Raw genomic sequence first — 142333 nt, forward strand, 5'->3', positions numbered from 1 at the left:
GGCTTAACCTACGCTGCAGCAGAGCCAAGTGTCCGGCACCATCCCCCTAATTACTGTATGGAGTGCTGCCAAGGCCGTACCATATGGCTGTGTGTGTTACCAGGTCAGTGGCTCTGGTCTGGGGGCGGGGGTGGGGAGGAGGAGAAGCCTGCGTTGTTGGTGGTGTGTGCCTTGAAGAGATAAGAGAAATAAAAACAGAGGCACTAGTTGATAGTAGTTAGTAACAGTTTTCTTAAAAACAAGCATACCTCAGTGTGTGTACATCAGCGGTCAGGAGGTGTTTTGGGAGTTTGTCGACTCCTCCGGCATTCAGTGTTGTTTTCATCTAAAAAATAAACCAATACAAATGACCAAACAATCAATTTCTTCATATACAAGAGTTAGAAAGTTCAAATATTTAAACCAAGCAACAATGTGGAGCCCATGGATATCTTATGAACTATAAAATAAAATATGATTATTCTGACCGCTTTAAAACTGACTAAGATTATATCCCATTCTGATACCATTAATACAATCTACACTTGACTTATTTATGGTATACTATACAGTTGCTGGAGCATGATCTGTGATGGTCTGAGCCTTTCAAACTGTTGGACACACCAGAGGTCATTTTGGACAATCAGGGCTACAGTGACACCATGTGGAAATGTTCCACTAAGACCTCGAAGAAATGAAAATCGTATGAAAAATTACATTTCATGGTGGCTCACAAGCTGGAGACATGCGGTTTGAAACAATAACAGAAAATGAGCTACTCTGAGCCGTGAGCACAATAAAAACCAAGGCTCATTCTAAAACTTTTGTCCTCTGTCCAGTACCAAAAGATATTAAGTAGGCTATATAATCTTATGCAAACCAAATCAACATACTTTGTGACATGTAAACATACAACACAAACTGAGAGTAAGATACCACTTAGGTCTTTTCTTGTTGATATTGTGCAGCCAGTTAGTTTACATTAAGTAAAAAAGACACTAATCACATTAAGAAGCTGAAACCGGAGAATATTTGGATTTTGCCTTAAAATTGATTTAACTATTAATACTTTTCTTTAAATATTTAAAAGTTCTGTTGCTCTAATCAATTAATCAACTGATATTTTCAGCTCTGGTGAATATATTGTCTTGTGAGTAAAAAACACATGAAGCCAGATATATATATATATATATATATATATATATATATATATATATATATATATACACACACACACACACACACACGGATCACAGTGGACCAGATAATACACAATCTGCCAACAGTCTGGAATCAGGATGAGGAAATTTAGCTACTACATGTCAGGTAGAGCTGCCCAAATGAGTGATGTGGTGAGGACATTAGATTAGTGTTAAATTCTTCTCGGTCCTGGGTTGGTGGAGCTCTCCCTGGTGCAGAAAGAAAATGGGTGTGATGTGATGATGAGAGAAGTTTCACCAGAGCGGAGTAGCCTACAGAGGCCCAACACGTGTTACCCCTGCAGCTGAAGAAGTTAATGAAGGTTTTACACGGTCAGCGGTTTACCTACCTTGTTCTGTCCTACTGTAAAGGTGTGGGTCAGCATCAGCCATTAACTAGTTTAGGAAACGTTTAATTAACTTACTCACGCAGCATTGAGTTCACTCACACGGTTTAGCATATTTGATTAGTTGTGCATGTACTTGTAGTTTGGAAAACCAAATTCGATCCACTGCAGGTGTCCATTTGTTGTTCAGATTTCCCATGTCCCTCGCCAGCTGCAATAGAATTACAATAGGCTAGTCAGGTTGCACTATTACATTTACCTTCTAATTTTAGCTTGTCGTTTAAACTTTGAAAATGCAATTTTGGACACACAGGGAGATTCAGAATGCTGCCCCCTGGTGGCTATCATACAAACTTGCTGTGAGAGGATGTCAATCCTAAATCCACTTTGCATTGGTTTCATCTCTGTACATTTCTATCTTTCCAGGTAATCATCTCTCACATTACGAACAGATCCCAGTTATATTCTACACAGCTGTGCATGGAGATTCATTTTACAGATTTGATAGAGTAACACCAGGAATGTCTATACTGTTAGTGACGTTCATCAGTGGTTAATCATTGGTTGCTTTTTTTGTTTTACCCGTTTATAGTTGAACATGGATCTCTCTCGGTCAATAGAAATACTGCACATTAAATGAGGGTTATGACTCACTTTTAAACACACTTTTATGGTTTTTAAGAAGTTTTTTATCAATTCAACAAGCTTTTTATATCAAACGTTCAAATCATACTCTCGACCATGTTTTACTTAAAGATATACTAAATATTTCAACAGGGTAAATTCAACATACTTTGTGACATGTAAACATACAACACAAACTGAGAATAAGATACCACTTAGGTCTTTTCTTGTTGATATTGTGCAACCAGTTAGTTTACATTAAGTACAAAAGACACTAATACAACTGTACACAACATTTACATTCCTCTAACAGTTCAACATGGCTTCTGTCTAAGCTTTTTTCTTATTTTATTTTTTTACAATCAGGTTCAGTATGTACAGTTACAGGGAACATGTGTTTAACTTGATTTGTCTCATTGCACACTGTACAGACCATCATGACACAGGATTATCAGAAAAAAGATTCACCTGAATGATCACAAACAAAAAGCATAAATACTTCCAACTATTTAAAACATAGGGAAATAAAAGCAGAACTACTACTGTAAGATAACAAACCTGAATTGACCGTGTTGGTTGTTAAGCAACATAACTGTAGATTTTGATGTCTAGTTTTGAATTTTCTGTCTGCATACAAGGTGTTCTGGCTGTGTATTTGAATATACATTTTTTTTTTTTATTATACAAGTGAACCATATTACCACAAGAACATCTGTTCTCCCTGTTAGTTGAAAGACAATAAAATTCAGGCACTGGAGGAGAATCACAATAAACTGAAAATTACTATCGGTGCGTTGGGTGTTTAATTTTGTTCTCCCAAAAAGAAATTGAAAATTGTTTTCCTTTTACCTACCCTCACTGTTTACACACTCACAATACATTTTGCATTGAGTCAGTTAATAAGTATGAGTGTAAGCATAGGTATTGTTTTCAAAACAATTCCAGACGGAGAGGTTTGAGAGATGTTTTGAAGCCTGGACACTGTACAAAAATCTATATTCAAAAGTAGAAAGTAGAAGAGTTTGGAGTGCTGTTCAGACAATAAAAAGAGTGCTACAAGTGTTGTACTTTTGTCAACAACTAAGGTTTCTTAAATATATGTAGAACGACAAACTAAAGTGATGTCATTGAATAGAGTCACAATGAGCTTGACATTTTCTGGGGTGCATTAATAATTGACGAAAACATTTTAACGCCACTTTTTTGCGATTTTGTCTAAAAGATGTAGACAAAAATCACACACTGTTTGTATTGGCCAAAGCAAAAGAAAACAACCTTTCCTTGTTGAATTTAAGGAAAAGAAATCCCCTTTGTGGTTTCTACATAATGTGGACTCGTTAACAGATAAGGCAAATCACTGTAAAATTCTAATTATTGTTTAACAACCTTTCTTGTTTCCATTAGGTGGTCTGAATGTTTTCCAATTTAAGCTTTAATTTACGCTATTAAACATATCTCACTTTGAACGCACTGTTGGTCATTAATAGGATCTTTTACACAGTAGAAGGTGTGTTGTTGGCGGTGTCACGGTTAACAAGTCTCTCTTTTGTTGCCAAGTTTGAGAGCTTTTTAGATTCTCAATACATAATGAATATTTCACAATAAAATTGTATGCATCTCAATTTATGTTCATTGTTTCTTATCTGAAGAGGAGTCCTGGGTTCAAAAAGGTTTTGAGGTTCTCGGTGAGAAACATTGACAAAAACCTTTATCTGATCCACTGTTTGCTTCAAGTCTGCTATCTGGCGGTTTGGGGAGGGAACTCAATGACTCTACCACTTGCCCCTCTTGCTCCAGTCCTTAGGTGTAAAGTGAAGGCATTTTGGATCTATGCGCAGGTGTCTCTTCTGCATTGCTCTTTCATGCCCATCCACAATGTCCTCTGAAAGAGTCAGGATGTACTGACCCTAGATTCAAGAGAGAAGACAATCACAATTTTAGACAGAATGTCACGTCACATTTTTTAGAGCATACTGCATACATTTTTGTGAAAACTAACCACACATCTGGCTACATCAATATGTAATCTGATACCACTAGTGTGTTATATCAGCTGCCTGTGCTTTGTCGTAACATATTGCTTATTTCATCAGTGATGGCAGTTTTTTTATTGAATCGATTTTCACACTAGCAACAACTAAAACCTTTTGTCAAACTGTCATCAAACAATTATTTGATAGAAAAATTTAAACAATGCTTCTTGTGTTTTACAGTGGATGGCATCCAGTTACCAACACCGGCTGTTTAGCCATTTACATTTCAGTTATTTGCAAGACTTTCAAGGGTTGATGGCGGGGGGGGGGGACCACTGCCCCGTTAAAATACTGCAGATGCAATCAGAAAGGGCAGGGTTGAGGAAGAAGGAAATAAAAATGGAACACAGCGTTGGTCTCTAACCTTGTAATAGTTGATGAGGTTGAGGTACTGAAGCGTTGAAATGACATCTTCTTTCTTTACACTTGTGATCTCGCTGATCTCACTGGAGGTTAAAAAAAGAAGGTCAAATGAAAAGTGAGCCAATCATTGAACTGCTGTTCTGAAAAGTATTCAAGACAATTAAAAGGTTAAAATAAAATGCCAAGAGCCATATACTTGATGGTAATCTGTGGCCTTTCTCCATTGTCAGGTTTAAGGTCCATGAGAATTTCCAAGATGGTCTGGGACCAGTAGGAGCGATAGGACAAAAGGCCGAGGTCAGAAAGTGGCTTCTCAGGAGTGCCCGTCTTCCCTTCTACCTTGGACAGCTCATAACCTGACAGATACAAACACAGTGCACAGATTAGCCCGGGTGAGCACAGTAAATATCCAAGGAATTTGAACGTACGTGTATTTTATTTACTGAACATTGTGCCACTGTTTTTGATACTACACTTACTGAACTCAATGAGCAGTTTGCCATAGCCTCTCCGCTGGTAGGGAGGCAAGGTCAGGATGCAGGCAACGTTATAATCTTCAGTCGACTCTTTTTCCTGCACACACAAAATAAAAATTGTGTTTAGTTTTGGGAACCGCTGTTAAGATAGAGGACTGCTTCCAAGCCCTTATGAATGGACTGTACATACACACGGTACCAGTAATTCAAAATGATTCGCACAATTTTGGTACCTTAGAGAAGTAGCCCACTATGTGGAAGCCTTTGGAGTCATACTCTGTCATTACATAGAAGAGGAAAGGGTCTGTGTCGTAATACAAGGTTTTGTGGTCCAGGAAACACTTAGCAAGTAAACACAGGTTCTGGGAATAATTCTGGAAAAAATATAACAGACATATATCAATCAAAAACAAAATAAAAAACTGCTGTTAAAAAAAAAAATTTGAGAAAAATATCCCTGTATCACTTACTTTGTTTTTCCTGCCGTCAATCTCAAAAAACGAGATGGTGCCTTTGCGGTAGATCTCGTTGCCTGGAGGATGTCTTAGATTACATTTTGTCTGTCAAAAGATGTAAGACACAAATGGATGAGTGCAATGTGCAACAACCTAAGCAGCGAGAGAATAAGGTGGGCTTAAGGCGGCGACATACTGATTATTCTTACCAAATGCCTCTGCAGACACTTCAGGCTTTTGAGGTACTTGAGACAGAATTCACAGAGGTAGAGGATGGGCAATGTGGTGAGTTCCTGTGGGTACGGTGAGAAGTACCAGGGCTTCAGTCTGTGACGTCCTAACTCTATACACTCAATGTTTTTCATCCGGGTGACGATGTCGTCATGGCTGCGGTCAGACACCAGACTGCCCGTCATGCGGGGTGCAGACGGGATGCCGTCCGAACTGTCTTGGGAATCCTGGTGGTAAACAATGTGAACATTAGACACTCTTGCTGCAGTTACTTTCAAGTAGTTAAAACTTGTGCTAAAAAGAAAATGCTTGATGAAAATGTGATTTTAAGATTTCTAAAACATTTAAATTGTTTTAAATATGTAACATTACACATGTTACATATTTTAAACAATCTACACACACTCCAAAAGGTTGGGCCTGAATGCCTTCATTTTATTGGACACACTAAGGCCCAGCTGAATGTGCAGAAACAGACTATCAATGGGCAATAATAGGAAGTACAACAGACCTCTGGTGGTGGTAGAAAGACACTGGCAGTTTGAGGGTTGTTATACTGCAAAACCTTTATCATCTAGCAGAAGAGACAAAAACAAAATGGTTCCCATTTACACGGAACAATTTGGTTAAAAGGGCAGACTGAAAGCAATATTGAACTTCAGTGTAACAGTTGTTTGCCAGCCAGCAATACTGGCAACCATAAGTAGTGATAGAGATGCCAACGAATGAACAGTGAGGAAAAGAGCAAACACAAACATTCAACCAATTATTACATGTGGGTTTAACAGATTGTTGTAAACTTATATGACAAAGCCGCTGGCCTCTGTCATCAGAGATGATGAACGTGGGAGGTCAGCTGCAGCAATTTGCTACACAACAGCTGAGCTGCTCGTGTCCAGTAGCTTGACATTGATTAGAAACCCCGAACATCCAGGTCTGACCTGCTTTGTTTGGACTTCTTGACCTGCTTTTGTTTGGATTTCTTTTGCCTCATTTAGTGACATTAAATTTTTTTTTAAATCAAAATATACTACTATCAGTATTTTGTCAGAGATCATAAACATTTTGTAATGCAAAATTAATTAAAAACATTTTTGGTATAATGCTTGCAAAGGACTAAATAAATGTTAAAGTTGCATCAATCAATTCAGCCACAGCACTTCATCTCTAAAACTGCATCAACCAATTTAACTCCACATAAAAACTCAACACGAGACTGAGAAATCTAAAGTAACAATTAGTAGATATCAAAAAATTAAAATGTCCCCGATACTCGCTGGGATTTTGTTGGACATTATGTTGATTTCTAACCAATTCAAAATGAAGCAGGTCTAAACAAAATAGATTTTAGACTCAGAAACATGTAACCAAACAATAGGGAGTTGTGATGTGTAATGTCCTCGCAAAATTAACAAATTAAAAGTGTTGGTTGGAAAATATTTGTGTCAACATACTCGTATAGGCTACTTGTGTTTTCTAAGGATAGGTATATAGAGAGTAGCACAGTGGAAAAGCTTGTCACTTTTAAGACTGTAATGAAGAATAACAAAGAATTCATGTGAGAAATACGTTTTTACTTTCTTAAATTTGGGATTTAACAAAAACTTTAATCCTGCTCACATTGATACAGGCAGTATCTGTGGTCCTTTTGGCTTTTAATACTGGTGTAGATGATGAACATAAAAAAGGTGTTCTTTGACTTAGGTTTAGAATGTAAAACTATACTGTATAAATGTTTTAGTTTGCAGTGCTCAAAATAAAAAGCTAAAATCATTGATTTTATAAAAAGGTCATAAGGTATACAATTTAAATAAGAAAATATTAAGCTGATTGTGAAGATTAAATGTATTGAAGTTACATACCTCGTCCGTTCCGCCACAATTTGCTTTTCTCTTCCTCCCCGGCTGCGGGGGGATGAGTCGTCGGGCAGTGCCGTTCTATCGTTTTGAAGAGATGAGTTAAGCATTAGCCAGTTTTAAAAAAAAAAGAAAAAAAAAGAAACTCAAACATTTAAGACTCCGAGACCGTTTTCTTTACCGTTGTGAGCGAGGAGATCTGTTCATGTTCTTCGCGGGATTTAAAGGTGTTGGTCTCCCTCACAGCAGGAAAAACAGATGCCTGAGAGGCTTCAGCTGAACTTGGCAGGGAGGGCACAGGGGTGGCCGGGGGTACCTGAGTCGCCAAGGGGACGGCCTCTACTTTCCTCTTCTGCAGGAAGCAAACGTTGTTAGACATTGTGCTCAAAATGAGTACAGACCGACCAAATACTTAAATGAATCAGGTTTTGTTTCCATACATGATTTTTTGATTCCAGATAGATGGGTTTGAGTTTTCAAAAATACAGAGCAATGTACTCATTAGCAGCTGGGTATTCCAGTTTTATTTCATGAAGCAGTGCCATCTTAATATTATCTGCAGTCTGTTCACTGATATGAGCTAAGACTGTGTCTGGGTTAATAGCCACAGCATATCACATTAAGCAGGTTTCACCAATTTCTGTTTATCTCCATCTTAAACTAGTTCAATGTAAAGGCCCTATTGAAACCTGGTATTAAGATGCAAGAGACACAGATCAGCTGCCACTCCCTTCTTACAACTAAAAAATGTGTCTTCAGGAGTCAAAACTGCCTGCATCAACAACTTTCCTCTCCTACCTTGTTGGGCGATTTATTATGTTTGCTGCTTTAGTATATGTGATTTAAAAATATATATTTTATTTTACACCTGCAGACAATGAAATCTCATAGAATAATCCATCTTCAGCACATGAGAGATTACAACATAAACCGAGAATACCAGCTACCTTGAAAGATTTGAAGTTGAAATGTGGCTTGACAAGTCCAGTGCATACACCTGACAAACATTTGGTTACACTGTGTGTTAAAGCACTTCCAGATGTGATCTGCACGACCGGATCAGCATCTTCCTTTTTTATTTCATGGTTGTTTATTTCTGGATTCCCATGCAGTTCAGCATGACCCGATAGCTGTATGATCACAAAGGTTGCACGTTAACACCAGGTTTAAACAAGGTCTCAGTCATTTCGGGGAAAAAAAGAAGTGTCAATTCAAGTTGTACCGGTGTGGGGAGGGTTTTGCCTCTGGAAGGAGCTGTGGTAGACTGTACGTTGAGATCTAGACTCTTCCTCTGTATTGAACAGAAAGGAAGAGAAGGAAGGGGGTTAACTGACATTGAGTGTCTTTAATGATAACTAACAGCATTACAAATTAACAGTGTCTGGGGCAATCTAAATAAGATCTGTAGAAGTATGAATAGAAAAACGTAAGACAAACAAATGGAGAGTTCTCCTCATCACGCACTTAAATGTATTGCTAAAATGTAATTATTTAAGTGTCGAGGCTAAGTTAATTATAAAAAAAACAATGAACATATAATCCTGTCCCCATACTACTAGAAAACGCATCAGATATTGTGTTGGTACATTTGAACAAATTGTTGTTTAAATCAGCATGCAAAATATTAGTAAAATGACCATGTAAATGGTTGCTTATATAGTTACGCTAAGTTTTTCTGATCAACAAGACAACCACCAGTGAAAATGATTTACTCCTAAAAACAAGTTATTATTTTCTTTGTGCTGCTTGTAGAATTGACCACTGCTTATTATAAATACTAATCTAACTTGTTACAATCTACACCACACAGTTTAAATGATCCACTTAGCAATATTCATAACACAGTAATTGAGCTTGACATCAAATTTAACTTTTAAATGCTGTCAGTACATTGAAGCAATGCAAAGGGCTTACTAGTCTGAAACATGACTAATGTTACTCATCTAACAATTATAGCATCCACTGGCCTACCTTGGAGCCATCTTTTAAAATGACTCAGTCGCTGTTACAGCTGTCAAAACACTGGGATGTAAACTGAAGGCTTAAATTGTATATACTAGTGTCTTCACAATGGGGATGCTGCCAAAACCTGAGTGTATTGTTGCAATGATTGGGAGTTTGAGATAAACATTTGGTGGCGTAGCACATGCTTACCACTTCTCTCTCTGGAGAACTGGGACGGGAGCCTGAAAGACCATTCTTGGTTGGCGTTTTAGCTTCTTTCTTAGGGAACTGAAGCTTCTTCATGTCCAGCCTGTCCCCTGTGACCCACTCATCCAGCCGCTTGTTGACTTTTAACACAAGCAATTTTACACAAACAAGAAGACATTTTTTGTGATGTTTCTGTGAAATTAATTCAGCCTGTAAAGTGACTAACAGTTAAAATGTAAAAAAAACTAAATAATAATAATTAGTAACAAACTATACTTACAGTCAATATAGTGAACATAGAAAAGCTTTCGCGAAGAGACTTCCTTCACACTTAAAATTTCAGCCAATGCTGTAAGAAAAGAAGACAAGTCAAATTAAAACTTGCAATGAACTGTACTTAAACTGACAAAATGATTGTGATGGGCAATGACTTACATTGACATTACATTTCATTTAGCTGACACTTTTATCCAAAGCAGCTTTCAATAAGTGCACTCAACCATGAAAGTTCAAACTTGGAACAGCGAGAATCACATAAAAGTACACAGTTTCAAATAAGCCAAACTAAAAAGTTCCACATGTAAGTACAATTTATTTATTTTATAACCATCATCTTCTTAGCCAAGGTGTCAGAAGAGATGTGCCCCCCCCCGAAATAGCTGCTAAAACATTATAGATTAACAAACAGTCAACAGATATTGTGGGTTAAAGGATTTATGTAGCTTTCACTAACCTAGGGTAGCAAGTAGTGCTGAAACAGTTAGTACTCAATAAGTCAACGGACAGAAAATAAATTGCAGAAAAGGCCAAACGTGTTGGTTATTAGTTTTTAAATTTTAAACCCACTTGGAGATGAGGGTTAAACAATATCATGTCACTTATTGAAAATGAGTAGTAACGCTGCCATAATGGCCTCTGTGAAGCGTAACAATAACAATTTAACTGAGAAAGTGTCACTTAGATGCAGGACTGATTTTGGCTAACTTTATTGTGGCTCTTACTTTTCTCATCCTCCGAGCTGTCAGAACCATTAGAACCACTTGAGCCCAAACATAGTGCTTATAAGTGAGCCAATCTGCAATTAGGAAACCAACTATTTAACCTGAACAATCGGTTTTATATTTGTAAACAACAGTCTGATGTCAAATGGATTTCTTCCTGAGTTAGTCTTTCCCAATAAACTGTATCTTTACTTTTTTTTTTAAACGTCCCTTGGATGTAACAGTGGTTTAAGCAAGCATTCAAATCAATGACATTCACATGGTACAACTACATGTGTGCCCTGTGAGTGTAGTGTTTACAGTGCTTTAACTGGAGGCCGTGGCGTCTGATAACAACAGCTGAGGTTCGTCTGTTAGCATTAGCTAGCTTAGCACTGGAAGAACAACCGGACAATACTTACGCCATTCGTCCTCGTGTTCTTGGTTTTTACGAAGAACGGGGAGGCGACAGCCCTCAACAATCTCGACCTGTTGAAAATAATACGTTAATTTCCATGCCGAAACTGGTCAATGTCTCTAAAATAAAATTGTATCTCTCAAAAACCTACCGATGATGCGTTGTCCGCCATTTTCGTCATCTGTGAGAGCAGGAGCAGGGTGTTGTGGGAAAATGCCGGTCCACAACAAAGATAAAATAAAATGCAAGATGGAAATTCTTGAAAGAATGCGGGGAGCGGAAGTCGGAAAACCAACCCGGAAGAAAGAAGCAGGAGTGTTCCCCAAGAGGCAGGTGAGTTAGTATAATTTGAGTTAGTATAATTTCTGAACTTTGCTGACATTTTTTTTTATCAATCCATGTTCTAGCAGGTTTACTGCTAGAACATGGATTGGAACACACTTACAAAACTTCAATTTACTCTTAAATCTTAATGTCCTTTGAGTAAAAATGGGCTAAATATGCCTACAATATTTAGACATCCAGGTTACAGTTGTTTTAACAGCATTTCAATGATAGTCATTGTAATAACTATGTGCTGTCCAAAAGCTTGTCCAACTTCGAAAATTGTAAATTGACATATAGCGATAACCACTAGGCTTAGCACTAAAATTGTGTAATACCACATAGAAATGTATGAAAGTATATTGACAACAAAAATGTAGAAGAAGATGTAGTGACAATTATTCCGAAAGCACAAACCGGTCTACACTCAGGGCTTACAGAGTTTTCTGGTGGGTATTGAGTGTGTGCTGCTATGAGGCCAAAGGCATCAACTCTCAGACCTGATCTCTACAGAATGGGCTCTCTTCTTTGGAACCGAACGTTTCCTTGACCCTGATTCAGCCCCATATCGGCTCCTCGTGGTCATGGGGATGTGGATCTGCCCTACGCCATTATGGCAATTATACTCTGAATTAGGATTGTTACCACCTGATTGGACTATGAGTGCATCAATCTTTCTCGGGGCGCAGCAGCCTTATAGGGTTTAATCAATTAAAGCCCATTTGATGACTATGCAGTACTCATAAACAACCAGAAAAGAGAGTGCACACATCCAAAAAACTTCAATCAAACCAGGCACCAGCCTCATTATGTCGAGATGAAATACATATTTTCACACATAGTACTGCAAAGAGACTGCATGACAGGTAATGACATAGGACATGCAAAAATACTGATGTAGTCCTGCATATTTTCAAGGAAGGATGGTTTACATGTCTTGCCAGCAGGGGTCCCTCTTGTCTACAACCTAATCAAGCCAATACACATGTACATAATGTGACCTCCCACTGACTTACATTGACAGCATTTATAACATTTGGCTCATTCTGTCCACAATAATACAGCTTACATTACAAAGCTGTTCAAAGTTAAAGATATTTGCTTTCAATAAAAAAGATGCTTTCATATTAATACATGCCATTTAACACAGACCAAGCTAATATTGGGTATTTTAGCAACCTTTGGTGGTTGTTCATGTGTCTCATGGTACATTTATATGAAGAGTGAACAGTTATGTTAAAAACAAATTAAATTCCACAAGACCACATCGGTGCTCTCGAAACCAGTGTGTATGGAAAGTATGGACAAACTGTCATAAAGTGTTCAGCGCTCTTATTGTACTTGTAAGTGTGGGATACCTGATTGAGTAAATAACCATATATATCAACTTCATTAACATTGTCACAAATGAACAGTCAATGTTTGAGTGAATCATCTCACTGAGCAAGGGCAAAGGTTATAAATGATCTTTATTATAATCCTCAGAACAGCGTTCAGTATACAGAACTTGCATTTTTTGGAGTAGAGAAACCATAAATTTAACCGTAAACGATAAACAAATTATATCAAACAAAAATAAAAAGAAACATCCGGTGTTAAACAGCCTTCCATTCTATTACTGATTTTCAATCAGACAACCATGGCTTGCTGATAGCCTGCATATTATTATTTTCCATGCATGATAGAGTGCACTAAATCCAGGTGGTTTATTAGGACAAACAAAGCATTTTTGAACATTTGAACATACGCTCATCAGCTGCATCTCGCACATGCAGAATACTGCTTACACATGATTTTATTATCTCCACTGGAGCCAAATCATATCTGTCATACATATCACTTTTCTGACCTGGAAGGGACACTGGGAAACAAATCTTAAAAAACATGATCATTTTAGGAGGATTAAAAATCCTGAAATCAGGAAAATCCAGTGGGATTTGAATTACTTTTCAGAGCTCTTTCTTTGGTGAGAAAATTAATGAGAACATTTGACAACATAATCTCAGTGAGAGGTGCACCCTCTACATTTTGCAGCAGAAGAAGGATGATTTGTTTTCTTCTTTGGTACCACAGGCCTTCAGACGTCGGGCCAAGACGTTTCCAGACAGGTTAATGACTTCAACACTGCTAATTATCCCTGCTTTGTTCTGGGGCAGGAGCTATTTTTTCTTTTTTTTTACCATACAAAGTCACACCTGCAGGTCTGCTACCAACTCATGGCTTTTGATATAATTGGGGGAAGGTTAAAACACATAGCCTATCTGCTCTGTTGGCAGTAAAACTGGCTTCATGCAGTATTTCTCCCATGCTACACATTGAGAACCAATTATCTTGACGGCGTCTGACATTAAGATGTCCGGTGGCTTTATTTTATCCAGCAGCACCCATCTACAGTACATTTTATTATTATTATTGTCATTCTGCTTCTGTCCCTCCAATTGAATCCTTAAGAGGGTCATCCAGTAAACATGTCCACCAAATTAGTAATTGAATAGAATCAACAAAAACACAACTAAAATGAAAAGATGGGGGGGGGGGGGTTTGCAGTGTCACATTGTCCCTTCATAAAATTCTCATAGAGTTAAAACATCATTTGGATGCTTATTGCAGATAATTAAACTGGTAAGAACAAAATGACTCAAATCAAACTCTTACTATAAAACATATGAACTGATTTATGACATTGGGAGGTATAACAATTAATCATCTCAATGTTGGCTATTGCTATTAATGACAGAATCCAAATGTCCACCTACAGCCTTCTGTCTGTGCAGGATTCCACCTGCTGAACAGTGATCACTGATCTGCTTTCTGATCCAGTTTGTTCCTAAAGAGACCGCCAATCTCCTTAGCTACATAATTATACATTTGGTTGACTGTTGTTAATCCTTCTACCTTCCAGCACAATTCACACATTTCTACATTACCTTCTCACTCCTGATTCTTTTTGTTTTTAATCTACAGCAATGATGCACTTGAATCCATATTCTAAACATTTTCAGCAGAAAGAAGAGGATTTGCATCTCCTCAAACAAGGCGGAATACATACATATGGATGAGGAAATAAAATCGTTACGCTTTACTCTGAAATTTTATATTTCATGAACTTCATTTCTAATGTGAACATGCAACATTCGGTTGCTGTTATTCCCGTTTGTACTTTCAAGCAGCACTCATCACATAGATATATTAAAATAAAATAAAATACAAATAAATAAAAAAGAATCGACATACATTGAAAAGTGCAAATTGTTTACAGCATGACATATTCACTGTACAATCATTGATTATATACTCTGCACTATTTTATGCATTATAATAAGGATTACTAAGTAGCATAGTTTAAGTAAGAAATATTTTAATAGCAAGTCTATTGGAAAACATTTGCATTGCCCAGCAACAAGGAGAGGCTCTTCTAAACATTGCCGTGTGTGTGTGTGTGTGTGTGTGTGTGTGTGTGTGTGTGTGTGTGTGTGTGTGTGTGTGTGTGTGTGTGTGTGTGTGTGTGTGTGTGTGTGTGTGTGTGTGTGTGTGTGTGTGTGTGTGTGTGTGTGTGTGTGTGTGTTCCAGCATGTTTGTTGACATAAGGTGTATGTGCAAACAATGAAGCAGAGGAAACTCAAATCATTCTAGTGCAGATGCACCAAAACTGCCCAGCCAGCATTTCATATATCTAGCATTGTTTTAGACAACACACATCTGTCAGACATCAGCAAAGCAGAAGAAGAGAAGGATAGAGAAGCTCAGGTAGGAGGCAGCTAAAGAGACAAACAACGAGTGGACACAAGCAGTTCAAAGAATTGTGTCAAAAGATTACTCTTTTTTTATCCACAGAAAAGACTGTTGCACTTCACCTAAAACATCATTCTCTGTGCAACAGCCCTCTGCATCAGGATGGACACAGCAGTCATGCTTGCTTTCTGAATGCTTCCTTGGTATATTAGCCTATATTAGGGAGCAAGTAAGGAATCAGGTCTGGTCGCAGGGTGCATCTATATTAGTCTTTGTATAAGACACACTGCTTTCTTTTTTTTTTTTTACAAACATGTCATTCACATCTAAACGTTCTACCACCTTCAAAGGTCAGGTAGAAGGTCCTGCAAAATTGCTCCACACTGCAGATGAAAAGCGAGGAAACTCATCCACTGGCAGTCGATTTATAAAGGATCCGTAAAGAAAAGCCATCATGTTTAGCGTCTTGGTAAAGATACCTGATGAGATGATCCTACAGGATAGTGGGAAGCCGCACAAATGTTTTCTGGCACTGAAAGTTTCCACTTTTCCTCACAACAATACAAAGGTATCCATCTCAAAATCATGTTCCTGGGGCATCTTGATGGGTGCTGTCCAATTAACGGGATTCTGATGTGAATCTTGGATGATCTTTTTAGGCATTGGATTAAGAAGCTACAAGCTATTGGACACTCCTGCACAAATATGGTTTCTATGGCTCCCCATAAATCAGGATGATTCATGTGGCCCTTTCTTGGAGTTGCCAAAAATCAAAATTTCTCAGTTTAAAGACACATGCGTTCTGTTACTTTGGTGGCTATTCTGTTTATGTATAATGCAGATACACAATTTTTTAGAAGATAATGATGAGCTAAAGAATACTATTACCTGAAGGACAACTAATAATGGGCAGACAGGGTAGAACAACACTTTTTTCTTGAATAACAAACCGTTTAAAAGATAATATTATACTATACAGTTTGGTGGTGCAGCACAGCTTTCTGATGATTTTATGTGCTGGACTTGTGTATGTCTTTGTACATATATGTAAAGTCAGAGAAAGACAGAGAAAGAAGGACTATATGTTTTCTTACTATCTCACACTGCTGGGATATGTGAGAGTATCTAAATCCATTAGCCTCTCAACGTCTTAACGCTCTGACTTGACTTTGTAGCGCAGAACCAGGTAAGTAGCCAGTCTAAGGACCAGGAAGAAGACCCCCAGCACCATGAAGTCCACGTAGAGCTTTGCATCCTCCACATCCAGCAGCTGCAGGACCTCCTCTGGCTTTTGAAACTTACACACCACGCCCGGACACTCCAGCTCTGACCGGTTCATCCCATAGATAGAGAGTATTACCCCTTCAAAGCCGTACCTGAAATAGGAAATGTTGAACTCGTGAACCCAGGCTCATTTAAATCATTTTAGATCAGAGAAAGACTGATCACAAAGACAGATGGCCAAAATACATTTAACTGAAGTCTAAAACTAGTGGTTGGACTCTCTTAGAAATTTGAATTGCATAAAGTAGCTGACAGTACCTGACATAGGAAATATAAGAGCTCCACTGTAGGTATTTGGGAATGGTGTCAAAATTGACGAAGAAGCCAGAGAAGAGGAGCACAGGTATGGCTGTGACTGGACCCACGAAGGTTGCCACCTGTGGAACAAATATCTAAAATTTATGACAAATAACTTGTCAGCAGATACTTAAAAGGATACTGCACAGGTTTAGCATTGCACTTCTATAACATTGTTGGACTCACCGTGGACAGTTTAAAGGAATCAATCAGCAGAACCAGAAATATTATTGTCTTCATTCCACGCATTCTTCCTTGTGGCGCCTACATTACCTACATTGCAAAGCGACCACTGACAGTTTAGCTGGAGATTTGTGTGTTATGCTAGTAGCGGCATATGTAGCCTTGGGGCACTAGCCTCAAGCAGAGATCAGGAGCAGGCTACAGAGGTTTGCTCACTTTTTCTAACTCCACACCAGTGTTAGGAAAGTTTAGTGTAACTCTTGGACACAATATATCTCCTACTTCATTGAAAAGCCCATTTTCAGTGTGTGTATGTGTGTGTGTGTGTGTGTGTGTGTGTGTGTACTGGAGTTTTCAAGTTTTGCTCATCACACTTGTACAAGTTGAAACTTGGGTTGAGTTCCAAATCGTATACTTTTTCTTTTTACTGGTAGCATGTACTGCAGCTGCCATTACATAGTACATAGTGTTGCATGTAGTATGCATACAATTGGGACAAACTACTTCATAACATTGCACCTTGAACTTTGACTCTGTTGCTCATATATGCTGCGCTAAGGATTGTGGGTCAGAATAGCCAGGCTTGAATACTGCAAAATCTGACCGGATGCAGAAGAACATCCTGGTATTTTTGGCATATTGCATTTGACATACTATGTATTGGGACATGCTAAATCTTTTTCTGGCATACTAAATAGTATGGTAGTATGGATATTAGAACGCAGCGATTGCCTTTCCAGTTGTGATGTCACCAAATGACGCCTGTTTGAACCCATCACAACATTCAGATTTAAAGCGAGCATAGAGAAACTTTCCCTCTTCAGCAGATGAATGAGAAAACAGTATTCTATACATACATCATCCCGCACAGTGAAGGTCAAACAGAAACAAAAACACATTTTTTTTTAGAGGAGAGGGACTTCTAATTTAAAGGATGCATGTTTTTTCTCACCTGCAGAGACGTGGATGCAGCCCCTATAAGCAGACCTAGGGATTGGGCCACCAGGGCCGTGGATGTGGACAAGGCCATAAAGAGCAGGTAGCGAGTTGCCTCTGGTGGCTGTTCAGTCATCCAGTACACTATACTACAGTACAAGATTGGACAAAGCACCTGTAAAAGAGATTTTGTAGTGTCATTAATTTGAAATATACTCTATTCATGTCAAAACCATTGTGTGCTCAATCATTCGAACATTACCTGGAATGGTATGTCAGCCATTGTTTTGGCCAAGTAATAGGCCTTCAGGCTGTACCAGTAGTTGAGATGTTCCCTTATAAACACGGACATCTCCAGGGGAACTGTGGAACAACAGCAGCGTTAAAAGACTTTTTACTTAAACCAGAAAAACAACACAGCACATCAATGTTTCCGATCTCTCGCTAGACTAAGCATCTTACAGGTTAGAACGGTGGGCATCAGGGCAGCAAACATGAGGAACAACATGGAGAAAAAGAGGAAGCCAGTGTTGTTGAAGACCCTGCTGGCATCATTTCCAATCTTGAAATAAAGCAAGCCAATCAGCACTCCAATACAAATATGGGACATCACCCTGAGGTGGGTTAGCACCTTGAAAACACACAAAATAAACATCAATAAACATAACTCAAAAGCCCTTAATTGATACCAAGAATCAGATTAAACCTGTTTTTCATAATAGGCTTTGCTTATCACAGTCAAAAGTTCGTAGAATAATTATTTTACCGTGTCCCTGCATATCGTAATGAAGGTTCTTTTGAAGAGGATGCAGAACTGTGTGAATGTACTGGTGGCAAAGCTATGTTTCTCAAGGGTTCCTGTGTCCTGTGGAGACAGCAAGAACAAGGAGTTAGTTACACACAGATACTAGACAACCATTAGCAAAAAAGAGAAATCATGTCCTTTGCTACGCCACGTTGCAAATTAATCTTTAACTGGTCTAAACAGTAGAATGATACAAATAGTCTGACTGTTTATTTGATGTGTGTACCCTGTCAGTATGTTATATCATGTAAGAAATGTGTGTGATTTGAGTTTTTATTCAAAATTTCCCTGACTGATGCTGAAAAGACAAGTTCAATTTATCTTAACAATGTTTTCATGTCAGTATAGACATACATTTGGTCCTTAAATAAATTAAATCCTCCAAACACACTCCAAAGCCCACTGTGTCTGCACCTCATTCTAGGTGGTGAACGATGGCTGACATTTTGAGTGGAAGTGGAAGGTCACTATAGTTACAATATCTTAAATCATGCAATCAAAGAAGAAGGCAGTAGCCAGAAAATGAAGATATGGACATATATAAGAACCAAAAACATAATAATTTCTGGTTATGGAAAAGGTTACTGGCTGATGCCTACACAGAAAACCCCAGGAGTAGATAGAATGGGCAACAGAGAAAATCAATAAACTGTTAAAATGTTTAAAGGAGTAGAAGGGCAAAATTGCACCATACAGGAGTAATGGTATACCAGAGAGCTCTTGGTGGTTTACATTTACAGTTTTAGCATTTAGCTGATGGTCTTATCAAAAGTGACTTAGAGGCTAAGAAAGAGAGAGTGAGGGGAAGCTGAGGAAACAGATTGATGGAGTGGAGGAGAGGAGATCAGTTTGGATTATGTGGACAGGAAAGGGGTATTTTTATTTAATGTAACACAATTAACTGTGTGTGTTCAATTTTGGGGTTCTTTTACTGGCTGTGATGTAACTGACGTTATTGGACAGTATTTATCATTTCAATCACATTGTTTCTTTGCAGATTTGAAATATGTTCCCTTTACTTTTCATGTAAATGAGTAGATCAATTATTGTTCAATGAATGCAGCGATTATATAAGAAATCGCTGAAGGAAACTGATGAAATCTGAGGCAATTTCCTGTCATCGAACAATTCTTTGAGATTTGTAAAGGCATTTTCAGTGTTCTGTGGTGTAGGGCTTGCATTTATAATTACTATATGATGTGAGGCTATGACGTCTGTTAATATAGAAAATATAGGTGTGGTGATAGGCGAGAGGGGTGATCCACTCACACTGTGACATTGAGAGGGACAGGACGAGTCACTTTTGTCTCTGGAGTTCTTCTTGCCCTCCTCGGAGCACAGTCCACCCTGTACTGCCTCAAACAGCACTGGATTCAGATCCCCATACTCCCCTGATGCCACCTCAATGACTGGGGACAGAGAGGACAAGCTGGTACGAACAAAAACACTGACAAACAGACACACATGTGTACTAAAGGAGTTGCTTGACTTACTGAAGTCAGCAGGATTGTGGTACGTTGGGCAGTGGAGGCCCAGGTTCTTCAGATAAGGGATGAGGTAAGGGACTGTGCCCTTGTATATGCACTGACCCTGACTGAGGATGTACAGCTGGTGGGGGAACACAGGTATAGAGTAATCAACATTGTTTCCAACTCACTGACTCTCTGAATAATACATGAACAACTAACAAAACAACAGGCCTGAGTATTGACTGCTGCGCTGCTTGTGAGCTGGATAAAATAAATTATGCTAACCTGTAGTGCCCTGCATGGTCTGAGCACCTAATGGAAAGCTAGACGTGTCCAGCACTATAAGCACTCAAGTTACCTTGTCAAACATCTCAAAGAGCTTGGCACTGGGCTGATGAATGGTGCAGATGATTGTCCGCCCTCCCAGAGCCAGAGACTTCATGAGGGAAACCACCTGGAAGCAGGATGCGCTGTCCAAACCACTGGGATGGGGCACAAGACGAGACAGAAAACCAAACAAATAGATGCACTTTTTAATCTGGTTTTATGTTGATCTTACATTCAATCCAGCTAAGTACTATCCTAACCTGGTGGGCTCATCAAAGAACATGACAGGAGGATTGTTGACCAGCTCGAGAGCAATGGCCAGTCTTTTACACTGGCCCCCAGAGATAGAGTTGGTGCGTGTCTGAGCACACTCCTGAAGACCCAGAGCAGTCAGGATCTCATCCACCTTAGGCACAAACAGAAACAAATGTGGGTCCATGATGACACACATAACTAATAGGGGTGGATGAGAACTACTATCATGCTATATGTGACCTTATATTGTAATATTTGATCCAATAGTGACCTGGCTGCAGACAAGATGGTGGACATCAACAATGATTGTTATCCATGTATAGGAAGTGACATGTATGGCCTGTACAAGCCATATCCTGTAAATCCAATAATAATAATAAAGAAGGCTGGCTTACCCATAATTATCTAACACAAGGAATTAAAAGGATAGCTTTTGTAGAAATATGCACTGTAGCATGGACATTTTGAAGTGAGACATTTTCTTGTCTATCTGTAGCTGAAAAATGATTCTGTACATATGTAATGCAATCAACATATTCAGACTTACAAGTTCTTTTTTGACTTGCATGCTCTCGTTCAGTTTCAGATTGGCAGAAACCTGAAAGACAGACAGAAGTCAGCCCATTATTATTGAACATAAGGATTTAATGAGGTGTCTATTTTGATTTTTTTTTTTTTTGATGACCTTACCATCATGGCCTCCCTCACAGTGAGGTGTGGCAGCAGCATGTCATCCTGCATGATGTAGCACGACATCTTCCTGAAGGTCCTCAGGTCCCTCGGTCGACCATTCACCAGGATCTGGCCCTTCATGCCCGTCTCCCTGTTTCCCAATAGAAAACACAATGATATTGCAACCAATTTCTAAGCCCTAAATTAAATCAAAAGTATGATCTTTCACCTCTCACCTGTACCCCGCCAAAATATTCATCAGGGTGGACTTCCCGGCTCCAGAAGGCCCCATGATGCCAATCAGCTCTCTGCTGTTGAATCTTCCCGACAGACACTTGAGGAGGGCTTTGTAACCTGACAGAGAGGAAACAAGCTGTTATTTATAGTGCTGCAATTGGTCAGAAATTGTTCCTAACAATCTTTCTCAGACATTTTCCTCCAAAGTTTACATGTATCTTTTTACACTACATATTGGAAGATCTTAAACAGTCCGTTATATTTACTATTTCTAAAGTGTATTTTGAACATCCATCAGTAATCACTGACAAAGAGGAGAAATAACTGATAAGAAAAAGAGTAAAATGCAAAGTGATTAAAGATGGAAAAATATGAGCACAAAAACAAAATAGTAAGTTTATAAAGGTCAGGTTTTGAAGAGCTATAGATGATTTCAAAGCTATTATTTAAGCTAATCTGACATAAGATGGTTAAAAGTAAGCTTAAAACATGTTACTGAATGTATGTTGCACCACCCGTACACATTACAGGAGAGAACAGGTCAACTACTGAGGGATGAAATTACATTTGTTTTAGTTTATTTATCTTAAATATATATGTGTGTTTTTCCTTTGGTTTTCAGGGTGCTGAGAGAAGAAAGCCAGATATAATAGCAAGATGCACTGATGGCACAATTTACTTTACATTCTTTATTCAGTTTGACTTTACACAGTGATTATTTAGTCCATCTGCTTGGTCGTTTTTAGTCTGCCCACTTTCATAACATCTTTTTAAACTCCTGACTGAGAAGGAACCGGGTTCAGTGTCCCTATTAACATTGGAACTTACTGAGCAAGGAAAGTATCAGGCAGAGCTATAGCAGTGCTGTGGATCATACATGTTCTCTGTATTAACATTCCTGATAAGCAGGCTACACTGACAACAGCCACGCTTCCATTTAAGAAAGCTGGAAATGGAAAGTTAGACAGACAAAAATGTGCAAGCTGTTCTCAGTGTCTGCAGAAACAAAATAATTCAAGGTGAAGTTGGCTGCAAGGAATAAAAAAGTAAAAACCAGAACAGCATTTTAGGAGAGTTGGGCATCAAGTGTGCAGACAATACTGTAAAGGAAAAAAAGAAAATTAGAAAAACAAGAGTAGAGAAAGATAATGGCTCCCTCAATGGCGCCAACAGATAAACCACAAGCATTGTTTTCCTGTAGCGGTTTTAAAAATGGTAGGCGTGGTGTGACCTTTTACTGTGGATTACTTAGGTTTTAACAGTTTTAGAACTGACACATGTAGATTCTGAAAGATTCCAGACATGAAAAGTAAAAAAGGGCTGTTAGTATCCTGCCAGGTTGTCACTCCTGTCTCCCTTGCCTCACCCATTTCTGCATTGTCTGCAGGAATGATTCTTCCTGTCTCGAGCTGTGTAATTAGGGTCTCAGCAGAGCTGCCAGCACCCTTAAACCCTCACTCTATGAGTAAAGTACCCTAATGGCAGTGCTCCTTCCTCCCACGCAGTGTTATTACATCAGACAGCCTCAGGTCACTCAGACAGCAGAGCAGCCCGCTGTTAGTGAAGCAGCCCTGCTCTGGCATGTGGTGCATACTGATGATCTAACCCGGTGTAGGTCGCGCATAATAAGGCCCTTATCTTTGTGAGGCTGCAGGCACATCCTGATCACCCATGAGAGCCACAGAGTATGTAGCTCACCTCACTGTCAAATACACACCGATTTAACAGCATTTGACAGTGTACATCGAGTCTAATGTGTTAGAAAGTCTCAAAGTAATTGTTTGACAAATTATTATGAGTCACGGTTGAGGTGGGTTCTTACATGCCTCAAATTGGAGGCCTTGACACAAATGACAACTCAATTCTCACACCAGGAATATAATGTTTCCATAAAGCAGTGTGATCTGAAGAAAAGTAGTTATTTTCCCTCATCAGTGCTTGTTTCTTCATCATTCTAATCTTAGGGAAGGACTACACAAACTCTGGTGAATAGGCTCTTTGATCAAATTAGCTGGGCTGCAATTAGATAAAATGCATGTTTAAAGAGTATTCCCGCAATTTAGCATCTCTCTTCTATATATTGTTGGATGTTATAAAAGTGCAAAAAGTCTTTTTTATTCCATGCATTCTTCTTCCTTGTAAAAAAACATGGTGCCTATATTCTCCACAATGCAACCCGACCGCCAACAGTTCTGTCGGAGATTTCTGTGTTTTATACTATTAGCGGCTAATGTAGCCTTGAGCCGCTAGCCTCAAGAAGAGATGTGCAGTGATCTACAGAGATCTGGTAAGCTCACTTTTTTCTTAGTCCACCCACCCACCCATATTTTTTTATTTCCAAACTTATAGTAGTTCCAACTAGTCTCGCTTTGCCAGACCTTCCTCCACAGCGCTGCGGAGGAGGGTCTGGCTAGTCCACACAGCATTCCGGGATGGGAGAAAAACGTGCTCTGGTTTATTGGCATTTCTTTAAACCAATCACAATCATCATGGACGGCTCTATGTTCCAGGCAGAGCCACTGTGCCACTGCAAAATAGCAGTGGAACATGTGTACGTTTAAAAGTTGTTTAGTCATGCAACAGAAAACTCAGATTGGACAGATAGTCTAGCTAGCTGTCTTGATTTACCCTGTAGAGATCTGAGGAGTTAACCATAGTCCTCATAAATCCACCGAAGGAAAAAATTCCAACACAAAGAAAGCGGAAGGTACCAGACATCCGGCCGAAAAGAGTGAAATCCGGTGGAATTTCCAGCGGCAACGGAGCAATCCCGGAAGTGGAACGTCTTGGACATAGACTAGCTCCAACTGACGCTGACCTAAGTGACATCACTTGAGGTAATTTATCAGACTTTACTTTGCAGCTCCCTCTGGAGACACAAAAGGCTTTATACAAGTTGTTTTCACATATGCAGTAGTTATTCACCAAGACCTGTAAATAGACGTTGATGTGTAAAGTTGGTGAAGTTCTCCAAAAGACAAATTGTATGCAGCTTTAAAGAAAGAAACAAGTCTTTTCAACTAAGTTAATTTGTCCAAGCTGTGAAATTGCACCACAGAAAAATGAAGGGATGAAAGAACCTAAATAAAGCACTAAGATCTGTCTGATGTCCTTGATCATTTTCTAATGGTCCATTCCCCTCACGTAAGGAAAGTTAATAGATAATCTGACATATGTAGCAACTGTAAGTTGCTTTGGATAAAAGCGTCAGCTAAATGACGTGTAATGACATGTAATGTAATATTAAGATGACCAAATCTAACAAATCAACAATGCAGGTGCAGAGACGCAATTGCAGTAAATCACACAGAGCTGGAATCACAGAGAGGCATGCTTCCCCCCCCCCCCTCCGATCCTTCCCCTTCCGTGGCTGGGCTAATGTTTCACCAGTTAGGAGAATACCTCAACATGAAAGCAGGTCACCGCAACGTCATCCTAACAGGGATAAACGGATGCCCTTGCCAAAAAGAACCTACAATAAAAAATAAATGCAGATGGCGGGCAGCCCATACATCACCTGACCTTCCTGAGCCCTTTTACAATAAAATAAACAATTCTACATTTACTGTGTTTACAATAGGATATCTTCCTCGTGGTAATCTCTTCCTGTTCGCCAAAGACATTTAAAAAAATGACTCATTCGTAGTGTGTCAGTGACTCAAAAACTAAAACACATTCAATTATAAATGACATCAAGGGTTCAAGGCTCACTGTTTACATCATCCCTTTTCCTCAGCTCAGCTGTATAATTGAATATAATTCAGCAGAAATTACATCAAATTATGTGTTTTTTCCAAGGAGAAATAATCACTGACTAATAAAGCATACAACAGAACAACAGCCTTAACATCTGGTTGATTACAACTGTTTTACAGCCTTCATCAGGCAGACAGGAACAGCAGAGAATCAGCTCTGAGCTTAGCTTGTCAAATGAAACCCAAACACTGACAAGCAGAATGAACTACAATATATGTCAAATATAAGCAACACAGTGATTATATTATTTTATGTGAGTGGCAGAGGTAATTGGAGAGGCAGAGAGGGGGTAATAAGGAGCTGGATGTATATGACGGGAGGTTAAGTCAGATAGAAAAGAGAGTAAAATGGCAGGAGAGCCTCTTTATGAAAGGCACCGCTTAATTAGTAAAGGCTGAGACACTTCCTGCTCACACATCATCGGCCTGATGAGCTGAAGCAGGCACCATGAAGAGACAACACAAACATAAGCAGAAACCACAGGTTGATTTGATGAGATCCACTAAAGGAAAAGCCGGCATCAAAGCTTTCTAGCTGTGATCCTCCTTATGAATACTCCCATACATTCAGGTTTCCCAGTGGAACAACAAACACTCCTCTGCCAGGCTTTCATAATTCACATCAATATTACACAAGACTGAAATAAACACAAGACATGCAGGGCCTCTCCTAAGCATACTTTGTGAAGAATGTGAATAAAGGGTTCCTCTGAAGTCCCCCATCTCCACCCTGCTAAATACACAGAACGTAACATGAGCATCTAAATATAATAGTTTGCAGAGGGTGGAGAGATGGGTGGGAGATGACCAAAGGTTGGAGGTGGATGAGTTGAAATGCTGCTGTTCATATTTCATGAGAAGATCAATCGTGGGCCTGACTCACTGCCTATCGTCAGACAACACAGGGAAAAGAGAGGCAAGCAATGTGCCAACCTGTGAGTGTAAATTATTTACTATGTCTAAACTCTGCTGAGCGCAGCAAAGCTTACCAGCACACTGCCTGCTACAACATGGTCTGCAAGTCTGCAAGTGTGTGTGTGTGTGTGTGTGTGTGTGTGTGTGTGTGTGTGTGTGTGTGTGTGTGTGTGTGTGTGTGTGTATGTGGACAGGGCTGGGCTACATGTGTCATTCCTGCACCCCAGATATTGATCATCATGGGTGGTGCTTTCTTGCTTGCTTGCCCATCCATCATGGTTACTATGTGAACGGAGCTTTGCAGTACCTCTCCTCTTCCACCAGGGACCCTCGCGGATGGTGTGCGAGAGCTCATTGAACTCCAAGTCCACAGCAGAGCGGCGTGGGAGGTGGGAGAAGCGCTGGGCCTCAGTGATATGGTTCTCCACTTTCTTTAAGTGGGTGAGCAGTGGCACCTCTGGAGGCGCACCACCATGGAGTTTGGTCTCCTCCATGGGGATGCTGACCGAGCCCTGCTCCTGTGTCCTCTCGGCCATGCTGAAAGGCTGCAAAGGAGGACAGACATGTCAGTCTTTACAACTGTTTTCAAGCTCTACTCCACTCTCCTGCTTCAAAAAAGAAGCATCATATCCCTGTATGTTTTATGCATAAAAGATGTGCAGATTAATTTTCACCTGGAAAATTCATTATAGTAAGGTAAATCATTTAATTTGCCAATAAACAAGACAAACATTTTATTGATTGGTTTTGGTTCCTTTTTTCTAGTTGTTCGTCTGACGGATCCAGAGAAAACTGGTGCCTCAGCAGATGTGTGGACTCAAAGGTGTGTTGTAGCAATGATTTTAGGTTGACTGCAAACATAAAATGCTGGATATGATCTGATTGCATCTTATTTTATGGACTGGCTGGTGTAGGTGAATGAGATTCTGAGTGTGAGGAGTCGGGATCTGGTTTCAGTCCTGTAGCATGCGTAAACTGCTGATTCACGTAAATTTCCTTCTAGACAAGGCGGCCTGTCTAAAGTGTATTTTCATGTGACAGCACCAGGATCATGTTACTATTACATTAATCCGTAAAAGTCAATAGTTATTTAACAAGAAAAATACTCCAGTGCTAATTGAAGGAGGGGGATTTTGTGCATGATTTAAATGAGTTATTAAAAGTGAATCAAGTGGACTATTTTATAAAGAGCAATGTAATTATCAGTTGAAAGTTTATGGATAGGCATGTTTAAATGCTATCAGGAAAACTAATGGGGGGGGTGTTTTATTGTAAATTAATTGTGCATAGTATAAGTAATTATAAAATAACTACAAAACCACCAGATTCTGTCCAAATAGTTAGGAAACAGTTGAAAAACTGCCTATTTTGTGAACATTCAGGCCTGAAATAAGCAAATAAACGAAGTCATGGTGACACACAGATATACACACTTTGACCCCGTTTTGTTGTACATTTGACATAGTTACACACAAGTTGTGATTAGTTCAGGGCAGCACATTCATCCTCAAGAAAATATCATTTTGTGACACCATTCATGTCAGAATTAAGGGTACTGTGGTAAATACTGACAAATATGACACAGTCACCGCTCATCAGAGGCAAATAGCTATGGAGCAAAGCAAACCTGAAATAGAGACTAAAAATCTGTATCAAAACTCATATCATTAACACATAATCACTGTATGCAAACATCCACTGCTGCCATGCAATGCCATGCAGTCTTCAGTAATCTCCTGTTTCTGTCTACCATCCATGATCAACTCTATGTGCAGTAAAATGTGAATAAGGCAAAGGAAATTGACCATGGCTTCTATTGATCACCCTACCATTAGTGCATTTCCATTACCAGCTTGCATATAAGCTCAGTAAAATACTGACAGGCTTTAATGGCCTCTCAGTTAGATTGAAGGCCTTTATGTTCCGTCATGTGCGGCCCCAAAGCAAGGACATGTCATGAGAGCACACACACCATATTAAAAGTCTCCTGTAAGGGGATGAAGTATGGTTATTAAATGTATCTCTGCAGTGGTGTAGTGACTCTGTGCTCTGCAGTGTCTTCACAGTGATGAGAGATGCTGCCAGCTCTTCAAAAAGCACCTGTTACCAACAAACTGATGAGAATGAAAACATGAGACACTATTTAGGCTGGAAAATGAGAGTGCAGTGGGAAGAGGTGACCTTTTTTTAAAGGGAGATGAGTCATTAATGATTCTGAGGACACATACAGTAAGGCTTTACCAGTCAGTCCTACTGTGTATTGTATTGTATTGCATTGCATTGCACATGCACACACGCACGCACGCACGCACGCATTGCACATACTTATTATTGTGTGTTGAAAATGACCAGGTGAGCAGCTCAGCCCTGGTTCTCCTCTCTTGGTGAAAGCAACAGTGCTCTGTTGATCCCTTCAGATAAAACAGCAAAATCCCTCCACATCCGAAGATACCCCAAACAGTCCCAGCCAGTAAAAAAAAAAAACAAGATGCTCACTGTGCGCCACAGTCAAGGAAAAAATCGGATCGGATGAGAGGCATCAAAGGACAGAGCTGTGTTCTCCTTATCAATATATCTCGGGGTGCGGCGCACACCATCCCGCATTCACTACAGCAACTCCAGAGATTAAAATCCTGCCCGGCCTCAAACTACGACTGCATCCCAGAGATTCGTCAGGGGAACAGGGTGCCTGTCATGTTTTTCCTCCTTCCTTGTAGGATTATTCCTTTCATTGAATCCATCCGATCCGAACTCGCATCGAAATACTCACACACATCCTCAGCAGTGGTGTAGAAGACAATCAGTCTCTGACATCTGGAATGAAACAAAAGACAGTCAAACAGCGCTGCAGATGCTTCAGCAGCAGCTCGATGTTCTGTAGCAGCCGCTATCCCCTTACCGGTTAGTGCGTGTGTGTGGTACGCACGCCGGTCTGGGATACAGGGCGTTGCTGGTAGGATGCTACAGGAGGAAAATAAATATCGTTTTGCTTTTGATTGTTTCCTCCTAATCCTCATCCTAACCTCATGTTTTAGAATTAAATAAATCTCACAGAGAAAAAATAAATAAAATGAAAGTAGTAAAAATAAAGTAGTAGGCTAGGCACTGTATGCACAGTACAATAGATGATACATTTTAAGTCCCCTTTTAACACATTTTAACAGGGATTTAAGAAAAGGACACTGAGCTAAAAGTTGGAATCAATTCACAGTTAGGCTAATTAAATGTAGCCTAGATCAGATTGGCTGCCACAGGCTGTTTCAATAAATTAGCCCCTCCGATGCCGATTTAAACCTTTTAAGTAGTATTCAATTTTCTATTGTGGGGCTACTTTGGGCCAGAAATGAAATGAAATTAGTAACCCAAGGAAATTAGGGTAAAGCCCCGCTGTGAATAATAATATATAATATTTTTAGCCTATTTCTCATCTTGCCACATAATAGCTACTGATACAGATGATCAATTCGGCACCGTCGTTGTCAATGCACTGCTGTTGACAGTCTGTGCAACATGAAGAAGGTTTGGGTGAGATTTCAGGCCCCGCTGTCTCTTTAAAGGCCGCACCTGCGCAGCTGCCTGGTGCTGATGCTGCAGTGCCCGGGTTATTTTCGGTAAAACAGCCGGGGTTACTCGCGTTCAAGCGGGCCCTACATGCCTTACATCACCCCTGAGAGGAAATCAAACCCATGTTTAGCCAATCGCACCTGCATCTTAATCAGACCAATTTAAAACGAGCTCTCTCGTCGCCACATAAGCAATTTCAGCACAGCAAGCCATCTCTCTCTGTGATATATGCCTACTTAAGGTGTAAGCAGGACCATTGTTAGACAGAGACACTGTAACACATGATGTTAACCTGAATCCATTACACTGATTGCACATCTTAGAGATTATATGATTAGGACTGTAAACCATCACAGATTTGTACATTTTGTTATTTTTTGCTATAACTCAGCCTGGGTGTGATGGAGACAAGTCAGTATCCAAAATAAGGATGGATGCTTTGTTTTTAGGCTCCAGTAAATGTGTTGCATGGCCATTTTCAAGCTTGACTGATTGATAAGATGGCTATAGGGACATGTGAGGTGCTATTGTTCTACTTAGAAAGCCAAATACTGATTGCATAATGTAATATTTGCCTCAAGGAAAGGGGATATGACCTTTCTTTAACTCTCTGCAGAATAGGCTTGAGTTTGCATTCATAAATGATCTAAAAACAGCCAAGCATTGTCATTCACGCCCTGTGAGAAGACATAACCACAGGGCAGATCATAAATCAACTAAATGATCATTAAGTCACTTTAGAGATAACATTGGTTCTCTATTTATGAAGCACACATTAACAGCGACTGGTTGCCACGTGTGAGATAAGAGCAAACACGCCTGTTAGTTTTAGTATCAGTCTGTCACTGTGAATATTTAAACTCAACAAAGACGTCTTTGCAAAGTGACATGGTGACTGCATGAGTAAAGGTAGGACTGGAGTGTGCACACAAATGAGGGTTAGGCACACTATAAGTAGTGAGCTGAAGTGTCAGTAGATATCTGAGGGACACGATCGTACAGGATGGCCCTAAGAACAACTGCTCTCCTCTCTGTGGGCTTTCTTCTGTTGCTGACACGAGGAGCTCTCACAGACGCAGGTGAATATTTAAGAAAATATAATAAACATGACCTTAAATATCAAACTTTTGTGCACATGTATAATGTAAAGTGTCACTATAACTGAATATAACATGGTGTGCAGGACCAGCGACTCTTCCTATCAGACTGTCTGTGGAGAATGACATCTCTAACATGACTCCTGAGACCCATTTCAGCTCTGTGGTGGAGGGAGGCGTGCTGCTGGGCGCTCTGAGGAGACTGCAGGAAACACAGAGGGACTTCAAGTAAGACCACCCATTATCCCCTTTAATCTCTCTGCATGACATCCTTTATTCTTAAAAGGTGGCTCGGCTGCTTCTCCTACATATTCAAGCTTGTGATTACCTGTTTCTGCTAGATAGCTGTCCTGACTTCTCTGTGTATGGCCAGGTTCACTTTGAAGGAGAACCCAGACTTTGGCCTGTGGCTGGAGAGTGTGAATGGAGTAGCTGGAAACGAGCACGAGCAGACATACTGGGAGATCCTGTCAGAAAGCTCAGGAGAGTACACCAAACTGGATGTGGGTGAGTATCCTCCCCAGAGTTAACAACATATCTGACTTAATGAGCTGAAATGAGGCAGGAGAATTGGTTGTCCTTTCACTTATTGCTTCAGGATTTCCTCTGGTGGGAAATTTCTTAAAAAATATTATTGTTGTGACAATATTAGTCACTCTTTGTCTTCAATATATTTGGTGTGACTTTTGCTGTTCATGAGCAGGCAGTGCAACTACATAATTGTTTATTTTTGAGTGCTTCTTTAGTTTTTGGAGTAAAAAGGGTGTAAATAGTTTCTCATTATCTTCTAATTGCTAATAATGCAAGAACACCATTTCAACTGAGCAGCAGAACTGAGAACTGTGTTTCTCTCAGAATTTGTGTTCGTAATTAAAATGTCTTTCAGTTTCTGACTTAAACGTATCCCTTTTTCACAGGAATTGGCTGCTACAAACCTAAAGCAAATGAGCACATCATCCTTAGGTTCAGCACCTGGCCCTAACAGTGATGAACAAGCTGAGGTGTTCAGCAGTAACTCTTCAGGATAAGATGTAAAAGAGGATCAAACTTGATCTTTATTTTTGGCATTTATGGCTGTTTCTTGACTATAAAGTTCCTGTAAAGTGTAAAGGGGGGTAACTGTTGTGACCTGTTGTGTGAGAATAAAGAATGCAGCAACATCTAGTGGCAGTCATGAGCAATGTCATTTATCAGATTATTTGCATCAAATTTAACAAACTCCAACTCAACCGGCTTGCAAAATATCAAACAAATGAAAAATAATCACATAATGGCACTATCTGAAAAATATATGCAACATTTGTTTACATTTTGTGAATGCTTTTTAACTTTAAATATATATGGGGTATTAGTAATGAATACAACAAAAAATTTGAAGACTACACAGACAATATACAAAGAAATGTCATATGCCTGGAAGCGTTCTGCCAATCAAAATTGTTTGAGTGCAGAAAGGTTGAATAACACCGGGAAGTGAGATGCATACAACTGTTATAAGTGGCAACAGCTAATGCCAACTGTTTAAGGAAATTACCGCAGATTCACACATTTCATCTATATAAAAATAAAGATTTGATTTGACAACGAAAATAGATGTGCCATTTTTCCACAATAAATAATTTAAATATTAAAAAGTGTACATAGTCTACTACCTATAAAACAATTTGCTTATAAGGTCTAGAACACTCTTCTGACCCCTGACCTCCCCGACCAAAGCTCCTCTCTTTGAAACAAGATTAAGGTTTCATCTTCCTCCAAGACAGATGGACTAAGAGGAGGAGCAACGAGGCAGAGTGATTTGTCTACACAATTGGATGAAGCAGCAAGAACATAGCGTGGCTTTGCGGTGTACAAGCTGTGTATATTTTACTAATCTGTTGTCTAACTGTTTCTCCATGTTTTAGCCTGTAAATGTAAAAATAAAAAGTCAAAAGTGTTCTTTGCATGGACTTCTTTAAAGAAAGAGAGCAAATTAATGTTTAAAGCAATACTTTACCACAGTCAAGGTAATTTCACTGACACATTGCAACATGCTCACTTTACATCAGTTCATCAATTGTGCGCGACAGTGTGGCGGGTAAGCTTCTCACCACATGATAAAGCGCAGTCACAAATGCAAGGGACACACAGTGCAAAGAACCGCTTCCAGCCAGTCTCCTTCTTATAACAGTTGTCTATCCGAGTGCAGCCTTGTTTGGGTGGGCCAAAGTAGCTCTTGTATGCGCAGGTGGAGTTGCAAGTCCCATTCAGTTCACTCTCACTGATTTCAACGCGTCCCCGCGCACATATTCCTAAAAGACAGGTACAGAGAAATCATATGATGAGCTAAACAGTTCATAAGGGATCATAACATATTTGTGTCATTGTGGTCAGTGTTTACTCACTGAGACAGGTAGGTTTCTGGGTCCAGAGGCCATTAGGCTGGCAAGATCTGGTAGGGTTTCCCACCAGCATGAAGCCAGGGCGACAGGAGTACCTCACCACAGAGCCCACCCACCAGTCATTACCATACACTTGTCCATTATAGTCCACATCGGGCTTCCCACAGTTCACTGCCATACAAAGCAAAGGAAATGCAAAGGCATAAAGCTTCATAACAGGTTGATCAGACACAGGGACTCCTATCTAATGTCAATAGAGTGTCAGTCAGCTTACCTCTGCACAGGGACTTGTAGCCGAGCCAGCAGCAGCTTGAGTCTCCACAGCGATCTCTCCTCAGCTCCTGGTGCCGTGCCTTACAACCTCCTAAACAAAGGGGCGCTGACCCGGACCAATATATGTCTTCTATGAAATCTGGTTGGGAAATCCATTCTGTCTCACCTACAGTAAAACATTTTTATTAGCTTTTTAATATACTACAACTGGACAAATCCCTAACATCCATATAATAAAATAATAATGGTTCTTAAAGTTTTTCAATGCAAACCTCATACTGGAAATATTTCCAGGCTTCTAGGCCAAGCGTAAGAAAGATGTTATTATTGTTAAACAGGGATCCATTAACCTATCTTAGAGAATAGAACATCATTAAAAAAATAACATGTTCTGCTGTTATAGGAGGTCTTACCACTACCTTCCACCTCACCAATCCATCCAGGAAACTGAGAAATGGCTCTTTGGAAGGACCCAAACAACAGCAACAGCAGTGGATATAACCTCATCGTGCCCATCTTCAGATGCAATCAGTTTCTGTGGAAAAACTGCAGATGGATCTGGGAACTGAGTCCAAGTCGTGCAGCAACAGTCTATACATTTTCATTCATTGCAAACTCAACAGACATGAAGTCATTAGAAGCTGTCCCAGTAGAGCTGTGTTCACTAACTGCAGAGGGAAGAAGCAGAGCGGTAAGTAACAAGTAAGCTCTGTGTGTTGCCTAATCTTCTACACACAGCTAATGCCACTAGGTACTGTATGTCATGCTGCGGCAAAGACACACTTAAATCACTTGATTACCACAGCTTTTTATAAGATCAAAGCACAAAGTGGAGAAGTGGAAGATCACATTGCCAGGTGTAGCCGGTAGAGTTATGAAAAGCAGTAATTTTGTTGTTTAAATATTTGCCATCAAAGCACTGATATTGTATGTACGTACCGTTGAGTAATAGAATAAAAAAAGAGTACACATTTTTGGGCTTAAAATACAATTTTATCTAATAGAGGAAAGAAGTGAAAGTAGAAGTGTGCCTTCAAATAGTCTACCTCCTAGACACCCAATATATATTTTTCTAATAAGCGCTCAGTCAATACATTTTAGATCAATAAAATTTCCAGTCAAGCAGAGCACGATTTAATCATAGAGCTGCAGTAGAGCAGTTACATTCAGCAGGGGGCGCCATAATGGAAGTACAGATGGTGGATCCTATCAATGTATTGACTTGCAAAAAAAAAAAAAATCACATGAATTAAATTAAAACAATGCATATTCCTCTTTATATTTAGCACCATTGAAGAAAACATTTTACTCTGCAACTTTAAAAACATCTGAATAAGACAACAAAAAAACTAGTTCAAATGTGATATTCGCAAACATTGTGTCACCAGTTTATTCAAGTTGTTTAAACGTCAGAAAATACAAACTCTAAACTAATAAGGTTGCCTCTTTGCTGCATTCCATACATTTTGGTGAATAATAATGCTTACAGGCCATTGTTGTAACTTATACAGTATGCCTGACCTTTCAAAGGAGGGTGTAGTTGATATATTTCTGAATTTGGGAGAACGATCTATAAAGGAATGACAACACACTAGGCAGTGCAGCATTAGTATTAAACTGTCTAAACATGTAACAGTATAAGATACAATGAATTTATTGAAAATAATAATAATAAATACTGAAAAACAGGTTGTCCACAAGCTCAACATTAGCAATAAAAACAGGTTTATTACCCAACATAGGCTTAGGCCGCATTCACACCAAATCAGGTGTTGCGGCAATTAGCGCAGGGTTGTGCGGCGGTATGGGAGTGTCACTTAAATGGCCATTTGTGTTTCAATTGTGTTCCCCACTAGGGATGTCACGAGAACCGATACTTCGGTACCAAGTCAATGCCAAAATTCTAAAAACGTGACGGTACTTGTTTTTCTACAGTACCCAGTACCGCAGGTACCAGAGGTACCGAGGGATGCAATTCTTTCGAACCTGATGTGGGTAGCATAACCGCCTACAAGTGTTCTAGTCTCTGGCTAAATGCCGAAGAAGAATGCCTACCAGCAACGAAGAACACAGAATAGCGCCCATGGATGTATAAAGAGAACTGGATACAGTGTTGGAAGCGGGACCCCCGCTCATTCCTGTGAGAGTTGCTCAGTGGTGCATGAAGCCAGAAAAGTTCAACTGCCACGTCTAAAATTACCCGGATGATCGGCACTACTTCCGCACTGTGTGGCCCATAGAGGAGGCGCACTAGAGACTTCTGCCGGCTACATCCTGTTTAGCACTCCGGCTAACTTGAATAGGGAATAAATTATTTAATCGTGCTCTTCTAGCGTTTCCAAATGTTTTAGGACCGAATGGATCAAATTCTGATAGTGAAACGAGTCATTTCGCAGGGTTGTGACGCTTAAAAAAAATGTATTCACTGATTTACTGACATCTCTTATGCCATGTAAGTCTATGGGAAAAAGTATCTTTGGGCCATAGGGCATCCGATGCACACTGATGGCTTGACCGCAGCCACTGGCTTTACCGTACGTCTACGGCAACGGCTTTCACGAGTTTACCTGAAACTCCCAAACTGCAAGTAAGTCCGTTTCTCTCTGCTGTTGTTTTTCACATTGAGCCTAACGTTAGCTAAGGTAGCTGACATTAGTTGACGTTAGCGCTTGTTACAGTGGACCTCTGCATATTATCAGTTCTATGTGAAAAAACAACAACGGCAGAGAGAAACACCCTTAACATACTTGCTGTTTGGAAGTTCCAGGTGAACTCATGAAAGACATTATCATATGTTAGCTGTGTGGTGATGCCAGGCAGAAGACTGACATTTTCTCCAGATTACATGTAAATAACCCACTTCTTTCCCACCCCATCAAACCCCAAAAACTGACACTGAAACAAGAATGACATCAAGTGTGCCTGATTTTGTGTGAATGCAGCCTTATAGTCAAGAATTGGTCATCATGGAATACGCATTTTTTTAGACGCATTTAGACGTTTAAACTTATTATTAAGTGCTTCCAGCCCCCATTAAAGGCTCAGGAATTCCACAATTTTTTTCAGGCATGTGCCATGCATCTGTGAAACAGCACAGCTGATTACAGAATATCCTGTCGACGTTTATGCAGGACTGTGGCAGTCAACCTACGTGCATTCCTTGCTGCTGAGCAGGATCCTGTAATTGCTGCATGATGGAGTGCTCCCCTGCTTCTGACAAACCTCCAGTGAGAACATACAACATGCCCTCTTCCTGACTGCCTCCCTCAGCGCTGGCGGTTGTACCCTCAATCCTCTGCTCCTCTAGTAGCACCCCTCTCAGTTCTACCTGCAACTCTGAGGGAGCTGCCCCCAGGTATTCTTCCTCAATCTGGCCGCTGTCCTCATCCTCCTCCGCTTGACTACTTTGTCTTTCCCTCATTAGCTGCTCCGTCAGTTCCACACTCTCGTAACGAATCAGTTGCAGCCGCAAGAAGCCGTCCTCGTGCTCCTTGTACCTGGCAGAGTGAAGAAGAAGCCATCAGGGCTGCAACACTCCACACATCTCAAATTCAGCATTACTGGGTTGATTGGTTTGGCAGTGTTTCTTACCTGAACCTGGGGTGTCCAGAGGGCCATTTGAATTGGTGCTTTTTGTGCAGATGAATAGTTAGGTTGTTGCCCCGGGTGAAGCACTGATCGCACACATGGCACTTGTAGCGGGCTACAAAATTCCCCTGATTACGGAAAGGAAACATTAGAGAACTATAAATGATAATAAACTCTCTATATGAGTGCAAATTAACAGTAATTGAAAAGATTCCCCCTTTCACCTCATGCTCTCTTTTGTGGTGAATCGTCATGGTGCCGAGGTTACGAGAGGTGAAGCCACAGCCAGGAACGTTGCAGTGAAATGCCGGCTCGCTGCTGTGGGTATCCAGGTGTTTGCGCAAGTCTATTAGATTCTTACAGCTGCAAATTCAAAATCAAGTGTGAGAGTATTAAAAAAATGCCAGTGTGTTTTAACAGCCTAATCTTAATCGTTTTACATTGCTGCAGATTCAAAGGCTAGATACCTGTATTCACAGTATTCACAGCTGTATGGCTTTTCGTTACTATGGCGGAACTTAATATGGTTGCGTAGTGAAGAAGGTGATGGACAAGTCATGTCACACAGCGGGCATTTGTAGTGGCTCACTGTACCAACAAGAAAAAGAAAAAAAAAAAACAGTGATGAGATTAAATCCTCTAATAATAATAATGCACCCTGTTGTCAACAGGATTCCCTCAATCACTTGGACACCAAAGCGTATCACATGGTCAATGTGGTCAAAAAATTGCCTATTTTTAGCTATGCTGGTGTCAGGCCGAGAAATCCTGATGAAATAAATTGATTCTAAAACTTGACACTGTTGCTATAAGAACACAGAGATCTATTGCAGAAGTTTTGTAGCAAGGTGAGTTGCTCACAGGATGCAGGGGTCCAGAGATTTGAGGCTTTTCTAACAACTTACTAATGTTTATGGGTGCAGAAACTCAATTGGCAGTGTGTGTATGGGTAAAGCGGGTAAGGATTTATGGCAATAACTTTGAATTTTTTGGGGGAAAAAATAACGCAACTTGTCAAGGACTATTTTGGACCAAATGTTTACTGGTATGGTATCTATCAGTTGTCTCGTTTCACTTTGTATGGGCATGAACTGAAACCAGTGTTTAAAATAAAAAATAAAAATGTAAGGCACGGTGTTCAAAATGGTTGTTAGTAGTACCAACTGTGTGAGATTTTAAGGTTATTTGGCTCAAACATGCAAAACGAGCAGTGTGGTATTTAAGTACTCCGCAGCACATGGGAATAACAACTGATAACACTGATGAAGGAGAGACTGACCGTGGGTTCTCATGTGGTCTCTCAGTAGTCTTTCTGTTGCAAAACGTTTGGAACAGTGAGAACACTGGAACCTCTGACCTACAGCACACATACAAGCACACAAAGCAAGAATTACTGAACCTGATGCAACCATTATTTTTACGTTATTTTTACATAATTCTGACAGGTTTTTACCTTCCATGGCACTCTGTCGTATGATGTGGTCAAATAACTTGGTGTTGCTGGCATACATCCCCCCACAGCCTGGACATGCCACTACCTTCTCCTGAGTGTGGCTGCGCAGGTGCTCCCGAAGCTTAGGACGCCCTTTAGCGGTGGCTTCGCAATCTGTAGAATGATAGCCTCAGAACTTGGACTCAACAATCCTACATTCTTAGTACTAAAAAGAAAATGTCCTCAGCCTTTTAAACTTCTTTGACCATGAATTGGTTGCGTTATCTTTAGTTACGTTGACATTTCTGTAGTTACATTGACATTTCTGTACTATAATCTTAAAATAAATCATGTTAAATTACGTACCTTTCCATCCACAATGTATTGGGAATTCATGGTCTCCTACTGGTATATCTATGCTCAGGCTATGCATCTCCACATGGCGATAGAACCACTCTGGGTTTTCATATGGTGGTTGCTTTAACAAATATGCATAGAAGAAACACATAGCCAGACATTAAGAGCGCTACTTCACGGACACTTAAAGGAAGACATCTTCCCATTTATCTTAAATATGTGCACTTCGAGGTCAAGTCACTGTACCTTAACTGCTTAGCTTCTGATATAATTTGCACAGAATTTCCCAAACTGTTATATGATGCTATGACTAATAGCAATAACAAGCAGCAGCAGCACCTCCCTTTGCCAAGCTTACCTCACATTCCTCCCAAAGGCAGATAAAATTGTCTGGGATTTCAGGGATGACGTTGCGGTTCTGGTAGCCGATGGAGCAGGTGCCAATTTCTGTCTGGGCATTAAGCACCTGCTGACCCATCTGCTTCAGCTTTGTATGATAACAGTGAAAGAACAGATGTCTTCGCAACTCTTCAGGACCCTCCACAGAACAGAAACCACAGTCTCTCCAAAGACAGTTTCTCTCCCCTTGGCACAAAAAGTTGAGTTTGCATTGGTAGACATAACCCTTTTGGAGGTTAAGCAATACATCAATATTTATTGTAATCACCTATTATTTAATAGCACTACAGCATGTAAAATGAAACAATAGCCTACTATTTAGCTGAATTAGCAGCAAAGTAACGTTATGCTTTCTTTCCACATAACTTACTAACGTTACAGCTCTATATAAACAAGAAATAAGCCACAGGGAGATACTTTTAACTATAATACTAAAACCTCCTCACCTTCGGTTTCTTCTTCGTCCTCCTCCGCCATGTTGAGAGCATTATTAAGATGACCCTCCGCATGTTTGCAGAAGTTATCTATCCGACTGAACGACTCCTGACAAGAACTCCATTCACACTCCAATTTCAGTGTTTTCTTGTGAATCCGTCTGTTAGGTGGCATCTCTTCCGAGTCAGGAATGGGCTGACGTTAAATGTAGTCTTTTTTTTTACCCACAGACTGAAGCTATAAACGTCGCATCTAACGTTTACGGGTGCTAGCTAACGCCGGTTGGTTGACTGTAAACATTTACCAGCTCTACTAGCTAGAGCTTTTTTAGAAACATTATCCTGGAACACTGGGACGAACGAAAAAACATCACGAACTTCAAATTCTTACTTGAATAGGCGCTTCAACACAATAATGTGCTGTTTAAAAGGACTGACGTGATGTAAACATGAGAATTGTTTTGGCCAGCCAAAAGAATCGCAGGCTGTGTGCAGCGCGCACACGCAGATGTCTCCCCTGAAACATAGTATAATTATACTAGTTCCGGGTGAAATGCTGTACTTAAGTTACATTTTGACGTTCAAAGTACTTTGCTTGGCATTTTTATGGATTGATACCAATATATCTGATAACCTAAAGTCAGGTGATAATAATAATAATAAAAAAATCCAAAATGTAGCTGATAATACCATTGTGAAGAACTTTTACTTGTTGCCAGGTATTTATACATTGTCGTATTGCTGCTTCTAATTAAAAAAGGGAATACTTCTTAAAACAGTGCAAACAATAATGATGGCAAAATCTTATATTTGAATTTTCTCAGATTTTATTTTTCAATTTGAGGCTTCCATCCCAACAGTAAACAATTTTGTTTAGCTTTTAGTTACATTCCTAAGCAAAAAAGTCCAGTGCCAGTTTACTTCACAATGATGTCTGCTGCTGAACCCTCAGGGGGACTATACCATGAAAGATATCGAGGGGACACCCTTCACCTTCTGTAGACCTTGAGTAACTTTTTCAACAATCCAGACACTATAATCTCACTTTATCTCTTCTAATATTGCCTCTATTTACCTGTCTCCACCTAATTCCCTGTCTTCAAACTGATTGTAGGCTCTTTATTGCTTTTCTTCACAATGACCATTTTGTGTGTGTTTGTTCAGAGATACAAAAAACAACAACAAACAAAAAAACTAAAAATATATTAACTTATTCATTCATATTTTTATAATGTTGCATGGATAGTCATGGGAAATGAATACATACATTTTCCCAAAGCCATTTTTGCTTCTACAGCAGATTCAAGCAATGGACCGCTGTGTGGATATTTTAATATTTTTTAGAGCACTTCCACCTTCACAAATCTGTTATCAAATAGCATTTTAGTAGCAGTCAGCAACTGATGTTGGCTGCCCTGAAGACCGAAAGTCATCTCCTCTTACAGTACCTTCCTTTAAAAAAAACAAGTACAAAAATATACTTTCAGGATGGACACACAAGATCATTCAGACCCAGTTACTTTTTTCTGCTTGTAATTACTGAAATTTAGGAGAATAACACACAGTACTGCTGTTGATGTCCGACCCTTGCAGTTCATGCTTAGACACTGTATGTGAAAAATGTTCTACGAGGTAATGGAATCTATCAAAAGGCAGATGAACCATGAGCCTTTAAAATAGTTCCATAAAACAATATAATATTTTCTCAGTCAGCGTTCTCTCCTCTTTCCCGGTGTGCTGTCTAGACGTCATAGAAGAGACGTACCAGATGATAACGGATCCCAAAAGCCATTACACTGCCCATCACCTGGGAGAGACACAGAAATGAGCATCCAGTGAAACTTTCACGTACTTCCCAATGACGATTCCAGGAAGTTTGGATACAGCAGGTGCTTTGTTATACAGTACCTGTATGATAAGCATGATGACTGTCAGGTTTCTCTCATGGGTGGGACCAAGTAATTTCAGTGCCAGATTTATTAAGGTCATGTTGTTGCACTCAATAAAATCATCATCTCCCTCCTGGCTTCTTTGCACCTCTAGCAGCTTTAATAACTCTGCCACCTGTTGAGGACAAACAACATTATTGTTATTAACCAATAAATACAGCAGAAAGTCTGCCACTGGTCTGCCTCACGTGCGTTTACCCAACTACACCAATACTTACAGTCCTTTTTTTTTTAAGATCTCTGAATCGCTGCCCACATCTCCACTTTTTTCACCAATTCAAATAGTAAAATAAAATAATGAAGTAAAAAAAAATTGGCAATTCTGTCTGATTATCTGACAAATTACATTCAAGTTTAATCAGGTCAGAGACAGGTCTGTGATACCAACTAATCTGCCAGCGTTGTTGTTTAAGGCTTTACTGCATCTGCCCCATCAGGCACACTCATACCCGCTTGCTTTCGTGTATTGAGGGTACATGATACTGGACTGTAGGTATGATGGGCAAGATGTGCATACACTACATGAGCAAACATGTTTCAATCAAAAACCAAATGAGGCTATGCGACTAAAAACCATATAAATCCATAATAATAAAAAACAAGATGACTTTGACGTCCTCCTCTGACAGCTACTTTGTATACGGAAAGGGTGATAGGGTGGTACTTTATGTGACCTTTTGCAATTAATTATTAATTTTTTTTTTTATGTTATCTGCTCCATTTGTTTGCTTACTGTATGTGCTTCACAGAACTTATAATGTTGTTCCACAAACTGCAATGGTCACTGGACTTTTTTTCCCCATTCCATGAATATAATCTCTTCCCATTTGTTAATGTTTATGGATTTAGCAAAAATACAAACTGAATAAAAAGCATTTTATTTTATTGAGCATTTAACAGACTAACAACTACGAGATAGTGGCGTAAAGTCCAATAAAAAATGGATTATCTAAATTTAGAAAATATGGATTTATATGGTTGTTCATCTATACAATTTAATGCCACTGCATTACATTAGCAAGTAAAAAAGCAGATTTGTGCTTTTCTCCGTTTTAAATAATTTTTTATTGAATATCTTTTGATTTTCACTGTTGGTCGGACAGTTTGGCGTTTTCTTTTGACAAAATGGTTAAGCGATCATTAAAAAAGAAAATACACAACAGCAAGAGCTTTACCTTCAGAATAAGGTGTCCTAATTTAGAGAGGTCCTTTCTTTTGAATTTAGAGTAGCTCATTCCCAGTTTGCCTGTGTCTGGATTCAGCCTTTAATTGGGAGAAAGAGCAAAGGAAGAAAGTCAGACATTTAGAGTATATATATCAGTATGAATGATGAATGAAAAGATATCACAAACAAATTTAAAAGTTGTTACCTGGGGAGCCGGTGTCTGGGACAGGGGATGATATGAAAAAGCTGAGGCAAGGAGTAGACAAAGTTAACTACTTGAGGAATGAAGAACAGCAGCATTGTTTTGCTGAAGTGTCCTAGGATGCCGACTACAGCGAAGGTCATACCAGCAAAGTAGCAGAAAGTGTCTCCCACAAACACCGATGAAGGGTACCTGTGACAAAATAGGTTGAAAGTTGGCAGAATATAACGGCACAAACATATACAGTATATATTTTCAAACATGTTTCATGAAACAGCCTTGGGTTATAGGTTAAACTTACCAGTTGTGGTAAAAAAGTGCTAATGTGGTGAAGAAGAATGGTATCATGAAGTAGAGGGAGAAAACATGGTCATCAAGGTAATCTCCTGATAAATTAGATAACACAACAAAACAAATGTCAGATGAAACATGTTCAGAATTTTGATTGTTATGCAACAGGAAAGAGGTGCACTGTAACATATCCACATTTATAACTCATGCAGTATCACATTCAGTCTGAAAAGGGTGACAAATTCCTAGTGTGATACGTTCATACTTTTCCCCAAACTATTTTCACTTGTTTCAGGGATTTTCAAGTAAAATCAATGTATACATAATACAATACAATACACTTATGACTTGCAGTGTAGAGGGTGATCTGTAGTGCTGATGATGAAAAAGGAAACAACCACACACCACTAAGCTCCAGCAGGTTGAAGACAATAATGGAGCCGGAGATAAACAGGGCTTGACCTGACTCGATGCCGTTGATGCCTGCTAGGATGTTGATGGCATTTGTGCAGAATACTGCAAGCATTCCCATGTAGACGTAGTAAAGAATACCTGCAGAAGATCATAAATGATATTATTTACAGAATGACACAAAGTATCCAGATAACAATTATAATGGGTTTCCTCAAAGGTTTACGTATGTCCGTCAGAATAACGGGCAGAAAAGCTAATAGGTAGGTAAATAAATAGGTAAAGACAACTGCTTTATGTTTTCGAGGAAGATTCATATTTTAACTGATCTCATTTTCAGTGACTCTCAGTTGATAATTAGTACCCCTGACAAAGATCATGCTCGCGGGGTTATATATCCCATCTGGCCTGGAAACATCATGCAACCTCTTGTGAGCTGGAAGATGTGACTGGGTTAGAAAAACATCTAGGCATTGCTTAGCCTCTTTCTACCCGGACAATGCCGCAAACAACTGCACATCTTACCCATATCCAAGTGCAGTCCAAGCAGGGCTCTGAAGGGCTTGGGCACCACAATGACTGTGTTGCCGAAGTTGGTAAAATAGACCATGAGCAGTGGCAGGGAAGCCATGGTGGGAAGCAGGAGCTTGTGTCTCCACCGCAAGTTCAGCACATCATCAGCAAAGCCGAGGAAGATCATGCAACAAATAGCCAGAAGTGCACCAATCACCTGTACAAACTGACCAAAAACAACAACAACAACACAGAGAATAGAGTTGAGTTCGAGATTTCAGAGAAAAATACAGACTTACTATACATCAATCGACCCACCTCATCGTGTGGGAAGCCCATGCACTGATCTCCTACAAAGCAGCTAAGGAAAGGCACTGGGATAAAGCAGAAGAGGATGATGAGGAAGACTGTCCCACTGATGACTCCTTGGGACTCTGGGCTGCAACGAGGGGTGACCAGGAAGAGAAAGAAAGCGAGAATTAGGGCAGGAAAACAGATAACTGGATTTCCAAACAAAACTAATTTGACCTAAAACATTACCAAATTATAGGATAGATAAGAACATAACTCACACTTCCTTTTTGGATGTTTTGTTTAGATCCATTCCGTACAATCTGGCGGAGATGAAATGGTCTTTGAAAGCAGGAATGAGTTTCAATGTGGCCATACAGCCGAGTGCAGACATTAAACAGTTTATCACCAACGGTAGGACGGGTACTGGTGACATGTTTCCAGGCATTTCGGTGAGTCCGTTTCTCACAGAGCTAGCTAATCAGACGTTGCCCCTTCAGGCGATCGATGAACGAGTTTTGGCTGTCCTCACTGAGGTAAAAACATGTCATATCGTTATTTTAAAACAAAATAAATCTTCGTGCTTCCGGTGTCAAAGAAAAATAACTCCATATATCGTAATGGTAATCCGTACCATATTTTATTACGTGTTATTAATGCTAATCTGCTCACTGCCTCTAAACTCCACGTCTGATATCAGTTTAACCATTAAGTGTTCAGTTTCGAGGAGGTGGTGGTTCCGCTTTACCTCTTCAAAATAAAATATTATTAAAAATGTCGTCGGTTATTATTAGCATGAGAAGATCATTGAATTAAAGGGAAAGCTTTGGTGACTACTTAATTTGTTGTCTTTTCTCAAAATATCAGTGTATTCCCACTGCTTTAAGACCGTTCTCTCTGTACGACATACTTGTAAACAAACATGTAGCTTTAACAGCTTCCGGCTACTGTGTCGACACGACACGGAAGTGACATTTTCTTCTTTGGTTGATATGTCATTGGTATGGTATGATATGATATTCTGCCACCTGTGGTCAAAAATATAATGTTAATAAATAATGTTAAGAGTCGATCCTTCTTTCTTTCGTTCTTTCTTTCTTTCTTTCTTTCTTTCTTTCTTTCTATCTTTTCAGAAAATGCCAGCTTATATTTTACATTCATCCAACCAGCCTTTTGGCATGGGGAGATGAGCTACAATCTAAAAAGAAAAACAAAACATCAACAACAAAAGGGATTATGCAGATGTTTAGAAGGCAATTTACCATGTGAATAAAAGATTAAAAAAAAAAAAAAAAACCAGAGACTACCAGTCTCCTTAAATTACAGGACATTTGACTGTGTCAGTGGGACGAGGGACTTCTGACTTGTTGAACATTGCCAAATACAGATTAGTGGTGAAAGAAGTGTTCAGGTCCATGACTTACTGTAAGTAAAATATCAATAAAAATGCTGAACTATTCAATTAGAAGAACCACCCCTTTAACATCATCATATATTATATGTTTGGGTTATTATGATGCATTAAAGTGTACATAGCAAATTATTGTTGTAGCTGTTGAAGTGGAGCTACTGTTCACTCTATCATCAATGCATACTGTATTTAAGCGCACCATCTGTTTTGTATGTAAAAGCTTAATCTGCAAAGTAACTAGTACTAGTCAGGTAAACAGGTTTGCCTTTAAAATGTATAGTAGAACTATAGAGTAACATTAAAATGAAAAGCTCATAAGTAAAGGACAAATATCTCAAAATTACCTTAGTGACATTCCACTGCTGGAGTTTTTGGATGGGCATGGCTGGATTAACTTGCTGGGGGCTCCTGAGGCCCAACGTTGCTATGGCCCCTGTATTGTATTGAGGGGCTAGAAGTATTACTATGAAATACAGAGCACACTGCATGCTATAGATGGGAGCAGAAATTTGATTAAGCACAAGTTTATTAAGGATTATCTACCATGTGAGAACAATATTCAATACAATTAATTAAGATAATATAACCTAACTGGATTTTTAGAGCCCCTATACACGACAGGGCCACATGATTATGTAATAATGCAGGAGCCAGTTGATATTGTAGGTTACATGTGTTAAAAATTCACAAATTGCCAAGTAATACAATTCTAAGTGAACTCGTGGTTGTTGACTGCTTTGGTCGGTAATCAAGCCGTGCCGATAGGTGCAAAAACTGTTTTAAAAATGATTGTTGTTGGGGTTTTTTTTTTACGTTTGAAGCTTTTTCCTTTTATTTAGGAGGTTCTGCCTTTAACTTCATGTTTACTGTTGCGTTTCTCCCATCCAGCGCCACCTGTGGGCCACTGATGTTCTTTGTCAAATCATCATTGAGAGGTTACAGAGGTAGGAGGGTACGACCAGCGGAGATTTGAAACCTACTTGAGTCTGTAATGCACTAACAGAGAGCAGAAGGCTTCATTTGGAATCGATAGAGGACAGCAAAGAGACATTAGTCGAAACATCGCTAAAGACTCGGAGATGGGACAAACACATTTGTTGTTGGCAGCATATCGCCATGAAGCCAGCTTCATATTGTCAATGCGCTTTCGATTCATTGCAGCCTGCAGCTCAGCTCGGACCGTTTAAGTTAAACGGTAGGTTGTTATGAAGCTACAAATAATTATCTGATTTTTGTCGTTAATCTGCGCTGCAAAGTCTTCTTTGCTAGCGCACGATTCATTTTGACATATATAGGCTATACGTAACAACGCCGTCTTTAGTATGCGCTTTTGCTTAATATACACACGCGGTGTTTACACGTGATCTTAAACAACCAAATTAAAGTTAAGGCGGCCATATAGGCACCATGTCAGTGCACCCTCTGTGTATTCTGGTTTATTCCTCAGTTATAACTTGTTAGTAACGTTACCCCTTGAATCAAGATGACTGACTGTCTTCTGCTGCCACTCACAGGCTACAGGGAACTGATCTACCTTGACAGACAGTCCTGATATTTCCATCTGGACCGGGTGATATGAGAGGCTCCAGGAGACGGTGATGGAGCTCCAGGAGTTGAGCTGGCTGTGTCTGGTGGGTCTCTTTCTAACCTCCTTGCTCATTGTGCTGGGATGGCTGTTACAGTACTTGCTGACCGTACTGCGGCTGTGGAGATCCAGGAAGACAGCCAAGCAGGACAGTAGAGGAACAGCCTGGCAGCAGCTCTCATTCACACAGCCTCACCAGAGCCAGGCTGGAGGTGTGTGGGGCTTCCTGCTGAAGCTCCGCTCGGGCCGGGATGGAGCACCTGCATCTGAGGCCGGGGTTAAAGGCTTGTTGACCTCTCTGTTCTCCTTCAAATCCTTCAAGGAACACTGGCAGAAAACTTGGGTCAAAGCTCTGAATGAGCAAGCTTGCAGGCATGGGGTAAGCTGTTTATTTGAGATCTTTAAGCCATGAATAGGAGGAGATGTAGCACAAATCATACTGGAGAGAAGAGCTGAATAAACATTATGGCAGTGTGTTGAGGAGCACGCCTAAGGTTACTCCACTAAACAGAGGCATAAATAGTTAAGCAAGGGCTGATACAGTTGGTGTGCCCATATGCACTGGAAGTGTGTTTAGGCAGGGAGGTGGAGGTGTGGGAGTTGGAGTGTCTTATTGGTAAGAGGATGGGGGGCAGAGCGTTACATAACAGCTCTGAATCAATGCACATAAGAGCAGAGAGGCAAGACCAGTCAGCGTAGCCAGGGTATAAACACCCACACCACTTAAAAATAGTCTGATACCTGGTCCTGTGGGGGGAAATGGATGTGTTGGATGACAGTGGGAAGAGGCAAAATCTGTGTTGTTGCTCAAGACAGGAGAATGGTTGTCTCACCTTTCCGGCATCTTCCTAAAACTGTAGTAAGCAACTGCTTCACATTGAAATATTGGATTCAGTGTGGTGAGTACTCCAGACAGCTGGTAGTCAGGCCAATCGTAAGTTTCTAAAGGTCTTTCTCCTTTCAAATAGTTCCTTTGATCTGTGTGAATCAAAGTCTGATGCTTGCTATGAACACTGGGAAGAGGAGATGGATCCTCTGCACCCCCCACTCAGGAACTGTGTGTGTGCTGAATGAGAGATGAGTTGGCGAGGAGTTTAAAGGGGTCAGATCCATCCACAGAGCGAACGTGCGAAACACACAGCACTCGATATTGATTCATAAGGGTCACGTCGGCATGGCTGATTGAAAGCCTCCCTTCAGATGTTCAAGTGAACACTTTGGAGAAATACTCATTCAGTGATGGTGCAAGTGTTGCATATTGGTTTGGAAAATATACTTACAATTAATAGGCCACGACAGCAGCATTCTCTTGAGCACCCAGATTAGATAGATGTCCGACTTGCTCAAATCTATCTTTTTTTTTTTACATACTCTGCTAACAAGTAGAGTAGAAAATTAAATATGCCATTGTTCCTCACATTAGAATACTAGTTATTATGGTTGGGCCATAATTCAGCATTATCGTTTATCAACGATCAGGGATATTGTATTGTGATGATATGTAATACATGTAATAATGTAATAATCATCATGTGTTATCAATAGCGTTAAAATGTAATTTAAGTATTTTACTTGAGATTTTGCATACATTTGCCATATTGTGAATATATACTGTACATATTGGAAATATGTCATGATTATGATTTCAACTATATCACACAGCTCAATAATAAACATAAATCTTAAAGGAATACTTTGACATTTTGGAAAATCACTTGAGAGGTGCTAGTGGTGGATCTTTTACCCTTTGGAGGGAGCCAGGCTAGCTGTTCCCCTCCAAGTCTTTATGCTAAGCTAAACTAACTGCCTGCTGGCATTTACATTTAGCGTACATATGCAGGTGGTATTGCCCGTCTCATTTAAGTCTCTGCAAAAAAAGGCATATTTCCCAAAATGCCAAACTATCCCTTTAAAGTCTGACAATGTTTCTGTTGGTCTATAGTACCATCGTTTAATATGAAGAGGACAAAGCCTTCTATGAGAAGGATATGGGACAGTCTGTCCTGTGATGTACTACAAACTGCTTAGTTAGAGCAAAAGCGTCTGAATCCTTCATGGTCTGAGTACCACATCTGTTTTGATATGCTGCATTAAGCCAGCTGTATCTGTTTTCATTAAAGTGTTCAATATTTTTGTGCTGGTAATAAGAGGTCAGTGAACAGAGCAGTGTGACTCTTTAGAACTGCTTCTCTTTGATATATGGCGGTAAATTGTAGCATGCCAGCTGAGTTATCTCGCAACGGCCTAATTAGTTGATCCGTTGTGACCTTCGTTGCTCTCAGTTACCAAGAACAACATTGGAGTGAACCTTGGGTGAACTTTGGAACGTTTTGTGAGATTTAGATTAATGGAGTTTCTAGGTGACAACATTAAACAAATCACAATGCAACCTAGCTGTAGTTGCTCATAGCACAATTACTCTGTTTGGGATACAGTTAGTAATTTAAAGGTTCCATATTGTAAAAAGTGAGACTAACATCTTTTTTTTTTACTATAAAGCAGGTTGAGGTGCTATATAAATACTGTTAAAGTAACAAAACACTCAATCCACGGAGATATATGCACAGACCTTGTTTTAAACAAGGTCAGACAGTATGAGAAATATATGAAATGTTTTTTGAACATTAAAGCAAAGTAAAAATGTTCTTGTAGAAACCCATTGTACAAGTATGAACCTGAAAATGAGCATATGTCCCCTTTGATAGCCATTTGGCAGTACTCAACACACAAGGAAATGAAATTTTAAGGGGTTGCGTTTAAAAAAAAAGAAGGTTGCTATGGGTATTTTTTGTACATAAAAACGTCATACCTTCACTGTGGGTTTGATCTATGATGACTGTATGACCTTCAGGCTTATAAAATGTTTTAAAAACCCAGTAGATACAAGGATTTATCCGGCTGTGATAAAGTACTGTATATACAGTATGATGTTTATTGTAAGATAATTCTCCAGACGTAAACGTGTCAGTGGTGGAGGAGACAAGCAGTCCATTAATGTCTGTCCATGTGGTGTTTAGTTTGTGAACCGAGAGTGTGAGCAAAAGCTTCCCGAGCTTACTCATCACAAGAATATATCTGCTGCCTACAGAGTAATCTGTTATTCTAAATGTGTCTGGGGCATATGCAAATCACTTGTGAGTTTGGTAATGAAACTTTGAACATGATACTGAAATAACAAATCACAAACATGTCTTGTTGAATAGATATAGCCTACCTCCAGGAGTCTGTCTAAGAGCCAGCAAGGCCTAGTGATTGACAACACTGTCCTTGTCTTGTGACATGATTGGTCTCCATAGTGTACAATATTAAGTGCAGCATGTTATAATAGCCAGTTAACGCGCGTTCCTTTGTCTGTACTGCGTGGTCTCAGAGTTGTAACTTGGTTCATTGTTCTGGGATTTTACCTCCTCCGTAAAAACAAGTCTGGAAAAACCTGCTGTAGAGGTTGGTGCGGTTAGGGCAAGTAGTAAGTGGCCCAAGCGAGTCGCATCGCATTCTTTGACGCTCACACGCAGTCAGCACCTGCCATCTGCCAGGCATGTTGCCGTGGTCACTTCGAAAAAAGACACTAGAGCAGCCAGCCTAAACTATGGTACCGAAGACTCACATTCTCCTCTAACATGCATTTCCTGATTATGTTTCTACATCCGGCAAAACATGAGCTCTCATTAGGAACACAGCACGAAGATACGGCTTCAGTGTCATCATGTGGGGATTAGCACACAAATCCTTTATATCATTAACCTAAGTACTTCTGCGGCATTTAAGATTGATGCTGACATAGGTCTTTAAATAATTATTTTAAAATGTATCCAAATAAAGGCAAGTTACATGGGAAAAAAACCCTTTCCTCTGCAGGCCCCATATATTTGGTCAAGCATTAGAGTAGCTTTTAATTGTTTACGTTATGATTTCTTTTTCTAATAATAATATTTCTTCTTCTGCTTTTACTCAGCACCTGGTGCCACCTAAAATAATAAAGACTTGAAATTAAATTCACAAACTTTCCATGGTACATTAAAATTGGTATAAGTATCCATCTTTATCCTCCATGAAGTCATTATATGTAGGACTGAATTAATTAGATTGATTGAAAATAAATCAGCAACTATTTCGACAAAAGGATTCGAACATAATCAAAGGACGATTTGGACATGTTGGGGAATTTACTCTTTCACCGAGAATTAGATAAGAGAGTATGCATCATGTAAGACATCTGACACCTGGCTCAAGGCTAGGCAGTAAATGATGTAACACTGAAACTGGACTTCCTTGATCTTATTTCATTTTCTCACCATTATCTGTAGTATTATACACAATGGTTTTCAACACTGAGTCACTCTTAGGACCATTGTGAAACAAGATATACATTTCTGGATCTGTGTTTTCTGCACGAATGACACACGCCATTGTATTCCGGTCACTCAGTGAATGTAGCTGTTCACAGTAATATGGGTGGACATTATGGATATTTCAGTAGCAGTCAGAAAAGGAAGGTTTTTGCTTTTGTTGTTAACACCTCTTACTGTGGGTATTTGGTATTCATCATTGGCTGTACCTTTGCGCTTGGAGCAATTTTTGTCAATCATATTATGAAGATTTCATAAGAGTCAGTGGTTCACTGTCTGATATATTCTGCTCACTGCAGCAGAGCGTGACGTAAACCAAGAACCCTCCAATATGCATATGAGATCATGTAAACGCTGCTAGCTTACAGAACAGCTCATGCTGTCTCACTCATTTCGAGTGTCGTCTGAATGCTGTCTGACGACACTCCGTCCTGAGGGGAGACCTGACACTGCCCCCTGAAGTCCACTATTCAAAACAACAAGATGAGACCAAAAAATGCTTCAGGGGGCTGAATCCTGACAGGAAGGTTGGGAGTTGTTACATAAATGTAGTAAATGGCAGAAAACGGTTAAACCTAAAGCATCTTTTGGGTGTGTACAGACAAGGTGTTAGTGACAGTGCCCCAATCAGATTCTTCCTTAAAGATATTTAGCCAAGAAATTTGTATTTTCCTTGTCTCGATTTATGATTTTGTTTATAGGCTGAAGAGATGGTGAGTGCCTTTCTGAAGATATAGATTGGAGGAGACAATTGAAACCCCAGGGTGAAAAGCAGAGTGGTTGTTGTCACAGTTTATGTCAAGTACTACGCCATACACATTATTTGCACACTGGGGTGCCATTTAAATACGAGCAGTTTAAACAGAGAGATTAACGACACCTGGAGCTGTTCAGCAGGATAAAAAACACAGCCTACGCTTTGGACAGTAATTCCATGATGCAGCTTGTTTCATTACTCAGTTGTTTATCCAGAGAAAATGTCTGTCTGCTGAATTATTAATGCGGAAGCCTCTGGATATAATCTTGTTTTAGCAGGCTGGCTTAATATGGAGCTATTCAGATGTCTCTGGGCTGGATTATTTTGTGGAGGAGGCTTGAAGGACTGAACTGGTTGGCCTCTTCAGACCAGTATAGCTTTGTCAGACTGTGTGTGCATCTGCAGCTGACACATGATGTCAAGCCACTGTCACTGGGTGATAGAGGAGGACTAATAGAGCATACAAGTGTGCATCTGCTGGGAAGGAAGCTCCCTGCTCATTCAAGATCTGCAATTATAAAGAGCCTGGTGATTAGCTTGAGGGCCAGTTCACTTCTTCCCACTCTGACTGTGAGCTGCCGGTAGATGATTAATGCTGTGTGATTATGCTCAAGTAGATTTCTTCCTAATGACAGGGAAACTAACGTCAGTCAGAGCCGCTGATGGAATTCAAATTCCCCAGCATTGAGCTACAAGGTGGCTCTTTGAACTCAGCATTTAAAACGGAGACACACATTATGCATTATTCTAATATTATATAGTACCTAAAGAAATTGTAAAGTGAAGTTACTGTAGATCCTAAATGCTTAACATAGGAGTCCTTGCAGTCCTATTCCATCTCATTATAATTTTAACGTACTATATCCCAGCTAAATTAATAGAATGTAATTTACTGTATTTAACAGATTGCATTTTTTTATTTAGTAGCTTAGTAAACGCTAATAAATATCAAATTGGAAATATACAATGAATTGAAATTCACAGGCCTACTTTAAATCGGTTTAAAACCAGCAATGCATGATTTATGGCTGATGGGTGAAGTAGTTTATAGATTTCAGCAGCTTACAGAAGCACTTTGAGGCTAAATGCTAAAATTAGCAACATGCTGATATTTAGCAGGTAATGTTAACCATGTTTACCAATTTATTTTAGAGTGTTAGCATGCTAACATTGCCATCCCTCCAGCTGTACTGCTTGCATGGGTAAAAAAAAAAAAAGATCCTAATGTGTTTTGTCATTTCAAGTTATCAAACCAGTGTGCTTGTGTAAGTAGTATGTAGGCTAAATGTCTTGAATGTTATGAATTCCAAAAACATTAATGTTTTATTGTAAATTGCTTTTATTACACCTCAAAGCTTGTACCCTTTGTAGCCTGAACCTGAGATACACGGTAAGAAAAGGCAGGAAGGGGAGATGGGGGTCAACAAAAGCCACAGGGGGAGTGTATTTCTGGTTGACCCACATGCGTTTCAGAGGCGTTCAGCCAGTCAGATCCAAACGGGATGACTCTGACAAACCTGAAGCGACACCATGGATGTCCTCAGGAACTGTCTCTTTCCAGAAATACCTTCCACATACGCACTCAGTTGAACAGTGGTTGTTCACAAGGACAAATGAGAGGTTATGCTGCTAGCATTGCCCTCTCCATGACAAAATTAGCTCTGTAGCCTCTGCCAGGAGGATACACATAACTAAAGAGTACCAGATGGCTACCTAAGAAGCCAATGGATGCAACATGTCTAAGTAAACTCCCTTTAAGGCATAGAACACCATAAACCAGTTAGATATTCCAGGCCTTACCTTAAAGAAGGAGTAAATTATATTTAAATATTTTCCAACCATATTTTTATTTCAGGCATACAGTAGACCTAAAAACTGTGGGATTGCTGTACCATTATGTTCTTCCAAGCATGTACGCTTAAAAATGTTAAACTAGCACTGTGGTAAACACCCAAATATATGATGCAGCCCAGAAAGTGATTCTTCCAACTAACACTGAAATTGACCCAACCTTCTCTCAGGTATGCTAGATTTTGACTGACACATATTGGCAAGCCAATGCTGCTGTGTGTCCTAAAGAAAAATATAGTTGTCAGTTTCTATTTGTCATGGATTATGTTTCATGTTTCACATACAAATCTGTGCTGTAAATGCACTATGGCTTGTCACAAATTGAGGTCAGGACTTGAGGGTTTTTAGGCTTGTAATACTGGGAGGCGTCTGGTGGCCTAGTGGTTTTGTGTACCACATAGGTGCAAGTTGTGAATGTCATACATATAGTCTGTACATAAAGAGAATATATGTACATAAATATTTTTGTACATAACATAATATAATACATACATTTATGTATAGTCTATGGTCATACCCCACACTTTCCCCTCATATTTACTGTATTTATTTACACTTATATAAATAAACTTATATACACACATATCAGATTTCTAATGAAGGCAAAATGCAGAAATAAATATCTAAAAATGTAACAATATTTTGCTCTCATTCAGTTCAGTTCAGTTCAATTTTATTTATATAGCACGTTTAAAAACAACCATAGTTGATCAAAGTGCTTAACAAGCTCAAAAACCCCAAAATGATAATATACACAAACAATGCACAATACACAATACACAATAACCAACAGTAGAAAAAAGGACAAGATATCAAAGCTCAACTTGAATTGAAAGAAAACGAATAGTAGTGGGTCTTAAGCAAGGACTTCAACGTTTCAATGGTCCGAGCTGTTCTTACATGAATAGGTAAACTATTCCAGAGGTTTGGAGCAGCCACTGAAAAGGCTCGGTCACCTTTTATTTTTTAACCTGGATCTGGGCACATCGAGGCGCATCTGATTGGAAGACCTCAGTGCTTTGACAGGTGTGTGGACATGTAAAAGCTCTGATAAATAAGAAGGCGACAACCCATTTAAAATCTTAAAAACAAGCAATACAATTTTAAAATCAATCCTGAAACAGACAGGAAGCCAGTGGAGCGAGGCCAAAACTGGTGTAATGTGGTCACGCTTTTTGGTCCCGGTTAAAAGTCGATCTGCTGCGTTGTGGACTAACTGTAACCGACGAAGGGATGACTGATCCAATCCAACATATAAAGAGTTACAGTTGTCTAATAAATATCAAAATGTAATACATGCATGTATGACTCGTTTGAAGTCTTTGCGTAGCAGGTAGGGATTGACCTTAGACAAGAGTCTCAGCTGGAAGAAACTGGCTTTAATAACAGAACTAATCTGTTTGTCAAATTTAAAAGCACTGTCAAAAATCACACCCAGATTCTTGGTAAAAGGACGAATATGGGAACCTAAAGTTCCAAGAACATCTGCACAGGCACTAAAATGTTCAGCACGACCAAACACAACAACTTCAGTTTCACTCATCCTTGACTGCTTAACTATGTTAGAGAGAAGGTGGAATGAAACTGGCTCAAACAGCTGGAAGACAGCTGGGCATAAAGGAGGAACGGAGGGGTCACTAGTAAAAGCAGTGGATAAAAATGCCAACCTCATCATGCTCATTTTTGCAGAATGTGGGTGTACTAAAAAACACTGATATTTAGAAGTGTTTACAACAATTTTCCTCACTGCAAAGATGCCAGTGGTGTTTGACTGCAGTGACACAAACCTTTAGTAATGCACATCTATGAGCCACACACACAATCATAAGCCTTGTGATTAATGGGTTTATCTAACCCCACTCAATCTGAAATACATCACATCATATTCATTCTGCACTTTGGATGTAATGAACGGTTGGGTGACTGAGCAGTTTTAGAGGCTCCAGCCAACCGAAGTAAACACAGCCGGTTGTACTCTCTAGTCATGTGACTACTGTGTTGGTTCTGGGGAACCTATGTAAGCTTGCAGCCTTGCACTTGGCTTCCTGTCCTTCCTGGCTAGAACACTGACACACACACACACACACACACACACACACACACACACACACACACACACACACACACACACACACACACACACACACACACACACACACACACACACACACACACACACACCTTTGTTATATCATCCTCCCACCTCTGCCCCACCTCCACTGTGTTTGATAGAGATTGGACTTGGACCTGGAGAAACATATGCCCTGACAATAGGGGATTTGTTTTCTCTCACTTGCATCTCCTGAGCCAGTTAAAGCCGTCTATTGAAACAGATCCTCTCTCTCGCACACACACACACACACACACACACACACACACACACACACACACACACACACACACACGGTGATAGTAGGTCACTGATGTTGCCACGGTTCTGGTGAATCTCTTCTTACAACTAAGATACTACTTCCTTTTGTTGGGGGTGTCTACTAAGTCTAACACTCATATAGTAAAAGCTTCCTGGCAGTAAGCATGACTAAGTACACTGACTGGTGATGCAGTCTTTTTGATAATGGACACTGTTGTAAGGGCTAAAGCAGCCTGATCGAGGGGGGGAATCCACAACTTCTGCATTAATACAGAAGCTCATTTTAATTTGAACATACTCCTTGCCACCCTTTGGTCAGACATATGTTGTATTTTTTTGCCACTATTCATCTAAGTGCACAAATCCACAGAGCGGCTGGTCTTATGATTAGCATATGAATGAGATGATCAGTACTACATAGGAGTTTAATCGCTTGGAGCAAACATCAATGAACTTCCTAGACGTCTGATACCAAACATGCTTAAAATTCATGAAATGTCCCAGTTAATTTGCATTTAAGTTTAAATAATACAGCAGCCATTTCATTTACTAATTGGCTAAAGACCCATGACTGTGACTTACTGCTAACCAGCTGCATTTACGTAATCACTGCAGTATAAAATCTTTTATTTCATCCCCACGTGTCTCTCCTCTTTCTCTTATGTAACGTTTGGGATGTTTGTTCTCTTCCTCTGTCTCACCCAGAGCTCCATCCAGATCACTTTTGACAGCAGTCTCCAGTTAACTACTGCCTCTGCAATAGATAGCGTGACCTGCACTGACCAATCAGCACACCGAATGGTAAGTCATCTTCATAGTCTATGTTCATTACAGCTGTAACAAATTAACTTTTAAAGCAGACATCTTTATCCAGTCAACCAGTATTTTTGATTGTGGCATACATGACAAACATCTTGGACCAAATTTTTGTGTCAAATCATCAACAACTTTTACTCCCATTTTCAAGTTTTGTCCTTCGTCAACCTCTTGTTGTTTTACAGGTTTTACACTGTAAATGTTGGGTGGACACAGTGACGTTTCCTGTGACGGTCACCCAGCAATCACCCGCTGCCGTTTCCATGGACACCTATCAGATCACTATAGCACCTATGGTGGCAAAGGTACAATAGCACACTACCTGGATTTTTGCAATTTGCACATTTGAGGGCAGGCCCCCTAAAACAAATTAGAATTTTAGAACATCATTTGCATTGTTATTCAAATGTTAAGAATCACATGTAATCTCGCCATCTGCATTAAATGAGGAGTCTTAGTATATTTGACTAGTTATGACAATCAAATAGCCTCTGTCTTATTTCAGTAATGCAGGTAGTTATTCAAACTAAGAACGTTAGTCCTGTTGCTTCATGTCTCAGTGACATTTGTTTTCTCTCTTTCCTTAAGATAATCATGTTAGAAGTGATTTTCAAACTCCACTACACTCCTTCCACCATCTAGTATTATAACATTTTTTTTAATTGTATGGGAAGTGTCCTTTCTCCTCTTCTCTGGTCCCTAATGTTACCTAGTGTTTTATAATGTAAGATGTATTAAAGCTAGCAAAGGCTGCAAATCATCTAGGAAGAGGCCTTGTACTAAATTAACAAAATTAAATAGTGTGGTGATTATTTTTTTAATGACAAAATGCCACATGTAGAATCCTTACTATAGTACTCTTATAATCATCATAATAAAAGCATGTCGGTTAACCTGCTGTCTGCCTGTCCGTCTCCATCAGGTGGTGGTGTGCCTGGAGGAGGTGGAGGACGAGGGTCTGCTGATATCCTGGACTCTTTCTAAGCAGCCATCATTTACTCTGACCGTGTCTCCATGCAAGCTGCAGAGACAGGTGAGAACATCTGATACTTATACCATGATACCATATGATATGTCTACCTCTTGTAGTCAGCAGAGGCCTCGTTTCTGGATCCGTTTAGAGTTTACAAACTAGGTTGCATACGTTCAAAAAAGGTAAATACATTATGCAAATTTTGGAGACTGTGCTCACGTGTGATGTGTCATGTCATGTGAGTCACTTTTCACTGCATTAATCTCACCATGAGGGAAATGGCGTTCTTGTATATTGTTACATACGCGTGCATGCAGTTTGAAGCATTTGGTTTAAGACAGCGACAAAGTTAATAAAGTAAAGAATAAACACATATTGAGCACAATAAATTTGTTTTTACTACAAGAGACAGCGCTCTAGGATACCAACTGAATCTGAAAACCAGAATATAAAAGTCAAAATTTGGCATTATGTAGTCGAGCCAAATGTAAGTATGAACTGTTGGGATAGGATAAATCTCCCAAATGTGCCTTTTGAACTTAATTGCTTTTAGAGTAAAGCAATAGTAAACATTTATGTTTATTTGTTCTTCTTGGAAATTAGAAATAAGATAATATTAGGCTTACAAATGTATTAAAAGCCCCAGTTGTTGTCTATAGTTAAGTTTTTTGCCCCCTCCCTGCTACAACACATTGTCAGAGAGTAATCAGCTGCTTCTTTTTTGTCTCAGGGCACTGAGGGTGGGGCAGACCTGGACATGATTAAGGGCCTGATAGAGGATACTCTGTTCAGCACTCAGCCAGCCATGGTCCTCAACCTCAAGACTTGTGCGCCCAGTCCTTTGGTGAGAATGATGTGTTTTTCGCTACCTTTGCAGCAATAAGACAAACTAACAAGGGCCTTTATTCTGAAATAGATAAATTGCTATGACTGGATGCTGTGTGATAGATCCTGTGCTCTGCACCCTTTTTCTGCACGCTCCCAGGCCCCCATGGACCATCTATCAGTGGGATTGAACTCTGTACCACAGAGTGTCTTGGTGAGACGACTATTGCTCCGGCAGCTCAGGGCGACCTTAAGTAAAGGTCAGATATTTTCCCTCAGCGTCAGATCATTTCCGCCTGGCTTCCTGCAGATTGCCGAGGTCTCACTGTCTCGCTTTGTGCATGCAGGTCAGTGGTCTAGATCAGGGGAGCTGTGCTGTGTCCTAAGCCTGGACCAACCCTCCACAGAGAGGACAACCCGCTTCCTGTCTGTGCCCAGCAACCCCGACACCTCTGTGGAATGGAGTGAAGAAATCACTCTGTAAGATGTTAATGTGTCATGATTGTGAACATTCATGCCAACATTAAAAGCCCTGAAAATGTATTATTTCAATCAGCTAGAACAGCTTTGGTTATGTCACATGACAGATTTCAGTATTTTTTTATCTCTCTTCTCGCTGATTATTCTGTGCACCAATCAGGATTTAACATTTAGATGACAGTTGGTGGGTTGTTACTGTCAATCAAACTGAACAAACAACACCCACATATGATGAAGATTCGCTTAATTAATAACTGCATTAAGTAAAATTACTTTAACTGTTGCTTATATAGGCATGAATATTAATGTTATAGAACATTATTTAAGATTTGGAAGGAAAATCAGCTTGAGAAAGAAGTCGCTTTATTCCAATGAATGTAATTTTGCAATTTTTCACTTGAGTTCTAACAAAGTTTTTCTGTGTTGAAGGGAGCTGGGGCTCGAGACCAAAGAGCTGAGAATAAGACTTCTGGAGCGGAATGGCAAAAGGGAACGTAAGGCATTGCATGATAGCAATTTAGTATTGGCTGCTGTTCAGAAACCTGATCAGCAGGAATTTTTAGCCTGCTCAAGCAAAATCATTGATGCCTAAAATGCACTGTTGGCAGGCTCACTGTAATGGTTAGCATTTTGGGATGTATACAATGTCAGGAAATGCCACCATTATGGCCTCAGAACTACAGTGAAGGAACAGCTTAATGCTGTTTATACAAATATTTTGAGACTTTCTTTTTGTTTTCAACCTTGATAGAATTCCTGCCCGGCCACGCCTCCATCGCCTTGGACCTCCGGTGCAAAGTTCCCACTGGACAACATACACTGTCAATAAGCCACGGCCTCGGCTTGGCCCCAAACGCTACCATCACAGTAGAGGTGAGCGACATGCCTTGAAGTGTACACTTACATCACACTTTATTATCTAACATCATAGAATCAAACAAAGAATTACCACAAAAGGAGAGGGAGTGTTGTATAACAGCTGATACATAGTCTATTGTCATGCCTGTGATTGCTGTCTCAGATTTCCTCTGGCATTTTCACCAGCCAACCTTTTGCCTTTTTCCCTTTTGCAATCCACAGTCCAACATTTCATATTGCTACACTCCCTGTTGTTCTGCCCCTCTCCTGCTATACCTACACTGATTAGTCTTCTAAAATGGTCCCTGCATGTCCAGAAGTTTAAATAAAGTGCCCACCTCTTTAAGAAAGTACCCATCCCCACTTCACTTTTTATTTTACTCCTCTAGCTGCTGTATGTGGAAACAGAGGAGCCGTACAGTGCCCACAATGCTTTGCCACTTCGTTCCTCACTCACCCCCACCAAGAAAGTCGATGTGGACCGAACTATCATGCCAGATGGGACCATTGTCACCACTGTCACAACCATCCAGTCTCGACTGAAACTGGACCGCAGTCCAGGTAGATTAGTACAAACTGAAGTATTACATTGTGACAGGCTAGGTGTACAACAAGATATAAAAGAATATTGAGATAATAGTAACAGTGACATAAAATTGTTGTAATGCCTTTCAGGTGATTCCCCTTCGTGTTCACCGTCCAAAGTTGAGGTGACTGAGAAGAAACCCACCATCCTGTCAGATGGCAGAAGCAGCACCAGCCCCAACCTCAGCAGTGAGTTCTAGGCTGAAAGGCCAGATGTTGTTTTACATAACAAATGCAAAGTAGCTTTAAGCAGCAAGCTGCAGTGTAACACAAGAGGAGCGTAATGCTCTTTTCAGTACACATCATGCACTCTCGGTGTAGGAATCTCCGTTCAAAAACCTTAACATAGTTTATTTAGAGAAACTACTTGCTTATACAAAGCAAAGAGAAAATAATTGTGATAAACAAATGTAATTTGTTAGACAATAAAATAATGTTCTTTTTAGTTTAGTACAATGGAGTGTTTGTATACATTTCTGATAAACAATACATTTTCAAAATCGGCGTTCACTGCAACAAAAATCATTTTAGTAACGTGCACCCTTTTGAAAAACTGTATATTGCAATTTACTAGTATAGTGCAGATTTACATATCTGTGTTTTTGTTGCTCAGAGAGCAGCCGCCTCTCTAATGGCCTGGATCCTGTTGCAGAGACGGCCATACGGCAGCTGACGGAGTCCGCCTCCAAAGTAGCACGGAAGACACCAACAAAGAGGAGCACGCTGATCATCTCGGGCGTGTCAAAGGTCAGAGAAGGGAAACTGTGTCAAATGTAGTGGCTTGTTGAATTTAAGTCATCATTGGTAAAACAACACAGAGGTAATAAGCCATTAATCGCTACTATTTTGGCATACTGTACAGTATATTTATTTTAGTGCAATTGTTTTATTTGAACATTTTGTGATGATATTATTTGATGATTTACCAAACTTAACTATGAGTACATGAGGCAAAAACAATGTCTACAAGACCTACATTTAAGGAATCTAAAATACAGATGGATGGGTGGGTGGATGGATGGATGGGTGGGTGGGTGGGTGGATGGATGGGTGGGTGGATGGATGGATGGATGATGGATGGATGGATGGGTGGGTGGGTGGATGGATGGGTGGGTGGGTGGATGGATGGATGGGTGGGTGGGTGGTTTGGTGGGTGGATGGGTGGATGGGTGGATGGATGGATGGATACTGGGAAATTACTCTGTTACAGCAGCAAGTTACAGGGACATACTCATATACTCACTCATACACATACAGAAAATACAAGAAATATACTAGAAATAATAAATGTGATAAAAAAAATAACAAAAGATACATATACTATATACTTAGAGGAATGATGTTGAAAGTGTAAGAATGTTCTACGTATAAGTATGCAAAGAAAACTCTAACTTGCAAAAAATATATAAAGTTTAATCGTAGGCAACGTTTCAGTACTAGACCATCTTTGGGCAAATGGTGTTACATCCTGAGAAGCCATCTTTTGTAGGAGGACTTTCATATGAAATCAGGCATAAATACATAACATTCATTCACATATCCATTACTATAGATCAGGGGTCGGCAACCTTTTTAATATGAATTGCCATTTTAAAATGTTCTTGTTAATCAATGTGCCATATCTGCATTAAGCCTGTCGTCATCTACTGAGCCCGCTCAGGCGGTGTGATTTTTCTTTCGTGCCGCATTCTGTGAAGAAGGCAACGATTACTAGCCAATCAGAGGCAGAGTAAGGCGGGTCTTCACGGAATGCAGATGGGGAAAAAGTCAATCAAACTACAGTAAATAACGGACTGTGCTCCTGCCAATGGCTGTGAAAGAGGTTATTTGGCATGCGGATTGGAACATTTCCAAAAAACTCTCTTGCACACTTATTGCTAGTGTGCCAATGGTTGAGCTATGGGGTGCCAATGGTGGCACGCATGCCCAAAGTTGCTGACCCCTGCTATAGATGGAGCTTAAACTTCAATACAATCCCTCTATAGTAACCATAATAGTATATATATCATACCAGAGCAATCCATAGTAGATGGATGTCGATTTTTGTATAATGAATCCACACAAAAAGTTATGTAGAGCATTCATATTCAGGCATATTTCCAAAACCTGCTGGAACCTTATCCATTAATAGATTGAGGAAAAATATCACAATAAACACACTAAGAAAAAAATCATTGAAGGGCAATAACTTTATACTTTACATTACTTTTTGTGTTAAATAACACTAAAATGTATAGGAAAATAGAAAAAGTCAACATCATAAATATTGCTTACAAGACTCCACACTGTTATACAAGTATAAAAAACCTTCAGGGCCTCAGAAGATTCAAGCTGCATCAGAGATGCATATATATATATATATATATATATATATATATATATATTATGGGTACTATAGAGGAGTTGTGTTGAAGTTTAAGCTCTATCTGTAGTAATGGATATGTGAATGAATTAACAAAAAACAGTCACCTCCTACAAAAGATGGTTTCTCAGGATGTAACACCATTTGCCTGAAGATGGTCTAGTACCGTAACATTACTATTAAACTTTATATATTTTTTTAAAGTTAGAGTGTGTGGGAGATTTCTTTGCAACTTTTGACCTGCTTGTCCTCCTCCAACGCACCTGTCTCACGTTGTAAATGTGGAAAGTATTTTTCTGTAGGGCTACTGATAAGTATAAGTATATTATAAGTGGATTCAATATCTATCACTTAGCAGGTTCCGCTCTCAGAAGATGACTGTCTGTTATCAAGCGGCTACGCTGCAGCCATGGACGCAGCCATGCATGGCAACCATTATGGGACGGGGCACCACCAGGACCCAGATGAAACCACACCCTCCGACGTGTCGGAGCGTCCCTCTGTGGATGATGTGGAATCAGATACCGGTTCCACTGGCGCCTTGGAAACCCGCAGCCTCAAGGACCATAAAGGTAACACAGTTGTCATAGTTTGCTTGCTGCTTGGTCAGTGCACTAAAATCATCAGAGATTCAGTTTCCACTAACATTGTTTAGTAATGTCTTTTGCTAAGTGCAAAGACAAATATTTGCATACATTAAGAATATTTATTCATCAAAACTTCAATGACTGATTTACAGGCCATAGAACACGATAGACTCTACTGCCCTCTGGGGGCCATGCTGCAGCATACACCCAATCAGACCAAAGTAGTTATGAGTGGATCAGTGCTAAAGTCTATTTGAATATCAATTTGATACTGAAGCTATCTCATGAAATCAGTGAATTCATTCTTAAAACTATTAGTTGGATGATTGGTTAGTTTTTTTCAACAATGTCCTGTACTGTACTGTCCAAGGTACTGTAATTATGGATTGCCACTTAAATACAGTGAAGTATTCTGTCTGCTTCCTCTAGTGGGCTTTCTACAGAGTGGGACGAAGCTGTTGTTCCGCAGAAGACATCGAGAAAAGGTGTCCTGCCTCAGCCAATCACACGAAGACATCTCCAACATGGGCAATAACTTTGCTGCCGCTGCATCCATCAGCCGTAAAAAGTCTGGCAGTTTCTCTCGGCGTCTCATCAAACGCTTCTCTTTCCGCTCATCAGGCAAATCAAAGGGCAAAGCTACTAACGGAGGAACAAGCTCACTGGATAACTGACTTATCATTGTTAGGGTAAGACGTCGGTCATCCTGACTTAAGCATTGTTTTAGGGCCTCTTTTATTACTGTCAGAAGATTAACTAAACCGTGCAAGAATCCAGTCTTTGACAGGCTGAACACCCCAGGTGGGTTGTCACCTGTACATCTTAAAAGGAGGATACCTCTGGGAGGGCTTTCCTCTGAAGAGAAGTGATTGCACCTTCAGGACAGAAGTCATGTTTAATCACATCACTGAAGTTAAATTGTGATTATGAAATCTATTTCTTTTGAGTAAAAATCTGCTGCTCAGTAAGGAGAAGGTAAAAGTTAAAATGAAACGTCTTATGACCTGTTTGAACACAAACTATAGTATGAGTGTTTGTGATCGATGGTGGAAAATGCTTTTGAACTATTTAATGACATAAAATGTTGGTTGCACTTTGGACAGTTTTTTTAAAAGCATGTGTAAAATTCCTGGGTTGTACAACGGTGATTTATTATGTGGTTCTCAAGTGCTATTTATTTTACCCCAAAAAACAACTCATCATAGTTGCATTACCCTGTAAAATATATACATTGCTGTGTTTTTCTCCATGCAAATGTAATTTTCAACACATACTTTAAGTAAGTTAACAAAAATCAATCTTGATCTAGCACTTCATCCATAGTTGCTTATATATTAGTTTTAGAATGTTGTATCTTATATACAAAGCAGAAAAGGTAATATATCTATTGTACTTTTTATTTTATAAAAGGTACTTTCTGTGGAATATCATAATGCATTTCAGTTTGCTTTTGAAACCTCAACCAGTCAGGATCTCTGGCAGACTCTTGAAGCTGGGCAAGAAATTTAAACTTTGTTTTGGTTCTGCTCTCCTTGTGGCTCCTTTTGACTCCAATTGGGTCAAAAGTGGGTCAAAAGTGCAAACACTTGATAGAGACTTCAGTTGATGCTCATGTGGACATTTTATTATTGCAATAACTAGCCATACTGTGCAGTAAGACTGCACATATTGTACAAAATGCTTCACATGGGTTGCAGGCGAAATCAAACATTCAGGAGCATTATCATAATACAGTTTTTTGAAAATAAATGTAAGCCTCACATGACTGACTGACTACACTTCAGTCACAGTTCTGCAATTTAGACTGGAAAAATGGAACTTGGAGGTCTCTGGGAAGGTTTTAGACATGGTTTTAGAGATGCTCTACTGAGGGATTGCCAGCAACAAGATTGTCAAAGTGTGGACATACTCAGAGCAAGAAATCAAACTGCTACTAGCAACTAGAGATATGAGGAAACCTGCTTGACCTTTCAAAGGCAAACAGAACCAGTATGTAAAAAAAAATGTACATACATTCTTGGCCATTTGTGTTCTGTCATAGTAAATCAAAAATATTTTAACTGACTGAATTCATTATGGAACTGCAGAACCACCAAATGAAATGATTTTGATAAAAATGTTCAGGGTAATTTGCATTAATAAAAAATATAGCTATTAAAAGGTATTACAGAGGTGGAATCACTGCTGTTAAACTATCATGTGCAGTGCTTTACAAAACTACAACCAATTGAAAATGCTGAAGAAATGAAGAAAGCCACTTCACTGTCTAAAGGCACATATAAATGGCTGGAATGTGAAATGGCAAACGGCTGCAAAATATATGTATGGTTTCTGTTATTATATTTAAGATGTTTAATTTATTGCCAATAAATTATTTTTGGTGCATCAGCAAATTACTTTTGGCTATTTCATTTTTTTTGGATGCAACAAATTTGTAATGCTAAGGCCATTTGTTTCATAGCATAAATACAAAATATGCCTGTGTAGAGCTATTTAGGTTCAAATTAACCTACATTGTCTTAAAAGGCAGCAACATTACTACTTACACATGTACGTAGCATTACCTGCTGTGCATTTTATATCTGCTTGAGTGTATGAGTTTGTGTGGCTGCTTTCAGGGTTTTATTATTCTCACAAGCAAGCTATACTCAAGTGATAAGACAAACCTTTAGTGATTACCTTGCAGGGAAATTCATTTGTTGCAGCAGCACAAATACTGATATACAACATGTTTCAATTATCTGATAACCACCAATGTTTTCTAAATTCTGCATTAAATGTGTTTCTACTTTTACTGCACAATTTCTAAAAGCGCCAAAACATTTGAAGCTGGAGGGAAGATACTCGATTGGTCTTCTATGTCCGCCTCTTTACCGTATGACCCACTCACAGCAAGCAGGAAAAAACAACAGCCAATCGCCTTTGTTTCTTGTGTAGGGCCCGCCGTGAGTGGTTTGAGAACAGGGCAGATAAACCAATAATCACTGACTTCCTGTCCCCTCTGACCTCTCAAGGCCAATCATACTTAACTATTTTCGTTCCAAAAGCCAATCCCGTTTTAGGGCGGGACAAAGCTGAGGGTTTATATCCAGGTTGTGTGAGGCTCTTTCTTCTAAACGTTTGCAAACCTACGATTGCAGTATTTAGTTGCGAAAGATAAACTCGACAACCGACGATGTCTGGAAGAGGCAAAACCGGAGCAAAGGCCCGCGCCAAGGCCAAGACCCGCAGCTCCCGCGCCGGTCTGCAGTTCCCTGTGGGCCGTGTCCACCGTCTCCTCCGCAAGGGTAACTACGCAGAGAGAGTCGGCGCCGGAGCTCCCGTGTACCTGGCCGCCGTCCTAGAGTACCTCACCGCTGAGATCCTGGAGTTGGCTGGTAACGCCGCTAGAGACAACAAGAAGACTCGTATCATCCCTCGTCACCTCCAGCTGGCTGTGCGCAATGACGAGGAGCTGAACAAACTGCTTGGCGGTGTGACCATTGCCCAGGGCGGTGTCCTACCCAACATCCAGGCCGTCCTGCTGCCCAAGAAGACCGGCCAATCTGCACCGAGTTCCGGCAAGGCGGGAAAGAAGGCCTCTTCTCAGTCTCAAGAGTATTAGCTTTCCTGGCTAATAACTTTTACCCCAAAGGCCCTTTTAAGGGCCACCCACTCCTCCTCGAAAGAGCAATGTTTCTTGTCTTGTTTAATTTCGCATTATTTAATAAACGCTTGTTTCGTTAAAGTGGCTGATACCTTGTTTTTCAGTTGTAAACGTAACGTTACCGTTAAAAGCTAACGTTACTTGCTAATGTGAAGAAATTTTGCTTTGCTTGAGTCAACGTTGTATCTAACGTTAGCTAACTGACGTTCACCTTAAACGTTCACCAGACCTCGATAGGCCGTACCATAGCGTGTGCTTGTGCATGTCAGTTTCGAACATTTGTATAGGGTATCTATGCACTAGTGCTAGCCACTCATTTAGCAGGTTTTTAAAGGTTAACGTTACAGGTAATGGGAAAATGGCCCCCGCTGACATGCACTGCGGGTTCTTGTAACGTTACTAGAACACACGAGTCGAGTTGTTGCTGTTCATCAGGTTCTTTCTAGCATGACAATGGAGTTTTTTTTTTTTGGTAAGTAATTACAAAATGTCAATCGCCAGTGTATATTGCAGTTAAATTCTTAAGTCTCTTCTGTCAAACTAATCCCAGCTTCCCACACACTGTCCAATTTATTAAATGCACGTATCTAAAACTCCTACAGTAAATTTAACGTTATCGACCAACAATAAATCACACCTTCAAGAAGGACAATGTTCAGTTTCTGTTGAAACTGGTGTTGATTTATGGTTATTTTGGAGGCTATGGTGCAGTTATTTGTCCATCCCAGCTGAACTAAACATGAAAAACTAGAGCCTCCCAAAAGGACCATAATGTTGAATCAACACCCCTAAAATAATTTCAATAACAGCCTTTTGGATTTGTTGCAGCACTTCACTGTATTAGTTGTGGTTGGTGTATATGGGGTTATTTTTGTGCCTTTAATTCCAAGAAACTGACTGCGTGTAAGTTGTTAAATATAAAAAAAACTTTAGATTTAGGGCAAGTGGTTTGAAACACTCTGTGGTCTTCAGGTAAAAGTGTCCTAAACAGTGTTTCTGTGTGGTTAAAGCTAAAGCCTGCGCAACACTAACCGTTCTTTCAGCTGGAAGCTCCAGGTGTTTCCTTGTCACATATAAAGAAAAACTGCAGCCAGTTTACAAGCATGTGCACAGTGACATCTGTTTTAATATAGGCTTGTGGCTCTAGAACAGCAGGCATACTATTGTGAATTAGTTTAATCCTCAAATGTATAGAGTATGTAATAGAAATTAGGCAGTATATCATTAATTCAAGCAAGAGCTTTTCCAGCCTATAGAAGCATTATCAGTGCATCATGTTTTTTTTAATTTATTTTTTTTATAGTGTATTAAGATTACCGTTGATTACCAATTGCGATCTACTTTATAAAAACGTAACTGACAGTTAGCACTCAATGTATAATGTGAGTTAGTGTTGTAGAGCGGTTTAAGTTAAAGTATTTTGTCCAGTCTGAAATAGGATGTGGTCATTATACAAGTGTCAGTGCAAACCCTTAGCTGGCCAAATAAAACCTACACTGAGGGAAAAATAAATCTCCACCATACAAGCTCCCTGTCAACAACACACACTAGGTTTCAAAGAATGTGATGGCTTCTGACACCTTGCCAGACACAGCACAGTGATCGGACTACAAACACATCCAATAGTTTCAAATGCCTCTTACACAGTTAGTCTAATCAGATAACATGTCAGAACAATCAGGGTGATGATGGTGGGAGTGCACTTCACTGACTTTGCCACCAGGGGTCAATTATGTCATTCCTGAAAATCTGGGGTATGTGTGACGTGGTGATTCCTATGTGTGTTTCCATTTAATAACAATTGAAGACAGCTCACCACACATATTGTTCCAAAAGATATTCAACGCATGCACCCTCACCACAATACACAGAGAAGATTGATGTAGAAGTTCCCTGCTGGAAATGAAAGACATCACCAGTAACATTAAAATAGTAAATTATATGAAAAACTGTCTTGAGGATCCATCAGTCCTTCCAACAGTTATACTTAATAAATATATGCGTGGGATTCATAAGAGACAGGGTTATTTTAATTTAATCTGTGGTGGAGATTACTTGTTTTCCGACATCTCAGACATGCAGTTAATATCACCCACAACTGTTCTGTATGAGGGGAGCCTGCAGATATTTCTGTCTGCTTCAACTGTTTTATTCGTGGCAAAAGCAGCATAACACACCAAGATTGAACCGAGCCCAGGACAGGCTGAACCAATTACTCGGGCTTTAACAACATGTCTAACACCGTCAGCCAGGCTAAAAATTCCAGCCTCTTAGGAAAAACTTGAATGTCCATTGGCCGACCTTAATAACTACGTATTATTTCCTGATTGGCACTCTGTCAAAGGCTCTGAATTTGCCAGTGTTCTGTTTGTGACAAAGCAAAGCAAACACAGTGGCATTCAGTTTTCCCCAGTTTACCTCTGCTTTTTCTGTGGTTGTACAGTATCTGTCATTTTTTTGGGGCAGCGGTGGCCTAAAGGTTAGAGAAGTGAGCTTGTGACCGGGAGGTCTTCGGTTCAATCCTCAGACCGACAGGATAAAAAAATCTGGGTCAGGAAAGTGAAAGAGCAGCACCTGTCATTACCACCACTGAGGTGCCCTTGAGCAAGGCCCTTAACCCCAACCGCTCCAGTGGAGCTGCTCAGTGTCCGGCAGATCAGACTGTGTGGTTGTACTGGGTATGGGTATGAATGTGGAACTGTGAATGTGATCAGGGTGCTCCTGCAAAAGAGAGGCTTCCTCTTAGTGAACCTGAATAAATAAATAAAGGTTAAAATACAAAAATTGTATGCATGAAGTGTTGCATTTAGCTTCTCTCAAAGTGAAAACGAGAGCAATCTAATCCTTCATCATGAGTTTGAAGTGACCTCATTCTGAAACCTTTTCCATGTTTTGTTAACAACAAAAAAAAGAGTATAAAAGCTAGATCAGGGATACTGATGGGAAATTAGGTATTAGGTATGCACTGGGTATAATCTGTACATCTGAGAAAATCTAGAAAACAAATCTGCCTTGTGGGAATCACAAAGTTAGATTCAAATGAATGGGAAAAAGGAATGATAAGTGGGGAGAGAAAAAGGGCTGGAAAGAGGGGAGGACCCGGCCGAAAGATGTATGTGGATGCATTGAATGTTTCACTTTGAAACAGTCCCAACAGCAGTGAAGAACTGACAGTGTATTTCCATCCTCGAGGAGAGAACTGGGAGACCTTTTCTCACGAAGAGTTGGAAGATGCCTCCTCATCTCTTGTGTTTTTAATCTTTGGACTGAATCATCCAACTGACAAGAAGAAGTTCCTGGCCAGCTCTGGTAATTAGAAACAAAAATATTTGCTGAGCTGTGTGTGTGTGTGTGTGTGTGTGTGAGAGAGAGAGAGAGAGAGAGAGAGAGAGAGAGAGAGAGAGAGGGAGCAAGATATTGGGGCAATTGTGGCAGTACACTCAGGGTTTTCAGCCTAATATGACCCAGTTATTTCTCACCCACTTGTGAGAGAGTTAACATACATTCATCATTTTTTATATCTTTTATTATTGACTTTGTGCAGACTTTTATGTGAGTATGTGAGATCTGACTGCCTTTTGGGGCTGACGTGTCGAGTAATACTTTGGTGGAACTACAGGCTGATGAAGTATTTCCCCCGACAGGAATGTGAGGTGCATGTGTGCCTGAGTGAGTATGTTTTTAACTTTAAAGTGCCAAAAACCTTCCGATGTAATGCATTTCTGTGTGACAGAGTGAAACAGGTACTGTAAGACATACTTCATGATTATGACTTGTTTGCTGGTAGGTGTGTACGCCTCACTCTTCTTATGTCTGTCTTGAACGGGTTGATAAGTTATGAGAGACAAGTGGAGAGATGTAACAAAGGAATTATTACATTTGTTTGGTGGGAGACTCAAATGAAAGGTTTTTGGTATATTATCAGCTTCCTGTTCTTTTTTTATTCATTCTGGGTTAACTGGGGTCGTGCCTTATCATAGCACTTGGCTGCTAACGTGAGTTGGTACTTTCTGGACTGTGTGATGATTGTTGCAATATATGAGTATGTGATTGTTATATCAAGCAGAGCAAATCAGAAGATTCAATCAGTCATGTGTACACTGTTAATTTGTGGCTAAATAACAGGATAGGTTTTGTTTTTTCTGACAATGTTGCAAAAATGATACACCACAATGTTCTGCAACTATCTGGGTCTTTGCTATAGATGAGGATAATCTGTATAACCAATCTGTGAATCAGTTGCTTTTCACATTCCCTCCTCAAGATGAGGGTCTTTCTTGCCTATCAATTTTAGCAGAAGAGGCAGGATCTGTGCACTTCTGACTGGGTTCAGGGCAAAGAAGTCCCTGTAACCTTTATGCGAGGAGAAAGGGGAAAACTGTTTCACATCAGACTCCTACATATTCTTTAGCTGAATGAATCTGACTGGGTCCTGCTCAAGCATTTTGTACCTGACTGCACTTTCACATGCTTCCACCTGTCTGCTGTCATGTCCGGACATCCTGCAGCTATCTACAGACATCTGCTCAGGTTAGACAGTAATAGAACAGTGTGTACCTATGGGTTAGGGTTACTACAAACTGTACAATCCGAACCTCCCACCAGACACACGATTCATGAGCTGGAAAAAAATCCTCACACCAATGCGATCACTCTAATAGTGGTGAACTATTCATCACCCCTCCCACAGAACTCAAAACCTGTTTAAATGCGTAGGTATCTCTAGAGTCAGTTCAGGCTTACAACCAAGACCATGTACACAGGGGAAATAGAGTTGCATAAAGTCATAGTATATGCTAGGAATCAAGATCCAAAGGCAAACTGATATTAATATTGATCATTAATCCATCTGGATATTCAAACCAATGTGTTTAAACTCCAAGGCAAAATAATAACATTCTTTTCGTAACATGGGTGAGTTTAGCTGATTGAAACAATACATCCCCCTTTTCATTCAAACTTAATTTGAAGCATTTGTGGGTTTTGTAGCACTTAAAGAATTAAATAATTCTTTCAAAGCACAAAAATTTCTCAAACAACATCTTTTTCAAATCGCTGTGTATGTATTTGCTGTAGCTAGAGTGAGGAATCTAACGTTACATACGAAATCCCCAATTAAAAGGACATTCAGCAACTTTTCTTCCCCTCAGCTGTAACTTCCACATCATCACTGAGGGTGACTGACTCCAAACATCCACCCTCTCTGCAGACTTTTGCCTCAAGTCCATCTGGTAACTTAGCTGCCTCTGTTTGTTTGTTTTTATTTTCCTTAGTGACTCATCATCTGCTCCATTTCCTCCGTCTCCTCTCTGGCCCCTGACCATGGGAAAAGCCTTGAGAGATCAATAGTGGAGTCTTTCTCCCACTCTCTCTCTCTCTCTCTGTCTGTATAGGCCAAATCGTTCCGGTGGGACATCTGAAAAGATGGCTCACATGTGTGTTCGCTCACTTCCTGTGGAACATAGTATTTCTCTATCCCATCATCATTGATGTATCAAGCACAGTGAACACATTATAATCCACCAGGCTTAGTCGTATTATCATAAACTGTTATTCAACAGTTTTCCAGAGTGGAAATACCCGCTCTACAGTCTGTTACATCAGTGGCACAGAGCTCAGAGCAGGAAGTCAGGGGACACAAGGTCTTTTCCATCTCCTCCTACACCACGTTGTATTTCCTTCCTGGATCAGAGTCTTAACACCTGCTTTACCGATAGAAAATACTGAGGAGACTCACGCCATTGAAGAGGTTTGGTCTCCAGCCTCCTCCGATCATCTGGTGCTGACCATCTGATCTTTCAATCAATGTAAATCCTGTAGGAGTGAATACATCTCAGGGACTTTCAGAGGAGGATCTGAACCCCAACGCCTCTCTTAATGTGGGGTGTTTTGAAATTGGAATTGAAGGTCTTTAGTCATCTGCCAAAAAAACTAAAAGAAAGTCAATAAAAAACATGTTCTTTCGTGAGATGTAATAGTACATTTTAGAGGGCAGTACCAATTATGGGTCCCCCTCTGTAACTCTGCACCGGGATGGGGAGGAGAAGGGGTTGGGACGAGGGAAATAGCAGTGAGTGAATGAAGAAGGCTAGGAGCAAGACATAAACAATCATGTGGACACTGCTCTATGGATTAATACACTTCAGGCATGGATCTAGCTGTTGTCTGGACTCTGTAAGAATAGAGAAATGGTAAGAGCTGCATGCCTGTCAGTAAAGTAAGTAAACTGTTGTCTGTGTTTGCAGCACTGTTGTGTTCATAAATTGTTACCTGCATATTTTTATCTCATCCATTATAAAATAACACTCTATTGTTTTATTCATCATTTTAAATGTCAAATGTTCCTCTTTTGTCAGTGTTCACTCTCAGCAGAAATCATTTCTCTTTAAAAGTAGCAGCCCAGACTGTGTGGCTGTGGCTGGCGGTGGCTATTTTCAGAAGCTCATGGCAACTCTGAAGGGCATAACTTCCCCCATAATCACAGGTTACAGTGGAAGGCCCTGCATTTGCAAGCACTTAAACTATTCTCTGGCCTGGGTGTGTTCGTTAAATCATTGAGGCTTATGGGAGCAGCAGCATATGTGTGCACATACGTGTGTGTGTGTGTGTGTGTGTGTGTGTGTGTGTGTGTGTGTGTGTGTGTGTGTGTGTGCGTGTGTGTGTGTGTGAGTCAGACAGCCAGAGACACATTACCCTGCCCACTCTCCTGTCCTGTGTCTGACTGTGTGGCTCAAGGAGGGCCATTGTTGACAGCCAGTGGGCTGACAGCAGAGGCGTGAGGGGTCTAGTGTCAGTGGTGAACAGAGGGGACGGTCTGTTCTCCGTGTCACTGGGTCCTCTGAGACTCGCACACTGGACGTGATTGTCAGATATGTGTGGTTTCACGCGGCGGCTTTGTCTGGAGTGACATCAGACGCAGATAGAACGCCCTGTTGTCTCAGCTGGAGCTAAACTTGGAGCACAGCAGCTGTGGATGGTTTTTGGCTATTTTTTTTTTCCTCAAGAATTTGAATTGATCAGTTATGTCAGCATGGAGCGACAAAGAGCTCAAGAATTTGTCTATGATGCAACAGTCGTGTGTCAGTGTGCTGATGGGTTGATGTGGTCACTACCTGATTTACAGACTGGTGGGAAATTAAAGGAAAAAAGCAGAATAAATGAGTTATTGAATGGTTTGATGACTATGAAAATTATGTGAATCATATACTATTGCCTTCAAAGTCACCATATTTCAACCCAGTTGAATAGATTTAGGACTGACAGACAGCGCTCTCAACCACCACCAAAGCACCAAACGAGGGAATATCTTTTAGAAAGATGTTGTTCTTCCCTCCAGTAGAGTATCAGAGAATCTATGTGATTAACCATTGAAGCTGTTTTAAGAGGCTTGAGGAGGCCCAACACTTTCCCATCCATGTGTTTATCATATCTGTAGATTGCCAGATCATTTAAGTCAAGAGACTTTCTCTGACATGTACATGTCACCAGTCAAACATGATATACAGTAATTTAAGTTTGCTCATGGTAAACAAAACAGACACTAGATAGTCAACAGTTGTGTCTATATCAGTTTGGCTTGCTGAGCTGATACTAAATTGCTGCCAGGATGAGCAACCCATGTGGGTGATAGTGAAAGACGGGGATACCAGCTTTTAGCGCAAACATATGGTGAGTCATGTGGGCTGCTTATGTGTCTGTGTGTGATTGTTTGAGGTCTGTCTGGTTCTGTTTCCCCTCTCGCCTGATGTGCGTACGATGAGCAGACAGCTGGATCTAATCTGCAGCATCTGTCTACGAACATGGAGCTTGTTTGTGTTTGTAAGAGTTGTATATGAGTCACAGTGACTCTTCATGCTCAAAGGAAGCAGTTATCTCACCCCCTGATGTGCAAGTGACCTGTAAGGCTCATTCATACCTTCTGCTAGATCTCAAAAGTACAAGTGTGATGATGATGCCTAGATAATAGCAGGCTGTTGTCAAATGTGTAAGTAATCTTTCTTAGATCGAGGCATAAATCAACGGCAGTTTTCTTGATGGATCATTCGTCTGGCTAGTTCTGGTGAAACAATTGCCCAGTATAATGGTTTGGTCACATGGGCTTATAAGTGGGGCAGGAGGTTTCTAAGAGAAGCACTGTTCTCATTGTAGTACAACTGTAGTAGCAGTATTCCCAGCGCTCCCATTCATGCCCTGCATTCCCTCTCTCTCTCTCTGTGTGTATGTGTGCGTTTGCTTCAGGATCTTCATGTGTCAGAGAATTCTGACAGTCCAGACGAGATGGAGCGTGTGAGCAGGAATAAAGTGGAACATGGCAGACAGACTCACCAGGTCTTACAGGTGAGTCATTTCTTACCAATTACAGCTCTTACAACTGGGGTGTTAAATGAGAAACAGACTTTATTACTGTTATATACATGTTGCGAGTCAGCTTGATACTCAATATAACTGAGAAGTGAATGATTTGTGTTAGAATTTAAGATTGTTTCAAGGATTTAAAAGTGAGATCGTAGCAATAAATCAGCTTCAAATCAAATAAGAAATAAATCTGCCAATCAGTGCTCATGGTAAGAATAGGCATGTTCACCTTTTTACAGTACATGTTAATTCTACTACTTTTAAATGTAAAAACCTTGACATGTCTATGCTCTGTCTCTCTGATATGGACAAATTATTCCCCTTTCTATATTCCTATTTATTTCTAACAAGTAATTGAAGTAAGGGAATTTAATCATATCATGTTCAGTCTTTCAGTTGCGGACAGACATTTGGGTTATACATGAGGCTCATACAAGGTGTGAGGCTTTATCCTATTGAATTATAAAAAAAAGACTGATTTTTAGGATGAGACCCTGTGGTACAGTTTGAATCAAGTACATACTGTATACTGGAGAGCTTATTTGAGCATTTTAATAGCTATTCTTTGCTGTTCATACACGTGGTTTAACGATTCAGTACAAAACTGATGCCCACTTAACTGAGTTTTAAGATGTGAAAAATCAATATGTTGTGTGAAGAAAGTAATTTATAGTCTCAGGATCATGGAATAAGGTTTTTCCATTGGTTTTGTGTTGACAGAGCACTCCTTTAGACCTGATTGAGACAGGCAAGTCCCTGAAAGTCCAGGCAGAGCGCCCCCACCTGGTTAGTTTGGGAAGTGGACGCTTGAGCACAGCCATCACCTTGCTACCACTGCTGGAAGGTGAGCGTGTGTCTGTGTGGTTTGCTGAGATTGGTGGGTAAAAACAGTGTTGTAAATGTAAACTAGAACTAATTAATTTAAAATGATATATTTTAATAAAAAGTAAAGCACTACTTATTTTATAGATATCTTCATGTCCCAACTGTAAGAGGAGCTAAAAGCGGAACTCAACATCTTTTTAACCTACATGGTAAACTACAGTCTGTATAAGCCCAGACATCTGTATACTGACTGCACTACACTGTAATCTGTGTTAGTGTTAGCGTACAGATGCTTCCATAACACATCAGCAGAACTTGTCATGAGTGATGAGTTGACAAAAACCGATGACACCTTACCTTTTAACCATCTTGTTGTTACTCATACTGCTCCACAGTTGCAATTACACCCTTGTTTGGGATTTTCTTGTACCATTTTTCTTGCACTAAGCCTAGACACCACAGAGGAAGAGAGAGAGAGAGAGAGAGAGAGAGAGAGAGAGAGAGAGAGAGAGAGAGAGAGAGAGAGAGAGAAGAGACTGTATCACCCCAGAGAAAAGCTTTCTGGGATATTCTTTCTGCTGCATCTCTGTGCTATCACGTAAGAATAAATAGTGTTACAGCAGACAGAAATATACAGTAAAGGCAACTGATAATCAAATTACAACACATAAAATAATAAATGGTTATATTAATTCCCCTCTGACAAGATGCCTTTCATCTGTCAGGCTAAGCACACCTCTTGAGACTAACACCTGTTTTTCAACATTCAATCACTCCATTTGTGGCCCAAGTGGCCTTGACCCCTAAAATGACACCCGTACTTCGAACTGCAACCTAAGAATACTTCACAGAAGTATTCACAGGTCCACATGGATCTCCTGTAACTGACGCTGAGAAAAGGTTTTCTCTTGTTGCAGGGAGAACCACGCTGGGCAGTGAGGGGACAGATATCCCTCTGCAGGGCCATGGCATCGCAGCTCAGCACTGCTACATTGAAAACCAAGCAGGCAGCATCACCTTGTACCCATGTGGAAACCAGTGCTCTGTAGATGGCCTTCCCATCACCAAACCCTATCGCCTGACACAAGGTAGCACTGTCACAGCTTTAGTGACTGCCATCATATGATTGTTGGTGTTAAAGCTGTTTTAAAGCTTACTGTATGTAGCTTATACAGTATAATACTTGTCTTAAAAAACAAACAAACCACCACTTTGGTTCAGACAGAAATATCTCAACAAGGGTTTGATGGATTGCCATGACATTTTGTATACACATTCATGATGCCCAGAGGATGAATCCTAATGATTTTGGTGATCCCCTGATCTTTCGTCTAGCACCATTAGCAGGTCAAAATATTCACCTTTCCAGTGAAATATCTCAATATCTACAAGATGGATTGGTGTAAAATTTGGTAAAGACATTCATAGTCCCCTGTGGATGATTCCTTAGGACTTTGGCGATACCCTGACTTTTCCTATTGTGCTACCAGGAGGTTGAAATTTGTAGTTTTAACTGAAATGTCTCAAAAACTATTGAATAGATTGCCATGAAATTTGTTCCTTCTCAGGATGAATTGTAATACGTTTGGTGACCCCTTAACATTTCATCGAGCATTGTCATAAGGTCAAAATTTAAATTTGTCCACTACTTTGGTTTATGGCTAAATTGCTGCTAATGACATGACATATGTTACCATGCTAACACGCTAAGCTAAGATGCTGATTATAGTAAACATTACACCTGCTAAACATCAGCATTTAGCATTGAGCATGTTAGCATGCTGATGTTAGCCTTTAGCTCAAAGTACTGATGTGTACTGATGAGCCACTAGCATGGCTATATAGACTCTTGTTTAACTCCCACTTATTGGTGAAATCACACTAATGTACAGTCAGATGACTTATTGCATGTAATTGCATTGCAGTATTACATACTCATACATAAACTAGGTTATGTTGAGTATTAAATACACAAAAGGAAAAGTGGACACAGCACTGTCTAACTTCACAACAACAAAACAGTCCCACGTCCTTCCAGTAATATGCATACCTGCCATAAAAAAGGCACAACAGTCCCGCCCCCCTCAGTCCCCTTTCCATGGGATCCAAGCCAGCAGCTACACCAGAATGCCATTTGAAGCCGGGTGATCAGCCAGCGTGTGTGGAGGCAGCAGCTGCTGAGCAAGAATTCTTCAGGCTTTGCTTCATTCAAAGGACTGTCATGTGGGCTGAATTAAACAACCCGGGAATGGAGGAAACGGCTCCATTTATATCATAAGGAACAATGTTGCAGCCATATGGACCTTTGACTTCACTTTGAAGAATGAAATAAATGTTAAACTTTCTGTGGAATATCCAGAACTGGAAACAAAACTTCTGGGAGTGTACCAGGCGTTCTTGAGAGCCACTGAAAATGCAAGGCAATGAGAAGGAGTTGATTTCACTTACTGGTTAATTACACGTGAGTTAAACTAGACAATTTATTAAAGTCAAGTAAACAGTCAATACACTTCCTGTTATTGACCAAATTCTGTAGTTGACTACAGGACAAATGAACAATAGTAGATATTTTGAGCTCTTTGCCATGACTGTGTCACACTTTAAAAAACAAAAATTGACAAAGATTTGTATTGATTATATAATGCTGTCAAGCTGACAGTTAGTAGTGCTGAATATGAAGAAAAAAAAGCAACAACCCTGCATCGGCAATCATTTATGGGTGGTATCAACCAGTCAGTAAAATCTTTTGTAGAAATGTAGTTATGGTGGTGTTTTTACTTTTGCTATATGAAGATGTTAACTAACTCATCACTGACAACTTTCTACCTACATGGTCTTCTCTCCTGGTAGGGTGCATGCTGTGTTTTGGTCAGTCTGTCTTTTTCCGCTTCAACCATCCAGAGGAGGCCCTGCGGATGAAGAGCATGCTACCTGGAGGGAGCCAAGGACTTAGTACCACAAGAACAACAGGTAAATGACCTGCTTGGATAATTTTACAACACCTAGGGCCAGATTGTGTTCATGCTTAGAGCATGCAGTTAGTAATAATAACTAATCATCAGGGACCCAGAAATAAGCTGGTGTGAATGAAGGTTGTACAGTTTCCTCAGTAGCTATTCTGGGCAGAGCAAATGCTTTGGGCTAATAGATACTATAGTCACATTTGGGTTTAGGACATCCTAACAAATGGTTACTGAGATAGCATACAGTAAGCAGTAGGTTGGGTTTGTTTTATTCTACTCAAATTTGATACCAATTTGAACAGCTCTTGGTTTTCATATCTCCCGCACAGTTGGTCTTGGTGTCACACTGAAACATTGGTCATTATCCTTGACAGGGTGCAGAAATAGCTTGTTCAGGGCTAATTATCTGTGGCCTACATTGTGATCTAGTTCATTTAAATCTGTGTTTTTCGCTCAAGGTGTGACCCCATTGTGACAAAGGATTGTTGTAACCTTTCTTTTTACAGTTACATTCAGATCATGTTACATTGTTCTGGCCCATTAATGGCTTTGACTGTTGGCTCATGCTGTCGATGATATTTAGAATCCATTCTCCTCTGACCTTATTGGTTTGGCCTGAACTGTACAGTAAGCGCCACCACACCCTGCCCAGTGTGTATGGCCTACTCTTTCCTGACCAGGCCCTGATTTCATCTGCTCTGAATGAGGTACATCGCTGCAGCGGTTATATTTAGCAGCTCCAGATCTCTGTAGGATTACAACACAACTGAGGAGCACAACATCCCCATGGGTTTGGTTCCTAAAGGAGAGTATGGGCTGTGAGACATTTATCACTATTAAAAGTGGGCCACCGGGACACTGTGTGTGTTCAGGCATGTGTATTTGTCCTTTTAAGGGCTACACAGGACAGATCCCTCCCACTGCGTTTGTTTATGTATGTTTTTGCAACTGTCTTTTTAAGTGACCTCTTCCTTTATTCAGCAGGAATGCTCATGCACAAGTGTTTCTGTCTCCCTTTACAGACTCTCACAGTGTCCTGAACGGGAACCATCAGTCTTTTTCGAGCAACGGCGACTCCAAAATCAACAACATAGCAAAGAACTTCCAGGATTCTTTGGTGTTGAAGGCTGGATCTGGTAAACAGCATATTCATCAGCCCTCTCCTCCAAACATGCTCAATGGGAGAAACACCTCCATGACAAAGGACTCCATTTATGAAAACAGCAGCAGCTTTCTGGGTCAGAACCTCAGCAGCAAAACCCCTCCAGTACCTGCGCGGTCTACTCATACTGAACACTCTCCTGTCCCCCATCCACGGACCTCAGTCTCTGTGGCCTCAAGCAGTACTACTGGTGGTCAAAGGGCCCAGGAGAGCCCAAAGCGTCGTAGGAACGTAAGAGCAGAGGCCACGTCAGGACAGGGCCCAGAAAACTCTAACCTTAGCCACAAACCATGCCCTGTCAAATTTTCCCCAACAGCTCCATCCAGCCCTCGAGTAAGAGGTTCTTCCCTACAGAAGAGATCCCCCAGTCCTATGCGAGATCAGCACCTCTCTCATGTAGAAGCCCCTCAAAGGCTCAGGACTCCAGAGCCGATTGGGGCCACCAGCTTGAGAGAACATCCTCCTCTCAGCCCTTACATGTCCTGCAGAGGGACTCCAGGATCGCAGGGCTCGGCTTCCTCCCTTGCCTCACAGGGCTTCACCATCAAACCCAGCCCAGATGGGCCCCAGGGCCAACTCAAACTCACAACTACTTCAAAAGCAGAAGCCATAAGGGCAATGTATGCCCAGGGTCCATCACCACTCTCTGGGCTGGAGAAGGAGCCTGGAGGCAGGCAGTTGAAGGCCGGCCCGGGAAGTGGCATAATGTCAGGCCTGGGTTCTCGGTCTGGTTCATCTCCTCTTACTAGCCCTCATAGGACAAGAAAGACCTCCTGCATGACCATGGCAGGATCCTCCAGCAAGGAGCAGAGTCTTATAAAACCATATACCCGAGAACGCAAAAACAGCATCTCTGAGATCAATGACAATGAGGACGAGTTGCTGGAATACCACCGCTGGCAGAGAGAGGAGAGGCTGCGTGAGCAGGAAATGGAGAAACTGGTAAGTGATCAACATTTATGACTTAATACGTAGATATAAGAGTATACAATAACTTTACCATGATAGGCTTAGTCCAAATCTGGATGCTGATGTGGACTTCACTCAGGAAGTCATAAAGAGTCATGCTGCTCTGGTTTATCCTTTTTGACTGGTTTGTTTATTCTATATCCTGTGGACCGGCAGGATTGTTACATACTTTAAAAAAAAATACTTTAAAACTCTGCAATAATACATTTTTTGGCAAATTATGGGGAAAATATCATAACAAGCTGAGAAGTACAGAGCCACAGCTGTATCCGGACGTGGAGACTGTTGGCAAAAACATTTTTTTAAACAACCAACAGACACAGAGCACCAAACACGTGTGACAGTTAAGTGAAGGTACTGAGGCTGCTGGCATGCCAGACACCATGTCTGCATTCAGATATCTTGTCTAAATCTCCTGGCGTACAGCCACTAGCTCATCTCCCCGGAGCATTACTGGCATCGTCAGCCCATGTGGCCCGAGTAACACGGGGTGAGCATTCCTCTACAAGTCTTAAGGTCCAGAGCAGAGGGCGCGGCTGCTTATTGCTCAACACTATATTTATCAAAAGGACGAGTCGCTTTTACTTTCAAAGCTGCCTGTGCTTGACTGAAGGCTCTTTCTCATTCGTACCCAACCACACTAGCTCATAGACTGCATACTTGTTATCCATCCACAGTCCACACCCACCAGCCCCCTCACCATTCTTTAGACCCCCACCACAGCCTGCTTCTGACAGCTGAAGGGACCATAGGGAGAGGAGGGGGTGGGGGTTCCTGGACCTCCATGTTCACAGACTATTTCAGGAACCAAAAGGTTTCTGGTAACAAACAACAGAGTTACCGACAACACGCATCTGAGTTGCACTGATAGGGGTTTGACTGCTTTGGAGACAGTATGTGCATGTTTGTGTTGAGTCATCCAGTGTGTGTAGATAATTTAAGCCAATGCCTTTGCAAATACATCAACAGATAAAGAAAAGATATTTCTTAGCCCAATGGCGTGTTGATTAGTGTTTTTGCTCGTTATCCATATTTGGAATTTCCTCCAGACATTGATATTATGCTGCATGCATATGGTGGTTGGAAAGCTAAACAGCTGGAAAGCTCACATGCAAATGCTATTTATTTTTTTAATCACCACCCTGAAAATCAAGCTTGGTAGTCTAGCCCACACAACCATACAGATACAGTACAATCATCTAGCTGTAAATGTGTTCATGGTTGGCTGACGTTTCCAGGTTTTCAGTGATTTCTGGCTATGTTATGCTATGTTGCTGGTGTGGAATGCTGATAATCAGGCTTACTGTATGTGTATATATATACGGTTAGATATGTGCACAGCTGCATACACGTAGGACACACACATGAATGTAGATAACCAATGTGTGAAAAAAGACACAATTAACAGTAAATTACCTCATTAACATCCCATGGGACAAAGCATGTAGAGGTGGATGGAGCTCCAGGAATGGATGATATCAAGACCCCTGTTAAAGGAATAGTTTGACATTCTGCGAGATTTGCGTATTCACTTTCTTGCCGAGAGTTAAATGAGAAGATTGATACCACTCTGTCCGGTTAGGATTAGTTCGATCTTCTCATCTGGTTAACCCTCTGGAAGAAAGCGAATAAGTGTATTTCCTAAAATGTCAGATTAATTTTGACTTCTTTAAAGGGGCTCAGCATTATAAGCGCTGAAACTCCATATCAGGGCACCTGTTATTTCTGATGCAGTTGTGTTAAAATATACATTTTAATAACAAACCAGCTTATGCGGTGAACTATGTTTAGGGTCATGGACAAGGCTCTTGGTTTGTTGGTATTGCAGCCTTGAAAGAAGCACACACAAATGATAGACCTATAGATGAGAGAGACAAAGAGAGGATTTCCTCTCAGTGAAATGAATGCCCTACATTTGGCACACTGCTCGCTTAGCACAGTTGGCACAGCTATGCAGGATTTGTTGTTTTTTTAATCTCACTTTACTGAACCCAACCTACATACATGGATATTGCTACTCCCATGCCGCAGTTTTTCTCTCAACAAAAGTAAAGTACATCACTGGAGAGGAAGAGATGTGATAGAAAAGTTAATTTTAGCATACATTTTACTGGGATGAGGCCAAACTGTTGGTTTAAATATTTCTATTTTTGAGGAGGTTCTGGTTAATTGAGGGGATTTCTATTTTATTTCAATTGCAAACAGCAACAGCAAACCAGATGACCTGCATTGTCAAGTTAAAGCAAAAGTTCAACATTTTGGAAGATAACTTTACTGGTGTTCACTTTCTTGCAGAGAGTTAGATGAGAGGGTCGACACCACTCTCATTTGTGTCTGTTACAAAATCTACCTGATATAACATACCATAACATATTATGTAACACATTAATTAGTGAGCTTTAGAGGTGCTGGTTGGCAGATTTTTTTAGCCTTCAGATAGAACCAGGCTAACTGTTTCCCCCTGTTTCCAGTCTTTGTGCTAAGCTAACCAGCTGCTGGCTGTAGCCTTCAATTTAACAGACAAATATAAGGATGTTATGGATCTTCTCATCCAACTCTCGGCAAGAAAGCAAATACGCGTATTTTCCAAAATGCTAAACTTTTTCTTTAAATGTTAACGGTTAAAATCTGTTAAATCAAAAATATTTGGTTCATTGTAGCTTTATATTTCTCTATATGTCCATTCCTCACATAAACTACTCAGAAGTCTGAAGTCAAGGAATGAACTAGGCAAACAGCATAAACAGCTGTCTAAATAAATCTTCCCTTTAAAAGCAATGATCATGACAGACTTGATGTGGTTGATTTAACAGCCTGAATTATTAAAATACCAGACAAAAGTGGGGTGGTGGTTGTGGACACAACAATACTACACATCAGGCGCAATTGTTCCCAGTCTTGCCAGATTCCTAATTATTGTTTTACATTCTGCGCTCTTATTTTGGTTGATTAAAGCAAGCATCCCATTGTTTGGAGTGATGGGAGACAACTGACTGGCCACAAGCTAGAACCATGTGGCACATGAATACAAAACACAATGAAGAAAAAATAAAGAAGAATCTTTAAAAAAAATATAAAAGAGCTAGAGCATCTCTAATCAGAAAGTAAAAAACAAATGACAACTGGTGTAGCGTAATACCAGCAACCAAAACTCACCAATGTCTTTCATATATTCTTCTTACAGTTATCACAGTCTGTCAGATTCTGTTCTCATAAACAACTCTAGCTCTGACAGGTTTTACTATGAACGCCCTCCTGAGAGACAAACTACATCAGCTTCGGCCCTCCTGCTATCAGGTTACAGTTGTCCCGTGCCGGTGGCTGAGGGACAGCTGCCTAAATGGGACAATGTCACACAAGGACACTTGCAGTTAATCTGCAATATGATCCATAATGTAGGGCAGGCATGCTTACGTCCCACATCTCTTCTGTAGGAGCGACAGAGGCTGGAGACCATCCTCAATCTGTGTGCAGACTATAATCACGAGGACAGTGCTGCGGAGCTGGCTGAGGTGGTGAGGAGTGGGCTGCTGGGGGGCGCTAGAGGAACCTGCTCCGACACAGCAGGAGGGATGTCCCTTCAGGGAGTAGACAGACCTCAGAGGGTGAGAGAGAACGATGAGGAGACCCAGAGAGAGGAGTCTAGCAGCACAGAGAGCACACATCAAGAGGTATTAAACGCATTCTTGAGGACATTAGTCCTTAATCATTAGCTTACGTTATCTGTGTTTTCGTGTTAATAGGAATCTTATAACAAAGTGTTTTAGACATATAAATGTGCCTTCTGTGTAAGGAGCTGTTAGCCGGTCAGGAGCAGGTGTACCTGGAGGAGGAGAGGAGCAGGATCCTGGCCAGGGTTGATGACTTGAAGTACAGAGTCAGTGAACTGGAGCTGCAGCTACAAGAGACCAAACAGGAGGTCAAAACACACACACACGCACGCACGCACGCACGCACGCACACACACACATACACACTTTAGCTTGGGCACTATTAGATCCATCTTGATAGTGAGAGGAGTGGAAGCTAAAAGTATATTTATTTAGCTCGACAACACTTGGTGGTTTAGAGACTCTGACTCCATATTTGTCTGTAGGTGGAGATGGAGCAAGCCCTGCTGCAGGCAGAGAGGCGGGCAGAGCAGGAGCAGGTGGAGGCTGAAAATGAAATCCTCTCTCAGCTGCAGCTCAAACTCAGCAAGCTGGACAAGGCCACCCAGAAAGAGAAGGACAAGGTGGGCACCCAGAAACAATGTGATACAGTAAATACTGACAGTTTGCTCAAAGCCGTTGGTCTTATACATATAGTTTGCACGTGAATGTTCTGGAACATGTGTGTTTGTTTTTAAAAACTCACTTCTTCCCGAATGTGTAAACTGTCTAGATACATTTTTCTCAGATCTCAACTGACACGCACTGCTTATTTATTAGCTGTTGGTCCTAAAACACAAAGCACAAACTGTCTTCTCTGTCTGAAGTGTCCAACAGTTTTTGTGTTAAAAAAGACAAAGACAACAACAGCTGAAATCTTCCTACATGTATTAGGCTTTTAGCTTGATGTGACCAACACTTAAAGGTTGATTCAGATGTGCATATACCTTTTTATTTTTCTCTCATTTTAACAAATGTGTGAAGCATTGCAACCCCTAACACACCTAACCTCCTAACCAAGCCAACCTAACCTCTGCTTCAATCCTCTAATACTTTAACTGCTTGGCCTGTTAGCTTTAAAGCTTGGCTGCATGGATTTGAGTTGTCTGTGATTTTCTTTTTTTTTTGTTTCTCCCTGGGGTGGTGTGTGTGTGTGTGTGTGTGTGTGTGTGTGTGTGTGTGTGTGTGTGTGTGTGCGTGTGAATGCGGTCCCAATCGTGCGTATGTGTGTGTTTTTTATGTGTTTTTAGGGGAGGGCTAATGTGTCGGCTGAGCGGAAGGCCCTGGAAAAGCAGAGGAATGAGTACAATGAGCTGAAGAGGCAGTTTGATAAGTGCCCCTTGTCTCTAAGGGAACAGTTACAGGAGCAGCTCAGCAGGGTCAGTGTTCTCACGCAGCCCACTGGCTGGCAACAGTGAGTTATAATATACCAAATACCACAGTTCTGTATGATCTGCACAGAAAGGGCTGCAGACGTAACACTGACTCTGTTTTGAGCACTCAGAGCTACTAATAAATCTGCAGTCTGTGCATTTCCTCTTTTTCTGCTGTTGCCCTTCATGATCTAAACATATAAGGTTATCAGTGTAACTATACAGTAAGCAAAGCTTTTGCTACTCCAGCAGCAATTTTAGACTGTTGCTTAATCTCTGCTGTTCCCTCATTCTGGATGCTTGAAATGTCAAATGGAATTAGTTAATGTCATTAACAGCTTTTCTCTAAAAGTTTGCATGCACTTTACCATGAATAATTCAAGTCACATACGCACACATTATGTTTACAGGCAGATTATTGGCAGATTTGACTTCATCATAGAAATTAAAGGATAAGGCTGGTATTTTTGTATATTTTTCTTACTGTGAACAAATTCCATGAAAACACCAAAACCAAGAATGTGTTCTTCCATCTCTAAATACTTTCCGGACTCTCCAGCCTGTCTGTGGCACTTGAAAAGACTACTGAAGACGTAAATCGATCTATCTTCAATATAACTTTTAAAGGCTAATGGATTTTCTAAAACAATTGAGCACTGTAGCTTTTAGCAAACATTACTCAAACAGGAATAGTGCTTTTGTTGGTGAATATTTTCAACCACAGATGAATTGGAAAGGGAAACCCAGGGGGGTACTAAGATATATCAAGCTTTGGATACACAGACAATATGGTTAATCATTGTTGGTTTTAGTCTTTTCATGGGGTTTTGTTAAGAATAAGAAACATATAATATTGCCAGCCTTATCTTTTGATAACTCTAATTGATTTCAAACCTGCGTGTATATTTGTCTGTGGACAGAAAGCTGAAGCTCTGGAGTCCGGGACCAAGCAGTTTGAGGAGCTGGAGTTCTGCCAGCTGGAGGAGGAGAGCAGTCTGGAGGAGAAGAAGGAGACTCATAGCTCACAGCTTCTCCAAGAGCGAGCCGAGTATCACTGCAGCGTGGCCAAGAGGAAGGTAGGGGTACATGTGTAGCAGAAAACACATAAAATATTATCACCAACGTGAAATTGTATGTCAGCGTGACATTAAGACACTGGTTGATTTGCAGGAGAAGATGGCCACTATGGAAGCTCAGGTAAAGCAGCTGGGGCTACAGGCGGCTCAAGACTGTGAGAGGATTGCTAAGGACAGGACAGTGACTCTGCAGCTGCTACACAAGGTTAGCCTTTCACTGTAAATACCCCTTAACTACCTACACAGTATGCGTATATTTATTTCATAATAGTGATGCATGGCAAACTGTGAAAGTGCCTCTATGTCCTTGCTGGTTTTGCTTTTTAGGAGCAAGACAGGTTGTGTGCCCTGGAGAAAAAGTACCACACCTTGACAGGAGGGAGAAACTTCCCAAAGCCTAACAGCAGTATGAAAGAGGTGAGGTCATGCCTCACAACCATCTGTGGTTACTAAGCTGGAGGAGAAGTACAAAGAAAAAAAACAACTTCCTTCCAAGTGGATTTTTATTTACTTTAGATAAACCTTTTGAACAGGACTTTCTTCACATCAGCGAACCTGACCTTCTTTATGTGGACGGCCCTCCTCATAGCCCCTGTCCCTCCTCTACCTCCTTCTCCTCCTCTCACATCCCCTCCCCTGAACTCTATGCTGTTAGGCTGCAGGAGGTAAATCTCGACAAAATCCTCTTCTTAACGAAACCTAACAAATGGCTAATAAATGCCTGTGCTGCAGTTTGTACGATAAAAATAATGGGCATGATTGTGTGTTAGCAAATACTGACAAACAACAGCAAGCTTGCAGTGTGTATGTTGGTAGGTCAAGTTTCTGCCTTTCTCTATATATTGTGTTTGTTGAGGTTTGTACATTCTCCAAATTGTACGGTTATACTATCAAGAATTAAAGCATTACACGATACAAAAAAGAACCAATTTGGAATGGGATGAATAAACTGTAAAGCCATCCATATTAATTTTGAAAATAAAGACAAAGTGAGTTGTGATGCCCACATTTTTGCTTTGAGCATCTTTGCATGACTTTTCTAAATGTTGACTATTGCCATCTGCAGCCTTCTTATCCCTGTCTTTTGGCTGTCGCTGCAGGAGTACCTCAGGCTCTCTGATGTCTATAAAATGTATGGAAATGCTGCTATGCAACCTCACTCTTCTTCCCCTGCTGCTCTCCACTGCCTCTCCCTCGCTGTAGCTCCAGCTCTGCCATGTGAGGTAGACACCCTGCCTGCTCTTTGCCATACTCTCTGATATGTTTCTATGACTTGTCAGTGTACTAAATATTGAATCCACCTATGCACATTGACAATATCTCAAAATATCTTTATCATAGATGTGGCTTCTTAACCTTTTTTTTCTCCACTTTCTGTTCTCCCTGTTCTGTAAATGTATGTGTCTGTATTGACTGGTTGTCTGTGTGAAGGAGTACATCACAGTCAGTCAGTTAAGCCAGATCTTTGGGATGCAGAGAGTTGATCCCTCCTCTTCTTCCTCTATTCCATCATTCCAACTTGCCTCCTCTCAATCCACCTTCTCATGCCACTCAACTGCACGTGGTCCTTCCTCTTTACTCTCTGCACAGGTTTGTTATTCTTTCCTAATTGGTGGGGTTCTGTTTTTAAAACTAAAAACAGCACTCAGTTTTTCCAACATTGCAGCCATCCACTGAACAACTGCTATTTCTGCAAGGACTGTTTCATGTTGATCTTTTCTACCTGCTTGATGCTTCTGCCACTGATGCTGGTGCTGTACTGCTCCCCTCTCCACTCTTTGGCTTGATGCTTTTCATCACCTCAGAGCCAGCCTGAGCTGAGCAGGAATGCAATGCCTCCTATTAACCTGGAGCGCTGGTACCAGGACATCATGGCTGCTGGAGAGCCTCAGTCATGTCCTCCACCACTGCCCGCAAAGTCTTTTTCCACACGCAGACACAGTCAGGTAAACTCTCCACTCTTCTCGCTGTGTATTAAGCTACAGGGCACTAACAGCAGGCCAGATACATTGCCAACACACTATCTCCCACCCCTGATCTTCACACTATCCATATTTTTATAACTAGGAGGCCCTCTAGTGGACAAATCAAGCCAAGGTAGTTTTTCTGTAGTTTCAGGAACTTTGCTACGATTTATCAATGAGAGATACAGATATTAGTCTAATCTTCAATTGGGTACTAGATTCTGCAGGTTGAAAGTAAAGCATGTTTATTCCTATAAAAAAAAACTAACACTGCAATCTGGAAAAGGACGTTTAACTAACATAAATCGTAATGCTTCAGTATTAGTAAGGACAAATAATGCCAATCAATGTTGGGCTCTGCTGAAGAGGTGAGAAACAGAAAAAAGACCAGTAACAAATGTAGTGGAGTAGAAGTATAAAGTTGCATAAAATTAAAATACTCAAGTAAAGAACAAGTACCTTAAAATTGTACTTAAGTACAGTAATTGAGTAAATATACTTATGTGACGAAACAACGAACAGATCTGTCTTTCTTCTCTCAGCTATTGAAGTCCAAGTCAGATGGTGAGGTTGGGCAGGTGGCATCATGCACACTGCCACACTCCAGTGGTGCTGCTCATGAGAAAAATGCTTCCACAAAGGTGAGCACATCAGTTTAGCACATGTAAATTGTAAAACAAATCTTCAAAGTAGTTAAATGTGTGATGCTTTCTATGTCTTTTTCAGGGGTTACAGTTAATGCTGAGAGAGATGTCAAACCCGTTAGACATGGACCCCAGGAGGCAGCTCGCTCTGCAGAGCAAAGGTACTTGAGTCCCTCAGTCCCATCTCATCTATTTAGATACTGGAGGGTTTCACCTGTCACGCACTCATGACATAAGTCTGTGGGACAAGTATATCACCAGTGTGTCAGGTCTATTTAATTTAACATGCTCTGGATCTGATTATAAACAACTAGTAGCAATGTCTTGACACTATCAGTAGAGGGCGCTATAAGTCTGTGACAGCTGTCGACTCTGCACCCTATCTGCTCCCACAGATCTGTCTCCCACAGTCCATCACTCCATTCTGCATCATCAGTCGCCACCAAGTGGCAACCAAGCGTACGACACCCTGAGCCTGGAGAGCTCAGACAGCATGGAGACCAGCGTCTCCACGGGCAACTCCGCCTGTACCCCAGAAAGGTGAGAGACTGGAAAATTAGCAATTGGCTCTGTTTCCATGGGAACACTCAAGTCTGCCCCATCTCCCAGGAGAAGGGTCACTGCACTTTGTTCCCGTGACAACACGTTTTATTACGTCTGCTCCTGTGACTTCTAGTACACGGGCTGTTGCCATGCCAACCTCTTCAAGTTTTCAGTGTTTTGATAAAGTTAGGAGTACAAAGACTCAGTTTACTGCTGCTCATGAAGAAACATTTGTCGCCACCTTTTTTGTCTTCAGTGTTTGGTTTCCAGGCATGTCTGTTTACTTTTTTCCATCCCAAGCCTTGCCACAGCCGTCATCAGACACTCCTTCCCTCTGTGTGTTGTAGTGCCTGCGGGTTAGAGGCCCAGAGGATAGAAGAGATGGAGAAGATGTTAAGGGAGGCGCAGCAGGAGAAAGCCAGGCTGATGGAGAACCGAGTGAGTGCTCGGCTTTAGTGCTGCAACTGTGTTATGTTGTGACGTAATCATCCGTTTTCCCCTCACTTCCTATACTTCATCTCCTCCAAGTTCATTTCACCTTTCAACACAATTAGTCATTAAGGCCATCAACAGAAAATCGACCAGCAACTTTTATGATAATCAATTAATGATTTCAGTCATTTTTCAAGCAAAAATTTAAAAAAAATGTCCTGGTTTTCTAATATAAAACTGAACTGTCTTTGGGATTTGGACTGTTAAATACATCTTCGTGGGATGCGGGATAGTATATCCTAACAATTTTCTAACACTTAAACAACTATACAAACTTAAAACAAAGAGATATATTGATTAATCAAGAGAATAATTGGCACATTAATCAATAATGAAAATAATAGTTACAGCCTTAGTTTCAACTGATAAACCTTATCACCTCACCTCTTGCGTATCGAATGCCGTACTAATAAAACACATTTAAGCTGTTCTTTAGTAGGCTAGTCAGTATAAAATGGATCTGCACTCTCAAAAGTCATATTTATGTTTCTGGCATTGCAGCCAAGGATTCCCATAAAAACAAATAATTATTTTTAATGGCTCCACATTTTGTAGCTGGAGATAGGGCTGAGCAATATGGATAAATCATACAACATACAGTATGTCATGATATGGCAAATGTATTCAAATTTGAAATAGTCAAATTGATGTTCAATCCAATAAACTTTGATTATGTTCCACTGTTGTATATTTCATTAAAAAAGGAATGAATCCATTCATTTTTGTGAAGATTTTGTAAAACAATAACATGATATGATCATATCACCAAACATACCACTGCCCCTGAATGTTGATGAGCAATACATTTGAATTACCGCAGGAGTATCATGTTTCTCCTGTTTAATAGATAAAAACCACAGTGTATCAGAGTGATTCACTCAACTCAAGGTGTGGTGAAATTATGTTGTAAGTGCTTTGTTTACCTTTGTATTATTTCTACATGTTGAAACAAAGTAGACCTGTATGCAAGTATCTGAAAGCTGCAAAGGATCCTTTTACATCAGCAAAGCTTACCCTTCTATATACAGACTTAAGGGATATATTTTACAAAACCCTGGATTGGGACTTGCATTCTCATGTGCCTCCTCTGACAGTCGTTCACTTTGTATTGCAATATTTGCCTTTCATTTACATATTCTCCCTGTCTCCCTTTTGCCCCTGTTATTTTCTCTTCTCTTCTCTCCATCTGTTCCTCTTTCTCCTCCCGCGACGCTCCCAGGAGAGAGAGGTGCAGGCTCGGCGGCAGATGTTGGAGGAGGAGCGGAGGAGGCGAGAGGAGGCCGAGAGGAGGCTTCAGGATGAGACGGCCCACAGGCTGAGGCTGGTGGAGGAGGAGGTGAAGATGAGAGAGAAACACTTCTCCCAGGTCAGTGGAGCAGCGGGAGGAGATGGGCGGCGGGAAGAACAGAGAGGAGGGGAGGGGTTGAAGGAGGGGACGGGAGACTTGGGGGAGAGGATGAGAGACTAAAGAGAGGCTGGGAATATGGGAAGATCAAAGATTGTTCAGGAAAGGGAGAGAATGGAAGGGAGGGTGGATAGAAGGAACAGAGAGACAAATGGATGGGGGGATGCACAAAAGAATATAATGTACACATAATTAAAGCTTTAATCTTGAAAGAGTGTATTTAATTACCAGTTGTCTGGTAAAGTACTCAGAGTAAACAAATATCCTCAAATCATCAAATACAAATGCAACTAGTTCTGCTTGAGTTCAACTTAAAGCTGCTATAATCAATATTTTATATTTATATAATATACATCAAATGACTATGTGTAATGGGAAAGGGGTCGCTGGTAGTTATGAACCCACAGGGTATTTTGTAGTTCCCCTCTGCTCAGAGCATTTTAGTGTCTTTTAGCTCAGAGGTTCTAAAACTTTTCATGCCAAGGACCCCTAAACTGACAAATTAGACCATGGACCCCTATTTAATATGATTTCGTCCCAGGGACCCCCATCTGATAGGATTTTATTACAGAAAGTGTATGAAACCCATGATAATCCAAAATAGTCATGCATTCTGTCATTTACGGTCAGTTACTTATGAATCCTGGAACCCCTTAAAGGACCCCTGGAGCCACTGTTATAGCTCATTGTTTTGGTTCACGCACAACGCACAGACAGGCAGCTGTTTTCTCACATAAAGCTCTAAAAACCTTCTGCACACTACCTGCTCAGCACCAAACGGCAGACAGACACAGTTAGCAACTAGCTGGCGAACATAGTGGAGCGTTTCAGCAGCTAAAGAGCCAGATATTTCCCTCAGGAGTTGGTAGAGACCAAAAAAAAAGAGCTCAAAGACGAGTTAATATTGTGTTTAAAACTCAAACCCTGAGTTGCCAACAAATCTCTAGTCTCTACTAATCAGTCCCATATGTTCATCTTCTCACACCCCTTGGTTAGCAGCATTAAAGCAACATGTAGCATTTTCTCCACAGGCCCGTCCAATGACGCGCTATCTGCCGAACCGCAAGGAGGAGTTTGACCTGCGAGCCCACGTGGAGTCGTCTGGCCACAGCATAGACACCTGCCCCTTCGTCATCCTCACAGAGAAGATGTGCAAGGGCCACCTGGTGAAGATGGGCGGCAAAATCAAATCGTGGAAGAAACGTTGGTTCGTTTTTGATCGTATCAAGAGGAACTTCTGTTATTACGTGGGTAAGGATACAATGAAATTTTATCATGATATGAGGGTATATTTGTTAAATGATTACTGCTAATTTGTTAGTTGAGCTTTCTTTACTCAGGAAGTTCAATCAATATCAAGATATCTTTTGCAAGAGAAACCCGAAGATAATCTATATATGTAAAAAACAAATCACAAATGTTGTGTGAAAAAATACCCATACAGGAATGATTGTCTATAAATTATAAGTTGTGTTGCAGTTCATTCCAGTAATAAGGAGTACTGGAAAACCAGTCTTCCATAGTTCAGAGTTAGTACAGGGAACTTTTAAAGTGAACCTATCCTGTCACAATAGAAATACACATTGGTACTGGTACTGAGTACACGGTAAGGAAAAATGAAGTAGCTAACATTTGCAAATAATAAGAAAAATGGAGAAGCTAAGTGGTCCCTTGGTTTCACATGATGTAAGCTCTTGAGCTCTTGAAGATGAAAAAAAACTGAAAAGTTAACTTCAGGCACTCTTAAGCAGAGCAAGGAGAAGGGTTATATTATATTTAGTTGGGCATATTGGTTAAAACGCTGACCGGTTTCGACCTCACAGGGTCTTCATCAGAGTGAATATAGTAATAATGACAGATTGATTACACCTGGTACTCCAAATAGACAATACACCAGAAATAAATAATATTGTCAATAACCAACAAATACAGAATGACAATGACATCAACTATGACAACTACTGATATCCTTAATAAATAAATGAAAAGAAATAATGACCATACAAATAATATCACTCGGAATGACACAGTCCCATCAATAGATACAATTAAGAAAGTTTATAAAAAGGGTTCATAATATATTTCCTCATTCACATCTGGATATACTAAGGCATCAGATATAAAAAATCTAAAATAAGTTTCCCTCTTCAGTTTGTCCGCATCTTTCTCTAAAAAATCTAAATCAATTTCAAAATCTGCAAAAGTAAACAACTTCCCTCCCTCCCTCCCTCCCTCCCTCCCTCCCTCATGACTTTGAGCACAGGCGTAATCCCCCCCAAAAGACCTATTATAATTTCCTTTACATACATAGACATTTGGACCATAAATTGATGTGGAAAAGGCACAAATTATTGCAGAGAAATTCACCAAAATGCAGAAAATGAAGTGTTTGATGTGAAAAGTGGAGATCTTAACCCCCCCCAATGTTGAACCCAAAGCTACACCCTTGCCTTTGAGGCTTCTTTTAAACACCACTCAATAGCCTCAGCATCAACATGACTTCACTAATAGCATCACTGTTTTAGATTCTCTATAAAGGATCACATTGTCTTCAAGTTCAGCTTGACTTGTCCAGTTCAAGTCTCAGGCCTCGTTTACAGAAAGATGTGTGAAGTGGTCAAGCCAATTTGCTCTCCACTTTATGAACTTAATGTTAAAAAGTTCCCTGCCAGGACCTGATTTATTCAGCTTACCCGACAGCAGTGCCGAGGCTCTTCTGAGAAATGTACACTACACTTTGCTTTTTTTTTGCTGTGTTTTTCAATAAAATTTGACTTCTGTCCCAACCGGCGTTTCTTCATCTGGAACCAAACACTAATTAAAGCTGCACTAAGTGGAATTTTCCGCCTCGTTCTTGTGTGTTAAAAGTTGTAATTCACGTCTATCAGACTATCCCCCTGAATTTGAAACGAGAACAGTTATTTTCGGAATAATTCATGAGCGTGTTTTTGAGACATTATTTTACAATCAAGTTCAAAATAGAATCAAAGTATATTTTCATTACTGTCGCCCCTGTTCCCTTTGCTCCTCTCTCTCTCTCTCTTCACTCACTTGCCTAGCCTTTTCACCCCCTTACTCCTGACGAAGATGATGGTGGTGATGATGGTGATGAAATAAGATGCAATACTTTCTCTGGATGTGTTTTTCTTGGGTAGGAGGCTAGCTCCTGGCTTGTTCGTGACTAATAAAACGAAACTCAGATTTCAAAAACATTTATCTCATTACTAAGCAGATTGGACTTACAGAAAAGGGAAAGCAAGAGAAAGTGTCAGACGTATTTCTAAAGATTGCCTTTAATTGTTGCTGGATGTTTGTTTCTTAGCCGGGCGCTCCAGTGTGCATGGAAGAGACACAAAGAACCCTGTTTATTTAAACAAGAGTGGAATCCAAAAACTCTTTGAACCTATTTAATTTGAAGAAAATTGATCTTAGACATCAGCCAACTTAAATGCCTACAGCTTAGCCCCAAACTAGAGAAACCCATTTGTGGTTGAACCCAGTCCAACCACTGCGTCCGATGAGCTACCAAACACAACTACCAAACTCCTTAGTATGGAGTGACTTTACAATGCTCAAAGACATTCTGTGAACAGAGAACAGCAATCCAAAGGACTGGACAGAAAGTCTGACCTGCTTGAAGGGAAATGTTGAACTGATCTGATATACAAAAGAGAGGCATTCCTTTTTAAGATTTACAAAAGATCTCAAGTCGTGAACCACGCCGGCAGGGATACGGCTAAAAAACAACAACACAGAGACAATCCAGAAAGTACGACGAAGAAAGAAAACAAGTCAAATTAATAGGATGGTAAAGACTTCAGGCATAGCTTGAAATAGACTTGCACTTTTAATTAACTTTTTCTGTGATGCAGTGGTGCTCATACCTATTCATGGAGTATGTGTTGCTGGGAAAAAGAGTTAACACCTTCCTGCTTTACAGCTGTTTTTCTGTCTGATTTCTCCATCTAGGTTTAAGTTAGTGTTCCTTTTTTACGCATAAACTACTTTTATGGCAGGATTTTATCTTTCGTGGAACTAACTTAATAAAATAAGTTATATGGAATATGGAAAATAATAATAATCATGATACGACATAAATGTCCTCTTTAAAGTATTCTAATTAAGTCACAAGAAACAATCCTCATCCAATCAAATATACCTGTGATATCCTATTGAATTGCTCCGACCTGTGAGTTGTTGTCATTCAAGTCATCGCTGATATAGAGGCAGAAGGAAATTTTTAAGTAAAAATGTTTTGCTTAAGCAGGAAATTCAAAAAGGATGATGGCGAATCACACATTTTCTCATCTTTTACTTTCTGCTGGGACCATCCATGTCATTACAAAACACGTTCTCTATTAGGTGTGGTGTTTGCATTTTCTGTGTGCACTGTTTGACTGCTTTTTGTGCCTGGTTTTTATTTCTTTTTCTGAAACATTTACTTCTAAACGGATATTTTAGTGGCGTAAGTAAATGTGCAATTTATTATGTTTGTTTAAAATGGCTGAAATAACATTGAAAAGTCCATGTTTTGAGATAGAAATATTTTATATAATATAGGAAAATGAATTATTTGTGACCATCTCTACAGGTGTGTAAGAAATATTTGTTTAAAAAAGAAAATGTATACTCACTGGCTGACTGAACTGTCTAGTGTCTGGCAGAGGTCTTGCATCAGTACAAGGTGTAATGCAATGTAATTTATCTTAAAATGTTTTTTTTCCTTTCTTTTTTTCTCCTCTCAGACAAGCATGAGACCAAGCTGAAAGGGCTTATTTACTTTCAGGCGATTGAGGAGGTTTATTACGATCACCTACGCAGTGCCACCAAGGTAACATACACTATTTTTTTTCCATCGCTTACAGTTCAGAACTTCATCTGCGATTTTATAATGTTTTGCATGGATGTTTATCTCTATTTTTATGTTTATCAGTAAACATAGTGGAATAAAATGTGAAGGGTTTAATTCGAAAATGCTTCCAATTCTCAAATATTTCCCCATAATAAACTTTATATTAACACGTATCATTTGGTTTTGTATTAAAATGAGAAATATACTCTTATTTTAGAATAAAGCTACATTTCACTGTGAAAGTACTGTCAGAAGTTTGACTGTTTGTGAGCAGCAATAAAACACTTGACACTTAATTTAAATGTCCTGCTGCCAAATTGGGTGTCTGTGTTACATAAAAATGGGAATCTTTTCAATTGGGAGCTATTTTTTGATGGAAAGATCCATATTAGACTGGTTGATTTTAATTAATTCGGGGTGCATGATGTATGATGCATGCTACAGGCAATGAAAAGGTGGAAACAGACTACATACAGTGGTGCTCATAGGTTTAAATACCCATGCTAAAGTTGACTAAAAAGAGGAATAAAAAACCATCTTCTGGAAATTGATAATTGAAAAATTAGGAAAAATCCTACCTTTAAGGACACCAATTTTCTTTGTGAATGAATAATGTATCGTAAATAAATAAATGTTCTTCCTTAAAATACAGGGGGCATAAGTAAGTACACCCCTATGTTAAATTCCCATAGAGGCAGGCAGATTTTTATTTTTAAAGGCCAGTTATTTCATGGATCCAGGATACTATGCATCCTGATAAAGTTCCTTTGGCCTTTGGAATTAAAATAGCCTCACATCATCACATACCCTTCACCATACCTAGAGACTGGCATGGGGTACTTTCCATAAGATCATCTCTCAATGCAAATCAAACCAGCTATTAGGCTAACTGAAATAAAACCATGCCAATCTCTAGGTATGGTGAAGGGGATGTGATGATGTGAGGCTATTTTAATTCCAAAGGCCAAGGGAACTTTATCAGGATGCATAGTATCCTGGATCATGAAATAACTGGCCTTTAAAAATAAAAATCTGCCTGCCTCTATGGGAATTTAACATAGGGGTGCACTTACTTATGACCCCTGTATTTTAAGAAAGAACATTTATTTATTTACGATACATTATTCATTCACAAAGAAAATTGGTGTCCTTAAAGGTTGGATTTTTCCTAATTTGTTTACATTAAGATCAATTTCCAAAAGATGATTTTTTTATTCCTCTTTTTAGTCAACTTTAGCATGGGTTCATAAATTTTTTAGCACCACTGTATAACACATTAACTTAAAATTAACTGTTAGAATATGCTGTAATATATTCTGTTGTTCTGACAAATGTCTCTGAGGAAAAAGATGCAACAGGTGTAGTTTGCAGTCTAAACAGTCTCCCCCTCTCCCTGTGATCCTCCAGAGCCCCAACCCATCTTTGACCTTCTGTGTGAAAACCCACGACCGCCTCTACTACATGGTGGCCCCGTCCCCGGAGGCCATGAGGATCTGGATGGATGTCATAGTAACGGGCGCTGAGGGCTACACACAGTTCATGAGCTGAGGGACCACTGGGTGACAGATTGGGAGGATGACAGGGACTGAGCAAGCGACCCAGACACCTGCAAGCCAACCTGAGCTGCTGCCTGCCAGAGCTGAAATACAGGACACATGGCCTGATGGTGTGTAACGGATGGACATTTGAAGACATGAATCATCTGGGGCTCTCATAAAAAGCCTGATGCCTACGAGCAAATGAGGGCTTAGTAATGACAGAGGTGGATTTGAAAGAATTTCTGATTTGTATTTATCTTTCAGCCAATAAGAGAAGGAAAATAGTTTGAGCAACCTGTCAATGGCTCTATGAAGGGAGCTCTCAATTAGATCAATCCCATTCTGTTACCAAAATGTATTATTAATAATTACATCATTTTTTTGAGGTTTCAGGAGGAACACGTCTTACTTCATATAAGCTCAAACTGTTTCCACCTCTGAAGCCGATCTATGCATGCAGTGTTATCACTCTAACAATGCCTTTTTTTTCCTTCCTCTTTTTGATACATTTGTGCTTTTTCCTCTTGAGTTGAACTTTTCTCAGATGAAAAAAGAATCTCTTGATTCTTCAAAACTAAAACAAATTTTACGAGCAAATATTCAAAGAAAAATATTTTTAAAAAGAGTCATATGTTACTTATTCTATTAAACATTACTCGGTGCCAAATACTTCTACATGTAATGTCTTGTCAGATTTTTTAAATACAAATGTTAATACCTATATAATGTTTTATTCAGGCCTAAAACACAGCATTAATCTGTCTGTATTTTACATAAATATGTCAAAGAAAACTTTCTATTAGCATTTTAACAAAAGTCATAAATTATAGTCCTATAATAATGTACCTTGTACCATGTACATGTAATAAATAAAAAATATATGATGCATCTGTTGGTTTGTTTGTCTGATAAACAAGTTTGTTGCTGACAAATTGGTTAAACTGAGGACATGCAGTTCCAAACCACTTCTTGCTTCCTAAATTAGTGTTTCTCGCAAACAAGTCGTTAATTACCAGCTTTATTTGAATAATCTCATACGCCCTAATGAGCTGCTAGCTTCACATTTAAATGAGAGCACACAATAGGTGTTTAAGACACTGCAGCTTCTCTATTTACATAAGTACAGTCAGGTGGTTGAATTACTTAATTGGCTCGTTAACTCTGATTATCTACAGAAGTTGCTCGGGACGTTGAAAACATATGCCTCATATATGTATTTCTGGCACAGTGTAATTAATTATATGGCTCGCCCTACAATAGGTAGGCCACTTGAAAATGAAGAAAAAAACATGAGGTGAAATTACATTCAACTTAACATGTATGATTCAATATCGAGAAATTTGAAGTCATGTAAAAAAAAAAAAAACGGACAAAAAAATCTCATGGAAAAAAAAAAAGAAAAAAAAAGTCCCCCCAAAACAAGCTTTTGTATGGAAATATATTCACACAGTGTATCTCTTCTCACGCTTTCGGTTCAAATCAGTGACAGAGAGGTGCATGTGCAGATAGATGATAATATATGACTTTGGCTGTGTGATTAATAATTATTGCAGGCAATTACTGGAATATTAAACAGACATGCAGGTAATCAGGGAAACACACCTTGCTCCTGACAGGTACCAATTAGATTCAGCACTTGAAAGGTTTATTTTTAATTCCCCGGTTTGAAGTGAAAAACATGTTATGTTTAGGGATTTTTCATTAAAATTAACAGTTCAGTACAGGGAAAGGTTTCTACTTTGAACTCAGACACTAGAGAGGACTATATCTGTCTGCAGCTTCATTGACAACATTCACACTATTTGCGTTTCTCTAACCTTGAGAGAGATTTTCACACATCGTGCCCTTCAGTATCTTTGAGTCTCTGGCGCACCCGGCTGAATAATAAAGAGATCTTTAAGAGGGCAGTGTGAGCTCATTACCGTGGTGATGAGCAGGAGTGACATCCAGCCTTATTGTTGGTGAAATATTAATGAACCATGGGTGATCTCCCCTCACTTTCACATGCACAGACTGGCCTTTCCCCCAGGCCTTTAGAGCACAAATAAGATATAGGTTGGGCTGGGAATAAGTACGAATCTCACATGAGTTTGTCAACATTAATGGGAGATATTAACCTTGTCTGAAAACAAGCTCAAAAAGTCTGATGAAATGGAGATATCTCTCGGCTAAGAGGGTGAGTTAATAGCATCACCTGTCAGAGACTTCCACATCCTTCACAAAATTTCAGCGCAGACGTTTATAATTTATAAGTTTTCACATCCACATGTGAGTTCAGAGTAATTTAGGAGATTAAAGAGAAAGATCTCCTGCCCAACCCCGAACATGCCCCCTCCCACACACACACACACACACACAGCAGATGAAAGAAGCTTTTACTAAATGCATCTGATACACCAGTGAAAGTTCCAGTCTTAATGTGTACCGCTTTGAACAAATCTTCACTCTCTTTGCAGGCAATGTAAAATGACAGTCGTGAATTCCAAATAGGGTAGACAATGTACAAATCATTAAATTACAATAAATAGAAACATGTTTTTGGATTCCATAGCAAGCACAACAATGATATCTGAAAAATATCCAGAGGGGAGAATAAGCAGGAACACCAGCACTGACCTAATGAGGCCAACAAAAACATTGTGAATATCACGACTGCACCCCATAGTATTATTTTTTATTCCATTCACTAGCAGCCACAAAAGTCAAGTACTTTCCAATATTGCAGTGTGAAACTTGTCAGTATTATACTGTACATGTTCAGTCCTACCTAGATAATAACTTGTTTTTCAAATTGTAACAATACTAACACATTTCATATTAAAGACAGTAAAGTAAAGGATTGGTTATCGCTTTATCTTACTGTTAGTTCTGTTTTAAAGTGTCTTGTCTGTTACATCATCATTTTGTGGAACACTGTTGGGGTACTCTCAGTAAGTTTGGTGATGTATGAAAATAGATTTATAGTTTAAAGCTTTAGTGCGTAACATTTTTATAATAATGAATGTCTGTTACATTTAAGCCATTGCCAAATGGTTATTACAAAGCTAATAAGCTATGCTAATAAAGATTATCAGCTCCATGGGCGCCTGGGTAGCTCACCTGGTAGAGCAGGCGCCCATATATAGAGGTTCACTCCTTGACGCAGCAGCTGCCGGTTTGACTCCAACCTGTGGCCCTTCTGCTTTAAAGTTCAGTGTCAATCTAAAAAAAAATAAAAGTTGAGTGACAGTTAAAGCGTAACTCTCGCCAAAATGCAATCTAGGGTCTTTTTGTGAATGTACCTGAGTCAAACTTTCGTTTAAAAGCATAATTAGGACGGAAGCGCCACTTTTAAGATTGACCGTATTTTCGTTTTCGGTCAAATGGCCTTTTGAATGGGAGTGCTCGGGGCGCTACTATGATCGCATCAAAATCGCTATTTTTAAAACACTAAGAAGACTCGACACAACAAGAAACTTTGCTCGAAGTATCACCAGGGGCTCTACACATCAACTCGAGCATTGAGAACATCGTTTGTGTACACAGAGTTTACTAAAAAGAAAGGTTTTGAACAACTCTCTTTAGCAGTTTTTTTTTCCGCTCTCCGCCATCTTGCCAGTCAAAAAGTGTCGATCTCTGAATGCGAATGAACGGACTCCACAGGAGGAAATGTCATCCTTATATGAGGCTCCTTTTTCAACTACAAGGTCAATATTGTTTTTCACTAACGACAAAACAATAAATTATCCGTGCACTTATATGGAACTAAGCTTTAGGAGCTTTCCATCTTTACTCTCCTCCCTGTTACATTGCATTCGGAGATCGACTATTTTTGACTGGCAAGATGGCGGCGAGCGGAAAAACAAACTGCTCTGCTTTAAATGAAGCTCTGAGGAATGAACGGCATAAGCTGTGTTATGAGCGAGAAGCATATTATGTTTGGAATGAATATCGTCTGTGTAAAGCTCAAAGGTGATAGACGCTGAGCCTCTGGGGTAACTGGCTCTTCAGGGCAGCATGACACAGCCTGAGTGCTGCAAATGACACTGAGGAACCATTTGGGACTTGTTTCCTTAAAGAGCTAAAATTCTGAAGAACACAAGTGATGCACGAACAGCAAGTTTAAGTTAAAATCTGCGACCCTTGATTCATTTTTCACAATCTTGGTTATTCTGTTGTTGTTCTGTTTTTTTGTTGAATTTTTCCTCCCAGACTTTTTATACAACACTTACTTTTACATCCACAATATGTGCCAATCTATCAACCAATTGATACTGAAATTAACTTTTACAATATGGGGTTTCATTTTTTCCATGCCAGGTCAGTATAGGCTGAGCTTTGTGTGCCTTTAAGATGCCTTCAGGAGTAAAGGCAGCTACACACCGGGCCGACAATCGACCGTTGGACAGTCTGGCGAGGTCAGTGACTTGAGTCTGTTCAGTGTGTTCCGTGCCGTCGTCCGTTGGAGGAGCTGTCGGCCGACCTGACATGCTCAGTCGGAGACAGGGCAGTCGGGACTCACCCGGAAATGGCAAGCGGGATGACCGTGACTAAGCCTCTCAAAATCTGACGAAAATATTTTAAACTGACCTTTGTCAATCTGAAATGAAGACAGATTCAGCAACTGCACGGCATATTTCTCGCTTAAAATGTTTTCAGAAACACGTTTTGGTGAACTATTTTAGTACAATACAAGATCGTATTCTGAATGAGTCGCCATTAATGGCCGGTTGAAAAATCCAAAATCCGGAAGCAGCAGCCAGACCCACATGACATGTTCGTCCAATCAGCCGCCGGTTTTCATTTTTTGGGCAACAATACAGATTAGTGCCGCCTGCTGTTATGGAGACGTATTACGTCTCGTCGCTTTGGTGTGTTCCGAGGCATTTTTTTGACCAACTCTGGGAGACTGATCAGTCCAACTGCCTTTTCTGCCGACGATCGGCCATCTGGTTGGTCTGTAACGGCCTTTAGAGATAGTTAGGAGTGTTCTCCTAAAAGCTGTGACATTCCAAAGGGGGAAAAAACAGATGCTGTAGTCCTTTACATCAAACACCTCTTATTTACCACAAAGTCCATGAGAAATAGAGTAGTAAATAAACATAACCGTGTGACTGACTGGTTCACACCTGTCAAAGCTAAATGTGATTTGTAGGCTGAACACACACACACAAAAACATCCACAAATCCCCCCTGAGAGGCTTCCATTCACAAGTCGTAACTGAATTCCATGTTTTCATCGTATGTTCAAAGAGGGGCAAAAGTTGAGGACAATAAATTCTGAGAGATGATGATGAAATGATGGTGTAACTCTTACTAACATGCCATACGTGCATTTGGCATGCAGCATCAACTTTTTCTTGACTTCTCGCCTTGTACACAATATTCAGACAATGTATTTGGGCATCAATTGATGGACAGCCTCGTCTCGCTGTAGAAAATGATAATACATATATCTCAAAAATATCTGATCAGGTCAACAACCTGGGAAATTGTAATAATCCAGATTTTGCTCTGAGACACTAAGCCTATTGGATTATCAAAAGGAGAATTAAATGTATTTTGCCACATATGTTTGTTTTTTTTTTACACATTTTACATCTTTTCCTAAATAATGACAAAGGAAATTGAACTTAATAGTGAAGACGACAGGTAAACGCAGCAGCGCTGTCATGAGAAGCACCTTGGATTTCTCTCCCATGATGCAGGAGGCCCTCAGTGGACCAATTAATACAAACAGAGAGAGCAGTCAGCGATTTCCTGTGAGACTCTCCATCTTCACCAGATACTATAGTACTATCTCAATCTGGTCTCCATTACAACCACATTTATCCAGATTGCATCAGGTTGCCCTTCTACAAATCTCTCAAAGCTCCACTGATATGATAGCTACTACACCGTGGGCATTTTGCTGAATAGCTCCTCTGTAACAGGGCTGTCCCTTTAAATGACTCAGATTAAAACAGATGGATTTGTGTATATCAGAATCCGACTCAGAGCATGTTACTCAAATTCAAAATAATCTACGGAGTTTCTGTAGATTAACTCTGTTCAAAGGACACATTTCCCTTTGTGTGAAAACAACACCTCAGTAGCCATTCTGGAGAATGTGATTATGTGCAATCAATTCAGGTTAGCGGTTTCCCAAAATTCACTCAATACACAGACATGCTGCTCAGTGGACAAATCTATTAGAGGCTAGACGCTAGTGTTTAGTCAATATGCAAATTCAGCGGAAGTGGAAATAAGCCTATTGGTTTTGACAAAATGATAATGAGATGCAACTCAGCAAATGAGATGGAGGAATAGTTGAACAAGCAGGGGGGCCGAAACAGAGGTGAGGTGGAAGGAAAACAGCAGGTATGGAAAGGGGGGAGAGAGAGAGAGAGAGAGAGAGAGAGAGAGAGAGAGAGAGAGAGAGAGAGAGAGAGAGACAAATCCCATGGCAACAGCAACCAGAAAACAAGTCTAAAATAGGGGGCAGTGTCCGCTATTACTATAGCAACAGGAGACAGGAGAACAGCACATTCACTCAGCTTTGGGATTTGCTGAAAGGAGAAAAACAAAGTGATATTCCTCACATACTCACATAATTGTAATTGACAGTCATTACAGGTAAATCAATGTGGTTCTGTCAGCTGTGTCTCACTAAATTAGCCATGGAAATAAGGATTCTCAAAGTAACAGTCAACAACAAAGCGTGAATAATTTACCTCCATTATTCACTAACTCAGTGTCATTTCATCGAACAATGTCCTAGTTGATTCCCATATGAGCTGACAGCTATTGATTCAATTAGCAAAAAAACAAACAAAGAAAATGAAATCATGATTTGACATATTTGCAATAGAGCATTTGCAAAATAATAACACAAAGAGACTGCATGCCTATGACAACATGGATTCCTATTCTATCTTTTAAGTCCAGGATTAAATGACATGCTTTCTTATTTAGTTTTCTCAACAGTATAATCAGTCAGACAGACTTGATTACCACAAGCTGTTTGGTAATACTGTAACACAAATAGCTTTTCTCAGCTTTAAAAACTGCAGTATGGATATCCACGCCCGGTTTGTTTACCTGAAACATGTGCACAGTCTGCATTGCAGAAAAAAAGATAACAAAACAGTGATGCTTTGCCTTGCCTACCACAGACCAATCAAATGTCACATGTAGCCGAATCGAACCAATGACAGAACGGCAGTCTGAGTACATGCAGCCAATCGCTCTGAGCATGGACCACTGATGCAATGGAGATGCAACAGACTTCTAACTGTAACAACAAAGTGCGTTGTGAATCAACTAGACCCCTTTCAAAACAATACCATGGCACATAGTAAAGTACAATCTCGGAACTGTATTCGTGCGTATTTGAGAGCCGTGTTCACGTAAATCTATGTTACGCCGTCGAGCTCAGAAACGGACGTACTGCCCTTACTATTTCCCTGGTACTGCCTCAACACGAGTTATAGAAAAAACAATGACAAGGTTTTAACGCGCTCTATGGTAACGCGTTACACATTGTGATTACTTTTCGAATTAGGCCTACTACTGAGATGATATCACTATAACAAGTGAGAACCACTTATTTGCTTTCCGCTTCGAAATGTCAAGTTTCACTGAATAATTGACCCTGAATTAGTGTTTCTTCTCTGACTAAACAAACCTTGAGCTTTTAAAGATATGTCATTAGTTGTCACAGGACAGTCGACTATAGCCTACACTGTTTTCATTTATTTTTGTTACATTGGTTGCCTTTCTATTAACTTTTTTTCGGTTATGTTTCCTTTTTAATTAGGCTACCGTTTTTTTGTTTTTTTTTATTATTTTGAAAGCAATCCTCATGTTGTGGCTGTATTACAACAGTAATGCAGGGAACTAATCATAACATACTTAGGGGTGGTGGTACTTTTGAAACCAGCATTAAGGAACGAGTAAATGTAGGCTACTTTTATAACGGAGCCCAGCGGTGAGTTTGTGGGACGTCCTTCGATGAGCCGCGGCGGGTGGGGGCGGAGGGATACACTCGGCAGCACGGTTTGTCCTGGTGACGCAGTTGGTTGCTAGGTGTGAATGAACTGATGCTTTCTCACAATTAAGCAGCTCCTCAGTTTACAGGTCGACCACAAAGCAACAACTCGTCCTTTTGCGCTGTCTAGGATATTCCGAGCTCAAATATGGCTCTTTAAACTCGTGAAGTTGTTGGACCCGAAAATAAATCGTGCTTTGCTTTAGCAACGCACCCCAAAGTGCTACCTTGTTTCTGCAAGAATGGAGTAAGTCAAACTCTCTACTCGCTATCCATGTGTCAAGTTTGTTTCTGTTTTGTATTGTATTTGTTGTATCTGGTTGCGTGTCACAAGTGATTACAGTTGCGGAGCGGTTCGTTCTTTGGCTGGTTTCTCTGCTTTATACATTTTCTTCTATTTTGACATCCTCAATTATTTGCCTAAATATTTAATCTTCATTTAAGGTGTTCATTCTAGGTATGTTTTGGATTGCTTTGATAACATTGTGCAGGGTTAATAGGCTATATCAGATAGCTGTGTTATGTGATGGTATGATATTTAATGTAAATGTATATGCTCCAGCATGTTCTGTACAGTGGAGATAACACATTTCTCTCACTTTCAGTTGCCTGCCTTGCCAGGTTTCAATTTAAATACAACATTATTGTCCACTAAACTGCTTAAGTGGTCAAACAGAGGTGATTAATTCAAAAGGAACATGCGATTAGAAGCAGCTGATCTGCATAAATCCGATTTAATGATCAGGGTGTCTCTCACTTAGAGAGTTACTCTCGTTCTTCTTGACAACAGTTGGGCTGTTAACAACGTCACTAGGTCCCACGTGTTTTGAGGACTTCAAGTGCATTTTGCTTTGAGGGAGTTCAAAGCTCAAAGGACCCAGCTACCAATAGTGTCTCACTTACTGTGTCAATTCTGAGGTTTGGTTTTTGAAATAATTTATATTTGATTCAGTTTTAAATTGATATTTTATATAAATTACCCTTTTTTTGGAGCATTAATATTCTTATTGCTCAAGACCCCATGATTCTTACATGTTGACCTGCAGGTGATTTCTTCATTGTAACCCATCTGTCAACAGATTCAGTCATGTTGAGAAACTTGCTGAGGGCAGCAAGAGTGACATTCCTAATTCCTGGTCGAGTGAATAAGTTGCATCTTTTTAGCAGCATGTTTCTGATCCATGTTTCTGTTTACCCTTCAGGTTTCATTATGCTCACCCATCCGTGCTCTCTGTGGCCCATCTGTCAGACCCTGCTTGCTCTCAGCATATGCTTGGACTTGGACTGAATCAAAGCACCAACAGACAATATGATGGCAACATCAGCTCCTGTTTGGAAGACTCTTCATGTCTGCCCGGCAGACCCCCTCGCTCTCTCTCACCCACAGGCTAACCACAGCCAATCACAGGGGTGCAGGGGGGAGGTGTCAGAGGAGAGTCAGCATTTAATTGGTGAGTTGCAGCGAGTACGCTTTTTTATATTTTTCCCCATTTCAGGTGGGCTCGGCACTGCAGCACATTCGTCCTTCTTGAACAGTAAGTAAAAAACTAGCTACGCCTAATACGTTGCTATGCTGCAACTATATTTTGAAAAAATCTTGGTCGCATTTACTATTGTCGATCAGATTATGCCTTTGGAAAACTGCTACGTGCAATGTTGGGTGATTGATATTTTTTATAATGTTTGCATGAACGTTGTTATTTAGCTTTTAACAATTGCATTTTTTTCCCTCTCCTCGATAGGTGATGGTCTCACTGACTGGATGACGGAAGAAGTGGATTTCTCCTCGTACCTCCCGAACCCTCCTTCCCCTCCCTCCTCCACCAATGCCTCCCTTCCCCCTTCACCCCTTCAGAATGATATCCAGGTGCCCTCTGACTTGGAGGTCATGACCTCTCTGCTGCAAGAGGAACTTGCTCAACTAGAGGATTACTTTCTGTCTGAACCACTGCCAGAGAAAGGGCCCAGGCTGGGAAAATGTGACAGGGGTCCACTGCCGGCGGGTCCTCAGCCATTTAGTCAGCTGCCATATGCATCATACTCTACATCCAACCAATCAGAATCCAGTCCACTCCTTGTTACCCTGGCAACCGGAGAACTGGACCTGCTGAGTATTTGTGGTGGTCCCATTGGGCGATCCAAAATTCCAAGACACGCCCCGTACAGCTGCAGTCGCCCCACTGGGTGTGTTAGGAAAAGACTTCCTGATGGTGTAAGGTTCAGTGAAGGCTATGACAACAGTTTGTTGAGTTCCAAAGGAAGTAACTTAGGTAACTCAGCGGTGACCCTTACAGGTAACTATGACTGTGTAGAGGACGAGCAGCTGGTAGAGAAAAGCTACTCTCTGGGTAGTGCAGTCGAGGTCAGAAGATGTGCCGTTTTACCAAAAGACGAGAAAAATTGCTGTTTCAGTCAAAATGTCATAGGTGGTGCGAAGGTTGTTGGTGGTGGATTTGGCTTTGGTGCATCACTTGATGTTCCGCACAAGAAAGAGGATCTGCTGATGTATAGCATGAGGGAGGTCAGCGGAGGCACTGGTAACAACGAAGTGCTGAATAGTATCAAAAGTAGTGTGGAGGTGACAAAAGCCACTGTTTCTTGGAAAACAGAGGGCAGTGCAGGTTTTTATCTTCCAGCAACACCACAGTCTGAGGCCTATCATAGCTTCTTAGGCAACATCAACGAACAGCTGAAATCAGAGAGTCAACATCATTCCAACAATCAGATAGGGCAACATGATTTACACTGTAATTTCCTGGAGGATCAGGGCCCAGAGTGTCTTTTAATGGCTAGGGAGAGTCTGAACTCGGAGTCTTCGGGGCACAGACAAGCATGCAGGCTGAAGGAGCACTGTGCTATGAAATACGAAGAGGACCTCATTCCGGCTGAAGGTGGCGAGCGCAAACAGAAGAAGAGAGATCAGAACAAAACTGCCGCACACAGGTAAGTTTTAGCTTCTGCTTGATGAAATATAACGTTCAACATGAATTCACAGGTAAAGAACTGCAATTAATCTTTGTTTTGCTTAATGCAGGTATCGGCAGCGAAAAAGGGCGGAGCTAGATTCTTTGGAGGAACAGTTGCATGGCCTTGAAGGGAGGAACCGGGAGCTCCGAGACAAGGCAGAGTCTGTAGAACGTGAAATCCAGTATGTCAAAGACCTGCTGATTGAAGTTTACAAGGCCCGCAGCCAAAGGCTCAAGCAGGACACCACAGCGTAACACCGAGCTCCTGCAAGTACCTTTTAAGAAGGTGTAACAGGGAAAATGTGGCGCTTTTTTGTGTCTTTAAGATTGTGCAGAATAGAATGTTTTTTTTCATTGCGGGTGGGGTAAATGCATGCTTTGCTAATGTGAATTCTTTTTTACATTTTAAATCAACACTATCCAATGCTTCCATTGCTTGCATCGCACTCTAATCACTTGAGCCTGCACTGTGGCATTGCAATGCTTTAAATGACAATCATTTTTAATAGATCTCACACTGCGTGGATCTACTAATTGAAATACGGTTATCTCTGAATAAGTAACGTTATTCATTATGCAGGTCTAATATTTTTAACAGCCTTACATTGGAATTGATGTCAGCAATAGAACTACATGTTGTTTTTCTATTTTAAAGTTTTATTTACAATTACTGTACCACCCTTTTTGATAGTTGAAGTCGTCAAATACTATGTTGTTGGTGTCAACATGTGAAACTGCATCATTTCATTTTGAACATATCTTTCACACCAAATACTTTTCTAGAATCATTTCTCGCCTCCCTTGAACAGCAAATGTTATTTCAATTGCTATGAATATTTAAAAATATTAGAATTGCGCTTGAAGATGTATTGACTTTTACAATTGCAGAAAGAACGGCTGATGTACAGTAGAGCAAACGACTTTTCGTCATCAACCTTAGCAAAAATGTCTCAAAACTGTAGTTACATTTTATTCCAATTTTTTAGTGCAAAGCCTTTGACTGAGGTTTAATGCAGCCCTATATATATATATAGTTAAAGGGATTTGGATGTTTTGAGCATGTAGTTCCTTTATTTATATACATATATACATACATTATTTACAATTGCGCCCCCCCCCCCCATTTGCATTACTTTAATGTAACAAATCACCCATTGTTTCCAGCATAACATCCAAATCATAGATTATGTGACCAAAAGAGAACTAGTTTATCATTTATACTGTTTTGAAAGTGGAAACTGACATTTTGTTGTTTTTGTAACACTTTGTAAAATGTTCTTCTATTGCATATGGCAAATTATACAATCTATTTTGCAGCTCAGGATATGCAATTTGTCCTCCTGTCCTACAAATGCCAGTGGATGATTCATGGCAGGAGACTTCTGTCCTTCATTTTACATGGTAAAGATTTCACTATTGAGGTAAAAAAAAAATATATATATGGTTTTCCTTATGTACAAATATATAGTGGAGTTTTAGCAGCCTCCTTTTGCATGTTTTTCCATAAACAAAGTAGAAAATGTAGGATTTCAGAAATAAGTCGGGGATTCTTCCTCTAAAGTGCTTGTTAAAGCAATAAGTTGTATAGGCCTCTGGCTGATCTGCACTAATTTGTAACAACGTTTGTATGTTCAGGGAGTGAAGTGTGTTAGCCTTTCCTTTGTAGAAAATTAACTGAAAAATCTCATTAGGTTATTTGTTAAGGCTTTTGCAGTGTTTGCGTTGGCGTAAGAGGATACATTATTTTCCAATTTGATTTGCTGCTAAACAAATAACCACTGTTACTGTTAAACATGCCCATACTGAGGATAGCTTTCTTTTCTATGCATATTCATTTTAAGACAATCTTGGATATTAACGCTGACTTATAGACATTCATTTGCAATATTTTATTCAGTTTTTGGCAAGAGATTCATGTCACATTGTTTGACCTTCCTGCGGTGTACTATCAACTCCGATTGTTAAAACCAAAAATATGTGACAGCACATGTACCGCTTTGTAATTTCATGTTAATTTAATGCATATTTCCTTTGTGTGCCGTCAAGTTGTTTTTCCCTTTAAAAAATAAAGTGTGTCATCAACTCAGTCCGTTGTGGTTTTTTCAGGTTTCCTCTCCGAGTTGGGGAATTGACTGGAAATTAATTACCTGCACCGACTGTTTTAATAATCAAACAAGCCGCCAGTCAAATCGATCTTGAAAACAAATCGCGCCTTTTTTTAAATGTAAAAATCCTTGTTTTTAGGCAAAGCAAAGTTCAAACCTGCAGGCCCTGATGGACGCCGATAGCGCTCCTTTTTGATCAGAGCCCGCGGCCCACACAACTACTGAGAGGAATTATTATTATCAGCATTATTGAGCCGAGCGTTTCTTGTTTAGTCCTGTTTACGCTGCAAAATGAACAATTTAAAAAAGAAATGAACAATTAACGTCCAACCCGCCGAAGAATGCTTTGCGATTTGCAAAAATACTGTTCGCAGTGGCCCGGCAGTTCAATAAATCAAGGCGATCTTATTTTTATCAAAATGCCTCAAAAAGCTTTAAAATCCGTACAAACAGACGACACCTTCTACCTTTAAACGGTCAATTCGGGTAAGAAAACACGATCTCTAAACATCTATGACGTGCGCTACACTGAACACAACCAAACTGTCTAAAAACTACAACCTGCGCTGCTGCGCAGCAGAGAGACATTTCCAATGCAAAAGTTTATTACCCCGACCTACATGTCGTGATTATTATCGGGGAGTACGAAATGTAAAAAAATAACAGTTTCTCCAATTAAAAAGTAAATCTGCCTAAGTATGGAATTTCGATGAAAGTTACAATATGTTTTTCTTATGAAATTTGAACTGGGGTGATTAAATGACACGTAAGATAACAGTACCAACAAAAAAGTGTTTTATTTCAACACATAGCCACAGTTTTAGTTGTTTTTTGCCAACAAAGATATCCATTAAGAAAAGTTACTTTTTATTTGCACCTTTAAATAAAACAACTGTAGAACAATAATAAATGGGGTATGATTTGATTTGTGTAGACCTCACACTGCTTAAGACAGAAGGGAGATGTATTGTAAAGTAAGAAAGGAGAAGAATTATTTACACGTCATTTAAATCTGCTATCATTCTTACTGAACTGGACTCACTTACAGCTGGCTGATGAGCTGATGATAGTCACATTGTGGAGGTGCATGTTGTGAAGCCTGAAGAAGTTTCTTGCTGGCATCGAGGGATCTCAGGACCTTCAAATATATGCAAAAGAAAGTGACTAACTAGAAAACATCTGTATACATGTTTACAGTACATGCACAGAAGTATGACAGGTATAACCCATGACAGGTATAACCCATGAAAGAATGTGCAATGAACTATGACGGGTAAACAAATAGAAGCGTGGCTTGAAAACATTAAAGGAAAGTAGTGTGAATTGTTTTCTTCCATAAAGAAACTAAATGTAATCTTGCAGCTAATATGTTGTATATTTTGTAATTACATGCAACAATTCCAAAAAAGTAATTCTAAAAACAGAAACAGACATCTGCCGTCCTGTAACCGGTTCATTTTATTACCTGACGTATTGCGTCCTGCTCGCTGTACAGGCACAGGGTTGCTATGGCAGCTTGCCTCACTGCATTATGGGAATCCATGCATGCGGCTCTCAGAAGTAAGCTGGACATGTCTTCCTTCAACAGCAAGGACACAGCACCATCAAAATTTACTAGGTTTCCCAGGGCTGCACAACAGTGCCGACGTGTTAGGGCATCAGGGTCAGTGATCAGAGGCGCCAGCATGGCCGCCGTCCTCCTGGCTTCCTCTATCCACCTGCGCCACTCCTTATCGTCCACTCCCTGTTCTACTATAGAGGCCAAATCTCCTGCACCATCACTTTGTGAACACGTGTGTTTATTTTGTTCCTTCCCTTCGTCCCGCCCTGTAGTGTCACCGCCCTTGCCATTGAACCTACCCATTTTAAAACCTGCCCCTGCTGCAATATATCCCAACCAGTTCCCGACTGCCCTGCAAGCCATCCGCCGGACAGCCATGCAGGAATCATCAAGACAGTCTATCATGCTTTTGAAAATGTCAGGTTGCAGGGTGTGCAGTGTAGGAGGCCTGAATGGATACAAATTTCCCAAAAGTCTGCATGTGGCAGCCCTGATCTGGTCATTAGAGTGAGCCAGCGCCTGGTGCAGCGCTGATTCTTCAAGGTGAAGCTGAAGTCGGGCGGGCCAAGGGGAACAACGTGCTACTTGGGACAACAGAGTTAAGAGCTCCACGGCAGAATCCCACAGCACATCCAGCTGCAGCAAGTCAGAGAGCAGAGAGCTGGCAGTTCTGCTTCGCGGAGTCTGGTGTTTGGAGGCAGTGAGCTGGCTGTTTTTGGGTGGCGCAAAAAAAACACCAGCAGCTTTTCCGAGGCGGGAAAGAGAGCGCTCGGGGTCACACAGGAGCAAACGGCTGAGCAGGGAGAGAGGCAGCTCTAATAGCGGAGGAGGAAGAGTTTGTATTACCTGCCAAAGCACAAAAAACTAAATCATTCAGACAGCTCGTCACAGATCAAACAGCCGTCACCAAACAACACAATGCTCTCACAAAAGTACAGAGACATTAAGATGTACAGTAGTGTGTAGCTGAGCCTATTGCAAGAGTTATCCTGTGTTGCATCAGATAAATATGTTTGTCAGCTAGGTCTTTATTGGAGCATGGGAAGGCCCTCACCTGCAGGAGGCTTGCAATAATACCACAACTGTCATACAACTGTAAAATCGTGGACATGGTGTGTGAATGCAGGTCCAGAGCAAATGGAAAGCACAACAAGTGGCAGCTTAACACGGACAGGCTGTCGTGACTCAGAGCCACCTCAAGTCTCCCAGGATTGCCTTCATCACACAAATGAAGACTGTAGGGTACAAAAGATGTTATTGTTAGCTCCAGGCGTTGTAGCTGTGCTGCTCTAAGATTGATGGTACGTTAAGAAAACGGAACACTAACCAGTCAGTGCCCAGCAGGCGAACAAGAGTGTATACACATTCTGATTCACGCTCAGACAACAGAGGAGCGCATGAGTATGGATCCTTGGTGAAGACAACCAGCGCAACAGACAGAAAGGAATGCAGCCCTGTTGTAAAAATAAAATGAGTAAAGACAGACACTAAGTGTTTTCTTTTTTAATATGGTGGGCCTCATAAGACACATATATATATTTACCATTTGCTGAATAGAAGTCCGTGCCTGGTGTTTTCCTTGCTAGTGAAGTGCCAATTGTTTTCCATAGATCCAGAAACATTACTGGATCTAAACTTGAAGATCCAGAGCCATTTTCATGCTGTTAAAAGAAAAAGGAGAGGCAAACCTCAGAGGAAGACATTGCAGGTCTATCTCTGGTATCCATCCAGTCCAATTGTTTTTACACATTGCAGTTATCGTCTGACCTCAGACAGTGTGTGCAGGAGTAAAGAAAGAAGGCCATCCCAGAGTCCGAGGCCAGAAGGAAGAGACAGCTGGGGCTGACAAGTCAGAGAAGACAATTGTGGATCACTATAAACTTGCTTCAAAAACTGTGAAATATTGCCAAATAACTTCTCGCAGATTCAGTACCTCATTTGAGTCCAAAAGCAGGTTTTTCAGCAAGGTGGTTAAATTGTCCATATCAACTTTGACATGAACACCGTGTTGTGTCAACAGAGACAAAACTGAGGCTGCCAGAGGCTAAAGAACAGATCACAAAATCAACTGCGTCAGAGAACTGACAAGCTATATACTCCACAATTAATTACCAGTCACTCTGCATACTAACTTCAGCGAGTACTTACTGCCAAAGGAATGAAGTTGGGTTGACTGAGAATTGTGATAAAAGGCTTGGTGAACTCTTCCAGTCTACAGTAAGAGAACAGATGATGAGCTGCAATAGTTGAAAGACTGTGATGTATGATAGTTGTACTTGTATACATATAACATTCAACAAATCAACTAAATCAGCTTCAGTGAAGTAAAGGAATAATCAAACCTATGATCTTCTTCCACCCAGTCACAGTGCTTCTCCCAGTAGATCATGAGCACAACGATCAATTCTCCAAGTGCCGGCACACTCCATGGTTGCTGAGCATGGGAGAAAAAGTAGAACAAAAGTCAGGAATACGGTTGCAGGAATAGTGCATTGTTGAAATTGGTGAGCATTAACCTTGATGAAGTTTGAGTTTTCTACAGCATCATGGACTAGGTCAAAGAGGACATGGGGTAGTCCGAGTTCATGACCAATGTGGTACGACTTCTCGAGGTCAGAGGACAGAACCAGGTTGCGTAAGACCTTCAGCGGTAGGTGAATTCGCCACACTTCTTCAACAACGCCACCTGTTGGCTGACCAAACAAAAAAAAAATGCAAAACTTCGAGAGAAAAATCAATTTATGCTAGCTTTATTAAAAATTGTACCTAAATACCTGAGCTTTAAATGCCAGGATCTTGGATTTAAGTTGAGGTATAATGGCACTGTAGTTTAATAGTTCTCTCTGCTGGCTGCTTGGATCAGATTCTTGAGCCAGTTTCTCCCAGTAATCCTCACTGTCAAAATCCTGAAAGAACAAGAAATGATTGATACTGTAGGACACATTTTAGATAGCAAACTGTTTTTTTATTACCAGGGCAGATTTGCTACTGGAAGAAAATGTGCATTCTATATTATGAAACGAGACACATTTTCTTAATGGTGAATGTCTCTATCACTATAAAAAGCAGCAGAAAAAGCACTGACCTCCACGTGCAGTGTTGTCTGACTGTCCTCATTGCATCTCTGCACTAGTCGTGGCCCAACCTCTACAGAGGGGAATTCCTGTTCATAGTCCCTGCTGATCTGACCCCTGCAGAGGAAATGTCCATAAGTGTGAACACACACCTCAATCTGATTTGGTAGTATATTATATCTTCATTCTGAACTTCCATAAACACCTGTGTTTTGATCTCACAAAGGCTTGATTCTTTGGGTTGAGGCTTTGATTGGCAGCTGTCATGACCGAGTGAACGGAGGTAACGGAGACATCACTGGAGGGGGGCTTGGCTCTAGGGGATGCTGCTGCCATCCCAGACTTGGCCCTTTCATTTCCCGCTCCATCCTTCTTTTTCTGTTAACGTACATAGAACAGCATAAAACTCCTCCATGAATTTCCATGTGACTCATTTTAAGAATTGAAAAATCCCTCTGTGACTCACTTTCCCATTGTCGCTGCCTACTGGTTTCCCTCTGTTACTGTTGTCCGTCTGTTCCCTGGCTTTTCGCAATAATCTGCTCTCTCCAGGAGTCGGTACTGTCTTTGCCGCCACTTGCTGAAGTTTCAGTGCCATCATGTCTGGACTGGGTGTGACTGTCAGAGGGCTGTAAACGCATGTGTCTGACACCACTGTGCCAACACATCAACATGGGAATGAAACAGTTAAAATCAGACCTAAGAATACTATAATAATAATGCATATTTGGAATTTTTTAAGCATCACCTAAAACACCATCAGCAACAAAGGGATGGTGCAGGAGGTCTGGCCATGACAACCGTTTCTGAGGGTCTTTGGTCAACAAACCTTTTAGGAAACTCTGTAAGGGAAATATAAGATAAGCACTGTGATTAAGGAAATATATTCTGTGTGTCATACATCAACAAATCTAATCCATTGTCTCCCTTAAGCAGGCATGTACTATAGCTATCACTGAGGATACCAGGGACATTTCCTCCGTATTTCTGGCTAAAATGTGAGGGCTTGAGTCCCCTGGAGTGCAGTTTACCTTCTGTACCTGACAGTGACACATCACTGACAAGAAACAAAAAGAAACAAAAATGTTACATTTGACTACTTTTAAGCCAAGAAAAATGAGGAAAACTCCAAATTATTTAAGAAATGGTTTTTGGTTGTTCAAAATAACCTAGTACGTACTGGGTTGGGGGTGTAGAGGTGGTACTTGGACTCAAAACCTCAGTATTTCTAAAATTGTTTTTATGGTCCTGCTATTAAGCACAGCTCTGGGCCACCTGGCTAAAAATTTGAATGATACGGCTTTCATTTTTCACTGTTAATCAGCTTGCCCTTTTTGAAATGACATCTTTACACAGTGCAGTTGCTGGCTTTGACCCAAACATGATACAGCATGAGCAGACCTAGCTGTACTGTACCGTGCAGGTGTCGCTCATAGTGTCTGGCCATTTGACTGGGTCTCTCACTATAAGCTGCACCAGGTGGAAGATGGAGTTAGTGTAGAACGGAGGGGCCCCCGTGTGGAGTTCATAAAGGATGCAGCCCAGAGACCAGAGATCAGCAGTGTGGTCATACGGCTTCTCCTCCACCAGCTCAGGAGACATGTACAGTGGTGTTCCCTTGATAGAAGTCAGCACCAAGGTGGAGACGCTCATGGCCCGAGCAAACCTACAGCAAGATTGCATCACATGTAGTTTATCTTTGTGGAAAATATTAATACAGCTACTTTTTCTTTGAAATAATAATTAACATCTACCTACCCAAAGTCACACAGTTTCACCACCCCACTTTTTCCCAACAGAATATTTTGTGGTTTCATGTCACGGTGAAGAATGCGATGGGAGTGTAAATAATACAGAGCTGAGACCAGCTGGCAGGCGATCTCTTGGACCTTGGAAGAAGGGAAGAGTGAACACATGTTGATCATGAGAAAAAGTCTGATGTCTGGCATAACTCTGGCACTGTAAAATGAATACCTGGCTCTCTGGTAAATTCCCATCATCTTCAATAATCTGGAACAACTGACCCTCTGCATACTCAGTTACAACCACAACCTGTTACAAAGATATAAGGGAGTATGGCCATGGGATTATGACGTAAAGATAATTAGTTTGGTACATCAAAGTTTAAATAACCCAATCTTTTGTCAACTAAGGGGCATTCTGTGTATTTTAAACAAAAGATTATAGTAAACATACCTCAGTGTCAGTCTCAAAGCTGTCAAAGAGTTGGACAATATTTGGATGTTGAAGACCCCTCATAATCTCAATCTCCCTTTTGAGACTCCGTAGCTCCTTTTCAGAACGACCCACCTTTGGCATGAACTTCAGAGCCACCACCTAATTGATACAGGTAACGTTACACAAACGTTGAAACGGGGTGGCTAAACAAACCAGCCTCACAGCTATTAAACCATTCAATCAAAAGCGACTTACTTGGCCAGTAAATCTTTTTCTTCCCTTGTAAACTCGACCAAACGAGCCCTCTCCAACCAGCTCCAAAACGTGATACGAGTTCATGACGACGGTGAACAGAGGCTAACGTAACATACAGAACTGGTAAATAGTACGTTATCTAGCTACAAGTTTAATTCCTTACGTGCAAACACAGGATACGTGTGTACTTGTATTTAAAACTTTTAACTTGACAAGTCCCAAGTTCTAGCTAGCAGCCTAGTGTAGATGCTAATGTAAACTTAGAGCGGCACAGTTTAGTTTTGTGTGCCACTACTTTTTGGATAGGGTGACAACAAAAATGATAAACGCTAGAGAGGAAGTCAAACTGCCGTTTCACAAACGGAACAAAATACATTATGAAGTTAGACTTGCCGCAGATATATACTCGGAATTCGTATGCGTGGCATTTTGTTAGCTTATTTTAACAACGAACAGTTATTTTAAGCATTATTTAAATTGTAATACAAAAGTCAAAACTGGCTCTTCTGTGGAAAACACGCAAGCAGGGGTCCTTAGCCTAGCAACCACTGTTGCGTTCCTGACAACGGCCTGAGAAGGGACAACAAACCATGAAACAAACTGCTAGCTGGAGAGTGACCTGATCTGAAGAGACGAGGGCGTCACACCCCGGATGATCCACTAATTTTAACACAAAATACACGTATTACCAAAGAGTATAGAAGTAACACTCTTTGGTACTACATTTGATATGTCCCCTGTATTTCCTGTGCTCATAGCCAATACAACGCTGGTTGAACCTCCTTCTACCGTTACACAGATAGTAGCCTAAACTGATTTCTCTGTTTGCCTCTCAACCTCTCCCTCTCTACCTTTCTTTCACCTGCCTGGGTCTCCCTTTGCCTCTGTGGTGGAGAAAGTAGCCTATTATTCAGATCCTTTACTTTTTAAGTAAAATTGACTTCAAAACATTCAAAATAAGTACAAGTAGGTTATACAAAGTATTGGTAAACCGATTATTAATGCTGCTTAACATGTAGGACTGTAGCTACATTTTACAGTTGGTCAGGGTAGTCTATAACAAATCCATATATTTGAAAGGCTGATGTTCTGTAGGCCTAAATAAAGATTTATTTTGCAAAGTAATTAGTAACTGAATAAAAGGTAGAATATAGGCTATCCCTCTGAAATGGAGTAGAAGTTGCCTAGGCTAAACTTGCATTATCAGTAGGCTACTTTAAAATTGTACCAAAATACAATAGCCTACTTGAGTAAATGAACTTAGTTACTTTCCACCACTGCTCTGCACTACAGGATAAACCTGACTGTAATGGTAATAACCAGACTACACACAATCTTGAAGGATCCCAGTTCTGTTGTTGTCCACTAGATGTCGTACGCGAGTTACTAAGAGAAATAGATCATGACATGGAAGAAGCTAAAGAGTCACATCAGTCTCATTGCTCTGAGGGTCTTCATCTTATTTTAACATAGCCTATCTGGAATATTCCTGCAGCTCCATTTAAGATGCAATGTTTGTAATTAAAGCCTCTTAGATATTAAAAGTAGGACATATTTCTGCTGATCTAGCCTGCTGCACTTGTGTGACATGAAATAGTAGCCTACTTTTATTAATTGCATCTCCGCAAAGAGTGTCAATTTAGTAATGCCTTGATGGACTTCTGCAGATCATGGAGTCAGGCAGGGTCTGAGCGCACAAAGCCCTGGAAGTGGGAGATCGGATCATTCATCCCAGTGTGTTGGGACATGATGATAGGCCTCCTGTTTGCTGAGTTTCAAGTGGCCGCAGAAAGTCTTCAGCCGAGACGCGCATCCAATGAGCGCCTCCAAAACTTCCCCCTCCAAAAAAGAGATTGAGTTTCCATATTTTTTACACATGCCGAAAATGCATAAAGTCCACAGAAGGCAGCAGTCGACTCAGCACACCCAGGTGGAGAATGGGAATGGGTCATGACCAGGAGGAGTTTGCACTGAGTGGACTTGCACGACCTGCATTGTTTTAGAATCCTCCGCATTGGAATATACTCTTCATCCTGATCTGTGGCTCTCACCGCTTCCATTGAGCTTGCAGATTAAATATCGTTTTGTTTTCTCAGATGGTCATTGCATTCTTTATTGAATGCAAACATCGTCATGTTTATCAGAACAACTTTTCGCCTCTACTTTGTGGTCTTTCTCTCAAAACTTGTCCGTTGCATGGAAAGTGAACTTTGCTTCCCTATTAGATTGGATAACCACAACCAACACAGGAAGGATTTTGAACACGACGCAGATATCCTTAATGGAAAATGTGTCCTACAAATACGAGCTTTCCAGCAGGAATTAGAGATCGATTTACACCAGGACTCGAACTTTATTGCCCCTTCCATTTCTAACCAAGGCGCATTTTGGCTCTCCAACACCGATGTCACCACTGACCTGAGTCGGTGTTTTTACTCCGGATATGTGAATACTGACCCACTTTCTTATGCTGCTTTGAGCCTCTGTAAGGGTTTACAAGGTGTATTTGGCTTCCAAGGCTGGGAATATTTTATCAGCCCGTTGCAAAATGACACCATAAGTGCAGAAGGTGTACACATCATCCGGCGCAGAATCAGCAACAACAACCTGAAGCTCAATTCAACCTCTAGGTGCGCAGTGAACAGCGACATAAGTCTACAGGTTGCGCAATCGTTGGAGAAATACAAGCGACTAATAGATTACAACAATGTGACCGAAACGATGCTGAAGAGGATGGGGAGAGCCAAAAGGTTCGCTTCAACTCCCAGGTACGTTGAGACGCTCGTGGTGGCGGACGAGTCCATGGCGCAGTTCCATGGAGATGACCTAAAACACTACCTCTTGACACTGATGTCAGTGGCAGCGAGGCTCTACAGACACCCTAGTATTCTTAACTCTATCAGCATCGTAGTGGTAAAGATCGTGATTATATCCGAAGAGGACAAAGGACCCAAGGTGTCCGGGAACGCAGCCATGACGCTGCGAAACTTTTGCACTTGGCAAAAAAAGATGAACAAAAACAACGACAAGCAGCCAGACTACTGGGACACAGCAATCCTTTTCACAAGACAGGTAACAATGCTTTTTCTTTTTCTTTTGTATTCAGGGTCTGAGGTAACACGGTAGAATGTGGTATTTTAGTAAGCGTAATTACGCACAGAAATGCGTAAATCTGATCACATTTCTCAGCAAATAAATTTTTTTCATCTCTATGTGTTCTAAAGTAATGAGGTCATAATAATGATAAAATCATTCATGGTGTCGTTTGTATGGAAATTATGTTTATGTTTGATAAGAGATGAACTTGGTTCACCAAATGCTGTAGACTTTAATTGACTTCTTTAATCCTCCTAACCACTCCTGCTGTGTAAGGTAATTGGTTTGCTCTCAAAACAGACTCTCCACCTCTGGTGAACTCAGGGAACAGGCACTCAGTGAATATCCAATCCACTAATTCCATCACAGCTTTGACACTGAGGCTGGGTCACTGATGAAATCACTTGAGCTGAACAGAACACAGTCTTGATTGCTCTTCATGGATCCTTAGAGTGTAATTTTATAGACTTGGCACACACCTCCGAGTTCTCTCTGCACTCGCAAATATTTGGCAGATGACACCGGGTCAGAGATGAAGTCATTGCTCACTATCATTGGTCAGTGTGTAACCCATTGATTTATGATGAACTGTCTGCCGTGGAAATTTGGCCACTTTGATTTACTTTCGACATTGAAGACTGGAATAAAGTAGACACATCAGCAGATACATATTTATATTTGGATATTGTTCAGTCTGCGGGTCAACTCCAGATGCAATTACAGTCTCAAAGCTGCCACCACAAGAATTAAAGAGTCAAAGGTAATATAATAAGGTCCGATTGGCCTTTGGCCAATGTCACTAACATTCCACGACACATGATCGTATCAGACCTCAAACAAATGCTTGTTTTAATGGTAACTTTGCCAAATTAAAGTGCCACCAGAGACGCATTAGTTGGTGTCTAGTTCTCTTAGCCGTTCCCATTCTTCCTCCAGCTGTGGGTTTTCCAGCCCTACCCAGCACCTTGCCTGATGCTCATTAAACAGGCCCCTGAAGGGAGAGATGGAGGGAGCGGGGGAGTGATGTAGAAGGGGGAACGTTCCTATGTGGATGTCAGAGATGTCACATCCCTCCATGTTTCTGACCCCACCTGCTTTCCCCAATTCTGACACAAGCTGCAGTCAGCCTGCAGTTGCTTCTTTACAGCACATTCTTCACTCACTGCATTCATTCGTTTTACTGTAAGGATCCTATTTACATACAGTATGTTCTTCCCATTTAGCATTGACACCTCAAAGAGAGCCCATATTTTCCATACAGCAACAAAATCTAGGGTGTTACCAGGTTTTGGGGTCATAAGCTCAACTTGCAGAGTTGGTGTTATAAACTCTGTAGTCAGTTTAGAAGTCCCCATTCAACTGCACTGGACCTGCCTACAAACAGTGAGTCATGTGGCAGTAATCTGCAATATAAAGTAGAAAGACAGGCATCAAGGGATTCAGTCATTGTTTCAGTTAACATTATATTGGACTAAATGAATGACGCATGCTGTAACAAGTAATGTATTTCAGAAGAAGCTACATTTGCCAGGATTGGTCAAACAAAGAAAATTTGTCTCAAACACTTGTGTGTGAAAAACAGGTTCCTGCTAATGTACTGCCTAAACTGTACGAAAAAAACTGAATGGCTATAAATAAGTAAATATTGTCACAGTGTAAGTGCACAGAGCAGAATTTAGAGTGTACAACGAGCAAAAGATGTAAATGTTTACACCTCATGTATCACCATCCATCAAACCACTGTCAGTACAGCTTTAGGAATCTATATGCCTGTATTGACATTTTACACATTGCAGCTTAATTTATGAATAAATATATATTTAATCTATCAGAATGAACTCTCCTTAATAAACAAACACACAAGATTGTTTTGGCCTTTTTAACATTATGTGCAAAACATCCAGAATCTCAACACTTCAAGTGCTCCAGTATAAAATACGAGAGGCCTAACGAATATGACCATTATGTAAAACTGCCTGGTCTTGTTTGTTAAAATCTGAATAACATGTATTATTTTACCAAACCTTTTGCCATTCAGGCCTGAAGTATGCATACATTCACCCCACCCATCAAGTTACTTATTTATAATATTTTACACTTTAGATTCAGATATAAAATAAGACGTCTGCACACATGCCCACTGATAATAGAGCATTCTACTCAGCAAATCAGCAAAGGTAAAAAAGTCAGACAATAGTCCATCTTCTGCTGATTCATGACTTGGTGACTTCAAATTAGTCAGTTTAGTTAGTGGTGTTGTTTTGGTTTACCGTGCCTTTCAATGGGCATTTAAGGCAGGTCCATTGTCTGCTGTCTACCAGCCCACAATGCAATTTGTTGGTTTTATGAAGACCAACTCGGAGATGTCCAGAGGCAACTGCAGTTGCAGTTAGCCAGCATGATTGTTGTGTAATGAATGTTGCAAGTTTACTCAGTTCATTAAGTTAAACAGACCGTTTATTGTATGTGAAAATCCAGTCTCCAAAAGACTAAACCTAACTGTAAATGTGATGTATTTATGTTTCCACTAGGAGAGAGGGGTGGTTATACTTAAGCCCACAGCATGTTTGCCTTTACTAACATGATAGATAATGGGTTGAAAAAAAAGGAGTATACCCAAATATGTCTGGATGTCGTAAACTGACCTATTTTTCCACTCCTAACAGTCTTTAGTTTAAAAAGTACCAACTGAAACTCTGAGCAACATGACAGTTATGAATATTGCACCCAAAACACAAAGTGGCCAGATGATAGTTAAATGCATTGAAATCTGTACACAAAATTAAAATGGAAATATTTCTTTGCTGAGATAACTTGCATATTGTTTTTAAATTGCAGAAACACAAAAAAAAATGCAAAGATAGATAACAGATGTGGGAAGTAGGTCAAAGCAAAGAACAAACTCATTGACACTACTGTTTCTTCCCTGTTCTTGCAGTTTTTATTTTTTGCTCATAAATTACCCGAGCGTTCTGATGTCGTCTGCACACATACACATCTGGACTAGATTTGCGCTGGCCAACAATTGTGGTTTCGTGGTTTATTCTAGGAATGATTTGTCATAGCACTCAAGGTCTTCACTTGGCACTGTGTTTTATGTGTACATCCAGTGTAGAGGAGGTGCTGTGTGGCATTAACCTAGTGCTGTGCTTTATCTCTAATAGCTGACCACCATTGGGTTTCTGTGTTTCTGTTATGTAGAGACAGAGCTGTTTAGGAGCCAGGCAGATGGGCGGCTCTCTGTGGCGGTTACTGCATAAGTTGTCCTGTGATTAGGAGGTTCAGCTCCAAATGGATACTCGCTAAGATCTGGGTAAAAAAACCTTGTGGTGGAGAAATAGGTCATCTGGAAACTGCTCTGGCATGGAAATGTTATGATTGGGGACAGTTACATTACCTAATAGAAGAAGGTGTGCTCTAAACACTGTTGCCCACTGAAACACTTAAAAACCTGGAGGTGGAATGCCTGGCTTAACAGTATTGCATCTTTTCCCAATTTCCCTCTAGAGAACAAACCTTACTGTAATGACAACAAGCAGGATAATTCCAGTTTGTTACAACTCTGGTCTTATTTTTGTAGTTTTGGCCATCGCTTCTATGGAATGGTATTGATAACATTGTACTCACCGAGTTCATTGCTGAGGGCTGGGAACAAGGTGACATCATTACTAAAACGAAGTCAGACAGGACCACAGACTGTTGAAAATATTGGACATAGCATCGGTGATGTCACCCATTGGTTTGTTGACTGCCGTTTTGAAACCAAGAGTTTGCATTTTGGGCATCACCATCTTGGTATTTTGGAGCCAGAAGTGACCATATTTGGACAAAAGGGCAGAGCTGGGGAAGATGACGTATCTAAGCCAGTGTTGTTTAGGGTTTCAATGGCGCTGCGCTAAGCTAAACGCTAAAGATGGAAAGCCACGTATTTAGAACCTTCTGACGCGAGTTATCTAGCTGAGATTTGCCAGCTGGTAAACGCGACCTCTGGGTACTGGCGCCATTCATCTGCATGTATGGCAGTACACAGAGCTGGTTGAAAATTGGCAGACTTTCCCTTAAGTTACCAGCTAACACTAGCGCTAGCTAGCTAGCTTGGTTGGCAAAACGCTAAACCAGACATTTTCAGGCAACCAAAATGTTTCTATTAACTTTGAAAAAGTAAAAACACACAGTGTGAAGGTCAAAGTCAAGAGACATTTATAGAAACAGACTTATTTTTGGAGCCAATGAGCTGTCCCCTGCTGGAAATGAGATAGAATGCAGGTTTAAGGCACTTCCTCATTGGCTTCACCTTTCAGACTTGGAAGTTGCCACTTGGACAGGACAAGAAGCAGAAACAGTTGCATGATCAATGTCAAATCTAAAATTTGAGACTCAAATTGTAATAAATTGCAGTTCTTTCAGGACAGTGTTCTTCTGGCTTTTTCTCTAGCTCTGACCCGCACAGATTTACTAATGCAAAATATTGCACGCAGGACCTGTGTGGAGCCTCCACCTGTGACACTCTTGGCATGGCGGATGTGGGCACCATGTGCGACCCCAAGAGGAGCTGCTCTGTGATCGAAGACGACGGCCTACCTTCGGCCTTCACCACTGCTCACGAGCTTGGTGAGCCAACACCATAAACCATTCAATACACATTAGTACTGTAATGTTTCTTATAGTGTCACAGATAAAAGTATAGTGTATTCATGAAAGACATCTGACAACTCATTCCCTCTCGACAGGACACGTGTTCAACATGCCACACGACAATGTGAGGGCCTGTGAGGACGTGTTTGGGAAACTGCAAGACAACCACATGATGTCTCCCACTCTCATTCAGATCAACCGCACCAGCCCCTGGTCCCCTTGCAGTGCTGCTATCATCACTGAATTCCTGGACAGCGGGCACGGTGAGTTTCCACGAACCCTGACCCCTGTGTTTGATTGCAAGCAGCCTCATAATGTGTTTGATGTGGGAAGCCAGAATCATGGCAGACAAAACTATTATACACGATTTTTAAAGGGTAAAGTCACAGATTGTACACATCAAAGTATGTTAACACGGCTTGGGGAGTACTACTGCATTTTAATCAGGACAGACTTCATTTAGAGTCTTTGGCAATTAGACCCCATTGTGACGTGGTGTATTTAGGGAGGTAGTGCTGTAATTAGTTCAGGATATTTATAATTAGAAAGAAGTGAGTTTATCAGAACTCTATAGCCTGCTCCTCATTTGTGCTTGAGGCTAGTAGCTCGAGGCTACATTAGCCATGACTAGCATAACACACGGAAGACGAGATCTCTGGTTCTGCTGCATCAATTTTGATACTTTTTATTTAAAACTTTCCATCGTGAATCCGACAATGTTATAGGAATGCAATGCTAAATTGATGGAGTACTCCTTTAAGGGCCACCAACAGTGCTTAACATCATGTAGTTAGGTGTTGATTACCTTAGGAGAGCACATGCTCATTGTATTATTCATATAATCAGAGCCTTTACTGTTTAGGGTTCTGTTTGTCAGTGCGTCAAGATACGACCATCCAGTCGCTGAAGAGGAGCAGGCTCTTCTTTTGACATTTGCTGGGTTTTACTTAATTTTTCTGGGTCAACAGCCTCTTGATTTGCAACATGACTGAAATCATTTGAGGTAAATGCAAGTGAGGGCATGATTGAATTTCAGCGTCAGTCCCACTTCAAATTTGACATCTGCCTAACCTCGTATAGCACCATGCTCATAGAAAAAAACGAGCAAATGCCAATTCATTTGGTTGGATACAGATTGTTTGCCAAGCAGGCCAGACCACAGGACTTGGCCTCGGAGCAATACTAAACGTTTATTTTAAAACTACCCCCACATCTGTCCCAAATTAGAGGGCTTGTTCCAAACAGTGGTTTGGACAGAGGGGTGTATCTGCCCAATGTTTCCCATGCAGGTTTTCTCCAAATAGACAACTTTATGCGTCTTTCTGTGTCTATTTAGCAGATGGTCTGAGAACAAAAGAACACAAACTGGTCCACAGCGAGACACAGAAGAACATTTTTGACTTGACAGGGAGTGATTTCTATCTAACAATGTTGTAACTTGGTTTCTTCTGGCTGTCTGTCATATATCTAGACTTTAAAAAACCACATTGAGGCAGTTTTCATGCAGTACTGCACTCAAAATGAGTTGTAACCTGTTAATTTCTCCACACACACACACACACACACACACACACACACACACACACACACACACACACACACACACACACACACACACACACACACACACACAAAATACCATCTATTGTTTTTGATTGCTCTTTGGAGAGAGAGTAGGAAGGAAGAGGTGAGGTTCAACTTATTCAGTGAAGAGTGACTTGTTTTTACAGCATTGTACTATCAGTTAATCAGTGCGTTTCTCCTGCCAAATTTGCGGTGAAATGGAAGGAAACAAATTTGCCACCACTTACAGCTCATTCACTCACTACCTTATTATCTGTTATGAATTCACCGCAAAACGAATGGCATAATAAACAGTTCAAAGAGAGTGGACCCAGTTTTTCCCTAGTGCAAATGACTTGTTTTGGATGTGTAAATTCCCCATAAGGGTGAGAAGCCGTGTGATAAAAACCTCCTCCTGGAAACCTTTTCATCCAGTGATATTGATCTTTCATGTTTCCAAGCACCTGCTCGTCAAACTCTTCCTATTATTAGCCTGTTCCTGGAAAGGTTTCTGTGTCATTTATTGGAAATGGAGTCCATGCCTTTGACCTTCGAACTGCTTGCCAGCCGCATGTCATTTTGGTTTAAAGCTAAGATTTCAAGCTCAGATTTAGAAGTTTAAGATTATTTTAGTAGAACTTTATCCCTGGATTGGATCAAACATGAGAGGATGAGCTTGTGGGTTTTAAAGGAGAGTTTGAGGATGGGGTGGGGGTGGGGGTGGCAGTGTGTGGGGCGCGTTAATGCATGTGTGTGTTATGTGTCTGTGTGTGGTATGTGGCATAAACTGCATGCACTGCATCAAGCTGTACTTTCACTTCAAAGAGCCCAAATCACAAGGGCAATGGCTGCTTACTGCCTCCAACCCACAATCCCACCCACCCTCAATACACATGCGCACTTAATGAAAAGGATAGTGGAAATATTGATGCATAAGTATAGAATGCATTTTTCATGATTTTGTGATAATATTTTGGTGAAATGTTGGCACTTACTTTAACAAATGGGTGCAAATGCTCAAAGTTGGGAAAGAAAAGCAATACAATCAGAGATGACAGTTGGTATTGCTTCAGTGTGTTGCTCACTCTTTTTTAATATCCTCTTCTAGGTGAATGTTTGCTTGACCAGCCTCAGAAACCATTGGTCCTCCCTGACATGATGCCGGGAACATCTTACGTCCTCGACCGTCAGTGTGAGCTCGCGTTCGGAGAAGGCTCCAAGCCCTGTCCCTTTATGCAACCACCATGCGGCCGTCTGTGGTGCACAGGAAAATCCAATGGCCATTTGGTGTGCATGACTCGGCATTTCCCCTGGGCAGATGGTACCCATTGTGGGGACAATCGGGTTTGCGACCGAGGGGTCTGCTCTGACAAACATGTCCAAAATGTGAAGGTAAGGACTGTGTTCTTGATATCAACATTTACCATAACTGGGTTGTGACTAAGGACGGTTTTTGTGGTCATACATTCTGTAATATGTGACTTGTTTGTGTATTTCCAGGTGGACGGCCGCTGGGGGAAGTGGGGCCCATTCGGTTCCTGCTCACGCACATGCAGCGGTGGCGTCCAGCTGTCTAAAAGAGAGTGTAACAACCCAGTTCCGTCAAATGGGGGTAAATACTGCCAAGGCGTTCGGGTCAAATACCGCTCCTGTAACCTGAACCACTGCCCTGATACAGGTACGAGGCGCTAAACACTGACAACTATGTCCAATGACATTTTATTCACTAGAGCGTTTCCACCTATCACCTCCTGTACGCTCCCTCCCTCTGTGTAGGTAAGACTTATCGTGAGGAGCAGTGTGCAACCAGTGGCCGCAGTTTCAACAGTAACCGCATTGACCCCTCTGTGGTGTGGGTACCCAAGTACTCTGGAGTGTCCACCGATGACAGGTGTAAACTCATCTGCAGGGCTAATGGTACTGGCTACTTCTATGTCCTGGCACCCAAGGTAAAAGGCTCAAGTGTATTTTCTGCTTTGCCTGAACAAAAGATATTTAATTGTTGATTGGAAAAAAGTCTGAAGAAATTAAGGTTTTTGAGATATGAGGCCAAGATAGGAAAACGTGAATATTTGTCAGCCAGCTGCCTCTGGTCTAAGTGCGAAGAGTGAAGGAAGGAATGAAGGAGAGGAGGAGGACAGTTTATTTCTTTCAGATAGCAGGGTGTAGAGTGAGCTTTAGCAGCAGTGAGGCAGACTTCCCACTTCACTCTATCATACTGGCTTAGGAGGAGTAGATAAGAGTGCTCAGGGGAAACATAGCTCTGATTCACAGAGCAGCTGGATGTTTTAACCACAGTCATGATTTTGAACAAAAAATTAGTTTACAGTACTTTCTGTGTACAGTTTAGTTTAAAACGTGAGCTGGAATTTGGTTCATTTGGTGTCAGATAAATCTTAGGATGAAAAAGTGTCAGGGAACAGCATTAACTTAACTTATCTGTCACATATTTGCAGATAGACTAGCAATGAGGCTGATTTAGTTGACAGCCATGAGTATTTTAATAACCCGGAGTAAAGATATAAAGCAAAGTACACTCACATGAACTGTATATTGGAGAGTAATAGTCAGTGTGTGTTGGATGCTCTGTTGTGTTTGCTTCTTGTGACTAAAGATTTTTTTTTATGTCTGCACTGTATAGTGTATATGAAAAGCTAACCTCATAGTGTCTTTGTACACTCCAGGTTGTGGATGGGACTCCATGTTCCCCAGACTCCACAGGAGTGTGTGTCCAGGGGAAGTGCATTAAGGCTGGCTGTGATGGAAAAATTGGCTCCACCAAGAAGTTTGATAAGTGTGGAATCTGCGGAGGTGATAGCAAGGGCTGCAAGAAGGTGTCGGGACTCTTCACAAAGCCTGAGTGAGTAAAGTCCACATTGTCATGGGATATTGCTAACGTCATTCTTATTTCCCCCTTACTTAAACATGATAGCATTATCAACTCCACTATTACAATGCTTAACTTGGGCTACTATGAGGTTGCACGAGTTCCGAGCTCGTAAATCCGAGGTCAGGGGGCGTGTTTACGACTTTGACTTCGTTAAAACCGAGTTGCGAGGTATATAGAACGCGGCATAAGCTCTCATTAACTCTAATATGTTTTGACATGCAGGCACGGCTACAACTTTGTGGTCATGTTACCAGTGGGCGCAGCCAACATTGACATCCGTCAGCGAGGTTACAAGGGAATGAGGAATGATGACAACTATCTGGCGGTTAAAAACAGCAAGGGCCACTATCTGCTCAATGGGAACTACGTAGTGTCAGCTGGAGAGAGGGACATCATTGTCAAGAGAAGCCTGCTGCGCTACAGCGGCACAGCCGGCCTTTCTGAGACCCTGCAGGCCGTGAAGCCCTTGGGAGAATCCCTGACTGTTGAGGTGCTGTGTGCAGGCCAGATGACGCCGCCTCGCATCCGCTACTCCTTCTACCTCGCCCGTCAGACCAAGGAGGACAAGACTCTGAAGAAGGAGGGGCGTGTAAACTCCCATAATAGTGTCCTGGCTGAGGATAGTGTCAAGGAGAAGGGAGGAGACACCCTGAAGAAGTCTTATAGCAAGGAGGATCCCGCTCTTGGGAAATGGATATCCACAGGTTGGGACAAGTGCTCAGTGACCTGTGGCAGTGGGATCCAGAGGAGGATGGTGCAGTGTCTGAGACCAGATGGAAAGCCAGGGTTAGACTGTGATCCTTCACAAAGACCCTCAGCTACCAGAGTTTGTGGAGACCCTTGTCCTGAGTGGCATATTGGGCAGTGGTCCCCTTGCTCCAGAACCTGTGGAAAGGGTTTCAAGAGACGACCGTTGCACTGCAAAACCCAAACTGGGCATCTGCTCCCAAGGGACCACTGCACTGACTTACGCAAGCCACAAGAGCTGGACTTCTGTAACCTAAGGCCTTGCTAGTGACTAAAACCTATAAACTACAAATCGTTGTTATGTTTTAAATGGACTAAATTGAATCCACCTGCAAGTATCACACACACTGTGGCTGTCAGGTGCATATTTTTCCAACTGCATCATGGGGCACTTGTTTGGAAGAACAACAAGAATATTGGGAGGAAAGTGAAAGCCGCAAGATAAAGGCTAGAAGATTATTTTTCACTGCCATTACTCTGACTTGAAAAGACATATCCAGGTCTAACTCTGATATGAAAATATCATGATAGAAGGTCAGATAAAATGTAGTTGAATCCCTTGTACTGTCAGCAGATACAGAATGCCCATTTGCAAGCAACCAATCTAGTCTACCTTATGAGTCTGGAACCCATCCCATGTCATACTTTTTTAACTGTTCAGGTTTCATAGTTTTAGTTGAGCCTTGCAAATACATCATTGAAGCCTTCTGGTTGTCCAAAAAATGACTCTATTCATTTTTCAAAAAAGCAAATATACCAAGATTACTTTTTACAAACTGGACTAAAAAGCAATGCCCACGATACTTCACACAGAGATGGACAATCCATTTTAAGATTAACATTATATGTGATCTTCATCTGCCATCTTTTAGATGTTTTTTTCAGGGAATCTTTTAAAATCTTGGAATTTATTCAGAAAGCTTTCATGACAGATCTGACTAAACAAAGCAGGGCAGGAGACAATGGCCAGTGGTCCTTGTCAGCTGGTTTGGCTGCCAGCTAAGGGATTTTATCAGGCTGCACCCAACACTGCACTGCTCATCTGAGATAAGGGCTTAGCCTGATATCAATTGTTTAATTCCCGCCACCTGTATTCAGTGTGTTTGGTCGCGTCCTTCATTTCTTTTATTATTAAACTGCAACAATTGTCTTCTCAGTTCACAGTGTTCAGCCATGTTGAGTCATGCCTGTCTGGCACAGTTACCACAGATAATTTATTATCAATGAAACGATAAAGCAGAGAAGGGGAAAAAAAACTGGCAAGCCCTCTGTTATGCTGTACAGAATGTGTTTTCCTGGATCTCCTTGTTCATGGCCTCACAGCCCAAGCCAAGCTGAACACACACACACACACACACACACACACACACACACACACACACACACACACACACACACACACACACACACACACACACACACACACACTCACTGAAATCCTGTAATCCATTATATTCTTGTTTTGTTTCTTGAAGGGGCCACATTGTCTAGTCCAACATCCCAACTACGGGATGGATCCTGCAGTTGTTAGATTATTATTTTTATTTTATCAGCTTTTGCACTTTGTACAGCAAAAGAAACCTATGACCTACATGGGCTGTATTGTATACTATGTATATATTTATTCAGCTCTGTGCAAAAAAATTATGTAAATACTTTTAAAATCTTTTTTTACACAGGCATTTGTAATTGTCTTTGACTACCGTGTATTTATTCCAAAAATAAAGCCATTTATGTACAGTTATAACTAATACTGCTATTTTCTCCCAGTTCTGCAATAATGTAATGTCAGTATCAAAGCTGCTCACAAACCTTGCTGCAAATTCAATTAATTCCAATGCCACAATCAGTAGATTAACTCGTATGGGTGAGGTAAATCCATGCAAAGTTTGACCTGTTAACTCGCACCTTGGACTTATAGCAAGCCGTCCTGACAGTCCTAACTTTTGAGGACGGCAAGCCGGAGAGTCCTAAATAGAAGGAGCCATCATAGCACACTAGCACCATTCCCTTTTATTTAACCTCCTCTGTTGGAGCTTAACCTTCTCCACTGACGAGCAGTTGTTTACACACAGTTATGAGACAGGAGTCTATGGTACAAATATGCCTTTTAAATGAACGGCATGTCCTGTTAGCGACCAAGCTAAGCTAACGAGCTAACAAGCTTGCTATCTCATTAAGCTCATTAGCTCAGACAGCTATATCTTCCTCTTAATTGAATAAACCAAATGCCAGGGGGAGTAAAAAACACAGTACAAGAAAATAGAGAAGCTCAGAGAGCTACTGTGACTGACTAGTGCTAGCCCAGCTAGCTGATGTGTTCAAAGTCACTACGTCAAGCTTCCAGAATCAAACATATCAAACACATATCACATCTGTGTTGTCCTTCTGGTCACCGGGACCCGGAGGGGGGGCTCAACGCCAGGCCAATACAAAACATCAAATAAACTGGATGGGTCCCGGTGACCCAAAGGACAACACAAGGGTTAAAGTCCAGTTGTCCTTGAGTTAGCAATTCTATATAATATCAACCTTCATATGACTGCTGAGGGACATGTATCAATCTTTTTCCACTTTGAAATCCACACATTTAAATCCTCAGACTTCAAGAATTTTTGAGCCTTCTAATTATAAGGAAGCCACATTTGTCAGTAAGCTACTCTAGAAAGTTTGAGGGAATGCTAAATGCACTAAAAGCCTTTCTTCAGTTGAAGTAATGCATAGTTATGCCAAAAATGTATAATATCGCCAGAGGGAGAAAAATGAACTCATGCTGAGTAAACTTATAGCAAGGGTCAGCATTCAAATTAAACAGATGAAAGAGAGGAAGCATAGTAGGTGTGGACTATAAAACATGTGCCAGAACATATGCCCAAGCTATCTGCTTCCTCTCTGTGAAATATCCAAATTAATTACCAGCTCTCACATGTGCAGCCATAGTAAGTGCATAGGTGAGATGGGTGGTCAGCATGCCTTAGCAGTTCCACGTAGCCTATAAACTCTACTTTGCCGTGCATTTGTTTCACAGTCAACATTTCAGACATGCAACTACAGATATTTTCCACCGGTTGACGTGGACTCATTCTCCCTGTCTATGTCTGTGACCAGTCCAAAAATGCAGCTGTGTGTGAGAAAGTGGAAATTTTGAATTATATGATTCTGGCATGATGATGCATGTCTGAGGACTTTGAGAAAAAAGGTCAGGGCTTGTGTCAGACATTTTTTTTTTTACTTTTTGAGAAGGAAGGCATTTGTCAAAAAGGCTGCATAGGATGACCTACATAAGAGCAGATAGAGGAAAACCTGGAGAGGAGCCAATGGAAATATTTATTTGTTCCCCTAGTTGCCTCTTGCCTGAGTTTATATTCATATCTAGTTGCAGGTTTGATGGTTTTAATTGAGCCAGACTTCTTATCAAAAAGAATGTTTGGCTTCACCAGCTCTCTCAAGTTAAGCTTTTGATTAGGAAAAATAAATGTCATACATTGGGAGCCCTATGTTATATTTGAAGTTAATACCAAGGATTAATGGTCTCTAAAAGAGTGTGCAATTTATGTAGTACACGTTTCCATTAGAGTGATACTAACTTTTACAGGACAGAACATTAGCAACATGAATTATCCAATGTAGGAAGAGGAGGGAAGGATAATGGACCTAGATTCCTTCAGTCCTTTCAAAAATGATTCTAGAAAATTAAATTTTTTTATGTAGTTTTGGTCATAATTTCTATCAGTAGCATTGTGCTCAACAAGTTAACTGCTGAGATTTAGGAACATGGCGACATTGCTTAAAATGTTTTAAAAAACGTTTGGAAAAACTTATTTTAAGAAGAAAACAAGGTGAACAGTAAAATTCCTGACCATACTGCCCTTTGTAAACATCCATCTTTGCCACCTTGCCTTCTTTACTGTAATTATGTGTGCACACTTCACGTGTAATAAAAGATTTGCCATAAACATTTTAGCTTTGGTTGCATGCAGGTAAACAGTAGAGGTAGTACACATTGTCCGAAACGCAATCTTGGAACCCATCAGCTATCGTCTTACAGCGATTTAGCTTTTTATTTTATCTGCATTCATACACAGATATCTATTAATAGAGATGATGTGCTACTCGGACCCGGGGCACAGAAGAGGAAGTCTTTGCCCAGATATCTGCTGGCTACACCATAAAGTACGTCTTTCTCCGGGTCCACAGTAATACAGGACAGAAACTAATTGTTTCCAAGGATGGCAAAGGACACGTCCTGCCCTACTCTGCCATACTCGGCCTCTGAATGGCTTACTCTGGTATTCTTACCCTAACCAATCTCATGCCTAACAAAGGCAACAAGTACTAGCCAATCAGAGGCAGAGTAGGGCAGGTCATGCCTTCACTATCCTAGGAAATGCAAATTTGCCTACAGGACACGCCCTTGAAATGTTTTTAGTTGGGTTACGTTGATAAGCACCAAAACTATGTTGTTAGGTTTAGAAAAATATAATGATTTGGGTTTAAATAATAGTATGTATAATGAATGAATGAATTAAATAATCATCTCAGGGGCCTGTCTTGTAGTGAAGTGGGCATGACTTGTAACCAGAGACTGCAGTTCCTTTCTCAAAATATTGGCTGTTGCCCCTAAAGGCTAAATCTTCGTCTTTCCGATAGGCCAAGATAGTTTTTTTGCCCAGTCTAATTTTATTTTATTGTTTTCACAGTGTTCCCAGATCTCAGTAATTTCTTTGGTGAGTACAGTGTCGGCATTATCCTTTGTCCTTGGGCTACACACTAAACCACTAACCTGCTTCTATGTACAGAACTACCATTTTCTACCATTGAATGAGTAGACAAACTTTATTTTATTACTGAAAAATAAGTCTTGCGTCACTCACCACTCCTGCAAAGGCTTAATATTGCTGGGCCAGCAAGCAGCGCATCATTGCATTTCCTGTTTTAAAAAAAATACTCCACATTCTTTTACTCCCTTTAATAGTTCCCCTACCAAGAAAAGGCTTACCCTTAATTGGTAAAACCATTATAAACTGGTGCAGAACAGAGTTTCTGTAAGTAATTAGGGTGAGGAGCCCAGTGACAAATTTTCTGTGGCGTCTTCTGTCTGATCAGCAGCAGATTTTTGTTTTTGCAGCTATTGCTGAGTCAGATGGACTGCACACCACAGACCATTTAAAGATATCCACTCTCAAAGAAGTGCTTTGTACATAGTCCATGTGATTCTGAATGGGTACTACATGGAAAGGCCCAATGTGCAGCCTTATTAATGTGCATCTCTGAGGAGGTCTGCTGACTGCAGCAGGAACAGGATCTGTCTGCAAACAATAGTGATGACAGATCCACAGCTGACCTCTGCTCATGAAAAACTATTCTAACGATTCAGCTTAGTGTGGCTGAGTTAAACTGCATGCCACTCCTTTTGACACATTTTTGTTTATTGTGTGGTTGTGGTTTCATTAGCCAACAAACATCAACAAGTTAAAAGCAATTATCTGAGCACAACAGCATTGAGTCCTCTGTTGCTCTTGAACTGAGTATCTACCAAAAATGAAACTTAGACTTGAAGTTGAGAGGATTCATACCACTCTCATGTCTGTACACAAAGCTACCGTAATAGTCACAGCAATTTGCAGTTTTTACACTTCCATTTTTGTACAATCAAACGAACAAGATGTATTGTGTTAATACGTGAACTTTAGAGGTTCCAGATTTCGTAACCTTTGGACAGAAAAAGCTGTTTCCCCGTTTCCAGTATTTGTGCTAAGCTAAGTTCGGTGGCTGCTGCTGGTAGCTTCATATTTAGCATACAGACATAAAAGTGCTATCACTCTTCCCATTCAACTCTTATGATGGGTAAGATGGGAAAGATCATTTGTTTTTCCATATATAATAATTAATGTTGTAATCTGGGATCTATTTGTTTGATTCTTGCTGCAGTTTTAGTTTCATGTAAAAACACACTAGTCATGTGGAAACTTTGCAGGAAAGCTTTCTGATACATCTGTTGATACAGAACGACAGCAACAGATGACTCTGTCTTACATTCAACAGTGATGGTTGGGTCACCCACTGTAACACGCCCCTTTGACATTGCTTGAGGGGAAACGTGTATAAGAACAAATGGGTCAGAGATGGTAACACAAATCCCCAAATCTGCTCTACGTTTTCCTCTACATCGTCTGCATTGTGTATTCTAAAAGTTATGTTCAAAAGGTAATAATCTTTGGACCCAATCTGAATGTCTGGTTTATAATAGGTTCGTGAAGGAAATGAAATCATAAGAAAGGACAGATTTATCGCACCGTTGTGACGAAAAGAGAGCTGAGCCAGAAGGCAAAGCTCTCAATCTACCGGTCAGTTTTTGTTCCTACCCTCACCTATGGTCATGAAGGCTGGGTCATGACCGAAAGAACAAGATCCAGGGTACAAGCGGCCGAAATGGGTTTCCTCAAGAGGGTAGCTGGCGTCTCCCTTAGAGATAGGGTGAGAAGCTCAGTTATCCGTGAGGAGCTCGGAGTAGAGCCGCTGCTCCTTTGCGTCGAAAGGAGCCAGTTGAGGTGGTTCGGGCATCTGGTAAGGATGCCCCCTGGGCGCCTCCCTAGGGAGGTGTTCCAGGCACGTCCAGCTGGGAGGAGGCCCCGGGGAAGACCCAGGACTAGGTGGAGGGATTATATCTCCAACCTGGCCTGGGAACGCCTCGGGATCCCCCAGTCGGAGCTGGTTAATGTGGCCCGGGAAAGGGAAGTTTGGGGTCCCCTGCTGGAGCTGCTACCCCCGCGACCCGACCCCGGATAAGCGGATGAAGATGGATGGATGGATGGAGACAACAGTCAGCTACAGGGAGTATTTTGGAGATCAGCAGAGATAAACCTCGGACTTCAGTGTGAGCTTGTTTGTGTGGCATGTCAGTGTGAGGATAGGTTCCTTCATGACATTCCTTTGGCCAGAGCTTAATATTTTTTAAATTTCAGAGCATTTAAGACAAGTAATGACCACCTTAATGCAAAGCTTTGATAGCAGGTTAGACAATGCATACATTTTAACCTTTATTCATGATGTTCATGAGATTAAGCCAGTGCGAGTACAGACACCAGACACTACAGAAAGAACAGCCTTTTTACCTGTTTGCAATGGGAATGAATGGACCTATTCCCTTTGATGTGGAGTCTGGCATTATAAAGAAAGAGCTGCTGCATTTTACATAATCTACAGCAGTATCAGTAAAAAGCCAACAATGGCACCATCTCTAGTTTCAGCTTCAGGAGAGATATGAACTTAAGATGTTTGCTTTTTTGAGTGTGTTAAGTGACAACAGCAAGCATTTATATTTCATGTAGGAGAAAACAAACAAGCGTTAAAAATGACAAATTTCTGGTTGAAACTAGTGTGTGCAAACGTGTTTCTTTCAGTTGGAAGGCCAGTGGTATGATTTCAGCTCCTGTGCAGTCTCACCGTCCACATAATCATCTTAATCACTGACATTATGTTATAAATAGGGATGCACCGAATCCAGGATTTGGCTGAATATTGGGCTTAGAATTTTTTTCCACCAAACCGAACCCTGTGCTTGCACTACGCGCGCTACGCTGGTCGACGTAATGATCAATGACGCCGCCGTTGATTATGGGAAGGTGTTTACGTAGGTGGACCGTTCAATGCAGTAGGCTGTGAGAAAGTGAAAATGGAACTCGTGAGCAGAAAATGTGTTGTTTGGCAGTAGTTTCAGTCAAAAGAAGGCGATTCAAATCAAGCTACATGTTCAATTTGCAATGTTGATTTCTCTTGTGGTGGCAAGGACCCCAAACAATACACAACATCGCCGCTGTTAAAACATTTGCGTATGAAACATCCGAAAGAATACGAGTTGTGCATGAAGGAATCTACAGACAGCAGCCAAAATGCAGCAAATTCAGGTACAGCAAAGGAAGGACAGTCACAGCTAAAAACCTGTGTTAACCAGACAGTGCCTCTCCCGGGCTGTCAGCCGTTCTCTGAGCGGAGCGACCGAACGGCCGGCTGCTGCTCGTTAGCTAACGTTAGCTTTCTAATTTCACCCACCCAACATGCCTTCATCATACACTGGTTAGCGAAAATTTGCCAAACAAAATTGTCACTTATCTGGTGATAGCGATATGCTTTCCTATGATGTGAAAAGAGCGTGTGAATTCAACATTAAGTTGTTACATTTAACTATTTTAGAGGCTGTGGACGTTGTTTACTTAATTAATGTGTTTACTGTGTAAATGGACTGAGGATGGGAGTAGGATTCGGTTTCGGATTCGGCAGAATCTTAACCAGTGGATTCGGTATTTGGCCAAATCCCAAAAATCTGGATTCGGTGCATCTCTAGTTATAAAAGAGAGGGCTTTTATAATGCTACTAGACACCTTCATCAGGGTTCAGTTGAGAGGAGGCCCAATAAACATTATCCTCAGTTTTCAACCATGAGGTTACATTATATTGGAAGACACAGAAAATGCTTCTTTTTTGCCTTTGTCAGCCTGCTGAGACTGGAGACCTCCAGTTAGGCTGAAGCTAAAGGAATGCATACTGGTTATACAGGTAGGTTTATTGTCTCATGGTAGAGAATTAAGGGTGGGAAAAAATGTATCAGGAATAAGTACTGCCGTCTTTGCACTCACAACAATTCTTTAGTTGCAGGTTCAGCCAGACGGCTTGGAGGGTGTAAGAAGCCAGAAATTCCTTTACCTCTCCTGAAAAAAATGTCTCTATTGTAGAGAGGTTATTATTAGAAACAATTGGACACTTTTAATGTGCTTCTTTTTAAATAGCAATATATTTTATCTTGTTTTAGAAAAGTGGTTTCTATTACTGTATTTTTGTTACAATGGAAGTAGTCTCGCTTTGCCAGACCCTCCTCCAAAGCGCCTTGGAGGAGGGTCTGGCTACTCTACACAGCATTCGGGGATGGGAGGAAAACGTGCTCTGGTTTAATGGCATTTCTTTAAAGTGCTCATATTATGCTTTTTGGCTTTTTTTGCTTTCTTTTATTGTGTTATTTATGTTTTTTGTGTATGTTATAGGTTTACAAAGTGAAAAAGCCCAAAGTCCACCCCAAAGGGACTTACCATCTCCAACAGAAAACACTGTTTACAAACTGCTCCAAACAGCTCTATTGTAGTCCAGCCATTACTTCCGTGACGACCATGCATCACTTTGTAACACGTTACAATGGTCGCCTAGCTGCTAGCGTGGCACGCCCTCAAACTCTGCTTCTGACTGGCTTGTAGTCCTTACCTAGCTACTGCGCATGTGCGACTCCCAACAAAGATGGAACAGACGTGAGATGCCTCACTCTGTAGCTAAAACAGAGAGCTCAACAC

The 142333-nt window shown here is 40.6% G+C and overlaps 10 protein-coding genes across 18 annotated transcripts; 5 read left to right on the forward strand and 5 right to left on the reverse strand.

The window, feature by feature from the left end:
• Positions 1–2191: 2191 nt before the first annotated feature.
• LOC144527757 (histone acetyltransferase KAT5-like) lies at positions 2192–11300 on the reverse strand. The gene is made up of 16 exons (XM_078265989.1): positions 11264–11300; positions 11117–11183; positions 9995–10063; positions 9718–9854; positions 8786–8854; positions 8511–8693; positions 7745–7915; positions 7570–7644; positions 6219–6281; positions 5686–5934; positions 5492–5581; positions 5255–5395; positions 5025–5118; positions 4742–4901; positions 4547–4628; positions 2192–4056 (listed from the first exon to the last, which is right to left on the reverse strand). Exons 1-16 carry the CDS (start codon positions 11291–11293, stop codon positions 3922–3924), a joined length of 1815 nt encoding a protein of 604 aa, XP_078122115.1. The 5' UTR covers positions 11294–11300; the 3' UTR covers positions 2192–3921.
• Positions 11301–16318: 5018 nt separating this feature from the next.
• Positions 16319–26839, reverse strand: abcg4a (ATP-binding cassette, sub-family G (WHITE), member 4a). The gene is made up of 14 exons (XM_078266012.1): positions 26611–26839; positions 21633–21750; positions 21415–21547; positions 21272–21322; positions 20730–20875; positions 20501–20624; positions 20167–20281; positions 19943–20082; positions 18635–18733; positions 18331–18499; positions 18131–18231; positions 17885–18043; positions 16711–16829; positions 16319–16544 (listed from the first exon to the last, which is right to left on the reverse strand). Exons 1-14 carry the CDS (start codon positions 26837–26839, stop codon positions 16319–16321), a joined length of 1929 nt encoding a protein of 642 aa, XP_078122138.1.
• Positions 26840–34739: 7900 nt separating this feature from the next.
• hinfp (histone H4 transcription factor) lies at positions 34740–40340 on the reverse strand. Its single transcript, XM_078265965.1, has 9 exons — positions 39841–40340; positions 39354–39580; positions 39005–39116; positions 38660–38812; positions 38486–38563; positions 37674–37794; positions 37431–37569; positions 37210–37334; positions 34740–37115 (listed from the first exon to the last, which is right to left on the reverse strand). Exons 1-9 carry the CDS (start codon positions 40001–40003, stop codon positions 36761–36763), a joined length of 1473 nt encoding a protein of 490 aa, XP_078122091.1. The 5' UTR covers positions 40004–40340; the 3' UTR covers positions 34740–36760.
• Positions 40341–41012: 672 nt separating this feature from the next.
• On the reverse strand, positions 41013–45581 carry dpagt1 (dolichyl-phosphate (UDP-N-acetylglucosamine) N-acetylglucosaminephosphotransferase 1 (GlcNAc-1-P transferase)). Its single transcript, XM_078266292.1, has 9 exons — positions 44932–45581; positions 44678–44798; positions 44372–44585; positions 43841–43987; positions 43446–43530; positions 43148–43336; positions 42953–43040; positions 41737–41892; positions 41013–41635 (listed from the first exon to the last, which is right to left on the reverse strand). The coding sequence occupies exons 1-9, from the start codon at positions 45096–45098 to the stop codon at positions 41570–41572; spliced, it is 1233 nt and encodes a 410-aa protein (XP_078122418.1). The 5' UTR covers positions 45099–45581; the 3' UTR covers positions 41013–41569.
• Positions 45582–46966: 1385 nt separating this feature from the next.
• On the forward strand, positions 46967–66856 carry c2cd2l (c2cd2 like). 3 transcript variants are annotated; one of them, XM_078265390.1, is made up of 15 exons: positions 46967–47256; positions 47576–48025; positions 57680–57775; positions 57976–58095; positions 58713–58823; positions 59494–59607; positions 59749–59848; positions 59936–60068; positions 60498–60562; positions 60820–60941; positions 61316–61487; positions 61602–61700; positions 62164–62258; positions 64229–64445; positions 64890–66856. In XM_078265390.1, exons 2-15 carry the CDS (start codon positions 47660–47662, stop codon positions 65132–65134), a joined length of 2055 nt encoding a protein of 684 aa, XP_078121516.1. In that variant the 5' UTR covers positions 46967–47256; positions 47576–47659; the 3' UTR covers positions 65135–66856. The 3 variants fall into 3 exon arrangements, with proteins under 3 accessions (XP_078121516.1, XP_078121514.1, XP_078121515.1); XM_078265388.1 differs by having other exon boundaries at positions 46968–47256; positions 62125–62258; XM_078265389.1 differs by having other exon boundaries at positions 46969–47256; positions 62125–62258; positions 64232–64445.
• Positions 66857–67516: 660 nt separating this feature from the next.
• Positions 67517–68187, forward strand: h2ax (H2A.X variant histone). Its single transcript, XM_078265391.1, has one exon. It carries the CDS (start codon positions 67636–67638, stop codon positions 68062–68064), a length of 429 nt encoding a protein of 142 aa, XP_078121517.1. The 5' UTR covers positions 67517–67635; the 3' UTR covers positions 68065–68187.
• Positions 68188–71218: 3031 nt separating this feature from the next.
• On the forward strand, positions 71219–100805 carry phldb1a (pleckstrin homology-like domain, family B, member 1a). Of its 6 annotated transcripts, XM_078266054.1 has the most exons (25): positions 74188–74297; positions 76345–76443; positions 77182–77305; positions 78204–78374; positions 80137–80256; positions 81272–82353; positions 85815–86051; positions 86174–86299; positions 86477–86614; positions 87281–87409; positions 88324–88479; positions 88574–88684; positions 88807–88896; positions 89013–89144; positions 89580–89702; positions 89911–90069; positions 90285–90425; positions 90986–91084; positions 91170–91248; positions 91483–91627; positions 91978–92068; positions 93342–93488; positions 94559–94778; positions 98273–98358; positions 99787–100805. In XM_078266054.1, the coding sequence occupies exons 1-25, from the start codon at positions 74295–74297 to the stop codon at positions 99925–99927; spliced, it is 4149 nt and encodes a 1382-aa protein (XP_078122180.1). In that variant the 5' UTR covers positions 74188–74294; the 3' UTR covers positions 99928–100805. The 6 variants fall into 6 exon arrangements, with proteins under 6 accessions (XP_078122177.1, XP_078122178.1, XP_078122180.1 ...); XM_078266051.1 differs by lacking the exons at positions 74188–74297; positions 89013–89144; positions 89580–89702; positions 89911–90069; positions 90285–90425 and adding an exon at positions 71219–71415; XM_078266052.1 differs by lacking the exons at positions 74188–74297; positions 89013–89144; positions 89580–89702; positions 89911–90069; positions 90285–90425 and adding an exon at positions 71550–71775.
• Positions 100806–107189: 6384 nt separating this feature from the next.
• Positions 107190–111972, forward strand: atf5a (activating transcription factor 5a). 2 transcript variants are annotated; one of them, XM_078266411.1, is made up of 4 exons: positions 107190–107470; positions 109128–109376; positions 109668–110868; positions 110960–111972. In XM_078266411.1, exons 2-4 carry the CDS (start codon positions 109235–109237, stop codon positions 111144–111146), a joined length of 1530 nt encoding a protein of 509 aa, XP_078122537.1. In that variant the 5' UTR covers positions 107190–107470; positions 109128–109234; the 3' UTR covers positions 111147–111972. The 2 variants fall into 2 exon arrangements, with proteins under 2 accessions (XP_078122537.1, XP_078122536.1); XM_078266410.1 differs by lacking the exon at positions 107190–107470 and adding an exon at positions 107902–108172.
• A 1802-nt stretch (positions 111973–113774) lies between these two features.
• On the reverse strand, positions 113775–120558 carry stk36 (serine/threonine kinase 36 (fused homolog, Drosophila)). Its single transcript, XM_078266589.1, has 20 exons — positions 120065–120558; positions 119828–119968; positions 119606–119683; positions 119390–119520; positions 119048–119297; positions 118380–118473; positions 118098–118285; positions 117837–118009; positions 117643–117748; positions 117332–117463; positions 117074–117250; positions 116900–116991; positions 116706–116769; positions 116491–116601; positions 116325–116399; positions 116101–116218; positions 115885–116011; positions 115612–115792; positions 114462–115403; positions 113775–114134 (listed from the first exon to the last, which is right to left on the reverse strand). Exons 1-20 carry the CDS (start codon positions 120146–120148, stop codon positions 114039–114041), a joined length of 3360 nt encoding a protein of 1119 aa, XP_078122715.1. The 5' UTR covers positions 120149–120558; the 3' UTR covers positions 113775–114038.
• A 1358-nt stretch (positions 120559–121916) lies between these two features.
• LOC144527990 (A disintegrin and metalloproteinase with thrombospondin motifs 15-like) lies at positions 121917–134673 on the forward strand. The gene is made up of 8 exons (XM_078266373.1): positions 121917–123136; positions 127639–127771; positions 127891–128058; positions 130467–130750; positions 130859–131036; positions 131135–131307; positions 132043–132218; positions 132471–134673. The coding sequence occupies exons 1-8, from the start codon at positions 122198–122200 to the stop codon at positions 133261–133263; spliced, it is 2844 nt and encodes a 947-aa protein (XP_078122499.1). The 5' UTR covers positions 121917–122197; the 3' UTR covers positions 133264–134673.
• The last annotated feature ends 7660 nt before the right edge of the window (positions 134674–142333 follow it).

The sequence above is a fragment of the Sander vitreus genome, chromosome 13, assembly GCF_031162955.1.
Source record: "Sander vitreus isolate 19-12246 chromosome 13, sanVit1, whole genome shotgun sequence".
NCBI lineage: Eukaryota > Metazoa > Chordata > Actinopteri > Perciformes > Percidae > Sander > Sander vitreus.

Bases quoted from the DNA above. Each gene is read 5' to 3' on its own strand.
- LOC144527757 (XM_078265989.1), bottom strand. From the start codon at position 11,293: ATGACGAAAATGGCGGACAACGCATCATCG. The intron at 8,694-8,785 runs GTACAACTTGAA...GTGATCATACAG, and splicing joins GCAAAACCCTCCCCACACCG to CTATCGGGTCATGCTGAACT. The intron at 4,629-4,741 runs GTATATGGCTCT...TTTAACCTCCAG, and splicing joins AGGCCACAGATTACCATCAA to TGAGATCAGCGAGATCACAA.
- abcg4a (XM_078266012.1), bottom strand. From the start codon at position 26,839: ATGGCCGAGAGGACACAGGAGCAGGGCTCGGTCAGCATCCCCATGGAG. The intron at 20,625-20,729 runs GTTAGGATAGTA...GCCCCATCCCAG, and splicing joins TTCTTTGATGAGCCCACCAG to TGGTTTGGACAGCGCATCCT. The intron at 18,734-19,942 runs GTGAGTGGATCA...CTGTCTCCACAG, and splicing joins GTCCCTCTCAATGTCACAGT to GACACAGGAACCCTTGAGAA.
- hinfp (XM_078265965.1), bottom strand. From the start codon at position 40,003: ATGCCACCTAACAGACGGATTCACAAGAAAACACTGAAATTGGAGTGT. The intron at 39,117-39,353 runs GTAAGCTTGGCA...TATTTGTTAAAG, and splicing joins GCCTTTGGGAGGAATGTGAG to CAACCACCATATGAAAACCC. The intron at 37,335-37,430 runs GTGAAAGGGGGA...TTCCGTAATCAG, and splicing joins ACCACAAAAGAGAGCATGAG to GGGAATTTTGTAGCCCGCTA.
- dpagt1 (XM_078266292.1), bottom strand. From the start codon at position 45,098: ATGCCTGGAAACATGTCACCAGTACCCGTCCTACCGTTGGTGATAAAC. The intron at 43,041-43,147 runs GTAACAACTTTT...TCCCAATTAAAG, and splicing joins CCCAGACACCGGCTCCCCAG to GCTGAATCCAGACACAGGCA. The intron at 41,636-41,736 runs GTACTGTATAAC...TGTCTCTCCCAG, and splicing joins TCATCATGCTTATCATACAG to GTGATGGGCAGTGTAATGGC.
- c2cd2l (XM_078265388.1), top strand. From the start codon at position 47,660: ATGGAGCTCCAGGAGTTGAGCTGGCTGTGTCTGGTGGGTCTCTTTCTA. The intron at 58,824-59,493 runs GTGAGAACATCT...TTTTTGTCTCAG, and splicing joins CATGCAAGCTGCAGAGACAG to GGCACTGAGGGTGGGGCAGA. The intron at 64,446-64,889 runs GTAACACAGTTG...TGCTTCCTCTAG, and splicing joins CAGCCTCAAGGACCATAAAG to TGGGCTTTCTACAGAGTGGG.
- h2ax (XM_078265391.1), top strand. From the start codon at position 67,636: ATGTCTGGAAGAGGCAAAACCGGAGCAAAGGCCCGCGCCAAGGCCAAG.
- phldb1a (XM_078266054.1), top strand. The intron at 88,480-88,573 runs GTAGGGGTACAT...GTTGATTTGCAG, and splicing joins GCAGCGTGGCCAAGAGGAAG to GAGAAGATGGCCACTATGGA. The intron at 92,069-93,341 runs GTGAGTGCTCGG...CGACGCTCCCAG, and splicing joins CCAGGCTGATGGAGAACCGA to GAGAGAGAGGTGCAGGCTCG.
- atf5a (XM_078266411.1), top strand. From the start codon at position 109,235: ATGATGGCAACATCAGCTCCTGTTTGGAAGACTCTTCATGTCTGCCCG. The intron at 109,377-109,667 runs GTGAGTTGCAGC...TCTCCTCGATAG, and splicing joins GGAGAGTCAGCATTTAATTG to GTGATGGTCTCACTGACTGG. The intron at 110,869-110,959 runs GTAAGTTTTAGC...TGCTTAATGCAG, and splicing joins AACAAAACTGCCGCACACAG to GTATCGGCAGCGAAAAAGGG.
- stk36 (XM_078266589.1), bottom strand. From the start codon at position 120,148: ATGAACTCGTATCACGTTTTGGAGCTGGTTGGAGAGGGCTCGTTTGGT. The intron at 118,474-119,047 runs GTACAGTACAGC...TTTCCCTTACAG, and splicing joins CTATGAGCGACACCTGCACG to AGTTTCCTAAAAGGTTTGTT. The intron at 116,992-117,073 runs GTTAATGCTCAC...TCCCATGCTCAG, and splicing joins AAAACTCAAACTTCATCAAG to CAACCATGGAGTGTGCCGGC.
- LOC144527990 (XM_078266373.1), top strand. From the start codon at position 122,198: ATGTTTATCAGAACAACTTTTCGCCTCTACTTTGTGGTCTTTCTCTCA. The intron at 128,059-130,466 runs GTGAGTTTCCAC...ATCCTCTTCTAG, and splicing joins ATTCCTGGACAGCGGGCACG to GTGAATGTTTGCTTGACCAG. The intron at 131,308-132,042 runs GTAAAAGGCTCA...TGTACACTCCAG, and splicing joins TCTATGTCCTGGCACCCAAG to GTTGTGGATGGGACTCCATG.